General features: G+C 37.1%; 1 protein-coding gene across 2 annotated transcripts; it reads left to right on the plus strand.

The window, feature by feature from the left end:
* The first annotated feature begins 22,006 nt into the window (after nucleotides 1-22,006).
* GABRA1 (gamma-aminobutyric acid type A receptor subunit alpha1) lies at nucleotides 22,007-80,346 on the plus strand. Of its 2 annotated transcripts, none has more exons than XM_019965356.2 (10): nucleotides 22,007-22,618; nucleotides 24,925-25,013; nucleotides 28,332-28,444; nucleotides 41,304-41,371; nucleotides 49,505-49,725; nucleotides 51,838-51,920; nucleotides 56,764-56,907; nucleotides 67,706-67,858; nucleotides 73,414-73,616; nucleotides 77,452-80,346. In XM_019965356.2, exons 2-10 carry the CDS (start codon nucleotides 24,940-24,942, stop codon nucleotides 77,761-77,763), a joined length of 1,371 nt encoding a protein of 456 aa, XP_019820915.2. In that variant the 5' UTR covers nucleotides 22,007-22,618; nucleotides 24,925-24,939; the 3' UTR covers nucleotides 77,764-80,346. The 2 variants fall into 2 exon arrangements, with proteins under 2 accessions (XP_019820915.2, XP_070650060.1); XM_070793959.1 differs by lacking the exon at nucleotides 22,007-22,618 and adding an exon at nucleotides 22,652-22,741.
* The last annotated feature ends 63,833 nt before the right edge of the window (nucleotides 80,347-144,179 follow it).

Here is a 144,179-nt window from a genome sequence, read left to right on the forward strand (position 1 = left end):
GAGGAGTGTGGAATGTACAAGGTGTATCAGGAATCACACCCAATTGCTGGCAACAGAGACCTGGTTGGAATGGCTTAAAAACATTAGGATTTTATATCTTCACCAAAATCAAGATAAGAGGTAGACACACGAGGGCTGATGTGGCAGTACTACAAAGTAAAGTTTAATGTATAGGGTGTTGTAGTATAAGCTCTGACAGTTTTTGTAATGCAAGTGCCTAATTTAAAATCTGTCTAAGCATCCACTTCAATGATGGCTATCTGGAATGAATACAGTGCCAACCACAAGGCCAGTTAAAGAGTCAGGCCATGCCCCACCTACTTTGTTTGAGAAACCTTGGTTAATTTCAATAACCAAGTATTTGGGACAAAGATTTCCCCTTCGTGTGCTTTAAATTTCCATCGGTGTTTAAATTCACCAGTACAGAATGAACCTTTGAAACTATAGGCCCTCATCCTAGACCTCAAAAAAGCAGAACTCCGGGCCTCTTGCACACTCTCTCTCTGTCTTTGAGACCTGCTGTTTGTCCCTAGATGTGTCATGTAATTTCTAAGACTTGTAGGTACCCATTTTCTTTCCCCTAAAATTTCTTAATGGTTATTGCTGAGGGTGTTCTGTGTGTGGAATCAAAATTTGCACCCCAGGACTTCACTGGTGGTCCAGTGGTTAAGATTCTGTACTTCCCATGCAGGGGGCTCAGGTTTGATTCCTGAGGGGGAAGCTAAGATGCCACATGCCACATGGCACAGCCAAGAAGTATAAACACTTAAAAAATTACAAAACAATGTGACAAGAGGATTATTTTTAAGTAAAAGAAGACTCAGGAATTGTTTTTATTTCACCCTTAGCTACCTAATAAATTAGTTAAAAGGGCCTATAACAAGAACGGAAAGAAAGAAAAGGTTAGTCTCTCAGCCCTATCCAACTCCACAATCCCATGGACTGCAGCCCAACAGGCTCCTCTGTTCATGGGATTTTCTAGGCAAGAATAATGGAGTGGGTAGCCATTTTCTTTTCCAGGGGATCTTTCTGACCCAGAGATTGAACTGGGGTCTGCCTCATTGCTGGCAGATTCTTTACCATCTGAGCCACGATGGAAGCCCTACAACAACAATGGAACTATCACCAAAGATATCTACTACTGGGTTAGGTGTGGAGGAAGGACTTTGGCAGGGCCTGGAGACCAAAGTCCTGTCTGTATCCCATCGCCTCTGCATCCCCAGAAAACATATGTTTATAAAACATTTGCTTTCCCATCTCCATGTGAATCACCTTCCTTCCTTTTGAAGTCCCAACCCAATACCCTCAATGTTCTCTTTGGTCTTTTGCTGTTGAGGGTGTTTAAGGTGAGGGCTTTGGATACTTTAATGAATTACTCAGTTTTCCTGGGTCTCTTCCATGTGTACCTGCTATTAAATATTTTTGTTTAATTTACTCCAGTTAAGCTGTCTCATGTCAATTATTTATTAGACCAACCAGAAGAACCTAGAAGGGAAAAGGGAAGTTCTTTTCTCTCCCATACTTCCAGTCATAGTAAGAAGCATAAGGGCCAGCCCAGCCAAGACACTGGTTACCAGTAGACTGAGACTGGCACAGAGCAGGGCTGTCATGTCAACTTTGGGGATTTTATCCTAAAAACAACCCAATGCCCGAAGAGTATGGACTACTGGAACTCCAGCCATCATATATGGCCAAAGAGTAAAACAGAAAAGTGGCAAAATAGATCCACTCCAATCTTAACTCACAGCCCTCTCTAAAGAACTTTTCTCACAAAATCTAAAATTAGATTTATATTTCATTGGCCTCCTCAGTGAAATATAGACTGGGAAATATATCCACCTGGTTATAATGTATATATCACCCTGGTTCTACTCCATCTCCAAATAAAAAGATTTTTTAAATTGGTGTTCTGTTACTAAGAAGGAAGAGATATGGATAAATAAATTCTGCTGGAGGAATTTCAAACTATGAAATCCTTACTTCATAAAACAAGATCGTTGCTAGAAACGTGCATTCTTTGGAATACAGTTTTGGAAACAATGGGGTAGGCAATCTCTTTGAAACATTTTTCCCAGTAAAAGTAAAAACACATCATTAATTACTAGTTACCCCAGGTGTGAATTTCAGATCCTCTCAGATCTGATATTCTACTATTCTATTAGATCAAAACCTGCATGTTTAGTTCAAATACCTTTTTTGTGTTCCCTTTGGCTCTGTACATTTATGAAACATTTTCTCTAGGATGGTAATGATCCTTTCTCTTAGAGATTTTTTTCCAGAAACCCGTCATTTTTTCTTCCGAAAGTTTAGAAGCACCTAGAATAAAGATGGGTCAGCTATATTTTTATGCTAGAAGACTGATTCAGGTGCTTCTACCCATCTTATTGTGTAGACAGTCTATTGTCTCCTATGGCATCCACTGAAAGAAAAAATGTTATGTGCTGTATTTCAGCTGCTGTCTAGAGCCAGGCTTTTCAAATAGTGAAGATAAAAACCACCAATCATTTTGTACCATTACTGAACCTACCAATCTTTGGGATACGACAATTCTCTATCAAATGATGACAAAGCTGCCTGCTTTATAAGGGAAGAAACATCTGCAACATAAAAGATGCTGCATTAAAATACAGGCTATATATTCTGCAAAGATCCTGGCTCTGGAGCCAGACAGTTCCAAGGTTCAAATCTTGGCTCAGGCATTGGCTGGATGGAAAATCTTTGAATTTTCCACCAAAAAGAGCTTTGCCTCTCTGAGCCTGAACTCCCATTTCTGAAAGGAGCATCAAAGCATGTTGCAGAATAATCTTGAGGTTTAGAAAAAAGCCAGTAAAGCATTGAGCATAGTTCCTGGCACATGCACTCCTCCATAATATGTTATCTTCTTTGTCTTCTTATTTCTTCCCCACCCCTCCTCATCCTTTTCCTCATCTTTAGATTGTTATTTTTAGTGGCTGTAGAAGTATTAATGTTCTAGTAGTAATAGTATAATACAGTATAATAGCTGCTGCTGCTGCTGCTGCTAAGTCACTTCAGTCGTGTCCAACTCTGTGCAACCCCATAGATGACAGCCCACCAGGCTCCCCCGTCCCCGGGATTCTCCAGCCAAGAACACTGGAGTGGGTTGCCATTTCCTTCTCCAATGCATGAAAGTGAAAAGTGAAAGTGAAGTCACTCAGTCGTGTCCGACTCTTAGCGACCCCATGGACTGCAGCCTTCCAGGCTCCTCCATCCATGGGATTTTCCAGGCAAGAGTACTGGAGTGGGGTGCCATTGCCTTCTCCGAATAGTAACAGCTAGTTGTAAATATACCTTATTCTGTTTTCCAAACACTTTAAGGTGAAGGCATTTCTTTTTCCTTTGCAATTCATACACCTGCCTTCCATTGTGCAAATGTATTCCTTATTTTCAGAAGACTCATAGCATCAATAGACTTTGTGTCTTTTTTTAAAATAATGAGGAATGTGAGCCAGTTTAATTCACAAAGGAACAGAGACAGCATCTATCCCATCTGATTGCCTACTGTAGTCTATAATTTTCAACACGATCTGGCTCCTGCACAAATGGCTAAATTCAGCCAGTTTTCCTTTTCCTCTCACTCATTATGTTCCAGCCACACAGCTTTTCTTTCTCTTTTTCAAGCTTCAGTGTCTCTACTCATGTGGCTTTTCTCTCTCTCCCTCTCTTTTCCCCTCCATTTCACTTTCTCTCCTTCTCCTTTTCCCTGTCCTCCTGGAATATTCTTCCCCCCAAAGTCTACATGGCAGACCTTTATCTTAAATGCTGTCACTTCAGGCAGGCCTTTCCAGACCACCCTATTTAAAGAAGCTTTTGTAATGATATTATTCTTTTCATTGAGCTTCATAATATTTATAACCATTTGAGATTTTAAAATCTATGTATTCACCTTTTTATATTTGTCCTTGCTCACCAGTAGGTGTGCAGCAAGAGAGGAAGGAAATTGTTGGTCATAGTTAGTGTTCTATCCCTTGTATCTGGAATAATCCCTGCCATCTGGAAGGTGCTTGATATATACCTGAATCAATGAATTCATGCTAAGGCTCACTGGAAAAGACTCTGATGCTGGGAGGGATTGGGGGCAGGAGGAGAAGGGGACGACAGAGGATGAGATGGCTGGATGGCATCACTGACTCGATGGACGTGAGTCTGAGTGAACTCCAGGAGTTGGTGATGGACAGGGAGGCCTGGCATGCTGCGGTTCATGGGGTCACAAAGAGTGAGACATGACTGAGTGACTGATCTGATCTGATCTGATCTGAAACCTTTATTGGGATTCCCAGGTGGTACTAGTGGTAAAGAACCCACCTGCCAATGCAGGAGATGCAAGAGACACAGGTTCAATCCCTGGGTCAGGAAGATCCCCTAGAGGAGGACATGGCAACCCACTCTAGTATTCTGCCTGAAAAACTCCATGGACAGAGGAGCCTGGTGGGTTACAGTCCATAGGATCAAAGAGTTGAACACAATTGAAGCCACTTAGACAGCACAGCACAAACCTTTACTAAATATGAAGGAAGGGAATCACAGGATATTTTTAGTCTTTTATCTTTCTACACTTCTTTTATATGCTGCAAATTTTTTTTTCCTTAGAGTCTCTCAAGACCTATAAAGTATCTAATATTTATTTACTTGTAAGCTAATACTTTGCCATTTCAAGAATGCTAGTAAAAGACATAAGATCCCCATGTCAAAAACAAAGGACTTTATTATTCCAAGCACGCAGCACAAGGCATGCAGCACGAGCATCACATTTGCATCAGTGTCCCATGCCCTGATCTTCACAGGGTGACATGAAGAGGGCCAGGTGACATCTGCAAATTGAATGGGGTGCATTATAGTAGAGGAGATTCCAATTTAGGGGACCCACATGTCTTACTATGAGAAATAAGCATGCTTGTGCTTTGTTCCAGATGGAAACATTATCTCTACCTTCCAAGGCTATAATAAAAATTGCTTTTTGCTCTAAAGAGACATACTCTCTTATAAGGATGTTTACTAAAGAAACATCTATGAAAAAATAATCTGGAAGAAAGCAACAATTGTTTCCTGCTCATAAGATGTGCAGAAATGCCAGAAAATGCATTTTTCTATCTCCCAATAAGTCCCTCTAATTCTTACTCACATTTCACCCCAGGGTCTATTTTGCTCTTCTATCTTCTATGTGTTCAATACATTTGTCCACTCTGAATGCTCCTGGTTCTCAGGAAGCTTATAGTCTTAATATCAGCGAGTAAGGAAACCCATTTTCCAGCTCCCAAACCAGAATTACCTGCCCCAACCTGTGAGTACAGGCCCCTAAATACTTGAAGTGGCAGCCACTGTTTCTCAGCGACATCTCTCTAGGTATATTAGACAAGAAGTAGTAATGCTTTCCAGTGAGAACAGAAGGCTGGATATCTTCTGAAGCACTTAGAAATATTAAACTCAGTAGGAGAAGTTTAAGAATGATTGCACTGAGAAAAATCCCCTTATATGATTTACTATTGTTGGTATTCGTAATAATCAGAAGATCCCTAACCAGCAGGGCTCCAATACTTTGGAGATGGAAATGTGTCTGTCATAGTTTGCAATGTAATCAGTCTGTATTTGTAAGGACTGGATTAGAGGAGGGAAGTTTTTAGTCCAATAGAAGCCTAGGCACCAATATCTGAGTGCCAAGTTTTTGAAAATATTCAGCAAACTGATATATAGGAAAACAATTTTCTCAATTAATAACTGCAGTAAGAGACATATATTCAAAAAGAAATAGAGAAGGGTGTAGAGGTTATATTATACAATTTGCAAACTGCAACATTAACATTTTTTGTTTTTACCTGTGCAGAGGTTCATGGAGTCAAGGAGGAGAAGTAATTGTACATTCTGATTGATCTAACTTCAGTGTTTGTATGATCTCAATCTTTCAGAACATTTATAACTAGACTACAGTCTTTCAGGTAGGATTATCTAAAGCCTATAATGACTGCCCACAGTGATAGACATTGCCATCACTTCTAGGAATCTTAAGTTCATCCATTAAATCCTAAATTGTACAGCGTATCCAGGAAGACATGTGTTGCTCGATGTGTAGCATTAGCATGCCTGTTTTGTAAATTCTCAAGTGATGATGACCACAGCTGTGTTCCTTAAAGAAAAATAAAATCTTACAGTGTCACTGTCTCCAGTAATGATACCTACGGTGAAATTTCCCTCAGATAATTGATTTCTAACTTCACTTCAGTCCTGAGTGTTCACTGGAAGGACTGATGTTGAAGCCGAAACTTCAATACTTTGGCCACCTGATGCGAAGAGCTGACTCATTAGAAAAGACCCTGATGCTGGGAAAGATTGAAGGCAGGAGGAGAAGGGGACGGCAGAGGATGAGACAGTTGGATGGCATCACCAACTCAATGGAGATGAGTTTGAGTAGATTCCGGGAGTTGGTGATGGACAGGGAGGCCTGTCGTGCTGTGGTCAATGGGGTCGCGAAGAGTCGAATATGACTGAGTGTCTGAACTAAACTGAACTGAACCTCACTGTGAGGAACAAATATTAATCTCAATCTGTAGAGAAACTGAGTCTCAGAAAGATTTATTACAGTAGTGATAATAATAGTATTAAGAATAGAAATAATATCAGTTACTTTAAAAAATATTTACTGAGTATTTATCATGTGCTAAGCACTGGTCTTCCCTGGTAACTCAGATGATAAAGAATCTTCCTGCAATACAGGAGACTCAGGTTCGATCCCTGGGTCAGAAAGATCCCCTGGAGGAGGGAATAGCAACCCACTTCAGTATTCTTGCCTGGAGAATGCATAGGGTCCATAGGGTCACAAAGAGTCAGACATGACTGAAGTGACTTAGCACATATAAGCACTGTGCTAAGAACTTAATTTAGGACTCACAGGAAAAATCTGAAGTGGCTCTTACTCCTAATTATTTGGCAAATAATCAGAGACATAGAAAGGTTAAGTAATTTGTCTCTGCTCACTAATTATGTGAGCCAGGACATGACCCCTGTTTCTGTGAAAATGCTCTGCTGTCCCTCTACTTGGATATCTACTTCATGGAGTCTGCTTTGAACAAAACCTCTGCCACTTCTATGCCCATCCAAGATTGGACATCTAACCCCTCCCTCCAACCTCTACTCTCACTTCATCTCAAAAGCACAAGGAAAGTCCTTCTCTTTGCAACCAGTCTGCTTAGTCATTCAGTCATGTCTGACTTTTTGCAAACCCATGAACTGTAGCCCATCAGATGCCGCTGTCCATGTAATTTCTCAGGCAAGAACACTGGAGCAAGTTGCCATTTCCTTCTCCAGGGGATCTTCCCGACCCAGGGATCAAACCCATGTCACCTGTGTCTCCTGCATTGAAGAGAGATTCTTTACCCTCTGAGCCACCAGGGAAGCCCATCAGGGAAGCCCTAGAGACTGATGCATGCCTTACTTCCCTGGATGATGCCACCTTGACTATCATGCTAATTTTTACTCACTTACTCTTTTGAAATGCAAACCTATTTAAGCTGAGTTGGAAATAAGAAAATGCTACTCTCATCTACCAAGATGCAGTAGTAAAATGTAATAATCAGAGTTTTAAAATTAGAAGTGTTGCAATAAAATCCTGCAGATATATTTATCAATGATTAATCCTGACCTTTTCATCCTTTAGACAGAAAGCCATGCTTTCAAGCCAGAGAAAATAAATGCCCAAAGTGTATTATATTTATTAAGGAAGAATTGTTTTCTTTCTTTGTACAAGGATGCAAAGCAGAATTATACTTTTCTCTTGACCATGAGGTTAACTTTTTTAAATCTCCATAAACAATGGACTTATGATGGTACATTTTTTAGGAGTGAAAAAAAGACATTTGGGACATTTAAACTTACTCTGTTTTAAAGCAGGGTTTTAAACTTACTCTATTTTAAAACAGCCTCTCTTTGTTGAGGCTATGTGAAAATTAAAAAAAAAAAATAACAGTAAAACCTTCCATATGAGAGAAAAGAGCATGCTTGATAGGAATTGGGAGCTGTTTACTTAGATACCTGTTGTGCAAAATCACAGAACCAAACTTACGTATCTTTTCAAGTCAGGGAAACAAAGGGACTTATTTAACAATTGGCCCATGAGAATTAAAGGGCTAGTGGCGTTCCAACGTCTGCAGACAGAACTAGGCAAAGAACTCTGGTTCCCATCAATGTGATGCTAACAAATTTAAACGTATACTCTGTAGGCTAGCTAGCAAGCACAAAACAAATTCTGCCTGAAACCCTGAAACAAACTCACCGAATACGGGCAGGGGCTATAAGTCTCCACACCGGTGACACTGTAAACTGTTCTGGTGTTTATAGCATGCACCCAGTGAGCCCTTCCTACTCAACCATGTCTGTTCAGCTGATTGACAGCCTCTGCTTTTCAATCATCTGTTACTGAGTTTATAGTAAACTTATAAGCACATTATTTGAAGCAGAACTTGAGATTCTGAACTAAGTTATCTTATTTCTGAAGTGTTACTCCTGGATGACTATGTAATTAGGAGAACAGAGAAAGTGAGTATGAGTTTCTAGCACTAGGCTGCCACTTCCTCTTCAACTTCTAGAAGAAGTGAATGAAATCTCAGCAATTTTGAGAATCCAACATTTTCTGGGTGATAATTATAATACAAACTTGTCTCTGCAAACACTTAAGAGTCAGACTTCTGTGGTTTTAAGTGAACTCAGGTGTCACTGATTTCTTCTGTGTCAGGAAATTGATATCACAACCTTTTACTTTTTCTTCCTGTTATTGTTTTATTAAAGTTTTTACAAAATATGTATATACATTTAAAAGTTGTACTATGTGGAAATGACAAATTAAAAAGGTGTGATATCTACAGGTAGTTTTATTGTCTGAAATGTGTACCATATCAGACCTATATTTTACCTTGTTTTTATATGTATTTTGCAAAACAGAAATCATACTATTTACATTTGCTTTTTGATTCAGCAATACATTGCAAGCATCTTTTTGTGTCAATGAGTAAAGATTTACTTGTTTTATTTTTAAGCATTGCATATAATTTCATGATGTGAATATATCAAAATTTATTCAACCATTCCCTTATATTTGAACTTTTATGCTTCTAATTTCAGAGGCATTTACTGATGATTCTACATTAAATTTCCATCTATATACACACTTTGGAGAAGGCAATGGCACCCCACTCCAGTACTCTTGCCTGGAAAATCCCATGGATGGAGGAGCCTGGTGGGCTGCAGTCCATGGGGTCGCTAAGAGTCAGACACGACTGAGCGACCTCACTTTGACTTTTCACTTTTCATGCATTGGAGGAGGAAATGGCAACCCACTCCAGTGTTCTTGCCTGGAGAATCCCATGGACAGAGGAGCCTGGTGGGCTGCCGTCTATGGGGTCGAACAGAGTTGGACATGACTGAAGCTACTTAGCAGCATATACACACTTTCCCTCTTGTACTAAAATATCTAAAGAATGCATTCCTAGAAATAGTATTACTGATAGAAATTTTGTATATATGTATTTATCATTTGATATATACTAACATTGCTTTTATTACCAGCAATTTTTCAGATGAACATTAAATCAGAACATTAAAGTCTTTAAAATATTTGTAACAATCTGATAACCATGACATTATCTTGTTTTAGTCTGTATTTTCTTGATCACAACTGTAGTTAGATATCTGCTCTTATATTTCTGTTAGTAGAATTATCTTACTGATGTAACATTTCATCTTCTGTACTCATTTGTTTTCCGTGAGTTGTCTTTTATTATTTATTTAACTGATCTATACGATTTTTGTAAATTTCTTCCTTCACAAAGAATCCATTTTTATTTACAGTTGGAGGTGCAAATCAAAGTTTCTGTTTGACTTTAATGTATGCTTCAAAATGTTGCCAAATGTATTAAATAATAAATTACTTCAAATATTTGGAATATTACTTTTTCATATAAAATTTATCATATGTTCATGAATGTTTCTGGGTTTTTCATTATTTTAAAATAGCTATATAGATCGTTCAGGGCCAGAAATCTTGAGTTTATTTACTATACTTTTTCATATGCATTTTTCTATCTGGTAGAACAATGTCTATGCCTAGACTTTCTTTCCTCTAAAAGATTTTTGATGATTTTGTTATCATATGCTTCTTCACAAGGACTTGTGAATTGACTTTTCCAGTTCTAAGGATAACCTGACTATTTAGTACATTTGTAAAGATTTTGAATAAAATAAATTCTTGGAACTCCAAGCAGTAATGTACACATAGATGTGAATTCTGCAAATGGGAATTAGAAAGTGAAACTAGTAGTTCTAAGCAGGCGTGTCCTTCAATAGAGCACTATGCTGTTAAATAAATAAATACCAAATTTGAATATGAATTTGGAAACCAAATAGAAATTATGATAATTTCTGGTCACTGAGGGCTCTGCAAATACAAGTGATATGAACAAGTAACTACTTAATATTGCCCAGGCATCATCTTTTCAGATTTTAAATAAAATTTTATTTTTCTATACATTGAGCTCTGAAGATTATGTTTATCTTTATTTCTTAATCAATGTTTCAAAAAAGAAGGAATGTTAGCAACTTTAGAGTAAGTATGATATTTGAAAGGGAAAGAATGATAAAATTTGGGACTACAATTTCAAATTTTACAAACACTTGCTCTACCTGTATCCCTACATTATAGTAGAGGGGTTACTGTAAGGTTTAAACTAATTTAGTCCTAAAATGTTTGGGTTTTTTCCCTCTCACATTTTCCTGGTGCCTCACAAGCTCTTCTCAACGAAGGTGGTATTAGTCTGCCTTCTATTTTAATTTTTTTAAAATTTTCCTTTGTTCTTATATATTGCTCCGAGCCAAATTACACCTTGATTTTGGGAAATGTGGGGGATGGAGGCCACAGTTTGTAATGGATTTTTTTTCATAATTTATGGGGCCTCCCATGAGCGTGTACGTGGGCAGTAGCTGCTGCTCTGTCTGAGAGCAGGGCTTGTATTTGTGTCCTCCTTAAGCCTTTGACAAAGGCTTTCCAAACCTTGACTGACCTTCCCCGACCATGTTCTTCCAAAGCCACAGGGCAGTTCTCCTGAATTCACTGACTTGTTTGCGAGCCTGACAAAAATTTCTCCAGGCACTGAAATCATGATTTAAACATATGGCTGTCAGACTAACTTAGGACAGTTCAATCCCTGAAATAGCTAGTTTTCCTAGAGGTATGGAGTCTCTCAAGGTCACCTAAAGAGTAACTACAGTATTTTAACATGGTTCACCAAACTATTTAATAAAGAAGGGTAAGAACAGAACATCAGCCTAGCTAAGTTGCTTTTCAGATACTGTTTCTAAGTTCTGGCTGCATTCCACTTGGATCTTTAAAAGAAATATAAGCATCTTTTAATTTGAATTTATCTATTGAAAATTGCAAAACAAAAAATGTTTTGTTTTACAATTTTCAATTGATAATAGTTGATATTTGTGTTTAATTTGAATTTCTGAACATTGATATTATTCACTTGGTTCATCAAGGAACTTCCCTGCTAAACTTCCCTTCTGAAAGATTCCCCAACACATTAAAAATAGGAAAAGCATGGTATAAAAATGGATCTCATCAGAGTTTCCCTGATACTTTATTTGTCTAGCAAAGCTTTCTTTGATTTATCATCAATTCCAGAATTTGCCAAATCAATAATAAATGGCTTGTCTTTCAAAGTTGCTTTCTAGAGTTTTTGGACTGCTTCCTACTTCAACAACAATTATACCAATTATCAGAAAAGAGTAAGACATAGCAAGAGTAGATAATTTTCCTCAACCTCTTACTTATTCCTTCATTTTCATGTCATATATTTTATATTCCATTTTTTCTATTTTCAATATTAAGCTATCATATTTTCACTCAATGTGAGTTGTCTTATTGGTGAAAGAGTTAAGCAGAAGAGGTTGGATGAAGAAGAATTTTTTATCTTCTGTTGTGTGGTTATAGTTGAGCCTTGCAGATGCTTCAGCCTTAAGCATTTTATGTCTTTTGTGCTACCACCTGCTGAGTCAAATTTTTCTGAAATAATGAATTTGCTTTCCCTGCAAAGACCAATGTTTTCTTGCTACAAGCTCAAATTATATGAAGAAAAAGCCCAAATGGTCAACCTGGTATTTGATAAAATTTGACTGTGTTGGTTTAACTGCGAAGTTTCAGCTTAATTGGTGGACATGTGTAAAACCTCAATTTCAATATTTGAAAAGTTAAGTTATTGGAAAAGTCATATATTATCACAAATTATTACATTATAAAGATTGTGTTAACTATAACTGCTGATTCTTGAAAATATTTTGTAGGTATATCATAGATATTCCATGTAAAATAAAGTTATTACTCATCTAATACAATACAAATAAAGAAACTGAAGTTTAGAGAAGCCAGGTGACCAAACAGTAAGTCACTTACTGAGAAAGAAAGTGTCTAACTCTAAATTCTACTTTCTTACATAGGTTATTCTTATTCTCTATTTGTTGTTGTGTAGTCATTAAGTTGTGTCCGACTCTTTGTGACCCCAAGGACTATAGCCCTCCAGGCTCTTCTGTCCATGGGATTTCTCAGGAAAGAATAATGAGTTGCCATTTCCTTTTCCAGGGGATCTTCCCGACACAGTGATCGAACCCACATCTCCTGCATTAGCAGGCAGATTCCTTTCCACTGAACCATCAGAGAAGCTCTTCTTCCTTATATCAAACATTTAAACCTGTATTTTACATTTCACTGTCACAAACATTTGTGATCAGAAATATTTTCATTAGCCTCTCATGTCAGTTCTACTCCCAGAATACACGGAAGGGAACTACCTTCACTGCTTAATAATCATGAATTTTTGGAAGCCACGAAATCTGTGCCTGTGGTCAAATCCAAGTTCTGATTTATACCCCATGTGTCTCAGAGGAAGTCCCTTATTCTTTCTGAACCTAGGTTCTCTATCTGTAAATGGCATAATTATAAGAATGTGATTGCAAAGTTCATGTCGAGGAGGGAGAAACTAGAACAGTGTCTGGTATATTACAGTTATTAAATAGGAGATAATCTCTTTTACGAGGGGAGGGAATAGTATTTTGGGGTTCATTCTCTCATCCCCCAAATGAAATTTATGAATGGTCTACTTTCTGCTGAAATTCTAACAGTGAGTATGTGTAGTGACAGACAGTAAGCCCACTCAACTGCTTTCAGAGTCGCACTTTACAGCTTTCAAAGGCAATTAGGAGCTGTCATCTTTACAACCAGTTAAAATGTAGGACAAATAAATATATCTTTATTTGTCATCTTGATTCTTTATGTTAACTTGGTAACAGACTATACATTGTATCCTTTTACTTACTAAGAGAAATGCTTTCTGGGCCAGATCTCCAGTTCTCATAGTGAATAGCCTACATTTACGACGTTTGCATGGGTTTTTTGTTTCATAAATACAATTACTCAAGAGTGATTATCATTCACCTTTAAAACTCTTTAGTTCTTCTCTACCCCTGCACAAGTTCATATATATACATGTATATATACATATATATAATACATATAACTGAATATATATTATATTAAATATAATGGAGGTTTTGAAATATTCTCCAATAAAAATCTTAATGAATGTTACTATAAGCAAAATGGAAATGTGTTAGGATAAGATTCTTTAGTTGTAAATGATAGTTTAAAAATCCATTAGTTCTTTTTTCTACATTTAACACAAAGACGTTAGTTACATTTGGATATATTTATGAACAACCTAATAAAAATGCACCCACATCCACAAACTCGTTTTCATTTCATTGCACTGAACACAATTATTGTAAACATCAAGAATTGGGAGCTATTGAACAGATGGGACATTAGTGTCTTAATTCTTGATCTTTGTTCTAGTAAATCCTTCCGTTTCATATCCTTTCCACAAATCCTACAGCCATTCAGGGCACGATGAATGATTTTTTAAATGCTGCTTTAATGTTCATGTCACTTTTTGTGTTTTACAATTTCAAACAAACATGTAGACTCAGGTGCCCAAGCAGGATAATGAGATCATATTAAAATATTCAAATAATGTAAACTAGGCATATCCTAATCATGCCAGAAGATTCTGCATATACTATAATAACACAGTTTCTTGATACAAAGATGCCTAATATTTTTTTATTATTTCTGATAAATAAACTCTGTAAATTGATTCCTGAGATTTTTATTTTTCCATGTTGCATGTCAGATACTTAAGAAATGATACTGATTGAATATCTATTCATTATGTTTATCTTAACAAAGAAAAATAGAGGTATATAAACATACTTATGGTTTAAAGGACTTTACACAGAGACCATACATACACATGCACACATTCAAAGCTTCACTGATGAAAGCACATACGCATCCTGAATGTCTTAATTTTGCCATAAAAATAGAGACTATCTGTTTCCTGAATCAAGTCATACAGAATATAGCATTTTAAAACATCTCTTCTAGGCTTGTGACAGCATTTTAACAAACTGTTTGTGTTTTCTTACCTCTCTCCTGGCTTACACCTTAGTCTTCAATTTGCAAACAGAATCTACAGAGTCCAAAACCCTTGTTCAAAGTTTTAGGAATCATTGATATTTTATTTGACATTTGAAAACAGTTTCTTTCAACTATCAGCATATTATAATTCCTCTTAACTCTGAATAAAACTGCAGTTTTCTGCTTGGGTTGATGGGATTGACATCTGTGCAAAGAAAAGACTTTGAAAGAAAATGGGTGAATCCAGGTTACACATGAGTTTCTTATAACCGAAAACTGCCACAGATGAAAACTGGATAGTGTCCTACTTATGTGACTATTAAGGACAGTCTGGCTCTCACATGTGTATTCTATTCCTGATGGTTATTGCTTGGCTTCTTCTTAAATCTTATGGAAAAATAACATAAACTGTAGCTTTGGGGAAAACTACTGCCGACTGTAGTAGCTGTGCTTAGAATGTATCTGATGGGTTCTCTCTTGGGACATTCTCTTAAAGTCTTTTTGGTTTCGGGGAGAGCAGACAGGATGATGTGAGAAGATCTGAGCTCACTTCCTCTCAGGAGCATACCAAAATCACAACTATATTGAGAACAACCATCAGTGGAAAAGACTGGAACCCACGGAAGAAAACCTTGTCCAACATAAAAAAGGAACCACGAGGAGACAGTAGGACGAGTTGATGCGCAATGTAATCAATCCCACCCCCACACTAGGCGGGCAACATACACACTGGAGAATAATTCTACCGCAGAGGTTTCCCCCTCAGGACTGAGAACTCTGAGCCCTCTGTCAGGCTCCCTGGCCCAGGGGTCCAGCACCAGGAAGATAAGCCCCCAGAGCATTTGGCTTTGAAGGCCAGCTGAGCTTAACTGTCAGAGCTTCACAGGAGTGAGGGAAACAGAGACTTCACTTTTAACGGGGAACACAAAATACCAGGGCAAAAGCCGTCATTTGACAGGTGCTTGGGCCAGACTCCTTGGAAGGAAAGTTATGACCAACCCAGACAGCATATTAAAAATAGAGACATTATTTTGCCAACAAAGGTCTGTCTAGTCAAGGCTATGGTTTTTCCAGTGGTCATGTCTGGATGTGAGAGTTGGATTATAAAAAAACCTGAGCACCAAAGAATTGATGCTTTTGAACTGTGGTGTTGGAGAAGACTCTTGAGAGTCCCTGGGACTGCAAGGAGATCCAACCAGTCCATCCTAAAGGAAATCAGTCCTGACTGTTCATTGGAAGGACTGATGCTAAAGCTGAAACTCCAATACTTTGGCCACCTCATGCGAAGAGCTGACTCATTTGAAAAGACCTTGATGCTGAGAAAGATTGAAGGCAGGAGGAGAAGGGGACGACCAAGGATAAGATGGTTGGATGGTATCACCGACTCAATGGACATGAGTGAGTAAACTCCAGGAGTTGGTGATGGACAGGGAGGCCTGGCATACTGCAGTCCATGGGGTCGCAAAGAGTCCCACACACCTGAGTGACTGAACTGAACTGGGCCAGACTTACCTGCTGGTCTTGGAGAGTCTCCTGGAGAGGCTGGAGGCTGTCACTCACTCTGGGGACATTCAATTACGGGAAAGCGGCAATGGCCATATTGACTCATTAGCATCAACACCACACCTGGTCCTGCCGAGCAGTCTACGCGCTGGTGCTGGGACTCAAGCCAAACAACTTAAAGGGCCAAACACAGCCCCGCCCATCAGCAGACACGCCCCTAGACACATGAGGGCTCCATGTGTGGGCCAAGCTCCAGCTCCACCCACCAGGGACAGGTACCAGAAGCAAAAAACTAGGATCTACCACGCAGGTCACACCTTAACCTGGGACCTGCTGGGCCCTGACCATGCCCACTAGCAGGCCAACCCAAGCTTTGGGACCCCCCCCCCCCATACCCTTTACTCAACTGTATCAGCAAATATTCTCCCCCTATCCGCATCCCACCTTCCCCACTCTGACCCAAGGAAAAATCCAAAAAGGGTTCTGGGCTCCCTGATCTGCAGCCAGACTCCAGGAAACAGCTCTGCTGCCAGTGGTCTTGCACTAACCCCAGGACCTGGCTTCACCTCCCAGTGGGTGGGCAGCAGCCCAGAGTCTTTGGGACCCTGAGTCTGCCCAGCAGTGAGCCAGCACTACCCTCTGGGGCCCCATAGGGTTTCTCAACCAGCCACCTCTTGACTAGGCTCCACTAAACCACAGCCAGCAGCATCCGCACAAGGTAGGGCCTGGCAACCAACCAGACTACAGACCAACTCTGCCTACCCTACCACCCAGACACATACAGTTTGGGTGATGAGGAGAGAGTGCACTGCTGGGATGCATAAAATGCCTCCTGCAGAGAGCCACTTCTCCAAGGTCGAGATATGTAATTAACCTATATAACAGACATAAAAATACAAATAGCAACTTAGACAAAAGATGTGGCAGAGGAACATGTTCTAGACAAAGGGATAAGATAAAACCCTAGAAGAACTAGTGACCTGGAGACAGGAAATCTGCTAGAGAAAGAGTTCAGAGTAATGATGGCGAAGATGATCAAAGAACTCAGGAGGGGAATGGATGCAGGGAGCAGGAAGTTAGAAGTTTTCAACAGAGAGTTCCTTGGACAGAGGAGCCTGGCGGGTCTGTCCATGGGGTCTAAACGAATTGGACACAACTGAGGGACTAACCCTAGAAAATATAAAGAACAACCAAATAGAGATGTATGATTTGGATTGTATGTAAAGTACTCTACACCTAAGGCAGGTGTAAGGAAAAAAAACTTTTTTTTTTTTTTTCCCCTCAGAATACCTTAGAATATGGGCTCAGGATTTAAGGTGGTAGGTGAGCTTGCTTGTTATAGTCCTTGTCTGATAACTAACAGTTTTATGGTTCAGTTAAAGCTTATGGAAAACATGGATAAATTAATCAGTATTGTGAATTTTATGAACATGCAGAAGATAATGGACTAAAATGTTAGATAAATAATGAATTTGTGTTGAGATCAAAGATAAGGAAACTGGCATTCGCTGGATATCTACCAGGTGTTACACAAGAGGCTTATGTATTTTGCATTTGTTTTCCCATATAATGCCACAACCAGCTAATGAGATGATAGTACCTCATTTTAAAACTTCAGAAAATGAGGTTCAGAAAAGTTGAGTGAATACCAATGGTCACAAGTCTATTAGGTGTCAGTGACTAAAGAGCTGTCTCCATATATGAGCAGTCATTCTGCCCTGTGTTGCATGCTAAGTTGCTTCAGTTGTGTCAGACTCTTCGTGACCCCATGGACTGTAGCCTGCCAGGTTCTTCTGTCCGTGGGATTCTCCAGGCAAGAATACTGGAGTGGGCTGCCTTGCCCTCCTCCAGGGGATCTTCCCAACTCAGGGATTGAACCCATGTCTGTTTTGTCTCCTGCAATGACAGGTGGTTCTTTATCACTAGCCCCACGTGGCTCCTGCGCCATGCTAACCTGCAAAAATCACTGAAAAAATTACATAATCCTTTTTATTTGTCCGAGTGATTGGAGCAAACAATTTCTACATGCCTTTAGAATGTCAAACATTTATGACTTAAGTATGAGAAACTTTTGGTTTTCTTTTTACTGTACTTACCAATGCTGAGATGTCAAACTAGCCTTCAGGCCTGGGAAAAATTGTCTAACTAACATGATATCAAATATGTCTAGCTTAAGGTACAGAATTACTCTATTACCTTAAAGCACAGTTCTTTTCTTTTTCTGAACTGAACTATTAGTTCAATATCAATTATAGCAGAAGGGCTAGCCCTCTGGATATGTATATAGTTCATTAACAATATGGTCAGTATTATATACAGCAAATTAGAAACTGGGGAGCAGGTTTAATGAGTGAAATGATTCCATATAAATATCCAAATATTATAAATTATATATATGTGGATATATATAAATGAGGATGAAATCCTATTTAACTGCCACCTGTATATTTCTTATTACAGACAGATGACCATTAAAATATTAACATTAAAATATATTTCCAATGTATATATTTGAGCCATTCAAATACATTTTAAAAGAGCACTTTACCCTCTGGGCTTCCTTGGTGGCTCAGATGGTAAAGAATCTGCCTGCAATGCAGGAGACCTGGGTTTGATCCCTGCGTCAGGAAGATACTCTGGAAAAGGGAATGGCAACCCACTCTAGTATTCTTGCCTGGAGAATTCCATGAACAGAGGAGCCTGATGGGCTACCCGTCCATGGGATTGCAAAGAGTTGGACATGACTAACACTTTACCCAAGATCTCAGCTGAAGCTTATTTGATATTTTATCATTTTACTTAACTCTTCTCCCTCACCCAAAATTATTTTGTAAATGATGAAAAGCCACCCTGAATTAATGAGAACATGCTCGATATTACTTTTCTCATTTGTTTCACATTTAGTTGGATAAAGTGAAAACATTTCTGTTGAAAAGAATCAGTATACTTCTTCAATTAGGTCAGGGCTTCCTGCCATTTAAAATTGACAGAAAAAGCAAAATGTACCATACTGCAACACTGGAAATAGAGCTATTAGGCCTCCCCAGGATCTCTGGTCCTAGGTTTGACCTCAAGTCCCTTCTGCCCAGAACTAGTGACTGTTTCAAAGGGATTTCACCACTAGCCTCATGAGATAGAAGGAAAATAGCAGAAAACTTCCAAATACTAAAGTGAGCCTGACACCATGGTGCAATTGGATGCATTATATCATCAAAAGAAAGAAGCTCATCACGAATAAACACCTTTTTTAAATACTCAGAGGTAGGTTTTATGTGACTGCTCTGAAGATAGTCAAACATAGACATAAGAATAAAACAGATCTAAACATGAACTCACAACCACATCTTAAGGAAATAAAGTCATGTAGAGATGTAGTTAAGAGGATAAGCTTTGAAGTTAGAAGATCTGAGTTTGCATTCTAACACAAACATTCACTAGCTGTGTGACCTTGGGCAAATCTCTAGCTCTCTCTAATCCATAATTTATTGAATGATTTGTAAAAGAGGGATATAAGACTATCTCTCACAGATCTGAGAATAAATGGAATGATTTATGCACATTGATTAGCACATTATTTGGCAATAATTAAACATTTTAAGAATATTAAACATCATGGTTATTGTGATTTCAGGAACTTAATTCAATCAGAGGCACAATCACTTTAAAGGGTTCCCCCCCCCCCCCCACAACCAGGTAAAAGAAAAAAAAAACAAAAATGTCAACACCTATCTAAAAGAGTCAATGTAACCAGACCATATAAAATAAATGACTGCTTTGCCATTAATTTCTTATGGTTTATTCCCTGGTTTTATGTGCACCTGTTAATGACACCTTAGATGGAAAATAATAACCACACTCATAATTTAGAATTCCAATGCTTTTTTTGGAATAGTCAAACTATCAATATTTTAAACATCCACAATTTATTCATTAAAAACATACATGTCCCAAAAGAAATTATATATACATCATCTAGCAAAACCTATCTTGTAAATACTGTATCTTAAATAGAGAATCATCATGTGGGTATTTCCATTTTCATATTTTTACCATAGTTTTCAGATAAATTCGTTAATTATTCATAAATATTTATTTGTTTTGAAAGTTATGGAAATGTGCAGTTGTAGCTTGCTGGAGAGTCACATAACACTTTTAGTCTCAAGTAAGATGTGATTGGCATTGTTTTCAGAGATCATTGCTCAAATGATAAAGTTCAGTGTTTATGCTCAAAAAAACAATCAGCAGAGTGATTTGGTTGTATGTCATTAGTCATAAACTCATTCTCAATTTGTAAAGAGAAATAAAAGGAGCTGTGACTATAAAGCCAAAGGCAGGAAAAAAATCTAAATTGCGTCATGTTTAGGAGTATCAGTCTCTTAAGTCAAAACAGAACTATGAAATTGCATTTTATATTGTCAGGTAAGAAAATAATGTTTTCTAATTGTTAACCTGGGGTTTTGAAACCTTACAAATGTGAAGTTTATTCTCAGAACTGCTTAATAAATAAATTAATGGATAAATAAAATAAAGGGTAATGTCACACAGGGAAACTCTTGATGCTCCTTCAGCGGCTATTGTTAAGAATACATTACATTTGTTGTGTCTGAACAGAGTAAGCAATTACTGCCCAGAAACAAAGGTATTATGAAATAATCTTGAAGTCTCCCTTCCTTGAAGATTCATTTCTAAAATAACTTCCCAGTAACACTTCTCCTTCAAAATTCAGAAGAAACCAAGCCCAACTCTGAATGTGATCTTCAATTATATATTTCTTATTATTTCAATCACTTGTTTTAAGTTTCAATCATATAAGCTGATTGTGTTGCAAGCACAGTCAAGGAACACTTGTAGAATCAAAAATGCATGAGTGGTATAAACTGGCCATGTAGATTTTTCTCTTTCCTTACCAGAGATACAACCGTATCAGAAATGTCTCCTCTGCTAGAAATCCTCCTGGGAAAATGGCTAGGAAGCTCACCAAAGTTCACACCTTGTTCACCAGAAGAACTGCATAGAGGAGTCCCATCTTTTCTTTTCAGCACCTGCTGCTACCTAGTCCAGGGGAAAGAAAGTGCTGAAGGGACAATTCCCACAGCATCAGGTCATTTCAGTAAATGCTTCCAGAAACACAGCACCCACCTCCTCTCTGCTACAAACTCCCATTCACAAAATCCGAGGAGAGAACTACAAGTAGTCCCTGGTTCCCTGGAAATGTAGTTAGACTGATGTTCAAACATACCCTCCTTCCCTCAGTGTATAATTATTCGTGGGTGGAGAGCCACCAGGGAGGGTAATAGAAGAGGAAAGAGAAAAGAAAAAAAAAAAAAAAAAAAAAAACCAAAACAAAACTAGAAGCAGGCTTTGTTTGACCTGACTTCTAAAAATCTTTCTGTTCATCTTCTCTCGTCCCCTCTCTCTCATTTTTCTAATCCAGAGAATGATGGAGTTACAAGGCAAGGGAATGAATCCGGAAATAGAGATACGACGCTTGCCTAGAAATGATCTGGGCGAATTATTTAAAGTTAAATACTCCTGGTCCTAGGAAGACAGCATAATTCATATTTAAAGGAGGTTATCTTTTCTCAATCATGACATAAACAAACAGTTTCCTCCAAAGATTAAAAAACCCGGTTCCAGAGCGCGTTCTTGCTGTCCTCTAACCTGCAGACTGAGGAGAGGTGGAAAGCGCTGATAACCTGTGAAAGTGCGAAAGACTCTCTCACGCGGGTGGCCAATTCCCCACCGGCCAGAGCTCTTCCCTCCTAGCCCTCATCATTCGTGACTCTGCAAGACACAAGGACCCAGACGTGTGGGAGTGCGTGTGAGCGAGACAGGCGAGAAGAGAGTGCGCTTTCCACATGTGGAACCCTCCACCTCCCTGTCTCATAGCTTGCATCCATTCATATGCATGCAGTGGTTAAATATTTGATCAAAGGTGGAATAGTTATACTGATCGGTTGTATTTTTAATAGGCAAACCTTAAAATAGAGGGTTCGTACATTGCAAGTGTGAAGAGATTCTGAGGATAGTCCCTGTGCCTCTAACCCTTTCTACTCTTCCCTCCCCCGTCTCTACTCCCCCCCAAAAAGGGAAAGCTTGCAGCAGATTGTAGAAGGATTTGAGCCTGCAGCTCAGAGAAGGGGATTAGGGCCAGAGCGGTGCAAGTTAAATTGTGCTGCAAATAAAAAATGGGCGGATTGGTCTCCAGATCCAGAGGCTGGTACCACCTTCCTTTCTAAAATAAAATCTCTCTGGCATGAAGTCACCGCCTATTTCACATCCGGTTTGCCCTGGGACGTATTACTACTGTCTTGGTAAAGAAAAATCTTTTGTTGTATAGCTGCAGATTGGAATATAGGGAAGCATATTCGGGTGTGAAATCTTCAGCAAAGGAGCACGCAGAGTCCATGATGGCTCAGCCCGCTCAGACCGAGTGAGTGAGCGGCGGAGCGAGGACGCCCCTCCGCTGCCGGCGCGCCCGGACTCGCGGACTCGCGGACTCGCGCCGGCTTCCAGCTCTACACGATTTTCTCTCGCAGACTTTTCCCGGGTCTGGAGCGATCCTGTGCCCAGAGGGGGCCCGAGGTAAGTGCGGCTTCGGACCGCAGCACGCAGAGCTTTGAACGTGCCTTTTCCTTGCTGGAGAGACCAGAATGCAATAGGGAAAAGAGAAAGAGGGAACAGGACAAGAACCTGATCACACAGCAGGTAGACACAACGAATGTTTTTCTTTCAGGGTTAAAACCGCAGCGGTCTAGGAGCATTATCGTCATTATTTTTATTTTCTCCGTCTTCTTTTCTTTCCTTCCTTTGGCAGGCAGATTTGAATGTATTTCGCGGGGTGGGTGGTGACATGTTGTTTTGGTCTTTTTTTTTTTTTTTGGCAAAAGGGAGCTGAGGTGAAGTGGGGAGGGGCGTTGTGGGGGCATCCTCTAAAGTTAAGACGCTGGTATAGAAAACCTGTCTCAACGTTGCATATCTTAGGGAAGGCACGCTCTTGGCTGCAAAAAAAAAAAAAAAAAAGCCTCTTTTCTCCTTTCCGGTGGACGCTGCTGAAATGCCCTCTGGTGTAGGGGTCTCTCCCATTCTGAACACGAAAAAACTCAAGTTCTCATTTGATGTGGGTGGCATGGGATATGGGTGTTTGGAGTGTGTTTGATGAGAGGAGGTTGAAGGTGGAAAAGGGTTAGGAGACAGCTTAGCGTTTCTTTTAAACTATTATGTTTGTATTTGCAAGAAACTTTCTTACTCAACAACTCAAGTGCCATGATAGGTTTGTTTTCCTCTTTTTAAAATGTCAGAAGAGGACAGAAAGCAATGGTATCTTGCTTTGGGGTTTTTGTTTTGTTTCATTTATTCCTTCGGGAATTACTTTTTTTAATAAAGATCAACAAATATTAATAGGGTAGGGGAAGTTGTTTTTCCTTCATAACATGTTGAAGATTAATAAAAGATTAATATAATTATGCAATTTTGATGCAATATTTTAACATGAGGATATTTATCCAATATTCCTTGTCCTATTCAGCTCTTCTATGTTAAAAGCAGTCACTAGTTTAGGGAAAAACTATGAATCTCACAGTTCTTATCTCTAGATCTAGACTGTCCACTTTAAGCACCTTACTTATGTTTCATTGCTTACATTGCCATTCGGAATTATTTTTACTAATATAAATGATCCCAGAGAGTGCGGAAAGCATTTGTGTAGATGTATTTAAAGGCATACCCCATTAAACTATAGAGTGTCTCATAAAAAATATGCTTTAAAAGACTTGCAATCCATTAATCACGGACCCTCCTGAGGGATTCAGGGAAGTGCTAACAAATTTTACCTTGAACATTTTCATAACTGGAATCAATTATAGCACATTCAAGTAAAGTCTTACCATATCTTCTCCTTCTCCAGGTAGTGCACTTATTTTTAAAAACTAACTGCACAAATAGATTATAATTTTAAAAATTCTCTAAGCTTTCCAGACTCCTCCATTCTTCCAGCATCCCACTACCAAGTCTAAATTCAGCAATCAGACGGTGATTGATTGCACTTTACCTAAGAGGGAAAAAAAGATTCCCTTATTCATGCAAAGCAAAGCACTCCAGTTTCCATCTGTTTGAGATGAAACATTTTCTAGCAGCAACCCGGCAGAATCCAAGAGGGCTTAAAAGATATGTGTAGGCATGTTTGTGTGCATTTATGTGAGTGTGGTTTGTGTGTGAGAGACCAGCACATGGACTGACTATAAAGTGTGTCCTTTAGCCCCACAGAAGCATTAGTGAGCATATTTAACAAGGCAATCACAGGCAGAGAATTACAAGCACGACTTCAGGATTCAACAGTGTATCTCATGATTTTTTTTTTTTAAGATAAATAGCAGTTGCTTCTGAAATCAAGGTGTATCCAGAACCTCAAGATGAATTCAGTCATCAAAGCATACTAACCTACCCCATCACAGCCCCCAGACATGCTCTCTCTGTTGCAGACACCAGCTGAAGATTTTTAATGCACAGTGCAGTTGTGGGAACTCAAATCAGAAAGGTCAAATTTATCAGATGATAAACAAGAGGAAAGTAATTCAAACTATACTGGAAATATAAAGCCTATAGAAAAAAACAACCCAATTTTATGTTGAGCAATATTATCACCTGAGAGCATTTCAACTTGTATTCTTTTACAGGAGAAATTAAGACACTTATATTTCTGAATGGAGAAATGGAAGGGAAAGTGGAGAATGGATGGTCCAGGTTTCCATTGCTTCCAATGAGGTGTCATATCCCAGTGAGGTCATTTCCTGACTTCAAAGCATTTATCTGAACTGCCTCAGTCAGCCCTAGTGGTTATAACCTGATGTTTCTTGCAAGAGACATTGATCTCTACTTGTTCTACTTTTCAGCTGCACAAGCCGGCAATGAAGAAAAGTCCGGGTCTCTCTGACTACCTTTGGGCCTGGACCCTCTTTCTGAGCACATTGACTGGAAGAAGGTGGGGACCCTTTATTTTAAATCTGCATGAGAATTTCTGTAACTTTTCATTTATTCTTTCAGAGTGAAGAAAATTAACCTTGGATAAATTCATGACTAAGGGAATTAAAAAAACTTAACTGCAATAAAATTCCAGCTAATAAAGTGGAACAGTATGAAAAAATAATCATCTTATTTGCATGTTAGTCAGAATACACTTAACACGCTTTTGTTAAGGAATGTGTTAATTCACCATTTAATTCTTAAATTGAACTTTTCACTGCTCAGTTGTAACTGAACAAAACATGCAGTTTCCTAATTGATAAAAAAAGTTACCCCAATTAATATCTGCATACTATGTAAGTTGGTTTTCCAAGAAAATTTCTAACGAGTTGCCAAGATCATAGAGTAACTTCTGACTATGTGCAAGGAGAAACTTTAGAATAATATTTTTAATTTGAATGTTATAATTCTTTATAAATGCATGTGCATTTTGTTTTGAATCTATTACTTGTATAACTAATAGAAGTAGAGTATACTAGACACATTTAAGAACAGAAGATAAAACTGAACTTCTCTATTTAAGTTTACTGTGGATACAAGTTATGAGAAAAATGTAATAATATGATTAACTATATTCAAAATATTAGCTAATGATCCCATCGAGCATATAGATACATTATAATAGCAAAGATATAAATGACCAAGTATTTCAGATTCTCCTTTATCTGCTTTTATATTTCTAGTGTAATCTATTCCTGTGGCCAAAGTCTTAGCCATACTATAAAAATCCAAGATTCTCCATAATGTAATGAAAAGTGAATCCTTACAAGTTAAGGCAGAGAGATGGAATAGTCTGGAAATATAAGGACTTAGGAGGATTTTTTTCAATTGAGTTGTCCATTTTTAATGTTTGTTATTGTGCATGGTGAATAATGACTGCCAGATGAACAGGAAATGTATTATTGTCAGATACTCTTAATCTGAGGAGTAAAAGGTTCCTCACTGCTTTTGAAAAATTATATGAAGTGTTACTATTGTGATGACCTGTAGATGGAGTTAGTGCACAGTTTTTTATTATATAGTGGCTCATACGGAATCAAAATCAAGTACTGTATCTGACATTTCTCTACAAATTATAAATTATATATTCAGTTTAGGAGACATTACATTGGCATGAGTGTTTAATAGCAAATAAATAATCTTGATCTTTATCTTAGGCTTATTCTCTGACAATTACATAGTAAATGAGAATTAAAGATGAAGTATAACCTGATTAAGAAAATCTCATAAAAGAATGATTATCATGAAATGGTTTGCTGGGAGGGAGGGAAAAGACTCTTTTGGCATTTGTATTCTAATGCAAACAACTGGTGAGAACAACATTTATAAAATCAAACCAGGGGGAGAAAAGCCTTTCCTGAATTTGAGATACGCTATAAAAACAAAGGAAATGCAGGTAAAGGTAATAGACCACTCCATTTTAGGGGAATCATATTAGCAATAATCTAATATGCTCTGTCATGTCACTTCACCTCATCATTTCCCCCCTTCTTATTTTAGTGCTTATTCCTTAGAATACTTGATCAGGCCCTATTCACAACTCAAAGTGTGCTAGCATTTCTTCTCTACCTTTATCAAGATGACCTTCTAGTATCCTTGAAAGATGCATGCATGGCAGTAGGTTTTGTGACAATGAGTTTTTAAAAATAATTGCCTTCAGAAAACTATTTTTGCTTTACTGCTGTCATCTGCTATGAAACATCCTAGAAGACACAGAGCTTGTTGAAAATTTGATTTCAGAAACCAGGAAGATCTTTAACTTTGCAAAAAGAGAGTAAACCCTCAATTTACATGGTATTAATGTTGAATTTGTGATACTGTAAAACTGTTCAAAGAGGCACATTTAATATATTTCATATTCATGAATAGATTTTAATTATAATAGCTAATTAAAATTTTATCAGAAAAGTTTTGCATTTTACCAATATAACATTAATTACCTAAACAACAGTGTTTGTTTTTTAATTGATACTTGATTATATTTCTTGCTTTTGTCAAATAAGTGAATTTTGGTTTCAACTGTTACTATTTTTCTTAGATTGATCAGTAATATAAACACACAAGTAAGAAACCAAAAGCATATTACGTAGAAAGTATGAGAGTGATATTTTTATGTCAGTTTTTTAGTTTATACTCTATATTCATTTTTTCTCAAGGTCAGAGCTATCAATGAAATGTATCCGTAAGTGTGATCTATCCTAAAATAGAAGACTCTTCTCCCAAAGTATTTTGGAAGTGTCATCTTAATCATTACATAAAATATGACTTAAGGATCATAGATAATAATGTGATTGATACAATAAATATAGCATATTTGAACTGTGATTATTACATGATCAAAATTCAAAGACTAGTAATGATAAGGGATTAAAAACTAGACATTCACATAGAAAGAATTAAACCGAAATAATTACTCTGATATAGAAGAATGAAAATAATGTTTTAGACTAAAAGTTAAAGAAAACTGGATTCTAGTTCAAACTCTGCTCACAAATAGCTGTGCTTTCTTAAAACAGTAATCCTGCATTATTGCTTAGTAAAACCATAAGTTAAGAATATTGGCTCTTACCTTTTCCAAGGTATATTTTACTTCTAAGACCAACAAGGACAAAAATTCAATTAATTAGAGGTTTGAATAGACAAATTATAAAAAGTTTTGGTTTACTGGTTCATAAACCTTAATGGAAATAGAAATTACACACTGATGTGAACAAATTATTATCATAAGTAACACGTTCTATCTATTTTTCTCATTTAAACACCTTAAAGAATGTAAAAAACCACAAAAGAAACATAGGAAGCGGATGAAGGGAGGGATGTTGGTAGATGCAACTTTAGGATTATGCTACATATTAAATGAAAACAGAGCTATTAATTATTTTGGTAGCTCATAAATACATTTTTTTAATTTGGGAAGAAGTTTCCCAGATTTCGGTTTTTCAGTAGTGTGCATTAATGTTCTTGCTTGCCCAGAGAAAACATGCATTACAACTCTGTACACACAATGAGCATTATAAAGGTAAAGAGACAACTCAGGTCCTCTAATTTTCCTTCCATAGTTAGAAATATTAGAATATAGAGCATATCATCTATGAGAACAAATATAAGAAAATGTTAAGAATTAAGCTATGATTTTTTTTTTTTTTTTTTACTTTACCAGAAGGAATTTTCAAATTAAGACTCAATAGAAAGGAAGTTGAAAAAATTGCAGAAGGCTTTATTTGGAAAAAGGTTTTAGTCGAAATGTATAATTTAGCTATTGCCTCTAATATTTCAGCTATGGACAACCCTCATTACAAGATGAACTTAAAGACAACACCACTGTCTTCACCAGGATTTTGGACCGACTCCTAGATGGTTATGACAATCGCCTGAGACCGGGATTAGGAGGTGAGTAGCATCATTGTGTTTTATTTTAGAGAACAATACTAAGCTTTACTATTAAAGCATTGCTTCCCTCTACATGGTAAAGTAAGAAGAGAGACAGCATGTAGTGTAATGACTCATCCTATTTTCAATAGATTGCCCAATGTTAATTCAATTTTCCATGGTCATCCCATGCACATACTCAACGTGATAAAAGGCAATTCAAACTTCTCATAATGTCATGAAAGTAATGTTACATTTACTTGACATTCATAATCGTTTGCAAGTATGATTTGATTTTACAAGGGAGAAAGGCAGGTAATAGTCTCCCTTCCAACCCAAAGACTGCACTGCTATTTCATTCCACCTTGCTTTGTTTGCATTGGATTCAATTAAAATATCTCTGAATCTGTTGCTGTAAACATTTCTTGTGGAATATTACAGACGGATCCACTATTTTGTGTTAGATTAACCCCATCTCTGGGACAAAAGGTGAATGAGATAGATGGTAGTATTTTTTATCTCGGTGCATTTAAACTGTAATTTTCTATAGTAAAAATTTATTTTTCTTTGTATACCAGTTAATTGGTTTACTAATGAATTTCTACTCAGGAAGAAGATAGCGCTTAATAATACAATATTTATAACAACAAAAGCAAATAGTACAAGACATTACACATGTATTTAAATAGCCTTTGAATAAGATAACCAACCTATCTTATTTAGTTAAGCAAAGAATAATGAAGTCAAAACAAAATATTGATCTCAGAGTAAAACAAATGAGGCAAAGAAATGAATTATTGTTCAAAGTCACATAAGAAACAAAGGTTAGAATGTATGACTCCCAACTATAACTTATGCTGTACTTTCTCCAGAGCATTTGTTGAAACTATTGAATAGCAATATTTAAGTTACTATGAAATGGCAGTTTTAAGAAATTCATCTCTTCTCCATCTAGACAGCAAAGATATGCAAAGAATAAGAAGCTTAAGAATTCAATTTGTGATTTTAAAACAGAATGGTATCATGGATTTAGAATCTTCGTTTTAATACTTTAGGTAGTGTGATCACAGGGGTATGGGTCGTAGGTCTGCTTTGAGGCCGCCAAATGCCATTAATGTCTCAGAGGTTTAACGGAAACTCCTTTGTCAAAGGCGCAATTCAGAAATATGTCAAAGGTCTTACCAGATGTCCTTTCCTATCAATCTCAAGCATTCGTTCTAGGACATGCTATACAAATTCCTCCAGGTTTGTTGTATTCCACTTGGTTTCCCCTTACGAAGTTCTTTGAAAAAGTATTAAGGAATAAAATGTATCAGTCACAAAATAGAGTGCATAAATGTCTGTGTGCTGTATTAATATAAAATCTGTGTATATCTAAACGTCTAGAGTGGTTTCAGGAAAATTGTTCTTAGTTTATAAAATTTGAAATAAATTGCAAAGACTGCAGGTAGGGGAGGAACAGACAAAAAGAAAGTCAGAATAGTGATAATAACTTTTACAAATGGGCATGCATCTGATTTCTTTACTTATTCATCTTCCTTCTCCATATCAATCCATAGAAAATCTTTAGAATTTTATAATATATCTAGAAAATCTTATCTTCATTCTAGTTTAGGAAATTGCGTTTAATACTTTAACATGTGAATATGCGTATCCTCTTTTAAGTTCTGTGCATAGTTTTAAGTTTGTTAAACAATTTTACACACACACATACACACACACACACACACACCTTCTTTAATAATCAGCTATGTGGTCGTATTGTTATTTGGAGTACAGATAACACACCCATGACTGCTCATTTAAATTTAATTATGTATAATAACTTTAATAAATGTGTATGTTAATTCTTTAATCAAATATCATGTAAGTAGGAAGCATTTCACCTACTCCTCATAAGTATACCTAAATCTTGGAGAGCCACAAACCTGGAAAATATATAATACAGACTCAGAATGAGTTGAAAAGCTACTCTTTCAAGACTCAAGATAGTAGTGAATTTATGATACAGAAGCAATTACATTAATTCAGGCAGCAATTTTCATGGAATCTAATATATTATCTATTTAACCCCCTCAGAATAACAAAAATAGTTATGTAAAGAACAGAGTAATGGTAGGCTAAATATAGATAAGATATATTCTTTTTAATTGAAGTGAATATAATGTCCTCTACCATAGTAGAGGATTCAAGGGCTCAGGAAAAAGTTTTAAAATGGGCCTGCTTTATTCTTTTTAAAAAGGATTTTCTGATATTTGTGATTTCTGGAAACGGTGATTTTGAGCTTATGCTAGACATGAAAACAAATTTAAAAGTAGCCTAAATAATTCCTCTGTTTCTGTTTTATGTGTCATTCTAGAACATACTGCAATTCAATCTGATGGATTTGAGATTTATGAAGAAGTTTTAATACTAACTTAATTTTTGTCATTTTTTGGAGTGCCTTTTCAGTTTTAAGTGTTTATTACCCTATCTCCAGAGCCATTTACTTGTTTAAGTACATTTTGAGAATGTTCATCTGTCTTTAGAAAAATACAACCTTAAATATTAAACACAGTTTTTAGATATTTTATAAACATAATCAGCTATAGAATTAGAGAAAAAATGTTAACATCATGCATGATATTTGGATGCTACAAATTGAAATTATCTATTACATACATTTCTACAGAATTATTTAATTCTATGTCTTTACCACAGATTTCTGGTAAGCTAAATTTAACATGCATTGTAGTAGCTCTCCATTATAAAAATCAATTTTTTACATGATTCATTTGCTTTTCAATGCAAAAACTATGTAGAGGCAATACTTGAAAGATTATCATTAGCTTATAAATGGGGTAAAAATTTCCTCATAGTAGGTTCATGATCACAGCTGGAATAATCTTTTCTTGCAAGAGAAAGGAGCCCACTGTCTTCTTTATTATGATAAAAGTCTGGTTTTATAAAAATAACAACATTGTGCAGAAGGCAGAGATATCTTGTTCTGAATGTCTTGATAAAATATAGAAACGTGATCAGCTAAGACTTGAGACTAATGTAAGAAACTCTAGTACGTGCAGCTTCATCTTGACCTGTTTTTTAGAAACACATACAGCATCCAAAGGTTTAACGTTACTCTTTGGAAATGTACACCCTAGATCCAAAAATTAAGAAACAAATATATAACATGGTTCATCCAGATGATAGGAGGTTGCAATTATTGTAATACTGTTTAAAAAAGACTATCTTTTCAGGGTCAAAAGCAATCCTTAGGGGGAAAAAAATTAAGGACAACATGAAAAATTATATCCTGGAAGGCTAATTTAAAAAAGAAAACACTAAAAAGGATAGTGTGTGGAATTCTAGTAATATCCTCTATTCAGGGACATAAAGAGAAAAACATTTGGCAAATTCATATTTTAAGTACAAAATTAAGAAAGGAAGTCTTTAAATAAACTTGAATTGAAATAGTCTGTAGCCAGAGAATAAAATCAAAATTGTCAGTGATTGTTGAGTTCATTCTCATCTAATACTGCCTTCTTTGAGGGCAAGGTGTAGAGAGGGCTCCTTCTTCCTTGCAACCAGGGACCGAAGAATGTTTTTGAAAGGCTTGTGCCTAAAGCATGGTTACCACAAAAGAATAAAATGGTTGAGAAAGGAGAGGACATAAAATCCAGAAAAAAAAAAAAAAAAAGCAAAATAAGAAAGGAAAGGTTAGAGCAGAAAGGAGAGCAGGAGGGTATTGAAAGAGGGTATTGAAAATAAGGAGAAAGAATAGAGAAAAGTGAGAGAGCTGGAGAGGCAGAGGAGAACAGCTAGAGAAACTGGTACGGGAGAGGCGTCTGTGTTCCAAGTATGGCTAGGCTAAGGTGTTCCTTGATTAATCAAGATCCCTCTTTTCATTTTAAATCAAGACCAAACCAAACACCTTCTGAGGAAATCTTTCTCAAGGTTTCTCCTTATTGGCTGTGAATCTAAAACTAAAGAAGCCTAAATTTTCTCCAACTTTCTAAAAAATTAAACGATGCTCCCCCCCACCAATTACACCTATCTGGGTACAATTTCAGCCACTATCACATTGGCTTTCCCTGCACTCTAGGAGTAGGGGTAAGAAACCAAGATCCAAAACTGCATTCTGAAGAAAGTTTTCAGGTTTTTAAGGAGAAGCAGTGTCCTTCCAGTAACATCTTTCCCGCCCTCTCTGCCCCACCATTTAGACAGGCTGCGTCTCTCTTTGCAGTGAAAGAATACCCATGTGTACTCATCACGTGACAAACCCAGATGGATGGGAGAAGTAAATTGGTAGGTAGGGATGTAGGTAGAGAATTGACTTTATTCCTGATGTTGTTTAATCACTGAGTCGTGTCTGACTCTTTTGCAACCCCATGGGCTGTCCATGGAATTTTCCAGGCAAGAATACTGAAGTGGGTTGCTATTTTCCACTCGAGGGGATCTTCCTGATCTAGGAATCAAACCTGAGGCTCCTACCACGTCTCCTGCGTTATAGGCGGGTTCTTTACCACTGAGCCACCAGCAAAACTACTTATTTATTCCTACTATAAACTTAACATATTTAGTTAAGATTTTCTTCTTTTTCCTGTGTTACAGAATTGGGTTGTTGTTGTTGTTTTAGATTTTACTTAATTGAAGCTATCAGTTAGATAAGTATTTATAACTGGAATGTGGCTGGGATTTCCTCTCAAGGTATTTGAGCACTGATATACTATTTGATAAACAATCTATGCCTCAAAGCATACTCCTTATCTTCTTGATTTTCCCAATTTTTGATTTTTTTATGCCTGTATGAGACCTTTTAGACTTCCTCTAGCCTAATTATTGCAAGAGATCTCAGCTTTAAGATAATAAGTGTCTCCCACCAGGCAAGGAGACCGGACTGGATATGAGTGCTGCTGGCAAAGCGGTATTGGCTCCTTGGGGAATTAACTTGGCATCTTGGGTTATGTTTCTTTATGTCAAAATAATTCAAGGTGGAACACTAAAGTGTGCTCTAAGGGGAAAAAAATCAGATTAACTTCTGTGAAATTTTGTGCAACTTTATAAACTTTAGGTAACTAGACTTTATCTCAAGGTGAAATCTGATATTCATATCATCTTTTTTATGCTTTTATATGCTGTGTGATGTTGAAATCAGAGGCAACCATTTTATCCATGTTTACCTAACTTAAAGCATACATTTTGTATTTATATTAAAAAGCCAGAATTTCAAAAGTTTAGAGGACAAGATATTATGTCACAATATATTCACTTTCAATAAAAAAAGATCGTAAACTACTGACAGTACCCCCAAAACAATTTAAAATATTAGACTTCTCCAGTATTTGTTATTGCTGTTGATACATTTACTTTACCAATTAATAGCTTTTCTTATTCACTTTTGAAATTCCACTCTAGAATTCTTCTTCTTGAATTTGCTATAGCTTTGTCTGGTGCTTTTAATGCAAGGTGTGGAGCAGATGATCAGACTTTGGCTTAATGCAGTCTATTTCCACTGAAATACTATATCTAGACAGTCCATAATTCAATTGAACTTTAGAGGAAGAGCAGTTACCAAAGACACAAGAAGAACTGCTAAAATGAACAGAGAACACCTTTTAACCTTTACTGGCTAAGAGATCCAGTCAGCTCATGAAGCCAGCTTGTCTAATGAATCCAAATGAGATGCCCAGAGGAATGTTTTAGCATGTTTTAAAACTCCCTGTTTCCATTTTTCCTTTTTGTGTACAGATCATTGTGCCAAGCACTTCCTAAGATAAAATGTAGCCTATGAGACTATGCTCAGGTTATAAAGGCCAAACTATTAGTAAACGACTGCAGTTTATATTTTGTGCAGTTACTTTTGACCTTTTTATATACTTAACATTTCCTCTCTTGATACTAGAATGAATGTGAACTATTCAATATATATATATGTGTGTGTGTGTGTGTGTATAAATATATTCTTTAGACGGTCGGTGTTTTACAGCTTGAACTTGAGTTCTGAATTTGAAAAATTGTGCTTGCAGTGTTTCTGAGTTGAGAATCTTCTTGTTCATAGTCACGGACTCTGCCATTTTGAAAAACTTAAAACTGAGTCCTAAGTGGATGGCATATCCCTCCAAGATTATTATCCTCATATAATTAAAATTCTATAATGGGAACAGAAAGTATGATGCCTCAAAGCTATTGCATATTAGGCAATTTTGATCAAGACTTATACAGACTGAAAGAAACCCATTTCTCCAATACAGCAATCACATCCTTTTCTAAAGCTTTGCCCTCTCCCAATAGAAATGCCATGATATGAGGAGCTAAGGAGGGACATTCTCAGTGGAGGAGAGATGAATGTCTGCTGTAATATGCTTTACCTTTATTCCCTGGGAGATGCTTATATCATCTGAGTTCGGGAAATCTGAAAACACAAAAGGACCAGGTATTGGCTAGACATTTCAAAATGGGATTTTCTACTCCATATCCAGATTTAGCAGTTGATCACCAATTTTAAGTGGCTCTACAGTAGCAGGTAGGGGAAAATGGTAAAGAGTTAAGGGAATGGAAACGAAGGACAAGGAGTAAAAACGCTGCTCCAGGCAGATTGGCAGGGAGCTGAAACATTGTCCAATGCTGCTGCTGCCGCTGCTAAGTCGCTTCAGTCATGTCCGAACCTGCGCGACCCCATAGACAGCAGGAATATAAATTGATGGTTATGTAGTGAGCTCAAAATATTTTCAATTTCTAAACAGGACCATTTCAAAGTGGGGTTTTAAGAAATACTTTATTATAATGACTAATGCTAGCCAATTCAGACCCCATATAGTGACTGCCTCTGTGGATTAATAGCAGCAAAGTAGCTTGAAGGAGGCAATAAACCTCCTTCATAAGTTACAAGCACACAGAACTGGGTCCAGTGAATATTATTCTGAGTTCCTATTATTCTGAGTTCCTTAGTAGACAGCATTTCTTTTTTTTTTCCCATGGAGTGCAGCCTACCAGGCTCCTCTGTCCATGGGATTTTCCAGGCAAGAGTACTGGAGTGGGTGCCATAGTATTGTCTACAAGGCGATAAATGCTACAGTACACCTCCTTGCAATGTGTATATTTTTTCTGAAGGTCTAGTTCCTTTAGAGTTCTGCATAGCTAATGGTTTTGTGCACCATCTGGTCTTAAAATCTTTCATTTGGTTTTATTTTTATTTTATTTTTTTTTTAACTTTACAATATTGTATTGGTTTTGTAGACAGCATTTCCATTGAAAATATGGGCAGTGCCATATTAAACAAATTGTTGTAATAGGAATCCCTAACAAAATACCACCTACAATTCTTCACTATTGATTCCCTCTTCCATTTAAAAAAAAAAAATTAGTCACTCTTACAATCCACTCTTTACAAAGTATCAGTTGTCTTCTTAAACCACAAGTAACATTATTTCACTTCATTATCCCAAAGCTTCTTATTACATTAGAACAAAGGTCACCTGCTTCTATAAAGAGCTCTTTTTAAGTGTGGACCCTCTTACCTCTAGAGTGCCATCTTATACCATGATCATCAGCATCACCAAGTTCCAGATGCATGGACTTTCTTAAACAAAGAGCATTTATTCTCATCTTTGCTTTATTCTTTCTTTTATGCTTTAGATCTTTGCTTTATTCTTTCTTTTATGCTTTAGATCTTTGCTTTATTCTTCCCTCTCCTTGAAATGTCTTTGCCTGGATCTGTTCATCCTTGAATTTTTCTCACCTTCTAGGTCACAAGTCAAATGCCATCTCTTCTTTCAGAGCATTTATAATGATCTGACATTAACTAGTGTAATTCGTGCATATATGCTTATACACAACTATGTATAATTCTATCTACCTACCTACCTGTTTATCTGTCTATGTTTCTAACCTATTTGCCTAAAATATGTGCTACCTAAGACTATGAGATATGCTGCAGAAGAACAGGAACAACTGCACTTTTGTTAACCAGTGTATTAACTGTTATCTAGAAAAGTGCCTTCCTAGCACATAGAAAACTCTCAATAAACATTTGTTGACTAAATTAACGTACCCAGAAAATACATCTATTTGACTTTCACTCCAATAGAATGGAGTTGACTGTGCATGTATTATTTCTTCACTGAAGAAGTAATAAAATAGTCTAAGAGACCTTAAGGGATTGCCTAAAATCACATAGCTTGTTCTCTAGGAAAATCTGAGTTAAAATCCAAGTGTTTTGACTCTTAATCCAATGTGCTTACTACTTACTATACTACACTGCTTTTCTGATTTTTGCCTCAAGCGCTAATCATCTTTTTGAATTATCACTTCAAAACATCTGTTACTTCAATACTTATCAGCGGGATATCAACATTGTAGGAAATCCCTAGTAAAAACAGATCTACTGCTGTCTAGCTGTTACAGAGGTTATAACCGTGTATGTGCATATGTGTATGCATATATGTGTGTTTGTGAATATATGTGTGCACATATATGTAATATAAATAATATGTATATGTTGTATGTGAAACATATCTTTGAAAGGGGTGCTTGTTTAAAGAATGATTTTAATCATCATAAACAATTTACACTGATGTACTGTCTTAGATATCCTTAATCACTGTAACAATAACCACCATCATAATTTCATTTTATATAACTCTATTCCATCTTTATCCTTTGAAAACTTGAACACTGTTATACAGTTATACTAATTCTAAAGAATCTGTTGATTATTTTACACTGGACAGAGGATTATTGTGACAAAAATACTGGATTGGAAAAAAAATTACTTGCTGATTAATCTAGTCTCTGAACATTTCTTCCAACTAAGTTATTTTAATTGATTTCCACTTGCAGACAGTCTCCTCATTACATAAGAGGTTCATTCACGTATAACTTTGGTTAGGTGTGTAATCTTCCTAGCTAAACTTCATTAGAAGTTCCTGCCTCATGTTGTATGCTCTCAAATAGAATATTTCAAGCATAAAATTCTTTACTTTTCCCATGTGATCCATAGAAAGGCCTTGAATACTTTCTAGATATTTCTAATAACTTCAGAGTCTAATGCTAAGTCAATAAAGTCTGGTATTAGAGCATGTGATTTAAATTCTATTGTTCCTTAAATAATAAATTTTATATATATGTATAAATATAAAATTCTTACTGGAGGGGAGGGGGGGAGATGACAAAGTTTTTCTAGAATTGGGAAAAAGAAGGTTCCTCAACAATTGCCTTAGCTCTCAGCCAAAACACATGAGTATGAGTGCATCTTCCATTTAAGCCTGGTTGATCTGAAGAGGACTGGATTTCAAACCACCATTATTTTGTCAAAAAGCAAGTTAAGCATGGCACTATTTATAATTTGGCTGAAGTTCCTTCACAATGACCCTCTAGCTTGAACCTTTGCACTCCAGATTATAAAATGTTTATCTTAAAGCAGAATGACTTCACATGCCACTTAAGGACTCCCTGGTGAGCTGAAATGAAGGACGCTTTTGGTCAAAGGATTCTATTCTTTGCCACTGAAATTGTACTCAACTGAGTGAGAATGTGGTTTGAGGATAATCATTAAGTATATATTTGAATAGAAAAAACTATGTAAGGGAATACATTAAGATATTAACAGTGAATTTATGTGGATGGTGATATTTCAGGGTATTTAAATTTTAAAAATATTTTACTGAAGCGTCTCAACTTAAATTATGGACTTATATTTTTTATTAAGTGTTTTTTTTTTTTTTTTTTGTAAATGACATAATATGTTATATTGGGCTTATGCTTACTCTAAAGCTTTTGTAATGTTTTACAGTAGCATTCCCAAGTGAGTTTTGGAAACACAGGGGTAGATGACGTTGACCACATTCATTTAAAACATGGTTTCTTAGAGAAATTAGCATGGTAATGTCCAAGACATATCTTTCAGCAGCATACATAATAAGCAGTTTGACAGCAATGGTAATTTCTTTTCCCACTATATATTCACTGATGACAAATAAAAGAAAACTACTTTAACATGTGACAAGGGAGCTATATTAGAAGGGAAAGTATAGAAAGTGAGTCTTCTGATTATCTTGCTTCCCCTAGGTTGCAGATGGAATCATCTGCTAACAATCTAAAAACAACAGAGAGAAATATTCTGTATAGTTGGCAAGTTCACTTCTTCAGAGCATTTTATGATAGAACAGAGTTTTAGAAAAATTTTATTGGCATATAGTTGATTTATAATGTTATATTAGTTTCCAATATACAGCAAAGTGAATCAGTTGTGCATAGACATATACCATTCTTTTTAGATTATTTTCTCATATAGGCCATTACAGACTATTGAGTAGAGTTCCCTATACTATATAATAACTTCTCAGTTATCTTATTAGTTATCTGTTTTATATATAGTAGTGCGTATATGTCAATCCCAATCCCCCAATTCAGCCCATACCTCCTTACCCTCTGGTAACCATGTTTGTTTTCTACATCTGTAACTTTATTTATGTTTTGTAGATCAGTTCATTTGTATTCTTTTTTTAGATTCCAATATAAGCGGTATCATGTGATATTTGTCTTTCTCTGACTGACTTCACTCAGCATGATTATTTCTGGCTCCATCCGTGTTGCTGTGAATGGCATTATTTTGTTCTTTCTATGGCTAATATTCCATTGTATATATGTACCACTTCTTTTCTATCCATTCCTCTGTTGATGGACATTTAGGTTGCTTCCATGTTCTGGCTATTGTACATAGTGCTACAGTGAACATTGGGGTGCATATATCTTTTCAAATGATGATTTTCTCTGGATATATGCCCAAGAGTTGGATTGCTGGATCATATGGTAGTTCTATTTTTAGTTTTTTTACAGAATATCCATACTGTTCTCCATAGTGGCTGCACTAATTTATGTTCCCACCAACCGTGTAGGTGGGAGGGTTCCCTTTTCTCCACATCCTCCTCAGCATTTAATAAAAAAGCATATTGGTTGCCCCTAAAACATCTGGTAAGCCAAGATTTGAAAAGCTAGCTACCTCGGGGAGTATTCATTTTCTCCTAACACTCCCGAAATAGATAATACTGATAAAAGAGTCCAAAAGAATTGTCCCATGCCACGTAGCACTTGCAAGTCTGAAAACAGGGACACGTATTTCCCCAAGTAAGTGTGCATTTAATGATAGGTCCCTGCCATAAAAATAAAATGAAAGAAAGGAAATAATCTTACTTCCATAAGTGTCACTCAAAGCCATAAGATATTCATCATAAACCTTATAGCTTGTAATCTGGAAAGAACTGAAATTCAACTTCAAGAACAAAATGAGTTGTTTTACTTGATCTAGAAAGGGAAATCTTGAAAGAGAAAGGACGAAAATGAGCCCAATGAATAGAGGAATTCCAGCTTTTGTGACTAGATAGCATGTTTTCATTGTATTATGATTTTTAATTGAAAGTCATTCTGACATTCTAATAAAGTGTGAGCTCTTGCTGGACTCTTAAGAAATAACAGATATACAAATATATATTTCCATATATGTATATATGGAAATAAAGTGTGCAGTAGAGAGAGAGATGTATGCATTGGGGAATGACTGCTGGAAAAGGTGAGAAGAGTAACGTGGTGTGGGAGGCAAGTGGCTAGTCCATCAGACTTAGTGCTGACAGCTATTCTCTTAAGCTCCGCGGTTGCTGCAGGACGTTGGATGTTAAAGTTGAGGTTGGAAATGAGTTCTAAAACCACAACTCTATTCTCTTTGTCTCAAGCTATGTTCTTTATTTTGAAACACTGATCAGTAAACCCCACATAATTATTATGTCAGCAGGCTCATTTAAGCATTTTGGAGCCAATGAAATTTTGGGGGGTAGGGAACAAAACCTAAAAAATAATGGATTGTTTATGGAGGGACTATCTCCACCTCAAAATTATTCTATCATTTGAGATACACATTATGTGTATAACATGACTTCCACAAGCCAAATTTATACTGAACGTTTAACTCTTTACAAGTGAATTGCTAGGGGATCAGATTTTTGATTTTCAAATGAACTTATTACTGCATGTATTGGGTCAACTTTTTAATATACTATACCAAAGATACAAATATCCTGATCAATGAAATGAATTGTTTAAAATACTGGACTGTTACTTCTCAGAGCTAAAGTTGAAAATTAAAAAGTCATCTTTTTCATTCTCACCTCTCAACAAAGGTTTCCTTTTATACAAGCAACATTTAAAAAAAAATCTATGTTGGGTTGTCACCAAACTACATACATTTTATTGGTTGATATATATGCCTCAGAGCCACTAACATAAAATTACATTGAGCTTGAAATGGAATCTATTAAATGAACTTTGCTGTACCATAATATGTGCTTCTTGTCCTCAAAATTGAAGATACTTGCATAGGTTGTCAGATTTTTTTCCCAGGGAGTAATTTGGATAATCCACTTACGATTTAATTCCAGAAAGAAATGTTTATAAAACACACCCTTGAGTGCTTAAGCCATAATAAAGCTTGCTACAGTACACTATATACATCCCAAGTGTAGCCTAAATACCTGGAGAATCTGGCAGGCTGTATAAGAATAGTTAAGCTTAAATCATACCCATATGCTAACATGTTTTTTATTACAACATGAAATGGTTTGGTATCATTCAGGAAAGTGTGTCCATTCTTACAGAATCCATTAAGAATCATCTGACCTCTCCATAAAATCTGTCTCCCAGAGTGGCATATTTAGGCTCCCTTCTCCATTGAAAAATATTCACTGTGAAATTTCATGTGTAAGCAGTAAATTATCAGGACTACACAGTGGAGCAATTTTAGAAATAGCTAATCAAAGCCAATAAATTTCCCATTTGGGTGTGAGTATATGGTTGTGAGATCTAATAAGGGCTGTTGATAGACATTCACTGTCCCAATTTCCTGCTTCATCAGAGCGTGTAACTGAAGTGAAGACTGACATCTTCGTCACCAGTTTCGGACCCGTTTCAGACCATGATATGGTAAGTGACTCTGCAATTTTGGTTTTTCTGGAGTATTTTCTAAATTTAACTTTTGAAAGGAAAAATATGGATTAGGTTTTTAGGAAGTAATTTGCAGTGCCCTGGGTATATCTTTGTGTTTCTCTATGTGCATAATAAGCAATATATCATACATATGTAATATATATATATGTAATATATGTATATATAATATTTACATAATGGAAAATACCCATTTACTTTTCAGGCCAGGCCTGTTTATAGTTATCAACGACTGCAGTCTTCTTTTGTTCCATCACTGAAATTATTCCTTTGCCTTGGTCTATGTTTTGTGATTCAAATAGTGTGAATTACCTTATATTTCAGTTAGGAGGACATATTGATTGAAGAATGTTCGCTTTCTGGATCGCCAGGACTGTCATAGAATAGCTGTAAACACTGCAATTTCTGAATTATTTTTGGTTAAAAAGGAGAAATGTGTATAAAAGCTGAGCAAATACTTGACCAGAATTAGACTGAGGATGAAATAACACCTGTGGGAAAGGTTCGGCTTCACTGCAAAAGGCAATCATTAAATTATTACCAAGAGTGAGAATAAAATGAATACATACCTGCTCTCTCTTTTCCCAATCCAAATGAACATGATTTTCTCTTCTATCTGATGGGAATTGGTAAGTCTGTAGAGCTCTGCAGATATTATATAATATTTCTGAACTCTTGACAGCCAAACTCCTATAGAAGCAAAAAAGCATAAAGAGGCCATGAGACACATCATTACAGTTATTTTGAAGATACATTAATTAAATACTATTTTTTGAAATATCTTTTTGTTTACACCATCTTAAAAGTCTTCTGATTTCCTAATAGCTCAGATGATTCAGAATAAATGTTAGAGAAAATAACAGTTTATACCAGCATTTCCCAAAGTGTGGAAATTCACAAGGCACCCAGAATGGCAGGGTTAGAGCTCTGACCAGTCCCGAGGTAAGGTAAACTGCTGAACTGCATTTAATCTAGTGTGTTCCAATCATATTTGCCCCAAACCCTTTTCTTCAAGTGATGCTTGTTGACATTCTGTGACTCAAACATTGGGAAATGCTGACTTAGGATAATTAGATTTTGTTGTTTTTGTTTAGTCTCTGAGTCATGCCCAACTCTCTTGCTACTCCATGGACTGTAGACCACCAGGCATCTCTGGCCATGGGACTTCCCAAGCAAGAATACTGGAGTAGATTGCCATTTCCTTCTCCAGGGGATCTTTCCAACCCAGGGATGGAACCCACATCTCCAGCATTGACAAGTGGATTCTTTACCACTGAGCCACCAGTGAAGCCCCAGGATAATTAGATGCTTTACACTTAAGACAGGTTATGAATGTAACCTGTACAGATTAGAGTCAGTGGAGCATAGAAGAGATAGCAGAGTGGTAGGTAAGAATACAAATTTCTGAACCAGAATGCCTGGGTTTATAATACCAGTCTTTTTACTATATAAGAGTGTATCTGTCCTTGGGGAAATTACTTAATATGTCTCTTGCCTCAGCTTATTCATGTGTGAAATGGGAGTAATAATAATAATACATCATGGAGTTATCACAAGTATTAAATGAACTAATACATGAAAAGCACTTAAAAATCATTGGCATATCCTAAGCACTCAATAAATGTCAACCACTATCACTATGTAAGAAAAAGAAATATCAAAGTTAGCCAGAACGGTGGATTTCTTCCTCTGGTAATTCATTTTGCCATTGTGGTCAGTCCGTAGACCACTTTATTGAAATACTGTGCAATACAATAATTTTTACAAACTTGATTGTGGTCTGAAAACTATTGTGATTCTCCCACATTGCAACTCAATCTTCCCACAAAACTATTATTCTCTCATGCTACTTTTCTAATTAAGAAACTTTAATATATCCCAGTTCAGTTTAAGGTCAAATGTAAGCTCCTCTGCCTATATCCCATAATAACCATACATGATTTTACCACTTGTCCTCACTTGTTCCCACGGACTACTTAGTGATTTGCATAAGTATTACTTTCTGTGAGGCATATCCTTGGGGGCTAGAACTTCTGATTCTAGGATTCAGCCTTGCTGAATTCAAATTCATCACTGACAGCAGAGTGACATTGGAGCAAATCAATCTTGTAAGGCTCAATCCTTGTAAGACTTCAACAACAACAGCATCCTTGTAGGACTGTTAGGAATTTTAAATGAGATACATAAATAAGGGTCTATCGACAGTGCTCAATAAATAGTAACTATTATTATTTTTTGTCTCTGAACCCCTTATGATGGCATGCACCCTTTGTAGAAATTTCCTCTAACCTCTATCCATTTAAATTTTGTATTTCCCCAAAAATCCAAATCAAGACCCAAATGCTTGATGAAAACTTTTCTTTTATTCACCCAATAACAAATTAACTTTCCCTTTCTGCATTCAATCATATTTATTGACTGTAAAATACAGTTTAGCTTTTGGTCTCATATATAACATTGTTTTGTTAAGTTACTTATATTAGTATCTTATTTTCCTAAAGTGATGCCAAATGACATAAAGGCAAGCATGTTTCACATCTCTTATACTATCAAAGCATTGCTGTTTTACAGTAAGTGTTTAATTTCTACTTACTTGGTAAAAGGTTTATGAGTCTACATTAACTTTTAAAAATTAAGGTCTTCTGGGACTCAGTAAATAACACCCTCTTTCCTACCTGAGTTCTGATTGTTTTGATAAATAAGATAGCAAAGGACATGAAAAAGGAGGATATCATCTTTATTACTAATAATGTTGATATTTTAGAAGGTGGCTTATATCTGCAGACAAGTGGTTTCCAGAGTAAACACCAGGGTCAGCCAGAGTAACCCACCCAATCAGCAGGCAGTGTTGGCTTCCCTCTGCAAGAGTGGGGACTGACCACGTAAAACGTGTAGCATGGAGGAACACAGTAGCATTTGCGAGTCTAAAACGGAGACTCGCATTTTTGATGTCTTCTCCATCAAAAATGGAGAAGACAAGAGGAAGTTGCTGAGATAGACAAGATTAATTTCTCTTTCCAAATTCTTCTGTCGAGTTAAATTACTTGTCCTCTCTCCCCTCTCTGAATAGAACAGTGTGAGAGACAGGAGAACTTTCAGAAGTTTTGCACTGGTGAAGCTTTCTTCTCATAGATGGAACACCAAGAGAGGGGATAAAGGATTACAAATAGTTCACACTAATAAAGATATTACTCCTCCTCCTAATAATAATAAGGCTATGTGCTTAGTTTCTCAGTCGTGTCTGACTCTTGGTGACCTCATGGACTGTGGCTCACCAGGCTCCTCTGTCCATGGGATTTTCCAGGCAAAAATACTGGAGTGGGTTGCCATGCCTTCCTCCAGAGGATCTTCCTGACCCAGGGATTGAACCCAGGTCTCTCACATTGCAGGTGGATTCTTTACTGTTTGAGCCATCAGGGAAGCCCAATAATAATATGACTATTCTCTATCACTGGCACCTAGCATGATGTCTCAGGAAGAGTAGATGCTCAGTAGAAATTATTAAGGGACAGTGCCCAAATAAAGCCATATACAGTCAAGCACTTTTCTCTTGGAAAATATTTTGCATGAACAGTGATGTCTTTTCTCTTAGACAAAAGATTCTCACTAGGATTTTGGATACACTATTAACCCTAAGATTACCATAAATTACTTTTTACAAATGGCCTTTGGTCAATAATCAGGTCAGAAGAAGGGACCAGAGTCTAAACCAGTGACACTGTTTTGCCTAAAACTCTTAAATAAGCCAACATTTGAATTGTTCTGTCACAGAAGCAAATTAGCCATAAGTATGCAACTGATTTCCTAAGTGACTAGTGGAAACTGTACCTAACCACTTTGAGAAGATTAATATTTAAACTACATTATGGGAGAATTATCCATAAGAAAGAGTGGAATGATTTACAGGGTAGCAAAATTAAAAGGCAGAATGACAAAGCTATTTTTCAAGCCAGGAAATATAGTTTTTAAACTGAGTACTACTAAAGAACTAAATAATAATAACCATAACAACATTAAACACTATCGAATGCTTATGTTAGGCACTGTGCTAAGGATTTTCTAGATCATATATCTTTTAATCCCCATGCCAAAATTTTTGCTACATGTTATTATTATCCACATTTTCCAGAGTAGAAAAGTAACCCAGCTAGGCAACAACTTAAACTCAGGCTGTCTGTCCTTAGAGATTCCACAGATCCCAAAGTATCTGACTTCATCTGGAATAGAAAACAAAATTAGGACAACTCCTTAACTTTATTTTAAAAACCATTAATTGGCAATCAAACTGCACATTCCCAGGGCACTAGGTTCTGACAAAAATATCCAGGCAGCACAATCAGAAAGCCCTGTTTTCCATAGTGCTTAAAATGTATTAAATCACAGCACACAGAGATGGTAATAAATTGTGCAAGTGGGAACACTTCAGTACAATATTTATTTAGAAACATAACTGATGTTGTGTCCCTGTCTTCAGAATAAGGCTCATGTTCTCCAGGGACCTGCTGTATTGAAAAGGGGAACTGGGAGAGAATTTTTGCTTGAGTGGTGGAGGCTGGAACACTGAACCCCGAAGGAAGTATTCACCAACACTTCTTATTTGTTCAGACACACTTCTGTGGAGTCTTCTCTTTTGCCTTCTGTTTTTGTTTTACTTAGTTTTGACCACTTTCTCACTTTCTTCATTTCCTGTCCTACCACCCTTCCAAAGAAATAGCACTTTTTTATTCCCTGATACCTTGAAATCTAATACAAATTTGTGTTGAAAGAAAAACAAAATGGGAGACCAATAGTAACTTTTAACTTTTACTGAGAACTTCTGTGCTTTAGATCTTCTTGCAAGTTTTTCACTTGTGTTGGCTCACTTCTGACCACAGGCAAATGGAATGAGTATTGCAATGATCCCTACTTTATTGGCAGCCAAGGGCGTTAGAGTAAATAAGAAAATTGCCTAAGGCCATTCATCTGGAAGAAGGACAATTCAGTTCTAGTTAGCAGATTTATAATTTACATTTGTACGCTTTATGCCATGGCTCTTCTCTCTCCTTCTTGTTCTGACTTCCTAAAGAAGGAGCTCTGGCACATCTTGGTCTAGTGAATTTCGACCAGGGGGAGAGGTCGGGCTGTACAAGTAGCGACTGGGAGCTGCCTGCAGCTACCATGGCAATATTGCAGGGGCCATTCCCAAAACATGGGAAAACAAATATTTCATCCTTGATTAGGCAAGAAGTGTTCACGATCAACTGCTTTCATATCAGTTTTTTTTATTTTATTTTTTAACTTTACAATATTGTATTGGTTTTGCCATATATCAAAATGAATCTGCCACAGGTATATATGTGTTCCCCATCCTGAACCCTTATCCTTCCTCCCTCCCCATACCATCCCTCTGGGTCGTCCCAGTGCACCAGCCCCAAGCATCCAGTATCATGCATCGAACCTGGACTGGCTTTCTATGTCTAACAAAAGGAAACATAAAAATTAAAGCTTATTTAATTTTGTTCTTTGTGCATGTGTATGCATGTGTGTGTACATGCACTCTTGCGTAACCAGAACAATATTTGAAGAGAGAGTATCTTAAAGGAATTTGGATGTCATTGTCCATCATTAACACAGGGAAATAAAGCTAGCTTTAAATATGTTAAACTGTAAGCCTTAGGAGCTTGGCAGGTTTTGACATTTTTTTTAATCTTAGCTTTTGGGATATATCTTGTCAAAGACTTGATAAATATATTTTATCTTATAGGTAACATTTATTTTATATTCAAAAATCTCCTTGGAGCAAGCAAACAAGCGAACAAATGTTTTAGATTCATAGTAATATGGTCAGCTTAGACATCCTTGGAGCCTTGATTTACAAATGACCCTTGCCTCCACTGTTGACCAGGCTAAAATTTTGCAGCCTAATAAAGTATAGAGCTCATGTGACTGACTCCTGAGTAATAGACATAGATAGCATCATTGTCATAGCCCTGACTTACAAGTTTGTCTGTTGTCTAGAGACGAGAACATGCACAGCCCAGACTAAACCCATCCATTCTGCTTCCCTGGCAAGCACTCCTACTCTGGATCCCTTCCTGATGCAATCCACAGGCACTCTCCTCATTTCTCTCCGCATGAAAAACACTATTCTAAGCCCATCCTACTCCTCCACGAGTTTCTCCCATAGCTTCCGAGTCTAAACAGTTTCTTCCTCTGTCAAATTTAACAGATGCTTAACACATGTTTCTAAGTAAATTCCTACGTCACATGTCCCAGTGCTTTTCATCTGACACTTCCAGACAGAAAAAACAGAGTAACTTCTCTTGCCTGCAAAGACAGACTGGTGTCATGTTACATTTTTTTAATTTCTATTTCAATCAGCATTTACCACTATGCCTGGTGCATTATAGACTTTGTTGTTGTTCTTTAGTGGCTAAGTCATGTCCAACTCTTTTGGGACCGCATGGACTGTAACTCACCAGACTCCTTGGGAAAGTCATGGGACTTTCCAGGCAAGAATACTGAAGTGGGTTGCCATTTTCTTCTCCAGGGGATCTTCCTAACCCAGGGATCGAACTGTGTCTCCTGCATTGGCAGGTGGATCCTTTACCACTGAGCCACCAGGAAAGCCCCTCATTATAGACTAACCAATAATAATTTTTACTTGATCAGCAATGCCAACTAGTGCTCTGAAAATTTTCATTCAAACTTTACCCAATTTTGCATTAACCTTCGGAAAAAAGACGTAGTAAAATTCATGCACAAAAAGCCTGAAGGTAGACACTGTTTATTTTACATGCCCTAAAGACAACATGTATAAGATTAAAAAAAAGAAAAAAAAAACAGCAGCTTTCTGATACATCAGGGTTTAGGGGTTTAGGAAAATGGAGCATGATGTTTTTAAGTTAGTTTTCCTTCCAGTTTGGAGCATTCTAAGATTAATGGAGAATATGGTAGTCTTTATTTCAAACCACTGAGTTCCAATTTTAGTGTGTGTAGCAAGTCCTGTAAGAAAGATTGATATTATTACCCCTTTCAATTTTAGGAGCTGGTAAATCTCATTGCTTGTTTTCAGATTAGAAGACGTTTGTCTCAGGGTATTGCCATGAGGAATGCTGTATTTATTCAAATAAATAGATTCCCTGGCTATGAATGATGAAGAGCTTCACACCATTTCTCATGTGTCTCATACACATCAGTTTAGTTCAGTTGCTCAGTCGTGCCCAACTCTTTGCGACCCCATGGACTACAGCACGCCAGCCCTCCCTGTCCATCGCCCACTCCTGGAGTTTACTCAAACTCATGTCCATTGAGTCAGTGATGCCATCCAACCATCTCATCCTCGGTTGTCCCCTTCTTCTCCTGCCTTCAATCTTTTCCAGCATCAGGGTCTTTTCAAATGATTCAGTTCTTCCCATCAGGTGGCCAAAGTATTGGAGTTTCAGCTGAAACTCATACACATATATACTCACAAAAACACACTCACACACCTGCATACTCGGAATTCTTTTCTCTCTCTTTTTTTTGGAAAAGATGCAAATTACCATTGAAATGGATTTCTTATTTTCATAATCTTGTTCATTGTGTAGAACTGAAAGTCTGTATACATTATTTGTGGGGGAAAATGTTTACTTAGCCAAAAAGAAGATTATTTCAGCATTAGCATCATGGATGTCTTGGGATTGGGGTTTTCAGAGACCCTAAGAGGGTCCCTAGAATGTTATACTCTATTTTTAGAACTAAAATTGTCTAATTTAAACATTTTCATGTATGTAATAACCTGTAACATGAGTTCTGTTTTTATTTGCAATATATTCTGTCCCTTTGAGTACTGATATGATGGAGGTGGGGTGGAAGTAAGGTGCTAAGTTCCTTTCACATATCTGAGAAGATATTCAGCAGAATTTTTCTGACAAAATAGTGTTTGAAATTTTAGTTATTTTTAAAGTGATTATGCCAACCAAGGATTCACCTGACACCGATAGGTTCAGGCCACCACAAATTTACTTGTAGAAATATCATCCAGCTCGTGTTTTGCTTCTAAAGTTTCAAAAAGGATGCATTGCCGTTATAAGACATTTGCATTACAAAAACAGCACAGTGAACTCTTTGCCATTTTCCCAAATTACCTAGGAATATACAATAGATGTATTTTTCCGTCAAAGCTGGAAGGATGAAAGGTTAAAATTTAAAGGACCTATGACAGTACTCCGATTAAATAACCTAATGGCAAGTAAAATCTGGACTCCGGATACCTTTTTCCACAATGGAAAGAAGTCAGTGGCACACAACATGACCATGCCGAACAAGCTCCTGCGCATCACAGAGGACGGCACTTTGCTGTACACCATGAGGTAAGGAGGACTCGCTTTCCCCATGAACTTTTCTAGACCTTCTCTTCCACGTGTAGATTAACATCAAGCTGATGGGCCAGTGTAGAGCATCTGGTTTCCTGTCCTCCCTGTTTTTCAAGTTTAATACTTACTCTACTATGAAAACTAAACAGGCTGAAATATTATGCAAGTCAAAGTGTTAAGTAAAATGATTAGACAAAAATGAAGAAAATGTTTACAATGTATATTAACTAATGCAATATATAGCTCCAACATATTCTAATTCAATAGAGGGACTTCTCTCTACTATTACTTCATGACTTCCTGCCTTACAGTAAGGTGTAGATTAAATTTCTAGAAGCTATCTTCTATATGTATCTGAAAATGTTTCTATTTAAAAAGAAGTGGGGAAAAAAACAGAAAATAGAAAAAGTTCAAAATTTTTAAACATAAATTCATGTGGCAGTATACATATTGAAGAAGTGTATGATTTCACAATGATGTTGTTAATGAGAAAGAATATAAATATTACTAATTTTGCTTAAACTGAAGACTACATGTATATTTTTACTTTATAAATATTTCCCCCATTTTGAGATTACTGGACAGCTCAGCATCTGAACCAATCATTCATTTATGGTTAGATGAAAGAAGTATGAATCAAAAAAATTTTTGAATATTTTTAGATAAAATTTTTTTTTTATTTATGAGAAACTCATTGAGGACTAATAAATAAGCACTTATTCTTAAAGGCAGCTGTTATTTCATATCCAAATGACTTGTTGAAATGTTGTTTCTGTAGATCTGGCCAGCACTTGCTAATTTAGGCCATTCAGTTATTCCTTTGGTATGAAAAGGTAATGAAGGGAATGCCTCAACTTGGAGGATTCTGTTTAGAATGAAAGTAGAGTGATACTTTGCCTTTAGAGAAAGCTTCCAAAATTCCTAGCTTTTTATACCCAAATATCCAAATAAGAAACAAAGAAAACATGCTTCAGGTGCCACTGGAGATAGATGTTGGACTCAACTAGTAAACGTGTAATGGGACTGAAAGAATGAAAATTCAGAAAAGAGAGAAAGAAAATAGAGAATCAGTGGACAGGTATGTTGAGAACTTTCCAGATCATCCAAGCAGGATCTGTTTATATTTGAACTTTGAAATATTTTCCCTTGTAAAATATCCTACACTTGTTTTTGAGCCTAAATCTAGCGTGTATTTCTACTAGCTGGCAGTTACCTGAGGAGGGATTTGCACAGACTAAGAAGTTTATCTATTAAAGGTTCCCAATGTATCTAACATTCTTCATCAGGAACTAACATAATACCCTTCTCTGAAATGTCTCACCACCTTTGCTAATTTGTTACCACTTTCCTAATAGTTTGTCCTAAGGATATGAGTTTAGTTATTAATTTACATGTTTCATATTTACTTTAATTAATATTATAATGACTTCATGATTTTACTGGTTACAAAGACACCTTATCACATTTCTTGAGTTACCTAATAATATAGATAAATATATTTTCTGAAACTTATGTGAGGAATTTGGGTACAAATTTTCCATAGTTCCAGCAAATGAGATCAAATATATTTCAGTGAATTCCTTTCTTGACTACCCTTTTAAAACATAAATAGAATTCATGTTCCCAGAACATAGGGACTAAAAAGAAGTTCTGCAGAGTCCTGGCTTCCGTTAGGCAGTGGATTTGTAAATAAAACTAAACAGTTGGAATAGAGTGAAATGACATATAAAGGAGTCTAAATGACTCTAAGCTTCCCGAAGTCTGAGGACAGTTCCTCCCTCACATATCCCTTTGTTGTTTAATGCATTTGGTGCTATTTTAGGGAATGGAGTGGGGAACTAGATGGTCACAGAGAACAGTGTTGAAACATTGACATTACCACATGTAAAATAGATAGCCCGTGGGAATTTCCTGTATGATGCAGGGAGCTCAAGCCCCAGTGCTCTGTGTAATTCTTTTCAGATCCTTTGATTATTAACAGCTCAGTATGACACTGCTGTTTGTGCTCTTCTTTCTTGCTTTCTTAATATATTTGCTCTAGTTAATAATATCCCAGTCATATTTATCAGAAAGTATCTGATCTACCCTATATTTCTGTTAATTTCTAAGACTGACGGTGAGAGCCGAATGTCCAATGCATTTGGAGGATTTCCCTATGGATGCCCATGCCTGCCCTCTAAAATTTGGAAGCTGTGAGTAAATTTATTTTATTTTTGATTCTTATGAGAGCATGTCTTTAAGCAAGCACCTCCAATTCATTATGAACATTAGAGAGACAGATAAAGAGTATCAAGAAAACTTAAATAGTGATTTATTGCAAGTGTTTTCTATAAGTAACCATCTTTTACTTCACTTTTTAATATCCTTTCAGGAAGGGGTTATTCCCCATCCTCTAGACTAGAAAGAATAAATTTTACTATTTAGTGGAAAAATTTCCATTTTTTTTCAAGTTATATTCATAGAAAACCAAATGAAGTATGGATGTTTATGCCTCATAGATATCATCTTCTTTCCAAAAAATGTTGGTCATTGTGTTTATTTTATATAATTACTGACATTTGTTTAGTCCTAATAATTCGACTTGTTTATCAGATAGAAATATTGGTAGATAGTAAAGGACAATAATTAGATTTTCTTAATAATGAAGCCTTAACCTAAGGATGATGCCAGAAAAGAAGTTAATTATAGTCTTAAAACAGTTTTAGCTCTGTTTGGATAGCTCATGAAATGTACTTACATATTATTGCTTCTGAAGACATCTTAGATAAATTCACTTTGTAATAACTTTCAAGGTTTCTACATCTTTAAAATATGCAGGCACACATTAGAGAAGCCTGGAGAACAGTGGCCAGCTGGTTAGGCTCTCTGGTCTTCCCGTTTTCCTGCTTTTGATTAGCGTGCATGCATAAAGTGAGGAGGAATTATGTATTCCTGGTTTCTGCAGGGGAGTTACATATAAGGACTGACTCAACTTCTGGACTAACCTAACCAGCTTTCTGTTCTCACTAGTCAGGCAATCTGAGCAACTATTTTGGTGAAGATATGATTCATAGAAGAAAAATAGTGGTAGTGTAGGAAGACAGCTAGCAAAGAAAATAGCAAAGGGCCTTCAGGCTCCTAACAGTACTAATCATGGAGAGACAACTTTCTCTATTTATATATCTCATTCTATACTAAAACCCAAGGATAAACTACCTACTTCAAAAACTGTCAGCTACACAGCCCATTGGTGAAAACTATTCCCCCTCAATCCTTTTCCGAATGTAATGTATGTTCTATGCCATGACCTATTACATTTTTTTTCTGATTACCAGTTCCATTTTTAATGATACTATTTTGTATTATGTGTTACTTATATGCCAGGCGATGTATTAAATATTTGTATATGAATCAACTCAGCTAATCCACAAAATAACCTTATAGTTCAAGGTATCATACAAAATCAGTACTCTTTTTGCCTAAAATGGTTCTGATTTATATCTAAAATCCTAGTATAACTACTAAATAGTATCCCCTTTTGCCTTCAGAGATATCTTGTTTTAGACATTTAACTATATGTTTAGTATATTAATCAGGAATACTTTTAAGCAGTGAGCATAGCTTAAAAAAAGGAGTCTAAATTTTCATACAAGATATATGAAGGTAAGTGATTATTGGTTAATTGCTGGTTAATTTAGCATCTTAACAAGGATGATGTTTTAAGATATTCTTAGATGTTCTTCCTGAAGACAAAATGTTTGCTGCTACTCCAGCCATTGCCTCCACTTTCAAAATAAAGAAAAATAGGGAGCAGAGAAGAAAGGAGTAGTGCCTGTATCAAAAAAAACTTTCCCTAAAATCCTAACAGACATCTTCTCACATCTCATTAATCAAAGCTGTGTCACATGACCAATGCTAAATACAACGGAGGCTGGAGAAACAAGGCACATTTAATTAGGCACATTGTCATCCTGAAGAAAATGGATAGTGAGTGGAACACAAATAGTGTCTTATATAAGAAAACTGAAATTTAAAGGCACATAAGTAAGCTGTTTTCTACCTCAGAGCCTTGGCATATGCTCTTTTCTCTGTCATGGTACTTTTCCCTTGTTTCTTAGCATGGTTGGTTTTATTTATCCCTTACATCTCAGTGTAAATATTAGTTTCTAGGGCCTTCTGTGAAGTCCTTTTCAAAATGTGTATATGGTCCCATCAGTCTTCTGATCATAATACACATTTATTTTATACCATTTATCACCAAGATAATTGTTAGTTTTAACATTGTTGTTATCTGGAGACTGTAAACTCTTTAAGGGCAAAATCTATTTTGTTCTGCATTTTCTAGCACAGAGCCTAATATAGTGTAGGTGCTCAGGAAGTATTTATTGAATGGGTACAGAATATAATCAGGTTTTAAGTATCTATTCAGTATTTAAGCCTCAAAAAAAAGAGAGTTTAGGGACTGTGGGGCTTTAAACCTCAAGAGAGAAGACATACATTGAAGAGCAGGCTCAGATGGCATATGCTTGGTGCGAAAGAGGACCACGGTGAATTGCTGTACCTGCCAGTGGTGTGGGAAATGGCAATGGTTATACACTTATTGTATAGTCATTTCTCTAACCTGAACTAACCAGCTTATTTCAGAAATGAAGAAGTTAAAGCAAAAGTGATCTGGAAATGTTTGACTCAACTTTTAAAGGAAACATCTTGCCAAAATCTGAGAGAAGAGAATAAGGAAGAGATAAGCAAGATGATTTTGTGATAATTTATTAAAGCACTATGTAGTAAATGTTTTTAAAGTATCTGAAGTAGCTTCATGCATATGTTGATAAGAACCAAACTTGGAAACGCAGATGTCTTCTTTACTACTCTCCATGAGATTCTGAATGTCAGTGCTACCTTACACTTTCTGCTTGTTAGGGATAACACCCTTTGTATAAGGCCAGATAACTCGAAGATAGTATACAGAGGCAGCTGACATCTTTTAACTGCTTTCTGAGGAATATACAGTATAATGCTTTGATTCTAGAAAAAGTGATTCAGATTATATGTGGATAATAAGATCTAGGCAAGTGCTAGATGTAGTCAAGATTTAATAAATGATCGTTTCCTGACTGACTACCAAGCAGTGTTTTATAAACAAGAAAAGAGGGAAAGAATTATGAATAATAAATAATTTTAGAAATTATTTAGTGGACCTGCCTCATGCAAATGAAAAAACAAAGGCCCATAAAACCTAAGTGACAGTGTCAATTAGCAGATGCCCTTTTGTTACTGTCTATGCTGTCTTTGTTTTTTTTTTTTTTTTTTCAGTTTTTTAAAAAGTGTTTATTGAATTTGTTACAACATTGCTTCTGTTTTTGTTGTTGTTCAGTTGGTAAGTCATGTCTGACTCTTTGCTATCCTATGTACTGCAGCATGCAAGGCTTCCCTGTCCTTCACTATCTCCCTGACTTTGCTCAAACTCATGTCCATTGAATCAGTGATGCCATCCAATCATCTCATCCTCCTGCCCTCAATCCTTCCCAATATCAGGGTCTTTTCCAATGAGTCAGCTCTTTGCATTAGGTGACCAAAGTACTGGGGCTCCAGCTTCAGCACCAGTCCTTACAATGGATATTTAGGGTCAATTTCCTGTAAGATTGACTAGCTTGATCTCCTTGCTGTCTAAGGGACTCTCAAGAGTCTTCCCCAGCACCACAGTTCAAAAGCATTAATTCTTCTGCACTCACTTTCTTTATGGTCCAACTCTCACATCCATACATGACTACTGGAAAAACTGTAGCTTTTGTTTTACCTTTTGGTTTTTCGCCCTTGAGGCATGCAGAGTCTTAGCTCCCTGATCAGGGATCAAACCCGCACCCCATGCATTGGAAGGCGAAGTCTGAACCACTGGACCCACCACGGTAGTCCCTTCTCCTATCATTAAAATTTTTTTTTTTCTTATCTACTGATTTATTTGAAATGTGAGCTTAACAGTTCTGACTAAGTGGTTGAAGACTTTCTAATCTTTTCTTTAGGCTGAAGAGTGTCAACTCAAAAAAGTTTTTATAGGTCCTACTTCTCAGATACTGACACAAAGGATTAATAAGATGTATCACCTACTGTGGAGCTTTAGGTTGAGGCTTTAGGTGTATCTGTCTTCTATATTTAAAACAAGAAATTTCATCATGTGAATTTACTCTACAGTTTGGAAGATTTCTATTGAGAGATAAACGCAATGAGTAACCACCACTTTCACAACAATAGCATATTTGTGGTGGATTTCATACACAGTGGAGTTTCTAAGAAATTGCAAGGAATGAGATACTGAATCATTTGATATAAGTTGATAGTGACACTTTTTATTTCCCTGTGCAACTATAGTAGCAGCCCATTGGCAACACATGGCAAAGTATAAAAAGATAGATCTAGGCACTGTTGCTAACGATAGTGCAATAAAGTCACAAGAGCTCTAATTCGTCAAGAAAGGACACAGGTCTAGAATAGGCTTCATCATTACTTACATGACCACCAATTGTCTTTGCTTAGCTTTTGAGCAGATAGTAGAGATTTTTTCTCTAGAAAATTATTGACAGCAGTGGAGTAGAATGAATAGCGTTCTATATTCTTATATTGGTTATCCCACTAAGTAACTGTGGTGGTTTAGTCTGGTTTTCCCAGAAATTAACTGTGGTAGTGATTTAGTCTCTTAAGTTGTGTCCTACTCTGCAATGCCATGGACTATAGCCCACCAGGCTCCTCTGTCCATGGGGTTTCCCAGACAAGAATACTGGAGTGGGTTGCCATTTCCTTCTGCATGGGATCTTCCTGACCCAGGGATTGAACCCAAGTCTCCTGTGTCTTCTGCTTGGCAGGCAGATTCTTTATCACTGAGCCACTTAAACAAAAGGATATAAACAATGTGACTCTACAGTTTTTCCACATAAACATTCAATGATTCCAGGTACCATAAGCCCAGTATGTCCTCTTTGGTAAGACCCTTCCAGTTGACAAACAAGAGTTTGTCAAAAGAGTGCCAAAACATATGGACCATTTTCCATTCTTCCCTTTTAGATGCTTATACAAGAGCAGAAGTTGTTTATGAGTGGACCAGAGAGCCAGCACGCTCAGTGGTTGTAGCCGAAGATGGGTCACGCCTGAACCAGTACGATCTTCTTGGACAAACAGTAGATTCTGGAATTGTTCAGTCTAGTACAGGTAAGTGCTATTTGGGAACTTTAGATTGGGAAGAAGGAGCCGAAAAACTTTTTGTAGAAACTTGCAAATTCAGTTAAGTCCTTCAATAACAGAAGTAAGGAGAGTGAAAAATTACACTAAACTGGGGAACAGTTATGCTGGGAACTAGTGTAACCTCTATAGACCTGTGATCTTGAATTTTGATCTCTGGTTTTTCATCTGTTTGTTTGTTTGTTTACAAAATAAAGAAGTGGTTCTGTGTGATCAGGGTAGCACAGTATTTAGATATGTGAACTCTTAGAGAAGAATATATGGGTTGAATACTTCTCCAAGTTGCCAGTTAATTGTGGTCACCTCATAGGGTTGTTGGAAGGAATAAATTATATCCATAAAGAGTAAATTATCACACTTTGGGCACATAAAAAAACTCTTAATAAATGTTAGCTATTAATATCATCTAGGACCCTTTTATTGTCATGATTCAATAAATCTTGGTAAATTTATAGCAGCAGTCATTACACATAGGATGCCAAAACACCTTCCCCACCTCACTTCCTCCACACCTAACTTCATTTGTAACTCTAGCCAGGAAACTTCCCCAGCTAAACCCTATACTGATCACTCTATTTTGGAATTAAAAGTGGATGGACCGCCATCTTTCTCGGTGTTGTAACTGTTTTACCAATGAAATACTCATAATTAGATCAGATTTTCTATCAAGTAGTCAAATCCAAAATTTTAAACTTTTGAAGTTTCAAGAAATAATGAGTTTAGTTATTCAGGTATCCCTTTTGTGACTAACTGATATGTGATCATCAGTTCAGTTCAGTTCAGTCACTCAGTCGTGTCCAACTCTTTGCAACCCCATGAATCGCAGCTCGCCAGGCCTCCCTGTCCATCACCAACTCCAGGAGTTCACTCAAACATAGGGCCAGATAATTACTGATAAAATTTGTATCCTGAAAATTAGGAAAACTTACTCCCTCAATCCCAATATTTTAAATTATGTTCAATTACTAAAAGCTTAGCAAGGGTCAACAATTTTACAACTGTCTTAATTTTGAAATTCATTCATTAACTTTGATTTGTAATTTCTAAAAAAAAAAAAAAATGATAAGTAAGGGTAGAATTGCTCTTTATCTCAGAAAAATTTTTCTCTTAAATTTCAAACTTTATATTAGGACCATGGTCATAATCTGATCATTCTAAATTCAAGTGATAGGTAAATATATCTTACTCTGATTATTGGATAACTGCTGCTTAACAGGACTTAATCTTTTGCTCATGTTATAGCATCCTTGGTTACTCTAGAAGTTGAAACGTTTATGTTTCTTGTTTTGGAAAATGAGAAGATTGTTCTCCACTGTGCTTTACCTACCTGAGAAATGCGCTCGGCATAATGGGAATGTGTCAGGCTTTGCAGTGAGAAAGGTGTGGGCTCGAGTCCTAGTCCTGCCACTCAGAAGCCTGGTGGCACTGAGAAGTTCATTTATCTAATTAGAAACTGTTCTCTTCTAAGGATGGGGAGCCTCTAATTTTGTATTAAAGATAAGATAATATAAAATGTTAAGCAGAACGTTATACAGTAGATGCTCAAAATGGTATGCTGTCATTGTTGTTATTGTCCTGAAGATATCCCAGAACGTGCAAAATAGTGAAAATTATTTTTTTCTCACCAAATTATATTGGAAAAGATACTAAAATGAGCAGTGTTTACTTTTAAACATTGAATGCTGTAATTGCCTGGATATTGTGACAGGCACTACAGTCAATGATAGACAAGACACATATCTTGCTTTCATAAAATCTGAAGTCTAAGGGAAGACAAACACATAAACTATAATTATCAAAATGGGTGTTAAGTGCTTTGATTAACATTTTTGGGAGGGCAAGTCCCTGCCTGTCTTCTGTGTCCCTATGATTTACTATAGTAGCTGAAACAGAAGAGGTACCAAGTAAATATTTTTGAACTAATGAATAAAAAATTAGTGAATCCAGCCTGGGATGATCAAGGAAGGATTGCTTCAGGGGTTGACTTTCATTTTGTTATTATGCATTTGTTGGGAGTCAAATAATCGCTGTTCTAAGCCAAGGCATTCAGAATAATAGACCTAGAACTTCCCCTCAAGAAATTCTCTCCCTATTGTTATTACAATGGAGGTTGGATGATGTCCAGGAAATAGTATTTCAAGTGCAGTAGCAATAGGACAAGTATATATGAAGGTTGTTGGGAGGAAGGGCTGCTTCCACTCTATTCTAGCGCTAATCACCTTAACACAGCATAGGATCTCTCTTCATGTTCTAGTTCTATATCTGCAAAATAAATGGCTTGGTCCGATGAACTTGGAGACCTTTCCCCTTCTGGTTTTCTAAGCCAGCCTACCTACATTCTTGTTACTCAGAAAAGATAAAGAGTCACAAAAGGACACCAGGGGAGAAAGAAGGGTCCAATTCACCACCACCAAGCTGCTGGACCTCATAAGTTAGGTCCGTTAAAAGTCATCATTGCGTGTTGGAGCAGCAGGTTTATCTGTACAAAGTAAGAGCTTGTCCTTGTCATTTCTATAGCATATGGAGGGAGGGGGAGGAGAATAATGAGCACATTCAAACTGAGTTTGATGTATGTTTTCCACTCCACAATAAAATCCTGAACTACACTTCCTTTGCTTCTACGTTTGCTCCCCAAAAATCCACCTTAAAAGATTTCCATGGGAAGAAACAAAGATCTTTTGTGAGGCCTTCAATCCCACATTCACGTCTACTATGAGGCAGCTTACGGCTTTGAGCTTGGTATCATAAAACATGGATGACAGCATACTTGGAGAGGTCTGTTCGGGCTCCCATGTCCTTGTAATAGGAGACCAGACACAGTCACCCACACAGTGGAAGCGGGCTAAACACAAAGTTCCCTGGATATGATCAGCTGTGAACTTGAAGCCTAGAGAATGCAAAGATCATGGCAAACCAAATGCACAGATAATCTAGTAGCTTAGTTTCTTCCCACTAGTCCTTTTCATAATTGATTGTATTTAGCAAAATGGACCAATTTGAATGTCCATTAATAAAAGTGTCATTAGGGCAGCAGTCAGTTTTTTACTAAGAGAAAGAGCAGGGAGCTGATACTTGCCATGTTGCACACAGCTATGAATGTTGCATCCTTGACATGATTTCAATTTTTGTCACAGTATCCACTGCTACTGGGCTTCTCAGGTGACTCAGTGGTAAAGACTCTGCCCAGCCAATGCAGGAGACATGGATTCAATCCCTGAGTTGGGAAGATCCCCTGGAGAAGGAGATGGCAACCCACTCTAGTATTCTTGCCTGGGAAATCCCATAGACAGAGGAGCCTGATGGGCTACAGTCCATGGGGTCACAAAAAGGCAGACATGAATAAGCAACTAAACAACTACAACATGGAGCCTTGAAAACATTAAGATAAAAGACATGGAGTGTTATTGTCTCCCTGTTTCTGCCAGAAGACGAGGAAGGGTGACAGATAAGTACACATACAATGAGAATCATTAAGTAAAGAGCAGCTTCTGCGACCTTAAAACTCTCTGTGAGGACAGAAGCAATTCAGGTCACGTTCTAGAAGGTGTTGCGCAACCAGCACACACATGAACACACACTCACAACACTACTACTGACCTCTTTCATGTCAAATGCCTCTAGATCGCTTCAGCGCCATAGGAGGGAAAATACGAGGCTCAGTCTAACACGTGTATTTGTTTCAGTGCAAACATATTAGAAAGACAGTCCCTTCATTGGCATCTGCCATCAGTTTGTGGAGGGAAATGAGTCGGAGACTTAGTTTGAAGTGCACTTATTCACCTGGCAGAACAAAATTGTTACAAGGACACAGAAGGATGAGTCTAGTCAACTTTCAAATCTGATGCAGTTCTCTGTTATCCACTCATTTATTCCTTCAACAATGTGCTCCTTTACTGTGTTTAACACTGTGAATGACCTAGAGGAAAGAGACGAGGGACACATACTTCCTGCTCTCAAGAAACTCATGGTTGAGACTTCTTTGATGGTCAAGTGGATAAGAATCCACCTGCCAATGCAGAGAACACAGGTTTAATCCCTGGTCCAGGAAGATCCTACATGCCTTGGGGCAACTAACCCATGCCCACAACTGCTGAACCTGTGTTCTAAAGCCTGTGTTCCACAGCTAGAGAAGCCACCACAACTAGAGAGCAGCCCCTGCTCTCCACAGCTAAAGAAAGCCTGTGCATAGCAACAAAGACCCAGCATACCCAAGTTAAATAAACGAATGAATAAATGAATAAATAATTAGGAAAAAAATGAAGCTCAGGGTTGAGTGGTTTAAGTAGCTAACATTCATTGAATTGGTCTAATCCTCACAACAGTCCTAGGATGTATGTATTACCATTTTCTCCATTTTGAAGATGGTATAATAATTTTTCCAAGGTCACACAGCCAGGGAGTGGCAGAACTGGGATTTGAACTCGGGAAGTCTCACTATAGCATGTATGTTCTCAACCATATGAAACACTAGTGACAGGCAGGATAGACAAGTATGAAAATGCAACGATATGGTATATCATGGAGCATAACAGATGGATTCTGGAGTATATGGGGAGGTTTTGAATGCTGGTTTTACAACAAATTAACTGCATGACCTCTGTTCATCTTTTCTCTTGTATTTTGGAGATAATCAGAGGATCTACTTCATGGGGTATTATGAGATTGAAATGAGAAAAATGGATGTAAACTGATTAGCAGAGTTTCTGACATGCACAACTCATAATAAATATTAGCTATTACTATTAATAATGATGAAGTTAATATAAGAAGTCTACATGATGACACTTAAGAAGTCATTTCTGCTTGAAATGTCAGGGAAGGTAGTTTGAAACTAGACCCCATGCATGGCCCCCTATCTCATTCTACTACACCATGTTTTGCTTCCTAAGTAATTCTTTAAGGAAAGCCCACATAAAAATTATAATTGTAATTAAAGGGCATGGCAATGTAACTTATACAGAGAAGCAAAATTGTTAATTAGTCATTAGGTATAAGAATAATATCACAGCTATAAAATAAGAAGATGTAAAAATGCTTTTTCAAAACGCAACAATGATGACTAGAAAGTCATATTTACCTAAGTCAATACACATACGTGATCAAAGGAAGCATAGGTTAGATTTGCTTATAAGAATGTCTCTTATTTGTGAATGACTATTATTTATACTTAGAACAGATGACTGAGAGAAACTGTAGGATCCTATTTCCTAGAGACAGTCTTGACTGGATGAGTTAAGGATGCCTCGGCAGGGTCAAAATGAATGAGGAAAGCAACTGTTTTCCCTGACCATGGAGCAAAAGTGGTGATGGACTTTCAGCAGAGGGGCCTCAGGGCCCCTATTTCTGCAGCTTAGTACATGATCTCCAGAGAAATAATGTAACTGTAAAATGTGAGAACAAATTCACAGATGGGAAGGTGGAGAGGGAGAAGACTTATACAGTCGTTTGGTCAACCTAATCTAATTTCAGATGAGGAAACAGGTCTAGAGATATAAGTGGCCTAGAACTATAACCGTTGTTTCATTATTGCTATTTAAGTATTCTCTGAAGCAGATATTAAACTATGGGCCCCTCCCTCAATGATATTTTTGATTCCTCATTCCTTTGAAAAAGGTAGCACTTTGGAAAACACAAAAGTTTAGAATACTTGAAAAGTTTTACAAGGAATCAGTGTCCACTACAATTTTGTTAAATGAATGGCGGATTTCTTCAGCTAGAGAGAGAATATATTTCTATCTGATTTACCTTTACACTATAAACCTGCCTGTGATTCAGAATTTTTTAGAATAATTTTCACATCTGTTATTTCATATCATCCTTAGAGCATCCCAAGGAACAACTAGCACACTATCATTTTTACTCAACAAGTGAGAAAACTAAAGTCAAATAAAGTTAAGCAAGGGATCCACATTTGGGAAAATAAAAGCTGGAAGCCAGATATAAAAGAAACCTGCAGTGTTGCTTTACAAAATTACATTCCTGCTTCTTTTCTTCTCTCTCCTTAATTTTATATTGTAATGTATCAAAAATGTTGTCTCATCTAATTTACAAGCTTCCCTTGGGGTTACATGATGTGCAAGGATATTTGAATTAAAATTCTTCTTGACTGTTGAATCAGAGGGAAATAATTTGACATGCTTCGTGCATAAGTACTTGATGTCTAGAGATACTCTTTCAATCCAATTTAGGTGACTTTTTTGTTGTATTTTTCTTTCAGTTTTAAACTATTACAGTGTGATTCTGATTTTGTCACTTTTCCTTTTCTTATTTAAATGTTTCTGATGGAAATAATGAGTAACAATCTGCAATAGGGATAGAGAAGAGTTTATCTGAACCAAACCAGGACTACAGCCTGGGAGACACAGATCCAAGAAGTACTTAAATTGTGTTTTGCCAGGCTGCAAAATGGGAGATGCTTATAAAGACAAGAACCACAATATTACATAAGTTGTTTTCAAAAATTATAGTTGGAGCTGGCAAGAAGTAAGGGTGCCTGTTAAGCTAGTGTTGGTTGGGGTCTGAAATGTTACATGGGGAGAACTTGAGACTATAGTGTTGCAGCTGGCGACTGCAGGCAGATATTGTTTTGAGAATAGCAAGGTGGTGTCCTTAAGTATGATAGACTTCAGAAAATTCAGGTTCTCAATGATATGAGAATGTATGTAAAACCACATCCACAGTAGCCAACCAGATCCATTTCGGTTGTATGAACCTCAGTTATTCCATTTAAATTTTTAAATGTATTCTTTTCTTTAATGGTTAAAGTAGATATACAATGTATGTTTGATAGGCCACAAGGTAGGCTGTTCTAATTAGCATCATGTATAAACCAAATCATGTATAAGCCAGAATGACTTCCCCATACCTCAATATGTGAAAATTTCTTCCATCAACATGTTATACCAAAACTTCTTAAAGTTTATTTAATTTAGGAAGGTGATTTCAAAAGATTTGAAGTTTTCCTCTACTTTCTCTAGTTTGTTAGAGAGGAAGTGGTTTATAAAATAAATACAAAGTCAAATAACAGCTCATCCACAAAATATTCTTTGCAGAATCTTCCCAAAATGTCACACTGTGAACAACAAAAGATGATAATGGAATATACAGACACTCATATTTATGGCATTACATGAGAGAGGGATTTTTTTTTTCTTTGAGCTGGTGACATTTTTCAGGCTACAACTGAATGAATGATTAGGAATAATAATGCCTACTCCTAGGAGGTAAGGTGTTACCTGACTGTGTCTATCCAAGACTACAGTTTATCAGAATCTCAGGAAAAAAAAGTTTTTTGGTTTTTTGCTCTTTTTCTTAAATTTGAATCACTTATTTCTTTCAGATGACCTTGGAGACATTATCCAAGTTATCTACAGAAAAATAGAAATAAATTAGATAGCATTTTATTTACCTTTCAAAAAAGAGATGCTAGTAGGTGTTAACTAGAGTGAGTGTTCTTGAAACTCATGCATCCCTTTTCATCATAGGCAAGTGTTGAATATTTGGGATATGTATAGCCATGCTGTAGGGACTTTCCTGGTGGTCTAGTGGCTAAAACTCTGTGCTCCCAATGCAGGGCACCTGGGTTTGGTCCCTGGTCAGGAAACTGGATCCCACATGCCACAGCTCAGAGTTCGCATGATACAACTAAGGTCTACTTTTCCAATAAATAAATTTTTTCCAAAAGCCATGCTATATGTAAAGAACTGTCTCTCATCTTAACTATCTTTCAGTTTGGTGGAGGAGCATAAGCACATAAGTAATTAAAATAAAAAGTATACAATATAAGTGTAAACAGAAGCTGTAAATAAGTTTGAAGTTACTTAATATTGATCAGTAAATGGCAGGTGTTATCCTTAATAGCAATCATGAAAGCACAAATGAATGCACAGCTGATTTCCTACTATAGAGAGTGTAGGGAGCATTTCTTCTACCAATACTTCCACCAATTCCAACTGGAGAAATGGGAGAAAAAACTGGAGAAAGGAACTCAAAGTGTTTTTAAACTCTAATGTAGCATGATCTTCACTACAGCCCTCATTCTTTATTCTCCCCGCAATATACTTATCACTATTTTATAAACAGAGAAATTGAGGATCAGAGAGTTTAAGGCTACACAACAGGAAAGTAGTATATCTGGGTTTTGAACCCAAATTCATTTGCTTCCAAAGCTAACAAACTCTCCTCTACAGTAACTTTCTTCCTATTCTACTATGGACTGAATCCCACCCATAGATAAACAAAATATTCAGCTATAGAAGAGGTCAAAATGAGAATTTTTTAGGTCAAAATACTGAGATCTAAAAATGTGTGGTGAGACACAAGATGGAGTACTGAAATGCTATCAGAGTTAGGATGTGGAGAGTCTTAATACTGGTTAGGGAGTTGCTTGTTAGTATGTAACACTGGAGACATTGATTGTCACATTGAGGGGAGAGAGAATTGTAATGGCATCTAGGGGCTAAGAGGCAAGGTATGTGACTAAATGTCCTACTTTATACAAGACAGTGCCCGCAATATATAGTTATCTCTTCTGAAATGTTCTGAAAAGAGCTGAGGTTGAGAAACCCTGATGTAGGTAATGGGAATCCATTACGGTATTTTAAGATATTTATATATAGTTTAAAATGATCATACTGACCCCAAAACTTAGGGAAAATTGGAGTTAGGACTTGAAACCAACAAGGCAGTTCACAGATTACTGTAGATTTATATTACAAATCTCTAAAGAGATAAGTGTTGACCATGAGATAAGAGATAGACTGAGAGATAGTGCACAGGTGAAATTAAAATTGTGATGATCAATTGATTTGTTTCTCTCTCTTTTGGAAGCCTTACTTAACACACAAGGATTAATTCCAGATTTTTAGACTGAGTGGATAGACAGATGAGTGTGCCATGAATTTAGAAATGGATGCTCAGTGGAAAAGAAGCCCTGCTATATACTAATCATTATTTTTTATGAAAAGGTTTAAATAATATCACTTTGGAACATATTTAGTTGGTATAGCAATGAAAAATCACTATCTATGAGTTATCTAGTAGATATTTGGAAATGCAGTAATTTTGAAAGCAATGTCACTTAGAGATGTAGATTCCCACAGCCATCTGGATCAAAATGACATTAGGAGCAGGGGTGAGAAAGAAAATTTCTTATTAGAGTTAAGAAAAAGGTGGAAATGACAGCTGAAGACAGAACTGTACCAGGAACTTCTTCATTTGCTTTGCAGAAAGATGAAGACCAGTGCCAGAGAGACAGGAGGAACTCAGTACTCTATGGCTGAAAAACCAGTGAGTTAGCAAAAGAAACTGAAAATGAGAGAGAAAAGGAGAATGTGACTCTACAGAGTACTGTCAAGATGGTAGGCACATTCAGCATTGCTCAATTTTTAATGCTACAAAGAAGCTGGTAGTAGACTTGAAGACTGAGATATCCTTTCAGATTGAGATGCTCAGTTATGGATACTAAGAGATCATGAGCAGTTTTAACCGTATTATAGCAGCTGAAGCTGAATGGTCATGAGCTGAGATGTAAATCATAGGATGAAGAGAGAAAATTTTTGAGTTGAAGAGAAGGAGGGAGATAGAAAGATGTGAACACCAAAGAAATGTTTTCTTAGTAAGAATATACCTAGTTCTCTCCTACCCATACATAGATAACTGAGTATATATTCAGAGTGAATAAAACTAAAAACTTCAAAGATTTGTAGTTAAGAAACTACAGCATCAGCTTAGAAAAAAGCACCTCCTACAATTTGAGTTGTGTGTTCATTTCTTTGGGCCTCTAATCAAATCAGAATCTGTCATATATAAAGATGATGGAGATGTCTAGCTGGCCCAGTTGTTTCCCAGACTGGTCTGGGAGTCGGGACAAGTTCAAAAGCTAGTGACAAACATGGATTTTCCTGCCCCCCACTGTAAAGGAGGATTTGTGTATTTAGGTGGGGCCTGAAGAATTGCATGTTTCAAAACCTTTCCAGGTGATTCTAGTGAAGATATTCCTTAAAACAAATTTTGAGAATTCTGTCCCACAGTCCTCATTTCAGAGGTCAGACTAAGCCAAATTCAAGGTCAGACAGCTAAGGAAAGAAAGGTCTGGAGCTGGAATTCAGCTGCCCTGACCTGAACACCAAAGCTCCTTCATTAGACAACCCAACTCTCCTGCAGTGGACATACTGGGGATCTGGTGTCTTCTGATGCATTGGTGTGTGTCATCAGGATCTAATTCATTGCCTTCAGGGTTACGAGCGCCAATCTGTAAATATATGCTCAGATTTGTCTCTTCAGTGTATCAGTCACCAGGATTATGACATAAGATCAATGAGACCTCAGGCACCTCAGTATTATCCTCAGTGCCTTTCTGGTGTGTTTTATTTTTAAACTAGAATTATTTTTAAAATTAAGATTTATTATTATTTTTTTATGTGGACCATTGTTAAAGTTTTTACCGAATTCATTACAATATTGCTTCTATTTTACATTTAGGTTTTTTGACCTCCAGGCATGTATAATCTTAGCTCTCTGACCAGGGATTGAACCCACAAGCCCTGCAGTAGAAGGTGAAGTCTTAACCATTGGATCACCAGGGAAGTCCCGGTGTGTTTGGCAAATGGCTTTTTTCTTTCCTGGATAACAGCTTTTCTCTCTAGGAACCAGGTGTTATGTGGAGAAAGGCTATGTCTAACCTCCAGGTTCTTGCTACTGACAGAAAAACTGAGAGATTCCTTTTCAAGGTCAAATTGCTCACCTTATTGTCTGTTTTACCCTCTAGGAGAGTATGTTGTTATGACAACTCATTTCCACCTGAAGAGAAAGATTGGATATTTTGTTATTCAAACATACCTGCCGTGCATAATGACAGTTATTCTCTCCCAAGTCTCATTCTGGCTCAACAGAGAGTCTGTGCCAGCGAGGACGGTCTTTGGTAAGCGCCAGTCAAGACATATGCAAGGGCCACTAAGTTGCTTCATACCTGTGACATTGCAGATAGAATGAAAAAAAATAATTATACACTAAGTTTGGAGTTAGTACAACAGAAAGGGTCAAGGTATTACCATTTTCATTATGACATGATTGTAAAAAATTCTTTTTTAAAATAGCAAGCTGTTTTAGTGCATGTTAATTGATGGGATTAATGAACACTTGATTTGCTGTTTGAAAAGAAATGTAATGAAGCAGGCATAATGTGCTTCGTGATAGATTAAAATGTACACATAGGAACACTTATACCTAAACCATACATTTAGAATACATAATCAAGTGTCAGTATATCTTTTGAGAATATGAGAAAATATCAGCAGAACTACTTCCTTAATATATGAAAGCAGGGATTCTTTATATAGAAATAACTTAGTGATGACCATTATACGAGTACAGGAATATCTTATTTTTACTAATGTGTGCACTTCTGAAGAGTTACAAATATTTTTTTCTATGAAAATATTCTAAATGCCTTAGATACTTTGAGTTGTCAATCTAATGGAAAATTATTTAAAGGGTAATAACTTTTTACTAATAGGAAAACTCATGCCTAATTCATTGATTTCAGTTCAGTTCAGTTCAGTTCAGTCGCTCAGTCGTGTCCGACTATGTGACCCCATGAATTGCAGCACGCCAGGCCTCCCTGTCCCTCATCAACTCCCGGAGTTCACTCAAACTCACATCCATCGAGTCGGTGATGCCATCCAGCCATCTCATCCTCTGTGGTCCCCTTCTCCTCCTGCCCCCAATCCCTCCCAGCATCAGAGTCTTTTCCAATGAGTCAACTTTTCACATGAGGTGGCCAAAGTACTAGAGTTTCAGCTGTAGCATCAGTCCTTCCAAAGAATACCCAGGACTGATCTCCTTTAGAATGGACTGGTTGGATCTCCTTGGAGTCCAAGGGACTCTCAAGAGTCTTCTCCAACACCACAGTTCAAAAGCATCAATTCTTCATTGATTTAGAACTGTGTATTTCATATAAAGAGCTCCTGCCTGTATTATAGTACACTGTCTTAAGTATACTTTTAAGAATAATAAACACAAGATTTCATTAACAAAAACTTGATGACTCATTCACTTATTTAGTCATTGACTTGTCTTTTGAAATCTACTATGAGGGCCTACTGTGTTCTAATGTAGCTGTCACCATAACATTACCCACTCCTCTCATGAATTTGGGAGTTTAAAATTTGAATAGCAATAAAATATTGCAGAATACTTATTGAGTGTTTTTATATCATGCTCTGTTCTATGATATAACTCTCTATTCTCTTATTTAACACTAGAAAAATTCTCTGTAATATTACCCCTATGTTTTAGACAAGAAAGCTAAGGAACAAGATGTTAAGTACTGGGTTGGCCAAAACGGTCATATAGCTTGAATGAATTTTTTGGCCAATCCAATAACTTGCCCAAGGTCAGAAACTATGAGGTGAAGGAATCTGGAATAAGATCCAGCCTCTTAGCTTTAAAGGCTGTGTTCTTAATGATGATGAGGTACCACTCCCCATGTATTACCTGTTCCATGACAAGGCTAAGAATGGGGTTGATTTAGGCAGCGTAATTCATTTGGAAATAACCATCACATATTCAATTGGTGAAAGTTACAATTATCAAGGTTCATTCCAGAAATATCAAGGTTCATTCAAATATATAATAGGCACATGCTATGTTTATAACTCTTTACTACAAAACAAAAGGCTTCAGATGCTTACAGTCTAAACTGAGGATTTTTCTTGTGCAAAGACCCTTATGGCATCATGGCTTTATCCCAGGAAAAAAGTAAGACGCTTCTACCAGGGCCCAGAAAAGAATCTGGACAAGTTGCTTCTGGGATGGAAACCACCAAATCTTTGCTGTGACATCAGTCTAAGAGCCCAGCTAAATCAAGACCCAAAATGATTCCAGCCACCAGGCAGAAGACTAGTTAATTTAAAACTCTTTTTTTCCCTTATCACAATTTGTAAATATTAACTAGTGTTTAAGCCACTTATTTGGAGAAGGCAATGGCACCCCACTCCAGTACTTTTGCCTAGAAAATCCCATGGACGGAGGAGCCTGGTAGGCTGCAGTCCATGGGGTTGCTAGAGTTGGACACGACTGAGCGACTTCACTTTCACTTTTCACTTTCATGCACTGGAGAAGGAAATGGCAACCCACTCCAGTGTTCTTGCCTGGAGAATCCCAGGGACAGGGGAGCCTGGTGGGCTGCCATCTATGGAGTCGCACAGAGTCGGACATGACTGAAGCGACTTAGCAGCAGCAGCAGCAAGCCACTTATTAGAACTGAAGATTGAACTCTTGTCAGATGCTCACTTTATATATATATATATATATATAGTTTGAGCCCTTTATTCACTTGAATGTTTTAATTAGAACCAATGAGATATTTCCTTTATATTTTACATTTATTTTTATAGAATGAGCCCAGCACTATAGTAAAAATGGTTTTTTTAAAGGCTCACTTTCCACCCCCTCTGTCCCCAACAAATCTACTCTTTCTTTTTGGATATCCTATAAAGCACTTTGGAATGTTTTGTAAATCAAAAATCTTCCTCTTAATAGTTTCAACAGTCTGCTCGCCTAGCCAACTCATGCCCCTTTGGTGAACATAACTACATATCTGTAAATACAACCGTGGCAAGTATTTCTGTGAATCAAGTTATATATTTCTAATGTTTTAAGCTCAATAAAATCACAAATGCAATTTTCCAAGACTTTTAGCCTTTTAAAATTTATTTAATACATATGTCTTTATTCTTTTTAGTTTGTACTCAGCATATTCCTCTGAGCTGTAGGGGATGACTGAGAGGGTCATAGGTATTTAAAGAAAAAAATATCAAAAGGAAAAAAAAAGCAAAAGTTATACCTTGCAACAGTTTATTAAATGGCATCCAGAATGCAACAAAGCTGAAACCATTTTATGTCTTAAAACATCATCTTCTGACCTTCCCTGCTCTTTCTTATTTGAAGACAGTGTGGTCATGTGATTTTGATTCCAGATACACCCACGTTTTGGGTTCAATCTTGTCTTTTAAGTGTTGGTTACTTATAAAATGAGAGTATAATTAAAATAAAACAGTGCCATTTAAAAGATTAGGTGAGAAAAATAAAATAAAATTTGTATTTTGTCACCCTCAGTACTTGGAACTTAATAGATGCTCAACACATTTTAACTTTTTTCCCTTTCTCTATAGCTGGAATTGTAAGATGACAACACACATACATACACACACACACAGCATTCCTCTCTTTATGCTATTCTTAATTGTTTTTAATTTATGGATACATTTTGTTTAAGAACTTCTATTCCCAAATTACTTTTAGCAGTTGACTGTCCACATAAACCAAAATTTAAAAAAAAAAATGGAATTCACTTTAGCAGGGATTTATCCAAAAGGAGTGAAGCTGTCAATAATAAGTTATTAACTTTGCCCTTAGTAAGTATCAGGCTCAATACTTTATTACATTATTTTATTAAATACTCACAATAGCCCTCTGAGTTAGACTTATTCAAATTAAATTACAAGGGAATAATTACAAAAAAACTCCAGAAGTTCAGACTTGTGAGACAGACTTCCCAAGGTCACTCAGCAATTACAGAGCTGGGGCTTGAAACTGGGTTGCTCTGTTCCCCAAATACTGACATTTAATTACTTTGCTCTTTGCTCAAGTTAATATGTAAATTTGGGGGCTTTTCCCCAGCTAATATGTAATATGGATAATGCCCCAAAATGTCCTGCAACACCTCCAAAGCTCATAGTAAGTCTATTCCCTACAACTGTGACCATGTATCAGAAATATGACATACTGAAAATCTCAGTGTTCTTAATCCTATCACTTCCTAATAGAGCTGCAAAGATAAATTACCTTGAAATTCATGTAAAACTGGGAATATTGGATGCTTTAAACTGCCTTGGAAAAATTAGCTGCCTACCAGCTGCATGACCCTACTGATTCTCTAAAATTAATCAAAAGAGGAATCATAGGTATGAGTTTTAGACAGATGGGATGACAATATCTTCTGTGGCAATAATTGACTTATCTTTAAAATGCTTTCACATATTATTATATTTATTCCTCTAACCCTATGAATGTGTAAAAGTTTTCCTTTCTTGGAATTTCAACAATGATATACACCGACCAAGGGAATGAAGTGTAAGTCACCACATTTACAGTTATGGAAACTGAGGTCCTTAGGAGCTAACTCACTTGTTCAAAGCTATAGAGTTAATAAATAGTGAGGGACTAGCTACTGGAAGAGGTTAAGATTTTTTCCACACCATGCAGTCTAAGTTATTGGGTTCCTGTGATTTTTTTTTTCCATAAATTTTCAAATGGCTTAAAAGGAGACTTACAGTATTCTAACTCATAGATTGCATCATATATAGTAGGTTGAAAATATTAACTTGTTAAATGGATATTATTGAATGTCATCCTTCAAAACAAACTCCTATAATTGGGCTCAGTGGTAGAAGAATCTGCCTGCAGTGCAGGAGATGCAGGAGACATGGGTTTGATCCCTGGGTTGGGAAGATCCCCAGGAAGAGGGCATGACAACCCACTCCAGCATGCTTGCCTGAAAAATCTAATAGAGGAGTCTGGTGGGCTACAGTTCACAGGGTCACAAAGAGTCAGACAGGACTGAAGCAACTGAGCACACAAGCAAACTGAAAGCAACTGACTTGAAAATGGCTTTGAATAGAGGTGATTTTAATCAGTTGGGATAGATTCATAGATTAGGGAAGATATATAGCAGCATTAGCAGAAAGAGTAAGACTTTGATGAATGTATGCAAATTTGGTTTTGCCATTTCTGAGCTATGTGACCTCAAGCAAGTCACCTGAGACTTATTTCAATAATTTCTTCAAAAGAGCAGCTATTTCAAGAATCAGGAAAAATAGTATAAAAGACAAAGCGTTAATAACATAATAAAACATTATCCGAAGATAATTTAGTTATCTGTTGATGATCAATTATCAAAAAGTTATTGGTTTTATGGTTTATATATTCAAGGATTGTTCAGTCACTCAGTAGTGGCTGACCCTTTGCGACCTCATGGACTGCAGCATGCCAGGCTTCCCTGTCCTTCACTATCTCTGTAGAATATTAAACAGAGCTGAGGATTCAGTGATTACTTATGGATCCTGGACAGTGACAATCTCTGCTTTCTTTTTCCTAGAGTTGGGGACAGTGAAGGAATATTATTTCCTTTCCTCACCAGGGCACTGTGTTCAAGATGCCTATTTAAGGGAGTTCACGATCTTATTAATGGCTTCTCAATAGCAGAGCAGTTTATCCCTCCAAGAACTGCCCTTCAGTACTGCCATACTATGAACTACAAACTACATTGGGATTAAATTAAAACTCACCCATCCCAAACCAAACGGGATGAACTGGAAAACATACTCTGTGTGTGTTTCATTTTATACAAGTAGGGTGACTTCAGTGATGAAAGTTTATAGTATGAACCTAAAAATTAACTTTCTTTCTTTGCAGGAGTCACAACTGTGCTCACCATGACAACTTTGAGTATCAGTGCCAGAAATTCCCTCCCTAAGGTGGCTTATGCAACTGCTATGGATTGGTTTATTGCAGTGTGCTATGCCTTTGTATTCTCAGCTCTGATCGAGTTTGCCACAGTAAACTATTTCACCAAGAGAGGTTATGCATGGGATGGGAAAAGTGTGGTTCCAGAAAAGGTAAATGCTTTAATATCTCCTGTGATATTGCACCATTATGTCTTTTTAAACCTGTAAGATGTAATGTGTGAGCTTGGGGGAATGGCTGAAGGATGCAGAGAGAGGGTAAAGAAGATTGTTTTTTTCTTATGTCATAAATGATTAAGTGCTGTGAGAATTTCCTCACTGCTAAGGAAGGAGGTTGTTTCTGTGGATAGGTGTGCAGAGTCAAGGGAAGGAAATAAAGGAGAAACACAAAGGTAAACATTTGTATTCAAGTATGGTTTCCTATGGTCCCCATTAATGTGAGAACAGTTTTAACAAACTTGATATTGGGAGCAATTATGCCATTATAATTTTTGTGACTTGAAAATCATAGTTTTTTGGGTGTTTGGTCCTAATAACTTTGGTCCTAAATGTTATTACTTTAATGACTCAACTGAATTGAGCTTACAAAATGCATTATCTCTAATTTTCACTAAAGTAAAGGTCAGGAAACATATTTTCTTTTTCCAAAAGAGAGGTTTGCTTTAAGAATCACAACACAGAATTCACAAAATTTCTTCATTGTAGAAAATTAGCAAGTCAAGAATATCACTGTTCTTCTGTTAGAACATATTTTGGAGTGACTTTTAAAGCATGGTTGGGGAGGATATTTCTGATTCTGGGGTTTGAAATAAAAATATGTCAAAAGGCAAGAAAGTCTTGGGATGGTGGAAAGAAAGGCAAAGTCAGAGTCCCAGAGGTTCTAAGGCATCTAGAAGTAACCTAGGAGGAATTTCTCTACAGCAAATGAAGAGTACTAGTGTCCTGAATCAGTCTCTAAAAATAGTTATGTTGTCAAATATACTTGAAAAATACTGAATACTCTCACAGAGTCACAGTATATTAGAGAGTCTGAGAGGGTCTACAGTAAAGAAATTCATTTAATGATGTTTTTCCCACAGCTCCATGAATATATTAGAAAAGAGGATCCTTTGTAGAAACATCTACCACATTTAATAGAATCTATAGTGTTACTGATTCTAAGATGTACCACTAATTTATGTGTACATAAGAAAGAACATATGCTGCCAAGTAAAAACTCTTTGAGATTTACCATTCAGCCACAGGTGGATCTATTGAATACTCAACTCAAAGCAAAGGAAGTTCTGTGTGGGGTATGCTATACCAACCAAAATGGACCAGACCCAGGTCCTAAAAATTCACCTTGCCTTGACACATCCTCAACTTAGTATAAAAAGCATATCTGAATTTCCAAACCAAGAATCTTGTCTCAGGATCAGTAGAGAGGAAACAAGACAAAAGAAACTGCACTTACCAGATGGAGAGAGAGGTGAGAGAGTGGAAACAGAGTTTTTGTCCAATACTTACTTTAGCCATTGATGGCCTCCATTTGTCCTAGAACAGAAGGACAACCCCAAAGGAAAGCAGTGAACCTGAAGATGTGTGATCATAAGACACTACAAATTGTGAGACATTGCCCAAAATCATAGCTGTGGACATTTTTAAAATCCACATCTTAGAATTAGTGGTACACTCTACCAAAGTTCTTCAGAACTAATGATACACAAACATTAGTGATATGCAACTGAAAAATGAAATGCAAACATTGGGAAAAGTTGTTTTTCTATCCTAATCCTTTCTTTGCATGCTGCAAGAAGCCAGTGTCTTTCTGATTGTAGCTTGTCAGTTGCAATTGTTAATGAATTGTTAGATGAATTGAACTTGATCTGGAAAGCATAGAATTTGGATTGAGGTGTTGGTGATCTCATATTTGAGTTTAGATTTCTTTCTGACTGTGTACTAGTCTTTAAGTGTTGTCTCAAATAAAATATTTCAATCTCTATCAATCTACAGTTCACATTATTCAGTGTACATATATAGATATAGGTATAGTCATATGTACATAGGCATCTACATATACATAAATAATACATTTATGCCCATATCTGGCATCTTATTAAGAAAGAGGATATTTTCTAAAATGTATTTTTGTCTCTGTAAAAATCTTCCACAGGGCTTTGCCAGTTTGATTTGCTTAAAACAGGGAATGTGAACACAATGTAATCCAGATCTCACTCTGACATTCAGAGAGGATACATTTTTTTTTTTCTGTAATTAGATAAAGTGTTTTCAGGAGAGTTAAAGTTTTGATGTCTGACATGGTATACTTGAAAATAAAAAGGAAATTCCAATAGGGCATCACATTTTCAAGTGAATATATAGTGGCCTTCTTAAGATCCACCCTCGTACGGTTAACTGCTAAATTAAATACTAACTTCTTAAAGAATATGCAACTATATCAGACCACATAGCTCTGAACAATGACCTACTTTATTTTTGAGAAGTGTCTATATGACAGAAACTAAGAAAAGCTGCAGTTATCAATTACCACACAGATAACATTAGTGAGCAGGTAACACTGAGCAAAAATCGAATCCAGGATATCCTGACTGACCCTGCTTTGTCATTTGTGCACTGGAAGCCTGAGGAGAAGGAGCAAAAAATAATTGGCTCATAAATTTTTTATCACTGCAAAACAAACTGCCCCAAAACTTAGTGACCTAAAACAGTAACCAAGCATTTGAGGCTAGGAAAAACCTGAGGTTATTTCTATTAGTCGAACATGGGCTCGCTGACGTAGTTCCCGCACCAGGGCAAGAAAATCTACAATGGCCTTTCTCCCATGTATGGGGCCTCATGCTGGCTGGATCTCTCACTGAACATAGTCTCTGGTCCCTCAGTGTCTAATCCATGCTTCATGTTTCTGTGGCATGTTTCCAGAGGGTAAAGAGTGAGGTTGCAAAGCTTCCTGAGGATAGGATCTTAAGCTGGCACAGCATCACTCTGCCAGAGTCACACGTCTAGATGTAATAAGTGGGGAAATAGACCCCATTTTTTGATTGGAAAGCCTGGAAAATATTTGTCTGCATTTTTCCCTAGCCTTATTGAAAGATATTTGACACATAGCATTGTGTAAGTTTAAGGTGTACAATGCAATTAATTAGATATATTATATATCATGAATTGGTTACCACCATAGTATTAGCTACTATCTCTAACTGGTCACAAAGTCCTTTCTGTGGTGAAAACATTTAAGATTTAGTCTCAGCAATATTAAAGTATGTGATACAGTATTGTTATCTAGAGTCATCATGGTTTAGTAGACATTAGGTGCTGTCCAAAATGTCCAAAGACATTTGGTCCATGGAAACCAACCCCAAATATTCATTGGGAGGACGGATGCTGAAGCTCCAATACTTTGACCACCTTATGTGAAGAGATGCCTCATTGGAAAAAGACTCTGATGTTGAAAAAGATTGGAGGCAGGAGGAGAAGGGGGTGACAGAGGGTGAGATGGTTGGATGGCATCACTAACTCAATGGACATGAGTTTGAGCAAACTCTAGGAGATAGTGAACAACAGGGAAGCATGGCATGCTGTAGTTCATGGGGTCACAAAGAGTTGGACACAATTTAGCAATTGAACAATAACAAAGGACTTTGATATGTGGTCCTGTCCAAAACCATTTGTCATGGATCCAGTATGCTCAAAGACATTTTGGATAGGACCAAATTGCAAGGACCATTGACGTAAAGCAAATGTCTCAAAGACCAACTGTCTTATGGACATTTTGGACCAAATGTCCCACCAGGTCACTTGTCAATTTTACAATTAGACCTTTGTGTCTGCGTTTTACATTTATTCCCAAAATGCTGTCATAAATTCCATTCTTTAGATGTTAAATAAAGCACTTGTTTGAGTTCTAAAGTAAAGGTCACTTTGCTCAAGAACTTATAAACTTGCTTCCCACAATTTACTAAACAAAATACTTTAACTCTTTCCTTTACAGCCAAAGAAAGTGAAGGACCCTCTTATTAAGAAAAACAACACTTATGCTCCAACAGCAACCAGCTACACACCTAATCTGGCCAGGGGTGACCCCGGCTTAGCCACCATTGCTAAAAGTGCAACCATAGAACCAAAAGAAGTCAAGCCGGAAACAAAACCACCAGAACCGAAGAAAACCTTTAACAGTGTCAGCAAAATTGACCGACTGTCAAGAATAGCCTTCCCGCTGTTATTCGGAATCTTTAACTTGGTCTATTGGGCAACATATTTAAACAGAGAGCCTCAGCTAAAAGCCCCCACCCCCCATCAATAGGTCCTGTCAACCATATTCTGTTGCTCAGTCCTCTGCACTGGGAATTGCTTTCTGTTCTCAACGTGGTAATTCCCATCTGCTTTATTGCCTCTGTCTTAGAGAATTTGAAGGTTTCCTTATTTCCATAATTCATATAAGAACAACAGACCCCTGTCTGGCCGTCCGGAGCAGATCAGAGCATACAGTTGAGAGACGGGATTCTGAGAGAGGGAGCCAGAGAGCAAAATCATGACAGAAGGAGACAGAAGGGAAGAGAGAGAAAAGGAGGGGGAAGTAGATCCAAAGATAGGAGGAAAAGTAGAAGAAAAATCCAACTTAACTCCAGGTCATTTGTAGATATATATTTCCAAATATTCTAGAAAAAAAAAAGATACTGTATATGTCAAAAATATTTTTATGTGAAGGTGTTTAAAAGAATATAATGTTTAATGAAGAAACATTTAAAAAAATCTATGTCTTTATTGCACAGATGATGATGTGTTTCTCACATTTCTGTTTTGTATTTTAAACCTATGTATAGCTTTAACAGTTTGTTTCCAAAGCTCAAGATCCCCATTCTTTCTCTTTTAAGAAATACCTAGGGCATTATTTTGTTGTTAAATGCTATTTTAAAATTTATGGAAATTGCATAGGCAAAGGTGCAGTGTCTCACAGTAAGAGCACATTTAATCCAATGGAGACAAATGCTTTAAATAGGCTGCTTTACTGTCATCTGAGCTTTTACCAGTAGACTCAATGAGGAATCATTCTAACAGATATATACACTCAATAAAACTAAAAAAAAAAAAATAATAATAAATTTAGATAGAACAGTTTTAAAATATTTATTTTCCACCCTCTCTATATCCAGATAACACATGCACCCAGTAATCACTTGATTTTCATTCTGAAGATGTTTTTAGAGGGGCAAAAATATTTTGCAAGCTCTAGAATTGTTGAATGTATTATTTTATATAACAGTACATTAAAAGCTTTAGATTGAAATTTATGACTAATAAACAAATATAGAATATATAAATTATATATGTAAATATGTAGCATGAGATTGTACATTTTTTTACTTTTTTAAAAGTTGTGTTCTTAAAATATTGTGTAGGACTCACCACTCTTAGCTGTTAGAATGTTGTTAAATGCTATGGAAATACTTTTACAGCCTGCATTTAAGACCAGAACAGTCTGAAGGAATCAGATGGAATTTACAATATGTGGGTATAAAATCTACTTATGTAGGGAAAGCTTGTAATTCAAACTGTTGTCCCATGTACAGTAGTGAATCAGTTGTTATCCACTCAAGTCATCCCACTTTTCCCTATTTTAGGCTCTTATAATATAAAAAGAAAATGGAAAAGCATTAGTGGGAGCTAGAAAATCAACTGTATATTACTGCTATCTTTGCTGATACCAACTATTTCAATAAGTGTTGTACCATATGTAGCATTAAATATAAAAATACATGAAAGAATGTACAGGAACTAGCTTTTATTGAGTAATATGACATTTCATTTATACTGTAGCAATATATTTGTAGGCATACTACGTAAGGGCTTTAATGACAAGAGGTCCATTCATACTCCCTATGAAAATTCTAGTCTCTTTCATTACTTCCCAGATATTTTAGAGATAAATATTTATGAAGAAGGTATTTTTGAAGTCTCCTTTTGTCTGACAGAATTTCAGAGATATTTAAAATTAGCATCCAGAATCCACAGGTCATGGGCTAACCACATTTAGAATACTATGGCATAAACCTGTCGTCATAATTACCAAATAAGACAGTTGGGATCCATACCCAAGTTTTGAGCAATGTTTGTCTCAAAAAGCTGTTATCCAGTGATGCAGGAAAATACAGTTTGTGTTTTCCTAAACAAACTCTGGTATTTTTAAATGTGCTTTATTGTTTGATTTGGTCCTGCCTAAATTCAATGAGCTAGGCCAATAAAGGCTGAACCAAGGAGATTTCATTCTTTGGTATCATGTGTAGATATCATGTATAGAAAATAAATTAAAATATGGCTCTAATTTCTGTGTTGCTGTTAATCTTGGTTTTTCTTTTTTTTCTTTTTGGTGTTAATCTAAGTGTTTATTAAGAGTATTTTATCTTCCAGACTCCTCATGGCTAACATTTGGTCTGTATTTTGCTCATTAGATGTGTATATTTCTTCTTAGTCTGCTTTATGCTATGCAATGACTGCATTTCTATCGTTTTTTAGTTTGTTAGTATGTATGGACAGTATTCTATTGTATAAATTGATTGCACAACTTATCAAAGACAAATGATTCTATGTAGCTTTTCTACAGTGCTTTGCTAAACCATGTAACACTAGTTAAGTCTTCCTTGAAAATAAAGATACACTCTTATAGAGGACAGTTCCTGTTAACTCCCAGGAAAAAATTTTAAAAGATGACACTGAATGTTTATGGCACCTTAGTGCAGTGAAGTGGCAATAAAACCTAACATGAATCAAGGTTGTTTATGGCAGATGCATGTATTGCTTTACAGAGTTTAGCAAAAGCTCTTAATTTTATGTCATACTGTATTCTATTATAATAATAAAGTTAACATTATTCAATAACAAAATGGAATGCTTGACTCTCTCTCTTTTCTTATTATCAGTACCATTACCCTGTTTTAAAGCATTTTCAAGTAGGAGCGCCTAAAAGTGCCAAGTGCTAACATGAATCTAGGCTACTCAGAAGACTTTTGAAGAGATGTCAATGGTATGATCCTAAACTATGATTTTAAATGAATCACTTTCAGAAAGAGAAATTCTTGAAAACCTAATATCTGTTGTCACCAGTAGCACCAAGACTCAAAATTTATAAAACACAAATAGAAAAGAATCAACATACTGAATCAATAGTAGTTTGTTCATATCTATTGTTAATACAGTAGATTTGTCTTCTGACCTGCTCCTGGGAGACTGGTTTAATAGTTTTAACCAAGAATCTGAGCATTATAATTTTAAAAGCTCCTCCAGAGCTATTATGTCCCTTAACATTTCTATAAGCAAAAAGTTAAAGTACAAAATACAATCACTTGAATAACAATGGAGAAATCATTTCAACAATAGGCATAAAACTGCACCTGATCCCTACAGACAAGATCATGTGAGGCAAAATCTTTCTGTATCTTTTTTTATATTTCTACAAATGGAACATATATCTTCTTAAAAAATGATTCAGGACTTAGCAAAATTAATACTTTAAAATCGTTCAATGAAATGACTTATTCAAGCCAAATAAATTTGCCCATGTAAACTAGGTGAACAATCACATTCATTGATTTCTTAGCTCTCATAAAAATGAATGTAGTGAATGATGATTATTTTGGCTATCAAACTACATCCATGTCAAGGCTCACCATAATAATTATCTAAGGAATCAAAATAAGAATGGACTTGGCATTAGGACTGACCATCTGTTTGAATTTAATTATACCTGTTCATTAAGACCTTCTGTTCGAGTTTTCTAATATCCATCCCACTCTTGTGACCAACAAGAACAGTCAGCTGATGTGATCACATTACAGCCATGATTTATTCAAATAAATTAACTCTGAATGTTAATTTAACTAAAATTCTACTAACATTTGCTGAGTCTTAACACTTAGCAGTGTTAAGTGTTAAGTACTGTGCTAGTTGATAGGGATGTAGAGATAAATATCTCGAATGTTCTTTATCCTAAAGGAAATAAAAGCTATGATAGGGGAAGAAAACAAAGAATCAGGCAAAAATAATAATAAAAATATTATAAGAAAAGTAAAGGATGCCATAAAACACATAACAAGGGTATCTTGCCACTCTTCATAAGGTTAGCTCATTGAATCTATAGGAACTAATAATGTCTAAGATGAAACTGGAAATATAAGAGGAATTGAAGAGGCCCTGCCCTACAAGACAGTGGCCTTGGGACTTAATACCAACCTATGAGTGGTTAACCATTTAACCACTGACTAACAGTTGGGACATCCTAGAATCCCTCAGTTACTATGGCGGGTACTGAGATTGCAGAGATGAAGATAACAGTATGCTCTTGGAAAGCTCATCATTTAATAGAGAAGCCAAGTGAACTGCAAGTTATAAAACTAAAAATGATGTACAATTACCAAAAAATGGGCCAGGTAGAGGAAGTTTTTACTTGGGAAGTGGTATGAGGAAGGTCTTCAGATGCAAGTGTTAGCTGAGCTAGGTTTTGAAAGATAATTCAACACTAATCAGGCACTTTAGTCTTGGGGAGGCTGCCTGTGATAAGGGACATATTTCTTATTCAATGATGATAACACATTAAAACCTAGTCCCAAAGCTTACTGCCAGGGAACTAACATGTATGTGTAAAGTAGAACATCACATTAAGGGAAGCACTGGGAACCACGGAAAACAGCACACGTACAGTTTCTTTAGCCTCAGCTCTAGCTATTCAGTGCCTTGTGGGGAAAGGAGCTTCATATTGCTACATATTCCAATGTACCAACAACAAAAAGCCAAACACTTGATTTTGAATTTCCTTTTAATTCTGATTCTGAAACTACCGCTTGTCACACGTCAATGTGTCAGCCAGTTGAATTTGTAATTCACCTGAATAGTGAGCTCTTTTTTTCAGAGTATCTGTACAAATCCACATGTTCATTTGGTAATCATTTCTTAAGCAGCTATACTATGTTTGGTGTTAAGATTATTTCACAGAGAAATGGAAGGTTTTTCATTTCATTTTTTCTTCTCTGTATTAGTTGTTGTTGTTCAGTCACTAAGTTGTGTCCGACTCTTTGTGACTCATGGACTGCAGCAAGCCAGGATTCCCTATCCTTCACTATCTCCCAGAGCTTGCTCAAACTCATTTCCATTGAGTCGGTGATGCCACCCAACCATTTCATCCTCTGTCACTCCCTTCTCCTCCTGCCTTCAATCTCTCCCAGCATCAGGGTCTTTGCATCAGTGAGCTGGCTCTCTGCACCAGGGGGCCAAAGTATTGGGGCCTCAGCTCCAGCATCAGTCCTTCCAATGAATATTCAAGGTTGATTTCCTTTGGGATTGACTAGTTTGATCTCCTACCTGTCCAAGGGACTCTCAAGAGTTAGTTAGCAAATGTTAAAACTCTATGTGAAAGAATGCTGATGTACTGCATTTTCAAAGCCATATTATTTTTCAATAAAACATTTATAGTTTAAAAAGAGGTCAAAGTTTCCATGGGATTGTAAAATATAAAGATTCTTTTTGTTCTGATTGATAATTTACCTGCCTTTCTCTATAACATGTAGTATGTTTATATTATAGAAAAGATGATGTCCTAATTAATAGTCCATCAAAATATAACTTATACATATTACCTTCTTTGATCTTACCATAGGCTAGTTATAAAAGAAGAAATTCATATAAGTCAATTGATTTGTTTAAAATACTGTGTAAGTGATTTTGTCACATTAAAAAAGTAATTTGAACTTAATTATAAAGATAATTTTCAAAACTCATCTTTAAAAAACTCACATTGGATCTCCTTGTAAATCTAGTAAATCTCCTTGTAAAACTAGTAGTCTATGTTTTATTTGAAAAGTTAATGTATAAAGAAAAACAACATGAAAAAAATTTGCCTTTCAGGTCAAAGGAAAAGTCATCTGAAAAAAGTTAGAGGTGATGAATGTGGTCAGAACAGACTCTTTGTTATCCATTGTAACAGAAAAGGCATGGCCACTGGAGTCAGGTATCCCACTGTAAATACTGACCTGACCCATTGAACAGTTCCTTCTTACCTTCATTTATGAAGAAAACAGGAATAATAGTAGTCAATGTGGACATTTCTAGAGTGGCACAGTAAGGATCTGAGCAGTTCCACTCCTTAAAATCAATAGGAAAACTTGACAAATTTTCTGAAGCAATAACTGCAAGATTCTAGAAATCAATAACAAAGTAAGGAGTATTTATTAAAAAAAAAAAACTACTAAAGCTTTTGTAAGAAAGTTTATATGTAATGTTTCAAAATTTGCAATTGTGCTCATGGCCTCTTTAGATCCATTTTCACAATAATGTTACCAGTGAAGGACAACCTGTGTATCTAAGCATTGTCACCACTGGGGCAGGGGTGGGGTGAGGGTCTTACGTAAATTGGAGCAAAGTATGCAAAAGTTTTATACCCATGAAATTAGTACTAATCTGTAGGCAAATGAATAGGAAGGCCAATACTGAGGGTAACCAGAAGTTATTATTAATATTAATAATCCTTATTAAAGCAAACAAATGACTGGCAGAAGAGCCAGAAAAGAAAATTTAACAAGGGAAAAAGACCATTTATAATGGGTTGATTTCAAATCAGTATAAAAATGTGTTAAAAGATGAAAAAAGTGGTGTTCAAATAATAAAGAAAATTATTATAACAATGATGCATTAAATACAGAATCTCAGACTTCCTTTGTGGTGTAGTGTATAAAAATCCACCTGCCAAGGCAGAGGACCTGGGTTTGATCCCTGATCTGGGAAGATCTCATGTGCCACAGGGCAACTAAGCTGGTTTGCCACAACCACTGAGCCCACACATCTTAGAGCCTGTGCTCTGCAACAAGAGAAGCCACCACAATGAGAAGCCTTGAAGAAAAATAGTCCCTGCTTGCCATAGCTAGAGAAAGCCCAAGCACATCAGCAAAGACCCAGTGCAACCAAGATAAATACATTTTTTAAAAAAATTCTATTAAATACAGAATCTCAGCAGAGATAGATATCATTAGAAAAGTAAATCTAAAGGAAAAATCTGGATTTAGAAATAAGAATGATTGAAGTGATTAAGTTTTACTAGAGGAGCTCAAAATCAGACTTGAGATTTCATTTACCCACATATATGTTTATGGATTCATTGGTCTTATTTCAGAAACTAAAGTAACAATACTTGCGAGTAGGAAAGGAGGGAAGACTGGAGATATACACAGTAACTGTAGCATTACTAGGGAAAGGCTATACATTTTACTGACAATGATAAGGAATTCAAAGTTTCATTAAAATAAATCTTGGAGATTTTTCCTCATTCAGTATAAAACCAGTAACTATAATAAATTTCCAACATAAAAGGAAGAGTGAGTACAAGTTCAATGAAAAAACAAAATTCAATGAACCTGTTAAATCAGAGTGTTTTGCATTTATGTAAAACTCAAATATTTTGGAAAGTTAAATTGCTTTGTCCTTTAAAGAGGGAACTCAATTTCAAACATCATAAATGAGACTATACTCTCCCCCTACATTATAGCACAGCAATTTGTAGGTCAAGCAGAAACATTCATTCCTGCTGTTTGTAGCTGTCTTTATTTTGGCCACCAGCTCTAGTTTTCCAACTGATAGAAGAGCAGGGAAAACTCTGTGGATATTATAATTATTATAAATTTGTATCATCTTGAAAGATGAAGTATAGTTTCTGCTCAGAATGGTCTAGTTTTAGAGCCTGGCATGTAATAACAAAAACACTGCCTAGACATTTATAACACTGATACCTACAAAACTACATTGTTGAATATAATTTGGATTTCTGGCATCACAATTATCTCACTGTGAGGGGTGCATTAGGGTTTCTTACTCAAAATATAGTTGAGTACTCATTAGGATCTGGTACTCAAAATATTGTTGAGTATTTCTCTTTAACAAAGATATTCAATTATTAAAAGGTAAGTATTTAAAATTGCTTTTGTTAATATTGGTAAGTCTCTGCTCCTCATAAACCCCATTTCTGCACAGACCACCACTGGGAGTTGATATATTAACAATGTGGAAACTGAACTCACATATCTGTATGTCAGTCGTCCACATAAATTCAGCTTTATTTTCTCATGGCCACCACAAAAATAGAAAGAAACAGAAATATCAAAACTATTTTTAAGTTCAAGGCCAAAGTAGTATTCTAAAGAGGTATTCATAAGAACATATGTGGTTCAAAAACTTTTTCTTAAGTAAAGAATGATTCAAAGGTAAGACTAATATGCTATGTGGCCCCCCAAAAAGGGATTTTTCTCCCCAACAAATTTTGGTTGGTGTGCCCCTATAAAGTTAAATCTTGATATTCAGTCACATCTGTGTGTTCTGTGGATCCTAAAGAAAACTTTCCACAGGAAAATAAATTAATTTATAGCTCCCAATAATGTATTGCTGACAGATAAATTGAAGATATGGAACATATATACAATGGAATATTACTCAGTCATTAAAAGGAACAAAACTGAGTCATTTGTAGTGATGTGGATGAACCTAGAGTCTGTCATACATAATGAAGTTAAGCCAGAAAGAGAAAAACAAATATTGTATATCAACGAGTATATATGGAATCTAGAAAAATGGTACTGATGAACCTTTCTGCAGGGCAAGGATAAAGAAACAGATGTAGAGAATGAACTTACAGACACCAGGGAGTGAGGAGAAGAAGGCGGGCCGAAGTGAAAGAGTCTCACTGACATATACACACTCAGTTCATTTCATCTCTCAGTCGTGTCTGACTCTTTGCAACCCCATGAATTGCAGCACGCCAGGCCTCCCTGTCCATCACCAACTGCCGGAGTTCACTCAAACTCATATCCATTGAGTCAGTGATGCCATCCAGCCATCTCATCTTCTGTCGTCCCCTTCTCCTCCTGCCCCCAATCCCTCCCAGCATCAGGGTCCTTTCCAATGAGTCAACTCTGCATGAGCTGGCCAAAGTACTGGAGTTTCAGCTTTAGCATCAGTCCTTCCAATGAACACCCAGGACTGATCTCCTTTAGGATGGACTGGTTGGATCTCCTTGGTCCAAGGGACTGTCAAGAGTCTTTTCCAATACCATGTTCAAAAGCATCAATTCTTTGGTGCTCAGCTTTCCTCATACACTACCATGTGTAAAATAGCTAGCTAGTGAGAAGCCACTGCATAGCACAGTGAGCTCAGTTCAGTGTTCTGTGATGACCTAGAGGGGTGGGATGGGGGAGGTGGGAGGGAGACTTAAGAGGGAGGGTATTATGTATTCATATAGCTGATTCACATTGTTGTACAGCAGAAACTAACACAATATGTAAAGCAATTATACTCTGATTAAAAAATTAAAAATTACTATACTGCTGTCATCAGAGAAGGCAATGGCACCCCACTCCAGTACTCTTGCCTGGAAAATCCCATGGGCGGAGGAGCCTGGTAGGCTGCAGTCCATGGGGTCGCGAAGAGTCTGACATGACTGAGTGACTTCACGTTCACTTTTCACTTTCATGCATTGGAGAAGGAAATGGCAACCCACTCCAGTGTTCTTGCCTGGAGAATCCCAAGGACGGGGGAGCCTGGTGGGCTGCCGTCTATGGGGTCGCACAGAGTCGGACACGACTGAAGCGACTTAGCAGCAGCAGCAGCGGCAGCAGCTTACCGCTGTCATAGTGAGAGGAATTACACTATATCATTTTCATATATTATTTTATTTAATTCTCATATCTCTGTGATGTTGTGATGAAAATCCCATTTTACAGATGAGAAAAGTGAGGTTTTAAAACATTAATGAACTAACCCACTGCTGTGCAGCTATAATATGCCAAACCAGGATTCAAAACAGGATTGAAACTAGGTCACTTTTTATGAACTTAAAAGGACCTAAAAGGTTATATAAATTAATTATTTTACTTTATAAATAATACATAATAAAAGTCATAATGGATAAACTCTCTGCTAAAGGTAGACTCAAGATTATAGTGCACATTTTTTAATGCCACCTTAGAAAACAAAACAAAACAAGCCTATTTTCCAGTTTGAAAAACCCAAGATTATTGCATCTAACTATGAAATCTAATTTTCCTGGAACAATAATTTAACCAGTGTCTTCTGCTTAGGTATGTTTTACCATGTGAATTTTATTCATTTCCTATTGGTTGTCTAATATTAGGAGATGGGTGTAAGTGGTGAGAAGGGCAATGGATATATGGAAAACTGTAGATACAGATTCAATTTGTTATAAACTTAGTCTTTCTTAGAAAAACTGCCAACAGTGAATTAGGAAGGGCCAGTTGTGGAAGTGAAATCAAGATGATGGACTAGAAAACCCTGAGCTCACCTTGCCCCACAAACATATCAAAACTACCATCTCATAGGGAGCCACATTCTCTGAGAACTAAAACAGCTCTTCTACAACCAAAGTTATAAAGAAAGAGCCACAGAGAGCCTGGTAGGAGGAAAGAAGCAATCTAGTCTAGACCCACATCCTTGCTGGGTGACCCAGAAGAGAAGGAGCATATCACAGGTTAAGGAATCCTGCCTAAGAGGTAAGGAGGTCAAGTTCCATATCGGGTGCCCCAGGCTTGGGGTCTGGCACTGAGAAGATGAGATGGTTGGTTTGAAAACCAGTGGGGCTTACCAGAGGGTTGTAGGAAATCAAGACTCAGCTTCATTCATTGATATTATCTTTCCCAACTGCATAGGCACTTGGAGGCCCCTGGACTATAAAACTCCACATCTCAATGGAAACTGAGCTGTTAGACTTTCTCATGCACTGCCCTCTTCAATTATCTGGGATTTTTAACTTCCTCGTTCTTACATTTTGGGGAAATAATACATATGTATGTGTACTTTAACATATGTCATGCAGTGTGTGTGTGTCTGTTTGTATTTCTCCCCTTCTTTCCATTTGTAGCTAGATAAATACAGAAGGAGAGAGATCAAAAGAGAAGCACACACAAACATATATACATAGGTAGTTATTATCTCCCCAAATATTTGCTCCTATTTGCAGAATTTGGTGAAGAGAGGGTAAATAGTATAAAGAAGATGGTGATCATATGCTGGTTTATTTATTTTTTATCTAGAAATATAACAACCCCATAGGTGATCTAGATTCTAAATGAACTTTCTCAAGAGCTAATGACTTCTTGTGGTACAATGACACCTACATTTTTTAAAATAAAGAACAAACTCTCTACATTGGCATCCTTGGTTTTCAGGTACCTGTTTGTTTTTGTTGTTGCCAAAAGGTTATTGGGACAAAGCAGAAATGACAGATTGTCTGGAGACCGTAGGCTGCTAGCAGCCTGTGGCGGTCCAGGCAGCGCCAGGGAGCAGCCTTCCACAGACTGCCAGGCCCTGTGCTCTTTAATCAGGACTGCTAAACGATGCAGGTGGTGTGGAGATTGGGGCATCCTAGTATAACACGGGAGAAATAAGTGAATATCCCCTTTCCACCTGTTCCATTTGGCCTTTTTTCATCCCATACAAATGTCCCCAGGAGCAAAGGGAACCTGCTTTTAAGGACAATTCGAATACTTCCATTTTTCATTTGTAAGAATGGGGCTTCTCAGGTCGCTTAATGGTAAAAAATCCACCTGCCAATGCAGGAGACGTGGGTTCAATCTCTGGGTTGGGAAGATTCCCTGGAGTAGGAAATGGCTACCCACTCCAGTTTTCTTGTCTGGAAAATTCCATGGACAGAGAAAGCTGGTAGGCTACATAGTCCATGGGGTCGCAAAGAGTTGGATACCGCTGAGCAACTGAGCACGTGTGTATTTGTAAGAAAAAAATAAATACAAACCTAAAAGGGAAAATTAAGCAAAATAACAAAAAGAGCCTGTTTGTCAGAAGCTGAAAAGGGCAGAGAATCACAAGGCAAAGATTTTCTACAGCTTTTACAAAAAGATTGTGTGGTTTCCACACATTTCCCTGCCCTGGAGAGGACTGCCTCCTGCATGGGCTTGGTTACGTCTCTGGACTGAACTTAGCCTTCCTATGAGTATCTGAATTAAAGGTTACACTTCAACCACCCGAAATTCTTCCTCAACCTCTGCGGCAGGAATTTTGTTTTAGAAAGATTTCTAACTCTTCGTCCCGTGTAATTGCAAGTTTGTCTTTCACTTTCCTCCTTGTTCTCTTTGCTGACAACCCAGCCTTCATGTGCCTTGCCAGCACCCACAGCCTCACTATTTGCTCACTCCTCCCCATCCCAGGATCTTGAGACTGTTCCTGCCCCAGCGACTCACCAAGGAGGGATCCAACATGTAAAATCAACATTAACCTAAAGGTAAAGCCAGTGTGCTTTGAGTCACTGATAAACTCAATTCCTATTTACCCAAAGACTCTGCTCGTATCCTCAACAGAATTTCACTAAAACTCCAAGGACTAAATAGAAGAGACAAAATGCACTGTGAGTTCAGAGGTAAGTATAGCCCTTTGAGCTCAAAACATCAGGAAGGATGTTCCTTCTTCCCAAGTGGCTAGGTTAGGTTTGAATAAGTAAATCAGAAGTAATGAGGATCACAAAAAGGACTGCACAAGGACAAATGTACCAAGTTAGAAACAGCTGGGGCATATTATGAGAACATTGAGAAAAATGGGAGAGCAAGAGTAAAACCTGCATTGTGAGACCATGTGTCTTGATGTTTGTATTATTTCCATTCATGAAGGGATATAGTAAAACAAAGTGCTTATGGGCATGGACTCTACTCTAGAGAAACCAAAATTCGAATGTCCTCCAGCACTAATGACCTGTGTGAAAAATGGTAAACTCCGTATCTTCACTAGGCCTAGGTTTTCTGATTTAGGATGGATATAGTATTTAAATTCCAGATTGACTAGAAAAATTGAATGAGGTAATATATGGAAAAATTAAGTACATTGCCCAGCACATAGAATTATTCAGGAATTATTGTTACTGTTAAGTTTTTGGTCATGTAATACATTTTTGGAGAATCTATTAGGCTCTCTTTGATGTGATGCTCACTAGAGATAGAAGTAGAATGAAACATCTTAAAGAATGGGAGTAAATGTTTGCAAATGATGTGACCAACAAGAGATTAATTTCCAGAATATATAAACAGCTCATACAACTCAATATCAAATAAAGAAACAACTCAATCAAAAAATGGGCAGAAGATCTAAATAGACATTACTCCAAAAGGCACACAAAAAGATGCTCAACATTGCTAAATATTAGAAAAATGCAAAGGAAAACCACAATGAGGTATGACCTCAAACTGGTCAGAGTGACCATTATCAAAAAGTCTATAAACAATAAATGCTAGAGAGGGTATGGAGAAGAAGGAACCGTCCTGCACTGCTGGTGGGAATGTAAATTGGTATAGCCACTCTGTATCAAGGAGAACAGTATCAAGGTTTCTTAAAAAACTAAAAATAGAGCTACTATATGATTCTGCAATCCCACTCCTGGGCAAATAACTGAAGCAAACCATAATTCAGAAAGATGCATGCACCCCAATGATCACTATTTACAACAGCCACAAAATGGAAACAGTCTAAATGTCCATTGAGGTTGGACATTTAGGTTGTTCATCCATTTAGATGAATGGATTAAGATGTGATATATAAATATATGTATGTACACATACATACACATAATGGAATATTATTCATCCATAAAAAAGAATGAAATAATGCCCTTTGCAGCAACATACATGGACCTAGAGATTATCATACTAAGAGAAGTAAACTAGATAAATATGAATACATGATATTGCTTATATGTGGAAACTAAGATAAATGATACAAAGGAAACATATACAAAACAGAAATATATCCACAGACATGGTAAACAAACTTATGGTTATCAAAAGGGAAAGGCTGGAGGGAAGGGATAAATTTGGAGTTTGTGATTAACATATATGTACTACTATATATAAAATATTTATATAACCAACAAGACCTACTGTATATTACAGGCAATTGTATTCAATAATTTACAATAATGTACAAGGAAAAGTATCTGAAAAAATGTTTATGTATAAATATCTCAATCATTTTTCTATACACACAAAACTAACACAATATCATAAATCAATTATACTTCAATTTTTAAAAAGCAGAATAAAATTTATTCCTGTTCTCATTTCATTATCAATGCAAGAAAGTGGGAAATTAGGGAACAAATTCAATACCCTATCATACAAAATATGATTAAGGTTAAATACAAAGGCCCTGGATCTGCTCAGGTGGAGTGAGCTGCCCCTGGGGCTAAGGTGTTGAAGAGCTTACTTGATGCATACCTGGAAGGTCAGGTAAAATTTCCAAAATATAGAAATAACAAGAGGGCAAGATGGAGGAGGGATCTTCCCAGCAGAAGGAACAGCAGGTGCCAAGGCTTCACATGGTTTATAGCAGCCCAGCCAACTGATGTACCTGGAGCACACCCAGCCAGGACAGGAGCTGAGACTGGAGGGTTTCCTAAGGATCTGCCTTTTGTTCCACCCTGATTATTGTGCGGATGTGGCACTCAGACATTACCTTCTGTCTCCAAATCATAAAGAGAAAGAAGAGGGAGGTACGGGGCTTGATTCAGTCTGCTGTGATGGTTCAAAGCATGGACTTTGGAGACACAAAGTTTCTATATTTTTACACTTGGTTGTTGCAAGTTAACTGTGGCAAATTTCATTTTACTTATACATAAAATGGAGACCATATTTCTCATAGAGTTACTGTGTTAACTAAAATAATATAAATAAATATTAGGTCAGTGCCTGAACTATACCCAGGACTCTCTGTTGCCTAACTGTTAACCACTATTTTCCTAAGGATAATAACTTTGGCTTCAGACTCCTGGGCAGAGTTTCAAAACCATGCCTGCTGTTGTCGCCACCTCTGCTTGCACAAATGAAAGTGTAATAATCCATAAAATTTATATTTAGAAAAGGAAAACTTAACCTTGAAGGTAGAGCACCAGATTACAAAAGAGATGAAATTACAGAAAACTTGGCTCACAATATCATACCGGGCACTCTGGTCTGTCTTCCACAGTTTTTCTTTCTATAGACCTTCTGTCCCTCAGTTTTCCTTTCCACTTTCCCCTCTATAACCCAAGTCCCAGCTACACTTTCTTAGACTGACTTCATCACTGCACTTTATGAAGTAGAGGAAAAGGTTTCATTAGGAAGTCACAGTGGAATGCATAGCCCTTTATAACATGAGGCCCTACCCCTTAAACACAGTTGATTTTACCGAGGCTTGAAAACTGATACCATGTTCTTTCAAGAAATTTGGAAGTTGAATCACTTAAATATGTTAAAACTGAAATATCACAATGAAAATGTCAGCTAGTAATTAATTTCTCACACTGTGCCACATATTAATGCCACTAATAACTATCCATATGATATGATATATGATCCAGTTGCTGATAAATTGTAACTTATTTAAACATAGAGGGGCTAAAACAAATTGGACAGATCACAAGTAATAAGTTACTTTTGTTCATTCTGTCTGATTTTTTGTATTTTACTTTTTTTATTTTTCAAAATTGAAGTATATTTGATTTACAGTATTGTGTTAGTGTCGAGAGTAGACATAGTGATTCAAGATTTTTATAGAGTTTTTAATTTAAAAAGGAAGTTTAAGTTGAATTATGTAACCTGAAAACTCCAAACCAAGAAATATAAAAAAATAATTTTCTTGCTGATGGGCATTTTGGAGCAAGTTCTCTTATCCTATCCAAATCTTGACTTCCAAATTTGTAAAGTGAATAGATAGGTTCAAAACATCTTAACAATTTTATGTTTCTATAATTTTTATATGAGCCCTCAGCACATTTCTCCAACTAGCATTTTCTATAGCTCCCTGGGAAATTTCTGGAACCTTTTAAAGGGTTCTAGAACCTTCAAAAAGGCACCTAGATGGATAATACCACTCATGAATGAAAAACACCTATCAGTCCTGTTCAAATCACCTCATTCCTCTTCCAAGAGAGCTACTGCTACTCAATCACCACACTCATTCATGCCAAGACTGGATGAGGACTCACTATCTCACTAAAAGTCAGAACTGATACATGAGATAAAACTTGCTGACACATCTACAAAGTGATGAAAGGCTACTCTAGAAAACTGCTGCACATTTCACAAGCACCAATTTGAAGCGTCAAGTCTGCAATGCTGGGGTCAAATGTTCTCATTTTTTGCAACTCCTTGGATCCTTCCTGTCTTCAGGGACCAAATCAAGCCCTGTGTTATTCCTGTATCCTTCCTTAGTAACCTAACCAGCAATGATTTCTTCCTTCCTTCCTAACTTCTTCCCTCCTTTCTTTTTCTTTCTTGCTTGCTTGCCAGTAGGCTCATTGCCTGCACTTTGATTATACTTAATTTGGAGCATGATTATACAATGTTTTCATAGAATTAAATGAGCTTTTCTTAGGTTCATTCATTTACTCATTATTCAGCAAATATTTTCAAATTTGTTTTTACATACTAAACACTGAGCTAGGTACTATGAATGAAATATGAATAAATACACAGATTCTACACTTAGGAAACTTCATATTTTACAGCAGATTAGCAACAACTGAAAAGCATAATAGAGACTTAGAACCACATAGTAGAAGCATCAAAAACATGAAAGAAGTCTTCCTGCAGCAGGTAAAGTTGAGTTCTAGAGGATACGTAGGAATTAGAGATGTACAGATACAAGGAATGAAATCTCTATGGAGAGGAGGCATGAGGAGCTAAAATCCATAATCAGATAACAACTGTGGTATATTATGAAAATAAGAACATGAATCTGGTGAATTAACAAAGAACCCTAAATTCAGTAAGTCTCAGATGCAAGGTGGGGGAATGTTAAGAGACAAAGGTTGAAGATCTGTGGAGAAGTCTACTAATAAATGTCCTTGGAAGCCATCAAAATCAACTATGGATAACTTTTTAGAAATGATAGAACTTACTGAACTGGTTGAATTACAAAATTGCTAGAAAAGCTATATAGCCCAAAGTATAGGAACTAAGATATTCCCAAAGAACTCAGTAGCAGAAATTTATGACATTTTCTTTAAGACACTATCATTGCACTGATTCAGTTCCAACCACCTTGGTTCCTTTTTGGCACTCTACTCTGGATTAAATTCTTAGAAGATTTTGATTGGTCTAGTTTCGATCAGGTACTCACTCCTTGGAGAGACACAGTTTGTGGTGGTTCTAACACAGCACTATGAAATAGGACGGGTAGCTTACCCCAAAACAAATATGCATGGTGGGAATGTTATATTGGCAAGAGATGTAAGGAATAAAGAACAACAAATTCAAGAGATGCTGACAATATCACAAAGAAAAATCTGAATGCTAAACTGAGGGCAATGGATTGACACTCTACAGGAGTATGCTCTGAGCAGGTCTGTATGTAAGGAAATGTACAAGGAAGGAGGCTTGGGGTGGACCATTCTGGATGTTTGAGGACATAGAGGTATAAGATGATGAATGGAGATCTGTACAAAAGAAGTCATAGAAGGGATAGACAAAAGCAAATTGATTAAGAGATATTAGTCCTGTAGAATGAAAAAGGCAAGAGAATGCTATATATATCATAGGAGCCAGCATATTTCCAGGAACAAAGCAGGAGATGAGTAAAACCTATTGATATGACATAAATGCAAGACTCTGGCTTAGAAGGTGTCTAGTACAGTTTGATATTTGTGCAACATAATACCCAAGATTTTTCAAAATCTTCCTTTTTCATATCATTTGTTATAATGACTTTTAATACCACAATTTTATAGTTTCATTGCCTAATTATAGGTAGTATGCACTATTTCACATAGGGAGAATGAAATTATTTCATTTCAAGTAGAATCTTAATCTGAGAAGATAAAGATAGGAAAATAATAATGTTCCAATCTTGCAGGTTTTGCTTTCAATTCAAGAGATGAATATAAAGCCTTGGTAAGTGGACATGTAAGAGTAATTGTGATAAATGTCCTAACAAGTTAGGTTTGGTAATGATGGCAGCTTTACAAAACTCAGATTTCAGCTTCTCTCTTTTCCACAACTTAACAAATACATCAATGTTCTTTATTAATTTCTGAGAATACAAAAATAATTTTCTCTGCACATGGAATTTGACAGCAATTAATTGGAAGATACAGATGCTAATAAATTTTGATATAATCTGATTTAAATTATTGACTTTTATATGTTAATATAATGGCAGGTAAATTTCAGATAACTTTGTGTTTCAGAACCAGAGAGGAATGAACAAGGAAGAAAGAAAATTACCAAGTTTCCAAAGCAAAACAAAAATAAACATTCTAAAGAGAAGGCTTACTCACGCATACCGATGTGAGTAGGGATTTGGGGGTTACTCATGAAAACCTATAGCCATCACCCTATGCACCACTGTCACAAAAAAAGAAAATGAGAAAGCAGAGCTGAGGCTCAAGAGACATAGAATTGAAATACAAATTAAATGTAATCATGCCAGGTATTACCACCTCTGCTCCGGCACAGCTCAAAAATCCATTTCAGCATAAACACAGCGCTATGCTATTCCATCTATAACAAGTTGACCTCAAAAGGGGAAAAAAGATCTATTTCTTTTTTTTTTTTTTTTACTTGAATACGTTTTATTAGTTTTTAGACTATCTGTAAAAAACTTTGTGATGAAGCAATTAGAAGAGGTATTCCAGTTCGAGTTTGAAACTTGGTTTTTCTTTTTTTTTTTTTTTTTTTTTCACTGAATGCAATCTTTTTTTTTTTTTTTGGTTTTTTCTCCAATTTTATTTTATTTTTAAACTTTACATAATTGTATTAGTTTTGCCAAATATCAAAATGAATCCGCCACAGGTATACATGTGTTCCCCATCCCGAACCCTCCTCCCTCCTCCCTCCCCATACCATCCCTCTGGGCCGTCCCAGTGCACCAGCCCCAAGCATCCAGCATCATGCATCGAACCTGGACTGGCAACTCGTTTCCCACATGATACTTTACATGTTTCATTGCCATTCTCCCAAATCTTCCCACCCTCTCCCTCTCCCACAGAATCCATAAGACCACAATGGAGTATTACTCAGCCATTAAAAAGAATACATTTGAATCAGTTCTAATGAGGTGGATGAAACTGGAGCCTATTATACAGAGTGAAGTAAGCCAGAAGGAAAAACATAAATACAGTATACTAACGCATATATATGGAATTTAGAAAGATGGTAACAATAACCCGGTGTACGAGACAGCAAAAGAGACACTGATGTAAAAAAGATCTATTTCAACAACTGAAACTTACTCTTGTTTAAGGAATCTGATTGTAATGGCAGTTTTGATACATTGTTGGAATTCAGATGAACTCTTCAAATTCCAAAGAATAGTATCCATCAATCTTCTAGTAAACCTCTTCTTGTCTTTCTCTCTTTGTCTCTCCTTTTTTCTTTTTTCTTATTATTGAGATCCAGTTAACATGCAACATAGTATAAGTTTTAAAGCATACAATGACTGATTTGACACATTTATATATTGCAATATGATTACTGCCATGGTATTAGTGCCTCTATAAAGTACCTTATTTATTTTGTGTGATGAGAGCATTTAAGGTCTAGTCTCTGAGCAACTGCAGTTAACAATTCAATACTGTTGGCTATAAGCATGATGCTATGCATTAGATCTCTAGAACTCATTTCTCAGTTGCAAGTTTGTACCCCTTAGCCAATATCTCCCCAATTTCCCTACCTCTCAGTTCCTGGTTACCATCATTCTATTCTATTCTCTGTTCTCAGTCAATCTACTGAATACCTAAGTTAACAAAATGATCTTAAAACCCAAGAAAAAAGTAAGACAGATAAAAAGATGTCATCAGTAAAAATACAAGGCAGGAAACTATGATCTCCAAGATGCTGAAAAGTAATACCGATAAACTAAAATTTAATATACACTTATGCTTAACATTCAGAAAACGAAGATCATGGCATCTGGTCCCATTACTTCATGGGAAATAGATGGGGAAATAGAGGAAACAGTGTCAGACTTCATTTTTCTGGGCTCCAAAATCACTGCAGATGGTGACTTCAGCCATGAAATTAAAAGATGCTTACTCCTTGGAAGGAAAGTTATGACCAACCTAGATAGCATATTCAAAAGCAGAAACATTACTTTGCCAACAAAGGTTCGTCTAGTCAAGGCTATGGTTTTTCCTGTGGTCATGTATGGATGTGAGAGTTGGACTGTGAAGAAGGCTGAGCGCCGAAGAATTGATGCCTTTGAATTGTGGTGTTGGAGAAGACTCTTGAGAGTCCCTTGGACTGCAAGGAGATCCAACCTGTCCATTGTGAAGGAGATCAGCCCTGGGATTTCTTTGGAAGGAATGATGCTAAAGCTGAAACTCCAGTACTTTGGCCACCTCATGGGAAGAGTTGACTCATTGGCAAAGACTCTGATGCTGGGAGGGATTGGGCCAGGAGGAGAAGGGGACGACAGAGGATGAGATGGCTGGATGGCATCACCAACTCGATGGATGTGAGTCTGAGTGAACTCCGGGAGTTGGTGCTGGACAGGGAGGCCTGGCATGCTGCGATTCATGGGGTCGCAAAGAGTGGAACACGACTGAGTGACTGATCTGATCTGATCTGATCTATGTGATCATTCTAAAGTGGAGGAAAATTAAAGACATTTTCAAACTCATTAAGATCATGAGTGTTTTTCACCAAACTAACTTTACAAAAGTAAATATTGGACTTCCCTGGTGGTACAGTGGATAGGAATCCAGCTGCCAATGCTGGGGACATAAGTTCAATCTCTGGTCCAGGAAGATCCCATATGCTGCAGGCAACTAAGCCCATGCACCACAACCGCTGAACCTGTGCTCTAGAGCTGTGAGCTGCAACTACTGAACCCACATGCCAGAACTACTGAAACCCAAGTGCCTAGAGGCTGTACTCTGCAACAAGAGAAGCCACCAAAATGAGAAGCCTAGGCACTGCAAGGAAGAGTAGCTTACCATGACTAGAGAAAGTCCATATAGCAATGGAGATCCAGTGCAACCAAATTTTTAATGTTTTTATTAAAAATTGACTTACTTTCAAAAAATTAATTTTTTGAAAGTATTAATTAAGGTAATTCAAAATATAGAAGTATGCAATATAAGGAATGAAAAAAAAGAAACTAAACTCTAAATTTCATTAGCAATACTAGCTCAATTAACTAATAAAAACTGTTCAAAAATATTAGTATTTATTTTGAAAAAGAAAAATAAAGAGTATTCAACTTCTGGCCATAATGGGAGTAACTGGGATTTAATTGCCGTTCTCCTTGGAAACAACTAGAAAACTGGAAAAGCACAAAAGTTCACAGTATTTGGATATTGGAGGAAAGACAGCGAGGACTATAATCACTGCGTAAAGGGAAGCAAATGAGTCCTGTGATCACCCAGGCTTCTGTCTAGATTCAACCTTTTAATACTCCAGAGAGGGTGATCCTACATGGAGCATGCTGATCTCCCTGAGTTGAATTATTAATCAGGGAAATGCATATTACAACCATAATGAACGGCTCTAAACACCCACCAAAGTGGTTAAAATTAAACATAATGAAGGATGTGGACTAATCAAGTTGTTTTTGATGCTCAGTCACTCAGTCATGTCTGACACTTTGTGACCTCATAGACTGCAGCACACCAGGTTTCCCTGTCCATCCCCAACTCCCGGAGCCTGCTCAAACTCACGTTCACTGTCGGTGATGCCATCCAACCATCTTATCCTCTGTTGACCCCTTCTTCTCCTACCTTCTATCCTTCCCAGCATCAGGGTGTTTTCCAATGAGTCAGCCCTTTGCATCAGGAAACCAAAATACTGGAGCTTCAGCTTCAGCATCAGTCTTTCCAAAGACTATTTAGGATTCATTTCCTTTAGGATTGACTGGTTTGAACTCCTTGCAGTCCAGGGGACTCTGAAGAGTCTTCTCCAGCACCACAGTTCAAAACCTTTAATTCTTCAACTCTCAGTCTTCCTTATGGTCGAACTCTCACATCTGTACCTGACTACTGGAAAAACCATAATTTTGACTATACAGCGCTTTGTCAGGAAATTAATGTCTCTACTTTTCAATATGTTCTCTAGGTTGGTCATAGCTTTTCTTTCAAGGAGAAAGCATCTTTTAATTTCATGGCTAAAGTCACCATCTGCAATGATTTTGGAGCCCAAGAAAATAAAGTCTCTCACTGTTTCCATTGTCTCACTCTGCTTATTTGCCATGAAGTGATGAGACCAGATGCAATGATCTTAGTATTCTGAAGGTAGAATTTTAAGCCAGCTTTTTCACTCTCCTCTTTCACCTTCTTTAAGAGGCTCTTTAGTTCTTCTTCACTTTCTACCATAAGGGTGGTATCATCTGCATGCATGATGTTGCTGATATTTCTCCCAGCAATCTTGATTCCAGCTTGTGCTTCATCCAGCCCAGCATTTCACATGATGTTCTCTGCATATAAGTTGAATAAGTAGGGTGACAATACACAGCCTTGATAAACCCCTTTCCCAATTTGGAACCAGTCTGTGTTCCATGTTCAGTTCTAACTGTTGTTTCTTGACCTACATACAGGTTTCTCAGGAGGCACAGGTGGTCTGGTATTCCCATCACTTGAAGAATTTTCCACAGTTTGTTGTGATCTACACAGTCAAAGGCTTTAGTGTAGTGAATGAAGCAGATGGTTTTCTGGAATTCTCTTGCTTTTTCTATGATCCAAATGCTGTTTGCAAATTGATCTCTAGTTCTTCTGTCTTTTCTAAATTCACCCCCATTTGGAAGTTCTTGGTTCACATACTGTTGCAGCCTCACTTGGAAGATTTTGAGCATGACCTTGCTAGCATGTGAAATGAGTGCAATTGTGGACTCATCATATGATCTAGCAATTGCTCTCTTAGAGATTCTCTGAAGGGAAGTGAAAAAATATCCATGTGAAGACTTCAATATGATGCTATAGAAGTTTTATTAAAAATAGCAAAAACAAAACAAAAAACTGAGAAGCAATCCAAATGTCCATCAACAAGTGAATGGATAAAATGTTTGTAATACATTTACTCAGTAGAACACTATTTACAAATAAATGGAAGAAAGTAGTAATACATATAACATAATACGTGAAAGGCAAAAATATGTTGAGAGAAAGAAGCCAAATGGGATAGGTTAGATACTGTATAATTTTATCTCCATGAGATTCTAGAAAAGAAAAATCTGATAGTGACAGAAAGCATGTCAGGGTTTGCCTGGATTCAAGCATGTGAGTTAATGCCAGAAAATGAGCTTCATTGAGGTTAAAGAGTTGAATAATTTATCATAATTTGTTGAATCTATATATTTTTGTTATATTTAAATTTTATGCTAATATTGTTAATTAAAATGTAATATGAAAAATCTAAAGAAATATTATACAACTAATAAGTATATGAAAAGATACTCAACTTTACTGAGATTTAGGGAAATGAAATTATACCAAATCAAATTTGCAAAATGTTTGAAAATACCAATTATAGATAAGAATGTGGAGAATCATAAACTCTCAAACCTGACTTGTGAAGGTGTCAATTAATACAATTGTGGTCAATATCTGGTAGATTTTGAATAAGCTTAGCCCATTGAGATATGTGTACAATGTCACATGCAATCAGATAACTGGGGTTCAAATTCTTCTGTAATTTCCATAAACTCTTGATTTGATTCTCTTATTTCTGAAATAAGGAAAATGATCAGAGCTACTTCACTAAAATATTGTGAGCATATGATAAGTTAATGTATGTAACACACTCAATGAGCTGTGGGATATTTTTAATGAGATGGGAATACCAGACCACCTGACCTGCCTCCTGAGAAATCTGTATGCAAATCAAGAAGGAACAGTTAGAACTGGACATGGAACAACAGACTGGTTCCAGATTGGGAAAGGAGTACATCAAGGCTCTATATTGTCACTCTGCTTATTTAACTTATATGCAGAGTACCTCATGAGAAATGTTGGACTAGATGAAGCACAAGCTGGAGTCAAGATTGCCAGGAGAAATATCAATAACCTCAGACATGCAGGTATCACCACACTTATGGCAGAAAGCGAAAAAGAACTAAAGAGCCTCTTGTGAAAGTGAAAGAGGAGAGTGAAAAAGTTGGCCGAAAACTCAACATTCAGAAAACTAAGGTCATTGCATCCGGTTCCATCACTTTGTGGCAAATAGCTGGGAAAACAGTGGAACAGTGACAGACTATTTTGGGGGCTCCAGAATCACTGCAGATGGTGACTGCAGCCATGAAATTAAAAGATGCTTGCTCCTTAGAAGGAAAGTTATGAGCAACCTAGACAGCATATTAAAAAGTAGAGACATTAATTTGCCAAAAAAAGGTCCATTTAGTCAAAGCTATGGATTTTCCAGTAGTTATGTATGGATGTGAGAGCTGGACTATAAGGAAAGCTAAGTGCCGAAGAATTGATGCTTTTTAACTGTGGTGTTGGAGAAGACTCTTGAGAGTCCCTTGGGCAGCAAGGAGATCCAACCAGTCCATCCTAAAGGAAATTAGTCCTGAATATTCATTGGAAGGACTGATACTGAAGCTGAAACTCCAATACTTTGGCCACCTGATGCGAAGAACTGACTCATTGGAAAAGATACTGATGCTGGGAAAGATTGAAGGCTGGGGGAGAAGGACATGACAGGGGATGAGATGGTTAGATGGCAACACCGACTCAATGGACATGAGTTCGAGTAAACTCCAGGAGTTGGTGATGGACAGGGAGGCCTGGCGTGCTGCAGTCCACAGGGTCACAAAGAGTCTGACACAACTGAGTGACAGACCTGAACTGATTTGAATGCTTTAATATATGGAATTTTATCTTGAAATAAAACTTTATAGTTTTTCTTACACTGCAACTAATCCTCAGCTGCTGGTCCCAGTAGCATTTATGTTTATAGTCCCTCCACTAAAATGATGAGACTTATTTTCAGCATTCATTTCAAGTATATTTCACACTTAGAGACTCACTTTACATACATGTGTAATATATCTTTGTAGTTATGTAAGATATTAATCCTAAAGCTGAATTTGCATTACTTAAATATTCTTATAAAATGTTTATTTAATCATATTTAATACCAATTTCTTTTATTAAGATTTTGCTTTCTTTTTTTTGGTAAACTTACTATTTTCTCAATTCTTCTATGTTTTAGTATCTGGTTCCTATGGCTCAGATGGTAAAGAGTCTGCCTGCAATCCAGGAGACTCTGATTCAATCCCCAGGTCAGGAAAATCCCCTGGAGGAGGGCATGGCAACCTAGTCCAGTTCTCTTGCCTAGAGAATTCCGTGGATAGAGGAGCTTGGCAGGCTACAGTCCAGGGGGTCACAAAAAGTCAGACATGACTGAGCGACTAACAGTAAGATTTAGAAATGGAGCACCTGGAGATGGGTTGCCTCTTTTATGTGAGTTAAAACGTTTATTTTGCCAATTACTCATTGTAGCATCAACTTACTATTTATTTTTATTTCTATTCTAGTGCTCCAGATTCCATCATTCATTATAATGTTTTGAAAAAAAATTCATCATTATATCATAAATCATTTCTGAAGCATTTTCCAAAAATCAATACACAAAATCATGTAATTTCCACATTTTCCTTAAAGGTAAATTGAGTTGTCAGACTGAATGATTTGGTAATTAATATAACAAAATTGAAAATTGCACTTTGAGAGACAGAGGGGGAAAGGGGGATGGAGAGGGAGAGGGGGAATCAGAGAGAGAATAGAATGAAACTAATAAAATGCAAACTCAGATTAAACATTTTTAGCTACTAGGAATTCATTTTCTTTAAAATATTTTTTTTCATGCACAATTAGAGGAATCTTTTTTTTTTTTTTTTTCTGGGAAGTGGCATTTAGTGGTATTTCTTATCTTTGAGCTTTATATTCTAACATAAAATCTATTACTTTGGTAAACTTTATTGTTAAAACTTTACCTGGGACATTTCAGAAAAGCACAAAGATTAGAATAAGAATTAGAATTTATTCTCACGCATACTCAACACCAAGGATCATTTCAGTTCCTAAAACTAATCAACTGTTTGAGTGAATAAAACAGTATATTATTAAAAAATTAATGAGAAAGATAAAGATTTAACTTATTTTACTGAGTAGCTATATAATATTTAATCCATCAAAATTGTACAGCACAGCAGTTAGGAATATGGGTTTTGTAACTTGAATTTCTGGTACAAGCTTTTCTAGCTGTGTGATCTAGGGTAGATTACTCTACTTCTCTGTGCCTTAATTGCCTCATCTTCTAAAGGGAGATATTAAAAGATCTTAGTCCCACAGTTTTGGTATGAAAATTAATAAATTAATACACAATATATGGACCCAATGTATGTGTCTTCCCAACATTTTTATGTTGAAGCCCTAACCTCCAATGTATAATATTTGGTGGTGAGGCTTTTGGGTGGTAACTAGGTTTAGATGATTTAATGAGGGCAAAGCCACCTAAATGAGATTATTGTTGTTGTTTCGTCACTAAGTCATGTCCAGTTCTTTGCGACCCCATGGACTGTAACCTGCCAGGCTCCTCTGTCCATGGGCTTCTCCAGGCAAGAATGCTTTAGTGGGTTGCCATTCCCTTCTCCAGGGGATCTTCCGACCTAGAGATGGAACCTTCATCTCCAGTGATGGCTGGCAGATTTTTACCACTGAGCCACCTGGGAAACCCTTGTATGAGATTAGCTTTCTTATAAGTAAGGAAGAGACCAGAGCTCGTCCTCTCTCCACCAGGTGAGGACACAAGGAGAAGGCACCTGCCTGCAAGCCATGAAGAGGGCCTTCAGCAAGAATCCTACCATGCCAGCACCCTACTCTTGGACTACTCAAGAGTCCTGAACTCTGATAAATAAATGTCTGTGGTTTTAACCATCTTGTCTATGGTATTTTGTTATAGTAGCCCAAATAAACTGAGACACAGAACATTAGTAAATAATAAGTAAGTATACATGTTACTTTGAATTATTTAGCCTTTTGTTTTTAATGGGTATGTAACTTGCACTCAAACTTTTTATTTAGGCATGATTACTAAAATTTAAAAGGGAAGAAAACACAGAAATTTTAAACTAAATGTCAGTGCAGATCCACTCTATTATAACACTTTCCCACCTCATTTTACAATTCACAGCACAATTATGGTCCAGCATTTCACAGCTACAAAATAGTCAGTAAACAACCAGGATGAAATCTGGGATTTCTTATTATAAGACCAGCACTCTTTCCACAAAATTTCTCTTATTTATCTTAAATACCTTTTTCAATACATCATAAATTGTAACACTCTTCTCAGAATGTAGTTTAGACTAATAGAAATAGAAATTCATCTGACCACCATTTCTATAAACTAATTAAAATGATTGCTAAGATGTGTTAAAAATTAATGATTATTTGTAGAAGAAGTTGGTACCTTCAGTTCTGGCTAGCTAACAGCCGGTAATGGGACTTGAGGACTGCCAGTAAAATATGGCCAGTTTAACACTGGTCTATCAACACTGTTCTCTCTATATACCTCCATTAAAATCTCCCTAAGCCAATAATACAGGCACATATCTAAAGTGATGAAATGTGTGCAAGAAAAACAAATATTGCTTAGAGCTATCAACAAAACATTGGGAGATAGAAAACAGATGGTCAAGTGGTAATTGACATGACAATGCAGAGAAAGCTGAACATGTATGCCCATGACTTTTCTCAGCAAGAAGCTCTGCTATGCACAGTAGGCCATATGTTACACATAAAAGAATGAGATTAAAACATTTCCTCACACCATATACAAAAATAAACTCAAAATGGATTGTGTGTGCATGCTCAGCCTGGCTCTTTGCAACCCTGTAGACTGTAGTCCATCAGGCTCCTCTGTCCATGAAATTTTCCAGGCAAAAATACTGGAGTGGGTTGCCATTTCCTACTCCAGAGGAGCTTCCTGACCCAGGGATTGAACCATTTTCTCTTGCTGTCTCTTACAGCAAGAATCCACCTGGCAGGTGGATTCTTTACCACTGGCACCATCTGGGAAGCCCTAAACGTGTTAAAGACCTAAATATAAGTCCTAAAATAATAAAAACTCCTCCTAGAAGAGAACACAGACAGAACATGCTTTGACCTGAATCAGACAAATATTTGTTTGGACCCATCTCCCAAGGCAAAATAAACAAAACAAAAATGAACAAATGGGACTTAATGAAATTAAAAATCTTTTGCACAGCAAAGGAAATCATCTACAAAAAAAGAAGTCAGCCTACTGAATGGGAGAAAAAAATTACAAATAATATGACCAATAAGGGGTTAATATCCCAAACATATTAATACAAAGAAGTCATATAGCTCAGTATCTAAAGAAAAAAACATCTGGTCAAAATGGGCAGAGGACCTGAATAAGCATTTTTCCCTAAATGACATACAGATGGCTCACAGGCATAATAAAAGGTACTCAGTATCACTAATCATACTGCTGCTGCTACTGCTAAGTCACTTCAGTCGTGTCCGACTCTGTGCGACCCCATAGACAGCAGCCCACCAGGCCCCTCTGTCCCTGGGATTCTCCAGGCAAGAACACTGGAGTGGGTTGCCATTTCCTTCTCCAATGCATGAAAAGTGAAAGTGAAGTCGCTCAGTCGTGTCCGACTCTTAGCAACCCCATGGACTGCAGCCCACCAGGCTCCTCCATCCATGGGATTTCCCAGGCAAGAGTACTGGAGTGGGGTGCCGTCGCCTTCTCCATCACTAATTATAAGGGAAAAGCAAAGCAAAATCACAATGAGATATCACGACTCACCTGTCAGATTGACTATCTTCGAAAAGTCTACAAATAACAAATGTTGGCCAGGATGTAGAGATGGCTGGTTGAGGAACGCTATGGGACCCTGGGGATTTCCTTGGTAACTCAGGTGGTAAAAACTCAGCCTGCAATACGGGAGACCCAGATTCAAACCCTGGGTTGGGAAAATCCCTTGGAGAAGAAACTGGCAACCCACTCTAGTATTCTTGCCTGGAGAAGCCCATGGACAGAGGAACCTGGTAGGCTATGGTCCATCGGGTCACAAAACAGTGGGACATAACTGAGTGACTAGTGGTTTCACTTCACTTTTTCAGGGGGCCCCAGGGCTAGTGCTGGCTTATTGGTGGGCAGAGTCAGGGTCTCAAAGACTCTGCGCTACTGCCCACCCACTGGCAGGTGAAGCCAGGTCCTGGGGTTAGTGCCAGACCACTGGCAGCAGAGCTGTTTCCTGGGGTCTGGCTGCAAGTCTGGGAGCCCAGAGCCCTTTTCAGATTGTTCCTTGGATCAGAGTTGGGTGAGTTGGGTGGGGGTGGGGAGATAGTTGCTGATGTAGTTGAGTAAGGGATTGGGGGGTCCGGAGGTTTAGGATGACTTACTAGTGGGCAGGGCCAGGGCCCAACAGGCCCCAGGGTAGGGTCTGACCTGCGTAGCCGGTCCTAGTTTTCTTGCTTCTGGCGCCTGTCTCCTGGTAGAATGAGCTGGGGCTTGGCCTTCACGTGCAGCCCTCACATGTCCAGGAGCGTGTTTGCTGATGGGAGGGGCTGTGTTCGGCCCCTTTGGTTGTGTGACTTGAGGCATCCCACCACAGGCCTGTGCACCACAGGCTGCGGGGCGGGACCAGGTGTAGTGTTGATGCTAATGAGTCAATATGGCTACCGCTGCTTTCCTGAAATTGAATGTTCCCAGGGTGAGCGACAGCCTCCCGCCTCTCCAGGAGGCTCGCTAAGACCAGCAGGTAGGTCTGGCCCAGCCAGGCTCCTATCACATGACTGCTTTTGCCCTGGCGTTTTGTGTGCGCCATTCAGACTGAAGTCTCTGTTTTCGCTCTGTCCTGTGAGGCTCCGGCAGTTAAGCTGTGCTGGGCTTCAAATCCGAATGCTCTGGGGGCTTATCTTCCTGGTGTCGGACCCCTGGTCTGAGGAGCCTGACATGGGGCTCTGAACTCCCACTCCTAAGGGGAACCTCAGCTATAGAATCATTCTCCAATGCATGTGTTGCCCACCTGAGTGGGGGATGGGATTTGATTACATCACAGGTCCACTCCTCCGATGGTCTCCTTGTGTGCGTATGTTCTAAGTCGCTTCAGTCCTATCTGACTCTGTGTTACCCTATAGTCTGTAGCCCGCCAGGCTCCTCTGTCCGTGGGATTCTCCAGGCAAGTGTGTTGCTATGCTCTCCTCCAGAGGATCTTCCCAAGCCCGGGATGGAAGCCAGGCCTCCTGCGACTCCTGCATTGCAGGCTGATTCTTTACTGCTGAGCCACTGAGGAAGCCCACATAGTCTCATTGCTGTTCCTTCTTTATATTGGAGAAGGTCTTTTCTGGTAGGTTCTCATCTTTTTCATCAGTGGTTGTTCTGCAGACCGTTGTGGTTTGGGTGTGCTTGTAAGAGGAGGTGAGCTCAGCATCTTTTTCTGCCATCTTGGTTGTTCTTGAGGATGTGGAGAAAAGGGACTTCTTTTACGCTCTCAGTGGGAATGTAAATTGGTGCAGCCACTATGGAAAATAATATGGAGCTTCCTCAAAAAAAAATAAAAATAGAACTACCATATAATCCAGCAATTCCACTGCTGGATATATATCCAAAGAAAATGAAAACTGATTTGAAAAGATACACATGCCCCAATGTTCCTAGCAACATTATTTATCATAGCCAAGATACATAAGCAACCTAAGTGCCCATCAATAGATGAATGGGTGAAGATGTGGCAAACACACACACGTACTGTACTATTATTCAGCCATTCTTCCACTTGCATTTGCAACAATGTGGATGGGGCTAGTATAATGCTAAGTTAAACAAGTCACATAGAGAAAAACTTTGTTATCACATGAATGTGGAATCTAAAAAGTAAAATGAATATGCATAACAAAACAAAGACTCACAAGTATAGAGAACAAACTAGGGGTTTATAGTAGAGAGAGGGATGTGGGGAGGGGAGAGATAGAGGTATGGGATTAAGAAGCATAAACTACTATTTATAAAATAAATAAGCAGCATGACTATATTGTCAACACAGGGCATTATAGACTTTATTTTATAATAAAGTTCTTTAAAATTTTATTTTTTTAAATTTATTTGGCTGCTCCAGGTCTTTGTTGTCACATGCAGGATCTTTAATTGCAGCATATGGTATCTAGTTCCTTGACCAGGGATCAGTCTGGGCCCCCTGCATTAGGAGCACAGAATCTTAACCCCTGGACCACCAGGGAAGTCCTTATTTTTTAATACTTTAAATGGAGTATAACCTATAAAAATATTAAATCACTATATTGTATATCTGAAACAAATAATATTGTAAATCAACTATACTTCAAAAAAAAAAAAAAAGTTCTCCATTGGAAATGGACCTGCAAAGTTGAATGCCTTGGAAAACTAAATATTTAAGAAGGTTTAGACCTCCCCTCCACCCTTGTGGCTAAGCTAGTAAAGATTCCACCTGCAATGCAGGAGACCTGGGTTTGATCCCTGGGTTGGGAAGATCCCCTGGAGAAGAGAAAGGCTATCCATTCCAGTATTCTGGCCATGAGAACTCCATAGACTATATAGTTGCAAAGTCCATGGGGTTGCAAAAACTCAGACATGACTGAACGACTTTCACTTTCCACCCTAGATCTCATTACTCACATCCTCCCTCTCCCTGATTCACTTAAATCTGCAAGCCAGGTCTCCAACCCAGTGGCAGACAGCAGATTTATTCTCTGGATGAATTCAATCTGGTAAGCTCCACCCTGGGGGACCAAGAAACAAGTGTGACAGCATCCCAACAACAGCAGTTTTAGGGTTTGAAAAATCCTAATAAATGACAACCTTCTTTCCTACCTGAGTTTAGAATAACCTGAGATATAGACATATTTCAGGTAGGTGGACATCAAAATATAAGCTTTATGATGAGCAGACACCACTTGGTGTCTTTGGTAGGTTATGCTTTTAAATCTGAAACAAAAATAGGCTTCCTTACTTTTCTCTGAAGAATTACACTGACTTACCTACTTTATCAATTCAGAACTTTGAAGCTCTTGGCTTCCCCTGTAGACTCCTCCACTGTGAAATTTATGGCACAGAAAACCTGAGGTTGCTTGTGGTCAGGCTGGCTCCCAAAGAATAGAGAAGAAGGGGTGGTGCTGGGCACAGTTGGTTCCCTCTGATATGTTCCCTAATCAGATAATGGAATGAGTGAGAGTTGGGGAGAGACACCAGAAAGGTCTGCCTTTTTATAGGGGAACCTACCAAACGACATTGCAGGCAACATAAAGTAAAAATACTGTACCTTGGGACATCCCCAGCCTTTTCTTCTGCTCATTCCCCGAAAGGCTGGCATCCAGGCATGGAGTGGCACCCTCAGGTTCCACTTCCAGCCAATTCATTCTAGGTTGGATTGAATAAGTTTTCTCTAGAGATATACCCATACTTGAATGAACATTTCCAGAGACATGAATAATTTTCACTATAAGATTCTTAACACATAACCATTTATTTCTTCTTGTGTGTGTGTGTGTTTTGTTTGTTTATTTCTTAACATCGAGAGCCAGTTGAGGGCCTTAGGCTGAAACTCATTCCATTTGGACATTACTTCTTTGTTTTTTTTATTTTATAAGTCTTAAATGTAATTCTTATTTATACTGGGTTACGTTTTTCTCCTGCTATAGCTCCTTGCTACTCTGCTAACTTTGCACCATCTCCATGTCCTATTCCTTTCAAGAATTCATCATTCATCACCCACAATGCCACGATAGCCTCCTTAACTGGGCTTCTAGCCTCCACAATGGTCCATTTTCTGGGGACTGCACACATAGCTGTTTTTTTTTTTTCCAAAACTTGAATCTGCCTCTGCAATTGTGATGTATTGACTGCCATTTACAGAACTTTACAGAACACCCAGAAATCCTTTCTACTCCATGTATCATTTGTCTCTTCTTGTTTGCTTGCTTTCTTGCCTCATTTCTTTTCCTTATTTCAAAAGTAATACATGTTTATTATAGAAAATATTGAAAGACAGATTATCAAAAAGAAGAAAATAAAACTACCCATACTGGCACCACACAGATTGAGGTAAACCACTTTGAATATTTTGGTATCATTTTTCCATTAGCATCAAATCTTGACTTTGCCTTTCTATCTACTAAGAAGGCATTTTGATCTTATCACTCAATTGCTTTTCGTTTTGAAAATAGCATGGATGTTTCCAGTACAGTTGGCCACTTCCTCCTCCAGGGGATCTTCCCAACCCAGGGATCGAACCTGTGTCTCCCATGTCACCTGCATTTCAGGCAGATTCTTTACCCACTGTGCCATTGGGGAAGCCCCTCAGACTTAAAGTGCTCAGAAATACAAAGAAAAACTAGTACAATAATAATATTTATCCACCTTGAATCGTAGTTCAGTATTGAAATGTATGAGATAGTTTTTATAAATTATCTGAGTCATAAAATACAAATCATAAATCTTTTGTTTTGATCCTAGGCCATATCACTACATAAGAACATCAACGTAAAGTAAAACAGAGTAGTTAGCACTTCAGGAAGTAAAATTTGACAGAAATTAGAAAATCAATGTCAATACCATTTAAAAGTAACACTGACCCAGTAAAAGATGACTTTGCAGACACAATCAACAGGGAGTAAAACTTACAGTTTCTAAAACTGCTTGGTAAAGTTTTCATTGCCTAAAATTGCCAGAAGAATCAAATCTTACTAACAAAATGTATATCTGAACAAAATTGTTTTTCTGTGGACTGTTTCCCTGTAAGACTAATGTATTACCAATTTCATTTTTAGAAAATAAAATACAATGAAATGAAAAGAAACAAAAGCACAGAAACTACAATTAAGACTAAAACAAAATTCAGTAAATTAAGCAAACCTTCATTGTAAAATGTATTAAACTGTCCTGTTCATACTAGTAATAAAATAATTTTATTTACTTAATTGGGATAATATCAAAAAACACATTTTGATAAAAATCCATTAAAGTTGGTATAATTGGGTTAACATGTCCCCTAATCGAGAGTGAAAAGGTTCTTGCTCAGAAGAGCATGAACAAAATGATGGGGTCATGATTTCATATGCTGTTTGTTTCCCAATCACACTGGATTAAAATCATCAGCTGTACAATTAATTTGGTCTCCAATATTCATTAAAAATTATAAGTATTTTAAATATAACTATACAGCTAATATATTTCACCTCTAGTCTTATTCTAGGAGACTTATTTAAAATACAGTTATATACTTTCATCTTTAAAAATCTAAAAACCATTTACTAACTTAAGAAAGAAATGTTAAACATCTATGTGCCCTGCTCTGCTCTCATTCTCATAACTTGTTACAAAGAAAAGCTCTATCATACTTCTGATACATGTCTTCCATTTATAACCATTCAAGTCTCCAGTCACACCTGAGCTCAAGTCTCACTCTGCCGTTTATTAGTAGCAGTATCTTTTAAGTCACTAAAACTATTTAGTTCAAAGTTTCCTCAATTTTAAATTGTGAGAATAATCTTATGTCCTTTGTGTTGCTGTATGTACCATGGAGATTATTCATAAAACTACTTAGCACTATACTTCATTTATGGTACATAATGTAATAATTGTAGAGTTATTACTATTGTTTTTGTCTTTAATAAAATTAAGATTAATTACTAAATCCATACAGTGCCCTCCCTTTGAAATGGCTTTCAATTAGAGATTTAAGAGTAAAGCAGCTGAGGTGTTAGGATAAAATATAAAACTTAAAGTCATATTTTGTAAAAGACACATAAAATGGCCATGCAATTACTGAATTGTTTGTAAAAAGGTACAATAATATTTGTAATATATTGTGTACCTTTTCCAAAATGTATTAATAATGAATTGACTTCGTTTAAGACAGTACAGAAAAATATCTTTTTTTAATTTAAATTTATTTATTTTAATTGGAAGCTAATTACTTTACAATATTGTATTGGTTTGTATAGAAAAATATATTTTAAAAGGTGATAGCTATAATGGAACAAAATACAACCTCCAGTATGCTGATACAGCATTCTCTATACCACTATAGGACAAGTGATGATAAAAGATTTATGCATGTTAGTACTATGACTCATATGCATGAAGAACAAATCATGTACTATCATGATGTGTGCTCAGGATACTCTTCCTATATTTGGACTGCTAAATATATTCCTGTTTATTTATTTGCTATTACACATTCTCTATGGTAACTAAATCTAATTAATCTTCTCATGCTTATGTTTACTCAGATTTACACTAAAGAAAAACCGTAATCAAAAAAGGATGACATATTATTAAATTTAGGCTAAGAACATTGGCAAATAACATTTTAAAGATTTCCAAATGAATAATATGCAAATCATTGAGGAATAATTATTATGTAGTCTAAAATAAATTATGTTTAAAATCAAGTGGAATAAAAGTGACAGAATACAAAGTTTTAAACCAATACAAGAAAAGTCTTGTTTTCTGCAGTATTTGGACTTCCCATGCAAACATAATGTTAAGATGTATTTTACCAATAATTTCTGTAAAATCACATGTATTTTTAAAGGAAATTTGATGAAGCAGAAATTGCTATTTAATTTCCAATTGGTTTTCTTTAGGATTTTTTGAAGGAAAAAGTAGCAGAGTATCATCTAAAAAATGATGTTCAATTTTCTGGGTTATCTTCAAATAAGCAACCTCTAAAATTGGGTAGCTATAAAAGATATCAATGATATGTACAGATCTAATAAACATATGTCTAAAAAAAAAAAACATATGTCTAATATAAAGGTACAGCTATAATCAGGGCTACAGATCAATGCTTACCTCTTACTGGGTAAAAGGTCAAAGAAATGAGAAAAAAGAAACAGAAAGCAGGATACTTTTTTCCCAGCTAAGATCATTTCAGATAGCTAGTGGATATAGTACATTTAAGCCTAAATATATTTAATATTGCTATATATTTTTTATCCCTAAGTTGATTTTCATGGCATGACAATGCATATGTTGGGTGACACAAATGCTTATGTAGCATTCTCAGCCTCTTCGTTCTGCATGTTTATTGATTCCAAAGGCTGTCTAAAACTCAATGTTTCAACATATTAAATTTAGTTTTAAAAGTAATATAGATCCTTTGATATTTGCAATTGTAGCATAATTCCAAAATAGTTCTCAGGATCTAAATTTTCTCTCCTGCCCCAGACACATTTCAAAGAGTATTTCCTAATTATCTTTGGTGATGTACTTATGCCTTTGCCCAAGGGGTCTCTCTCTATGTATGGATATCATATTTGGCATAATATTTAATGACATACTCTCATTTCTTCAAGTCAAGTTAGTCTTAATATCAGAACATATTCCCTTTTATAAAATCATGTACATTTCTGAATATGTCAAAGCTCGCAGTGGGATCAGGCTCATAATTTTGGCTTTTTTGTGTGTCTTTTGAAGAAATTTTGAGAATATGTGTAAATGAATTAGTGTTTTCTAAGCACCTGGTCACGAAAAAGTAACATATATTATATCTGTGGAGAATGTGTACAGGTACATTCCCCATACTGTTTGAGTTTTTTAAGTTTGAGTTTTTAAGCGAGGTATGTGTTTGTATGTGAGTGTTCTGTGTGTGTGTACATTTGTCTGTGGTGGGGAGCATTGAGGGTAATGGTAAGATATGGGCCCAGGAAAAATTCAGCTGCAGCAGTCTAAGGTAGACTAGAAGGATGTGCCCAAAATGTGTGTTATCTTGGCCATATGAGCTCTGGGAATTCATATAAGAAGTTGAGTAAAGAGAGTTGTTCACATCTAAACTAGACATTGACAAAGAAACAGGAAAGATTTAAGAAAGCAGAGGGGATGATCAGCTTAAGCTTATAAAAAGAGAGGAATTTACTTTTCACATATTGGATCCAAATACTCAGACATGTTGGCTTTGTTCTCTTCCTCCCCAGGAAAGTGAGATAGTTGCCTATAGGACAGTATCTACATTGAGAGGTTTAAGACTATAGGGAAAAGAATGTCTCTTTCTTGAAAAATCATTATACATTTAGACAAGAATTAGCTGTGATTGTGTCACATGTCTATATTGAGACTAATAACTATAGATGGAAAATATTATGCTTTGATTGCCCTGGACTGAATCATATGGTACCTTGAAGACAAAAGTGGGCTCAGACCCATCTAAACACCCTCTTCTAAAAGAAGGGAGAATGAATGCTCGTGACTGAAATAATAAATAATCCAATATGCAAAGGCTTATATGTAATCATCTAACACATTTGTTTTCAGAAACTTACAGGATAGGCTGGCATAATTAAACTACCAGCCTTTTACAGATTGTGCCACTGATGTTTACTTATGTACCGAAGTCACTCGGTTGTGCCCAACTCTTTGCAACGCCATGGACTGTAGCCTACTAGGCTCCTCTGTCCGTGGGATCTTCCAGGCAAGAGTACTGGAGTAGGTTGCCATATCCTTCTCCTTACTTACATACATTCCTATTAATATGTTTGTGTTATATATAGGATTAATAATCACTTTTTCATACTGTTCATAGGGTTCTCAAGGCAAGAATACTGAAGTGTTTGCCAGTCCCTTCTCCAGTGGACCACATTTTGTCAGAACTCTCCACCATGACCTGTCCATCTTGGGTGGCTCTACACGGCATGGCTCATAGTTACGTTGAGTTAGACAAGGCTGTGGTCCCTGTGATCAGATTGGTTAGGTTCCTGTCATTGTGGTTTTCAGTCTGTCTGCCCTCTGATGGAGAAGGGTAGGAGGCTTATGGAAGCTTCCTAATGGGAGAGACTGACTGAGGGGGAAATTGGGACTTGTTCTGATAGGCAGGGCCATGTTCAGTAAACCTTTAATCCAATTTTCTCTTGATGGGTGGGGCTGTGTTCCCTCCCTGTTATTTACCTGGGGCCAAATTATGGAAGTGAAAAATAGATTTAAGGGACTAGATCTGATAGACAGAATGCCTGATGAACTATGGTCAGAGGTTCATGACATTGTACAGGAGACAGGGATCAAGACCATCCCCAAGAAAAAGGAATGCAAAAAAGCAACATGGTTGTCTGAGGAGGCCTTACAAATAGCTGTGAAAAAAAGAGAAGCAAAAAGCAAAGGAGAAAAGGAAAGATATACCCATTTGAATGCAGAGTTCCAAAGAATAGCAAGAAGAGATAAGAAAGCCTTCCTCAGTGATCAGTGTAAAGAAATAGAGAAAAAAAAATAGAATGGGAAAGATTAGAGATCTCTTCAAGAAAATTAGAGATACCAAGGGAACATTTCATGCAAAGTTGGGCTCAATATAGAACAGAAATGGTATGGACCTAACAGAAGCAGAAGATATTATGAACAGGTGGCAAGAATACACAGAAGAACTGTACAAAAAAGACCTTCACGACCAAGATAATCACAGTGGTGTGATCACTCACCTAGAGCCAGACATCCTGGAATGTGAAGTCAAGTGGGCCTTAGGAAGCATCACTATGAACAAAGCTAGTGGAGGTGATGGAATTCCAGTTGAGCTATTTCAAATCCTAAAAGATGATGCTGTGAAAGTGCTGCTGTCAATATGCTAGCAAATTTGGAAAACTCAGCAGTGGCCACAGGACTGGAAAAGGTCAGTTTCATTCCAATCCCAAAGAAAGCCATATCATATAGGATTGTGCATCACTGCCTGGCAACTAATCAGGGCCTTCCCAGGAAGCACTAGTGGTAAAGGACTCGAATGCCAATGCAGGAGACTAAAAGACCTACATTCAGTCCCTGAATCAGAAAGATCTCCTGGAAAAGGAAATAGCAACCTACTAGAGTATTCTTGCTTGGCGAATTCCATGGACGGAGGAGCCTGGCAGGCTGCAGTCCTGAGTTGGACATGACTTGCAACTAAATCCAACTCTAATTTTTAGGCTTTCTATAAGTTTCTAATATCTCTCATGTTATCCTGTTTTCCTCTTTGGAAATTACCAGTTTTTCCCTTTACAGTTTATTTATTTTAGTTAGAGCTTCTGAAGAAGAATGGGGCATTCCCTATCAAAGATATCCTCTTTCTACTTTATTAATAAATATGTGAGATGATGGATATGTTAATTAACTCAGTAGGGAGGAATCTTTTCACAGTGTATACATATATCAAAGCATCATATTATATACTTAAAATACTTTATAATTTATCTTTCAATTATACCTTCATAAAGAAAAATGATATTTTCAAATATTTTAAAGAAATTATACAACACACAAGTAGAAAAGCATTCCTATAATCTCAATAAAGAAACTAGCTATTGAGATAAATTTAGTAACCTAGCAACATTAGTTATAAGATAGTACAATATCGTTACTGTCTTATTAATAACTTTGATTATTCATATTGAAAGGTTACCACATGCAATACATTCATTATATATGAGGCAAGCAAGGATGCTGCCAAAAACTCCAATATGCTGACATGACCCAATTTACTCAAGGTCACTCAACCAATCTATGCAAAAATCAGAAATGAACTACAGCTCATCATGAAGCCCTCATTTCACTAGACTATTGTCTCATAGCACTGGGTGGCATTCATCATGATGACACATTAGCCGTAGGCTGGACCAACGAAATGTGACATCCATAGTAAAAGAAAAGTAGTGAATAAGAAAAAAGAGTCCATTTATTCAAGTTATAGAGTATTCCTCTCCTGCAGTAACTCCACATTTACCTCTATGTTTATTTCACCCCATAGGCTGAGTAGAGTAAGTGGGAACAAGATGGAAGAACAATATTTGGGGAAAGCAGCATCTCGAGTGACATATTTGACTCCATTCCTTCTTGTTCAGTACCCTGACAGAATGTTTGTTCAACACTGACCAAATGTGCTTTATAAAGCCATTTTCTCAGCACTCTATTATTGATTCTCTTTAATTAACATGAATAAAATGTACTTTCAGAGAAATAAATGTATAAAAAGTATTAAAATCTGATTTATTATCCTCTAATATTGCTCACAACCTCACTTATGACATTACCTATCTGCAAAAATCAAAGGCAAGTTTATTACAATGTATATTTCACAGCTCTCAATATTTAAATAAGTTGGAAAAGTAATTGCATTTTTCAGCAGTTGCTTGGAGGATGTAAAATACTAGTATTTGTGATCTTTACCTGTAGGAAAGTGACTTCATTATTATTTCATTTATAATAGACTGTCTCTACAAACATTTAATTTGACATTATATAATCTGAAATATTTTTATAAATAAATGAAAAGCATTTTTCTTCTTGGATGCTTTTCTGTAATCTGTGTGGACAACATATAAACACATACACACACATGCACTATACACATACTCCCCAGGATGAAAAAGTTAAATGAATATTTGAAATACAAAATTTTTCTAACTCTTGTTTAATTTCAGGTTGATTCTTTTCAACATTTGGTAGCTCATCTTTATATGCATTGCCTTCATCAAAACATCTTGCAATGTGGTATCTGTCTACTACTCAAAAGCAAATAATTGGTTTTTTCTCTTGTGCCTATCCTACCCTTTAATTTATTAATACAAAAGGAAATTACAACTATTTTTAGGTCCGTCATACTGTTAGCTCATATTGAATTAAAATCCCTACATCTCATCTACCTTTCTTTTAATGAGTAAACTTGTGAATTTCCTTTTGGCATACAAGCGTATATTTGTATTATCACTTAACATATTTTTTTTCTTAAAATGGTCAATTATTTCAATCTCTCAAGGACTTTTTTGTATCTGATTCTCCATCATTGTTGTTTCTTTATAATACCTGTCACACCAAGATTAAATAGGCAAGGTATCAGTGACCTCAGTCCAAGTCAATAATAAAATTTTGAATGTTCCTGAGCCAAAGAAAATGCCATAACATTTCAAGCTGACACTGACATATATCCATCACTTAAAGGCTATGAATTCATGCTTTTTTATCATCAACTATGAAATATTTATATACCTGGTCCAATAATAGTTCTTGGAACTCTATCAAATGCCTTACTGAAATGCAGAAGCTCTATGACTTCCATCTATGAGACTTAGATATTGGGACAGGTACAACAAATAGAATATTCACTTAGATTACAATAAATAGTTTAAATTCATGACTATTGCAATACATTTTACACTAATTCTAAGCAACGTTATGAAAAAAAAAAGTTACCACATATCCTTTTTAGAATCTCTTCACCATCATACTTTCCTACATCATCCACTTAGGTCCATATTTTTATGCCTCATTCTGTTGACACCAGAATTTTAGATTTCATGGTTTAGTTAAATTTTAAGAAATACAGATTCTAGGATTAATAAGTTGAATGCTTTTAATTTTCTAAAAGGCTACAATAAACCTATTCATTTATTATTACTTTCATTTAATGAAGAATATTTTTATAAAAATCATAAACATAAGAACTTTAAAAAAGTAAATAAATTTGTCTTTATGAAAAGTGACTAGATATATTTATTTGTTTGTTTTCACTGGCTGAGAAAATATTTCCATACACCATCTTTTGGGAACCACTGACTTAGACCTTAGTGTCCATCAATTGAAAAGAAGGATTCCAGGTACTCAATATACATACAGAACAAAATGCTTCATATCAGGAAGTGTGGTAGGTGCTAGAGAGATAGAGAATTTCTTAAGTTGTGCTTAATTGAAGATAACAGACAGGCAAGTAGGAAATCAATTGTCATATGGACTGATGGTGAGTGTTATGACAGCAACAACGTAGGGAGCTGTAGGAACATACTTGAGTGAGGGCTCCCATACTAATCTTGAACACACCAGAGAACCCTTCCGAGAGACTGAGGGCTTCATAATGATGATAATGAAAATGACTAGGGCTTCCCTGGTAGCTCAGCTGGTAAAGAATCCACCTGCATAGCAGGAGACCTGGTTTGATTTCTTGGTTGGGAAGATCTGTTGGGAAAGGGATGGGCTACCCACTCCAGTATTCTTGGGCTTCCCTGGTAGCTAAGATGGTAAAGAATCCACCTGCAACACAGGAAACCTGGCTTGAATCCCTGGGTTGAAACGATCCCCTGGAGGAGAGCATGGCAACCTACTCCAGTATTCTTGCCTGGAGAATCGCCATGGATGGAGGAGCCTGATGGGCTACAGTTCTTGGGGTCTCAAAGAGTCAGACACAACTGAGTGACTAAGCACAGCACATGATGATGATGATAATAGAGAGCAATAAAGAAGGAGGGGAAAGATACAGAGAAGGAAGTTTGTCCAGATATTGGGAACAAGTAGTGAGGCCAGGCATTGAGAGGAAAAACTGGAATTTTATAGTAACTACAATTAATTTAGAATAAAGAACAGAATCCAAGGATAATATTGATGAGACATGAAAATAGAGATGTTCTCTATTGAATATTCTCGATACTCTATTGAAGACAACAATGCCTATTTCCTATTTCATTTTATTTTGGGTTTTACAGCCATTATTTATTCAAATTAATTTATTCCTTTTTAAAACAACAGGATGGGAAAGACAAGAGATCTCTTCAAGAAAATTAGAGATACCAAGGGAATATTTCATGCAAAGATGGGCTCAATAAAGGACAGAAGTGGTATGGACCTAACAGAAGCAGAAGATATTATGAACAGGTGGCAAGAATACACAGAAGAACTGTACAAAAAAGACCTTCATGACCCAGATAATCATGATGGTGTGATCACTCACCTAGAGCCAGACATCCTGGAATGTGAAGTCAAGCGGGCCTTAGAAAGCATCACTACAAACAAAGCTAGTGGAGGTGATGGAATTCCAGTTGAGCTATTCCAAATCCTGAAAGATGATGCCGTGAAAGTGTTGCACTCAATATGCCAGCAAATTTGGAAAACTCAGCAGTGGCCACAGGACTGGAAAAGGTCTGTTTTCATTCCAATCCCAAAGAAAGGCAATGGGAAAGAATGCTCAAACTACCGCACAATTGCATTCATCTCACACGCTAGTAAAGCAATGCTCAAAATTCTCCAACCCACGCTTGAGCAATACATGAACAATGAACTTCCAGATGTTCAAGCTGGTTTTAGAAAAGGCAGAGGAAGCCAAGATCAAATTGCTAACATCTGCTGGATCATCGAAAAAGGAAGAGAGTTCCAGAAAAACATCTATTTCTGCTTTATTGACTATGCCAAAGCCTATTGTGGATCACAATAAATTGTGGAAATTTCTGAAAGAGATGGGAATACCAGACCACCTGACCTGCCTCTTGAGAAACCTATATACAGGTCAGGAGGCAACAGTTAGAACTGGATATGGAACAACAGACTGGTTCCAAATAGGGAAAGGAGTACGTCAAGGCTGTATATTGTCAGCCAGCTTATTTAACTTATATGCAGAGTATATTATGAGAAACGCTGGGCTGGAAGAAGCACAAGCTGGAATCAAGATTGCCGGGAGAAATATCAATAACCTCAGATAATCAGATGACACCACCCTTATGGTAAGAAGTGAAGAGGAACTAAAAAGCCTGTTGATGAAAGTGAAAGAGGAGAGTGAAAAAGTTGGCCTAACATTCAGAAAACTAAGGTCATGGCATCTGGTCCCATCACCTCATGGGAACAGGATGGGGAAACAGTGGAAACCAGTGTCAGACTTTATTTTGGGGGGCTCCAAAATCACTGCAGATGGTGATTGCAGCCATGAAATTAAAAGACGCTTACTCCTTGGAAGGAAAGTTATGACCAACCTAGATAGCATATTCAAAAGCAGAGACAGTATTTTGCCAACAAAGGTCCGTCTAGTCCGGGCTATGGTTTTTCCTGTGGTCATGTATGGATGTGAGAGTTGGACTGTGAAAAAAGCTGAGCGCCAAAGAATTGATGCTTTTGAACTGAGGTGTTGGAGAATACTCTTGAGAGTCCCTTGGACTGCAAGGAGATCCAACCAGTCCATTGTGAAGGAGATCAGCCCTGGGATTTCTTTGGAAGGAATGATGCTAAAGCTGAAACTCCAGTACTTTGGCCACCTCATGAGAAGAGTTGACTCATTGGCAAAGACTCTGATGCTGGCAGGGATTAGGGGCAGGAGGAGAAGGAGACGACAGAGGATGAGATGGCTGGATGGCATCACTGACTCGATGGACGTGAGTTTGAGTGAACTCTGGGAGTTGGTGATGGACAGGGAAGCCTGGCGTGCTGCGATTCATGGGGTCATAAAGAGTCGAACACGACTGAGCGACTGAAGTGAACTGAACTGAACTGATGATATTTAACAAGTACTTTTAAAGTGATTACAGTTATAAGACTCTCCAAGTGAGAGAGAGACGGAAGGAGAGAGGGAAACTAATTTAATTCTCAGAACATCTATGAGGTATGCATTTTATTATTTCCTTAGTGTTTATGGGGAAGTTCAGTTCAGTTCAGTTGCTCAGTGGGGAAATCATGGCACGAATAGGCTCCGTGACTTGCTCAAGTGATACAGCTGGTGAGTAGCAGAACTTGGCTTCAAATCCAGTGTCGCTCCAAAATCTATGGTCTCAAACATTGTATTAAGCCATAAAGAATAAATAATATTTCTATTTTGAAATTGAGGAACTCAGTCAAAAACCTTGTCCAAGACTACTAGGACGAGAGCTTTATCTACCACAGCTCAGCTTCTGTGTTGTACAACTACAGGACAGGGGCTCAGACATTCAGAAGCCAAACTATCAGTGTTCACATCTCAACTCCACTGCTTGCTAACTGCTGTTTACTAGCTGTGTCACAACGGAAGAGTTTCTTAGCCTTCCTAGGCACCAGTTTATTCTTCTACAAAAATTCAGTAGTAAAATTCTTGCTGTATAGTGTTGCTAGGAATAAAGCAATTACTTCTTCTAAAATATAATACTTTAGGAGAGAGCACAATTAATAATGCTCAATAAGGATCATGTATTATAATTTTTATACTGCTTCCTGATCACAACAGATTGAAATAATTCATAATGATCAAACAGTTTCACAGAGGTGTGTTCAAAGAAAAAGCCTATTTGTTTTATAAAACCACACCTGACAAGCGTAAACAAGCAAAATTATCTTGTGGCTTTCTAGAGCATAAATTGTAATATTAATCATTTTAATATTAAATTAATTATACATTAAAATATGTCTTATTATTTGAATGTTAGAAAAAGGACATACAGATATCAGTTTTAGGTTGGGGATATTAAAGAGATTCCCTGTCTTTTATTGTAAAGAATATAATCAATCTGATTTTGGTATTGACCATCTGGTGATGTCCCTGGGTAGAGTCATCTCTTGTGTTGTTGGAAAAGGGTGTTTGCTATGACCAGTGCATTCTCAGCAATTTTCTGTTAGCCTTTGCCCCACTTCATTTTGTTCTCCAAGGCCAAACTTGCCTGTTACTCCAAGTATCTCTCGACTTCTTACTTTTGCATTCCAGTCCCCTGTGATGAAAAGGATATCTTTTAGGGGTGTTAGTTCTAGAAGGTCTTGTAGCTCTTCATAAAACCACTCAGCATCTTCAACATTAGTGGTTGGGGCATAGACTTGGATTACTGTGATACTGGATGGTTTGCCTTGGAAATGAACAGAGATCATTCTGTCATTTTGGAGATTGCATCCAAGTACTGCATTTCAGACTCTTGTTGACTACGAGAGCTACTGCATTTCTTCTAAGGGATTTTTGCCCACAGTAGTAGATATAATGCCATCTGAATTAAATTCACCTCAACAGTGGCCACAGGACTGGAAAAGGTCAGTTTTCACTCCATTCCCAAAGAAAGGCAATGCCCCAAAATAGTCAAACTACTGCACAGTTGCCTTCATCTCACACGCTAGCAAAACAATGTTCAAAATTTTCCAAGCTAGGTGTCAACAGTACGTGAACTGTGAAATTACAGATATTCCAGCTGGATTTAGAAAAGGAAGAGGGAACCAGAGATCAAATTGCCAACATCTGTTGGATCGTAGAAAAAGCAAGAGAGTTACAGATAAACAACTACTTCTGCTTTATTGACTACACCAAAGCCTTTGATTATGTGGATCACAGCAAACTGTGGAAAATTCTTCAAGAGATGGGAATACCAGACCATCTTACCTGCCTCCTGAGAAATCTGTATGAAGGTCAAGAAACAACAGTTAGAACCGGACATGGAACAATGGACTGGTTCCAAATTGGGAAAGGAGTATGTTAAGGCTATATATTGTCACTCTGCTTATTTAACTTATATGCAGAGTACATCATGCGAAATGCCGGGCTGAATGAAGCACAAGCTGGAATCAAGATTGCCGGGAGAAATATCAGCAACATCATATAAGCAGGTGACACCACCCTTATGGCAGAAAGCAAAGAAGCACTAAAGAGCCACTTGATGAAAGTGAAAGAGGAGAGTGAAAAAGTGGCTTAAAACTCAACATTCAAAAAACCAAGATCATAGCATCCAGTCCCATCACTTCATGGCAAATATATGGGGAAACAATGGAAACAGTGACAGACTTTATTTTCTTGGGCTCCCAAATCACTGCAGGTGGTGACTTCAGCCTTGAAATTAAAAGATACTTGCAGCTTGGAAGACAAGCTATGACCAACCTAGACAGCATATTAAAAAGCAGAGACATTACTTTGCCAACAAAGGTCCATCTAGGCAAAGCTATGGTTTTCCCAGTAGTCATGTATGGATGTGAGAGTTGGACTATAAAGAAAGCTGAGTGCCAAAGAATTGATGCTTTTGAACTATGGTGCTGGAGAAGACTCTTGAGAGTCCCTTGGCTTGCAAGGAAATCCATCCAGTCCATCCTAAAGGAAATCAGTCCTGAATATTCACTGGAAGGACTAATGTCGATGCCGAAGCTGAAACTGTAATACTCTGGCCACCTGATGCGAAGAACTGACTCATTGGAAAAGACCCAATGCTGGAAAAAATTGAAGAGAGAAGGGGAAGGAGATAACAGAGGATAAAATGGTTGGATGGCATTACTGACTTGATGGGCATGAGTTTGAGCAGGCTCCAGCAATTGGTTATGGACAGGGAAGCCTGGAATGCTGCAGTCCATCGGGTCCCAAAGAGTCAGACCTGACTGAGAGACTGAACTGAAATGAACTGTCTTTGATGCTGAGCCTTTAAGAAAAGGGGCTTTCTTTATAAGACAAAGCCATTATCCTCAGTTAGAACAGTATAATCTGTCAGATGAGTGAACCATTTTTTATTTCAGCAATAAGATATCTACCATTGATTTTTTTTTAATTTTTCTTTTCTTTTTAAGACTTCTTAAAGAATTAAATATAACAGAAATGCAGGCTAAAATTTAATGGAAAAAAATAAGATGAATTATAGTGAAAATGAAATATTAAAGTTGGCTGAATTTTGCATCACCATTGTGACAGATGTAATTTATTCTGTAAGTCAGCCTATAACCTCATCAACTTGTGTTTCACACATTTTGTAATTTACTCAAGAATGTTTTTTGAGGGTCTACCGCATGTGAAATTAAAAGACGCTTACTCCTTGGAAGAAAAGTTATGACCAACCTAGATAGCATGTTGAAAAGCAGAGACATTACTTTGCCAACAAAGTTCTGTCTAGTCAAGGCTATGGTTTTTCCAGTGGTCATGTATGGATGTGAGAATTGGACTGTGAAGAAAACTGAGCACCAAAGAATTGATGCTTTTGAACTGTGGTGTTGGAGAAGACCCTTGAGAGTCCCTTGGACTGCAAGGACATCCAACGAGTCCATTCTGAAGGAGATCAGCCCTGGGATTTCTTTGGAGGGAATGATGCTAAAGCTGAAACTCCAGTACTTTGCCACCTCATGCGAAGAGTTGACTCATTGGAAGAGACTCTGATGCTTGGAGGGATTGGGGGCAAGAGGAGAAGGGGCCGACAGAGGATGAGATGGCTGGATGGCATCACTGACTCGATGGACGTGAGTCTGAGTGAACTCCCGGAGTTGGTGATGGACAGGGAAGCCTGGTGTGCTGTGATTCATGGGGTTGCAAAGAGTTGGACACGATTGAGAGACTGACCTGTACTGAACTGAACCGCACGTGAGACGGTTTTGAAAAGTATACCATATTGTTACTTAAATTTTAAAGATCTGTGAATTTGACTCTGCAGGTTCCTTGTAAAGTTTACTTCAGAAAGCAAGCAGAACTTGAGATTATCTTTTAAATTTGGGAGAATCTGGAGGAAGTATTTAGCAAGGTCACTAGATCACACTAGAAAGAAATGTACTTATTAAGTATCACTTAAATCTCTTTATTGACTATGCCAAAGCCTTTGACTGTGTGGATCACAATAAACTGTGGAAAATTCTGAAAGAGATGGGAATACCAGAACACCTGATCTGCCGCTTGAGAAATTTGTATGCAGGTCAGGAAGCAACAGTTAGAACTGGACATGGAACAACAGACTGGTTCCAAATAGGAAAAGGGGTTCATCAAGGCTGTATATTGTCACCCTGTTTATTTAACTTATATGCAGAGTACATCATGAGAAATGCTGGACTGGAAGAAACACAAGTTGGAATCAAGATTGCCAGGAGAAATATCAATAACCTCAGATATGCAGATGACACCACCCTTATGGCAGAAAGTGAAGAGGAACTCAAAAGCCTCTTGATGAAAGTGAAAGAGGAGAGTGAAAAAGTTGGCTTAAAGCTCAACATTCAGAAAACGAAGATCATGGCATCTGGTCCCACCACTTCATGGGAAATAGATGGGGAAACAGTGGAAACAGTGTCAGACTTTATTTTTCTGGGCTCCAAAATCACTGCAGATGGTGACTTCAGCCATGAAATTAAAAGACATTTACTCCTTGGAAGGAAAGTTATGACCAACCTAGATAGCATATTCAAAAGCAGAAACATTACTTTGCCAACAAAGGTTCGTCTAGTCGAGGCTATGGTTTTTCCTGTGGTCATGTATGGATGTGAGAGTTGGACTGTGAAGAAGGCTGAGCGCCGAAGGATTGATGCTTTTGAACTGTGGTGTTGGAGAAGACTCTTGAGAGTCCCTTGGACTGCAAGGAGATCCAACCAGTCCATTGTGAAGGAGATCAGCCCTGGGATTTCTTTGGAAGGAATGATGCTAAAGCTGAAACTCCAAACTCCAGTACTTTGGCCACCTCATGCGAAGAGTTGACTCATTGGAAAAGATTCTGATGCTGGGAGGGATGGGGGGCAGGAGGAGAAGGGGCCGACAGAGGATGAGATGGCTGGATGGCATCACTGACTCGATGGACTTGAGGCTCAGTGAACTCCGGGAGTTGGTGATGGACAGGGAGGCCTGGCATGCTGCGATTCACAGGGTCGCAAAGAGTCAGACACGACTGAGCGACTGATCTGATCTGAAATCTCTTAGACTATCAGACCAAGTATATTTTAAACCCAATTAAATTTTATAAAATATCATCAATATTGACTTAGCAAGTGTCTGACAGTGAGTATGAATATCAGATATGATGGACAAAAGATGAATTCTCAGTCAGTGTTATGAACAAACAAGAAATAAATCAACAAGTACAATTTTTAAATGATCTTATTTTTTAACAATGAGAGAAGAATATGACATTAGCATTTCTTACTAACCTAGTCTCCCAAAACTTAAAAGTGTGAACTGGAGCCCAGTCTAACTTGAATCTATTTGACCCACTATCTACTCATTCAATAAATCTTTATTGAACATATGTTATATATTAGGTACATGTTAGGCATCAACAATATACAGACTAATAAAAAAAATAGTCCCTGCCCTGAAGGAACCATTGTATTGTTGTTATTTTATAAGTCTAAAATTCAAATTATCATTTAACCTAATAGTTAGCATTGATTTATTCAGTCAAAGTATTTACTGATTGCTATCAGTTAGTTTCAAATTAATATTTGTCCTCCCTTAAAAGGAAAGAGGAGCATATTAAGATACATCCATTGACATCTTTTTCATGGGGATTATCTTTTAAATTAACATGTAGACATTTAAAAACTTGTTATCAGTAGTTTGACCTTTCTAAGATCTAGAATCAGTAAATATTATACACTATTGATATAATTCTCTGTTAGAAATGAAATCCATACTTTTGTATGGATAAGTATTTTATTCTTAAGAAGAAAACCTCATTATCAGTTATAACCATTCAGATAGGTCTTTTCCAAGGTGACAAATAGCTAAATGCATGCATTAGCATTATACACCTCTCAATATTTTCTGCAAGTCCTTGCTCCTAAATTAATATCCTTTTTGATTTATGCACGGAGGCAAGCATTATTTTCCTTTGTAAATAAAAAGAGAAAGGCAATTCATATAATATTTTGGATAAAATGCTTATTTATTCTTCATATATAATGTACATATTTGTTATCTTTCATTTGCTTAATGCTTTTTTGTACTCATCTGACAGGATAGCCATTTAAGAATATTTCACAGGATTATAATAAACCCTTCTTTTTTATTTTCTTAAAGCAATTCATTTCCTTAAGACAATTTATTTCAAAAATATTTTAAGGTGACTTTTTCCTTTTCAAAGGAAAAACCCACAGAGGCATCTAAATTAATTAGGGGGATAAATAATAATTATTTACAAAGATAGAAATCTAGATGTATCATTGCATTAACTGTAAATAATACCCCTAATATTTTCCTGGAAAAGAAATAGTTTATTAACTTGAGACTGTTTGTCACTCCTACTGAAGCAACAGGTGGTGACATGTGTTAGCTCTAAAGTACAGGAAATTCTGAAATTGTATTGTAAGCCCCACATCAAAGTTAACATGACAGTCTTTAATGGTTTAAATGAATGTGTATGCTTTCTGAATACAGATTTTTTTATTACTTTGCAAAGGAATATTCTATACATGAATTGCTAAGGTATCACTTAGGTGAGAAAAATGTCCATAGTTATATTAAGATGACACTCAATCAGCTCTCTTTCAGTTAAAAGCAATTGTGTTTCCATATCCAGAGAAATAATTGGACAGTTTTCCTCATTGTTGGAACTAGAATGGTTTTTTTCTAGTATTCCAAAAGAAATATTTGTCTTGCTCTGAACCATTCCATTAACTGCAAATAGGATAAATGTTAGGTTTTCTCTGGTTAGTCACATAGACATTAGGAGAGTGTACTAACCAGATTCCCGCCTTCATCAGTTGACTCCATTAGGAGGAGCTCTAGCAGTATTTGGCCCAGCAGGGTTTAATTTAGCAAGCCTCAGAAACTAGTCATTTTCACAGTGATGCAAAACACTCTGAACTTTAAAAACCAGAATACACTGTACTTCCTGTCCTTTTCCTCTCCATGTAACATCACAATGTCTCCCTTTTTTTCTTTTTTAATATATGCATCTCAGAATCTACATGCTGCTTCAGTTCTGTGGATACGTGCAAAGAGGGACTGTTTAAACAAACTGGCTCAACAGAGAGCCAAATCTGTTTTTCTGGAGCACTTAGAGATGGTACTGGCAGAATTACAGGCAAAAGAAATGGCTGAAACTTGAGAAGCCAGTTAAGTAGGGAATGACTTACTCAAATGTAATTTAATTATTTCTGATTCTCTTATCATACAATTATAACTACCATATTTTGAACTCTTACCATGTACAGGGAATGTTCTAAGAATTTGCTATAACTTATCTAATTTCTTTCCAATTAATTGTGATGTAACTAAAATGGAAAATTATGTACCCTGCACAGGTTACATCGTAAAGGGAGAAATCTGGCTTCCATCAAATAGCTATAATAATTATTCAGAAACGTTAACAGACTTTTTTTTCCCCCAGAACTCTCCCACTGTCATTTTTCTTCACTTAGAGTGAGGAAATAATCAATAATAATCAGCTAAGGGAACATATGCAGAGACATTACTTTGCCAACAAAGGTCCATCTAGTCAAGGCTATGGTTTTTCCTGTGGTCATGTATGGATGTGAAAGTTGGACTGTGAAGAAAACTGAGCGCCGAAGAATTGATGCTTTTGAACTGTGGTGTTGGAGAAGACTCTTGAGAATCACTTGAACTGCAAGGAGATCCAACCAGTCCATTCTAAAGGAGATCAGCCCTGGGATTTCTTTGGAAGGAATGATGCTAAAGCTGAAACTCCAGTACTTTGGCCACCTCGTGCGAAGAGTTGACTCATTGGAAAAGACTCTGATACTGGGAGGGATTGGGGGCAGGACGAGAAGGGGATGACAGAGGATGAAATGGCTGGATGGCATCACTGACTCGATGGACGTGAGTCTGAGTGAACTCTGGGAGCTCGTGATGGACAGGGAGGCCTGGCCTGCTGCAATTCATGGGGTCACAAAGAGTCGGACATGACTGAGTGACTGAACTGAACTAAACTGAACTGAACTGAAGGGAACATAAAGAGAAGATAGGGGAAAAAAATAACTTGTTACTCTTGTTTTCATATTTGATGCTAAGAGATACCCAATTCTGTTTTTTCCCAGTGATTATTTGAGCTATCCCAAACCCTGAAAGATGATCCTGTGAAAGTGTTGCACTCAATATGCCAGCAAATTTGGAAAACTCAGCAGTGGCCACAGGACTGGAAAAGGTCAGTTTTCATTCCAATCCCAAAGAAAGGCAACGCCAAAGAATGCTCAAACTACCGCACAATTGCACTCATCTCACACGCTAGTAAAGTAATGCTCAAAATTCTCCAAGCCAGGCTTCAGCAATATGTGAACCATGAACTTCCTGATGTTCAAGCTGGTTTTAGAAAAGGCAGAGGAACCAGAGATCAAATTGCCAACATCCGCTGGATCATGGAAAATGCAAGAGAGTTCCAGAAAAACATCTATTTCTGCTTTATTGACTATGCCAAAGCCTTTGACTGTGTGGATCACAATAAACTGTGGAAAATTCTGAAAGAGATGGGAATACCAGACCACCTGATCTGCCTCTTGAGAAATTTGTATGCAGGTCAGGAAGCAACAGTTAGAACTGGACATGGAACAACAGACTGGTTCCAAATAGGAAAAGGAGTTCGTCAAGATTGTATATTGTCACGTTGTTTATTTAACTTATATGCAGAGTACATCATGAGAAATGCTGGACTGGAAGAAACACAAGTTGGAATCAAGATTGCTGGGAGAAATATCAATAACCTCAGATATGCAGATGACACCACCCTTATGGCAGAAAGTGAAGAGGAACTCAAAAGCCTCTTGGTGAAAGTGAAAGAGGAGAGTGAAAAAGTTAGCTTAAAGCTCAACATTCAGAAAACGAAGATCATGGCATCTGGTCCCACCACTTCATGGGAAATAGATGGGGAAACAGTGGAAACAGTGTCAGACTTTATTTTTATGGGCTCCAAAATCACTGCAGATGGTGACTGCAGCCATGAAATTAAAAGACGCTTACTCCTTGGAAGGAAAGTTATAACCAACCTAGATAGCATATTCAAAAACAGAGACATTACTTTGCCAACAAAGGTTCGTCTAGTCAAGGCTCTGGTTTTTCCTGTGGTCATGTATGGATGTGAGAGTTGGACTGTGAAGAAGGCTGAGCGCCAAAGAATTGATGCTTTTGAATTGTGGTGTTGGAGAAGACTCATGAGAGTCCCTTGGACTGCAAGGAGATCCAACCAGTCCATTGTGAAGGAGATCAGCCCTGGGATTTCTTTGGAAGGAATGATGCTAAAGCTGAAACTCCAGTACTTTGGCCACCTCATGCGAAGAGTTGACTCATTGGCAAAGACTCTGATGCTGGGAGGGATTGGGGGCAGGAGGAGAAAGGGCCGACAGAGGATGAGATGGCTGGATGGCATCACTGACTCGATGGACGTGAGTCTGAGTGAACTCCAGGAGTTGGTGATGGACAGGGAGGCCTGACGTGCTGCGATTCATGGGGTCGCAAAGCGTCGGACACGACTAAGTGACTGATCTGATCTGATTGTCTCATTCTTTGATATCTCAGATTGGCAATGAGTAGACTTGTAGATTCCTTAAGCTAAGCTTCAAAGTTCCTAAATGTGGGTTTTTCAGATTCATAGGATAATGACAATTAATTAAATTAAAATATATTTTTCAATAACTATACAAGCTGATCCATTCCCTGGTGGCTCAGACGGTAAAGCATCTGTCTACAATGTGGGAGATTGGGTTCGATCCCTGGGTCTGCAAGATCCTCTGGAGAAGGAAATGGCAACCCACTCCACTATTTTTGCTTGGAAAATGCAGTGGATGGAAGAGCCTGGTAGGCTACAGTCCGTGGGGTTGCAGAGTCAGAGATGACTGAGTGACTTCACCTTTATACAAGCTGATCCATAAGCAGAAATTCCAAACAAAAACAAAATCATAAACTTATGTGTTAGTTAGTCAGTTGCGTGCTCAGTTGTATCTGACTCTTTGCAATCCCAAGGGCTGTATATCTACCCAGGCTCCTCTGTCCATGAAATTTTCCAGGCAAAAATCCAAGACTGAGTTGCTGTTTCCTACTCTAGATCTTCCTGACCCAAGGATTGAACCCACGTCTCCTGAGTCTCCTGCATTGTCAGGTAGATTCTTTACCACTGTGCCACCAAATTAAATTACACTACTACTGTTGATTTACACGTAAGTAAGAAATTAAATGCCCATGATTGGCCTAGCTTGCTCTCGAGCTTACACTGAATGGAGGCCCAATGATAGTGGGAAACAGATAAATGCTCTCCCGACAAGAGGAAGTCCAACCTGAGTGAGGAAATAATAACATACCCGAGACTCTGGGAGATTAGAACACTCGCTACATGAAAATCAACAGAAATGGACTTGAAATTGATAAGAAAAAAAAATTGGCCATCTTGAAAGAGTACTGCTCTTTTGGAGCAGGACCAGTTATATCATAGAATCTCAGGGGGAAAGAGACTGAACAAAACAGGTAATGGAAATTAAAATTCCTTTAGAACAAAAGTGAAGTGCAAGGCTCAGTAATGAGTTCAATGTAACGCATGCAGTTAGGTTACTAACCCCTAGAACACAGAGCTCACACACTTCTACTAATCCCATCATGGGCATACATTCTATATTTTTTAACTTTTTTAAAAAATTGAAGTATAATTGCTTTACAAGTTTGTGCTAGTTTCTGCTATACAATGAAGTGAATCAGATATACATACACATATATCCCCTCTCTCTTGGACCTTCCTCCTATCCCACCTATCTATGTCCTATGACTTAGGGATCACACTACTGGGCATAAAACCTGAGAAAATCATAATGCAAAAAGACACATGTACCCCAGTGTTCATTGAAGCACTATTTACAATAGCCAGGACATGGAAGCAATCTAACTGGTTATTGACAGATGAATGTATAAAGAAGATGTGGTACATATGTAGAATGGAATATTGCTCAGCCATAAAAAAGAATGGAATTGGGACATTTGTAGAGATGTGGATGGACCTAGAGCCTACTATATTTTTAAACTGGAAAGAGGAGCTAATGCCTCCTCTTAGATAGTATGCTGCTACTGCTGCTAAGTTGCTTCAGTCGTGTGCGACTCTGTGCGGCCCCATAGATGGCAGCCCACCAGGCTCCCCCGTCCCTGGAATTCTCCAGGCAAGAAACTGGAGTGGGTTGCCATTTCCTTCTCCAATGCATGAAAGTGAAAAGAGAAAGTGAAGTCGCTCAGTCATGTCCAACTCCCAGCGACCCCATGGACTGCAGCCTACCAGGCAGCCTTCTCCATCCATGGGATTTTCCATGCAAGAGTACTGGAGTGGGGTGCCATTGCCTTCTCTTTAGATAGTATAAATGTTTTTCTATTTGCCTTTGGTCTATGCTAGGCATGTGGTTTACATATAGGTGTCCTAATCCAACAAAGAAGTCAGAAGCTGGTTTATTTTTCTACGAACCCTGTCCCACATTGATTGAGGGTAACTCCTGGGGCATTAACTTCCTAGTAATTCCAGCTTTCTCTGTGTCCAAACTGCGAGTTCCTATAGTCAGTGAACATTCTCAAGCAAAAATCTCAGGCTTATTGAGGAGACAAGAGCATTTAGAAAGAGTAAAGCAATAAGAACAAAGCTGTTCTTCTATAGACCTTCCTATAGCCCTTGTTTGCCCCTCATATATTCCAACCATTTGCTATCAGGTTAATAACAAAATACTGTCTATCTCTGTCTCTGGATTTTGCTTGTTCACCATGTACATGCGTGTACATGCACACATACACAATTGCTTGCTTGTTTCCAAAAATGATTAATGTTACTTCTCCATCCTCCATGAATAATCTTAGTTTGACCTTCAAACCAATAGGCATGCCAGATGCCATAACAAAAATCTGATTATAAAACCTGTTAAGCCTCTTCAATCATATCTAAACATTCATATTATCTTTTTGATTTTTCTCTAACCATCTCACAGAATCATACATTTCTTTCCAATCCCACTACTTTTTCTTCTTTGTATCCCAGATTACTAACACAGCCCTCTGGCTCTGTCTCATAATTCTGATCTTGTCTTCTCCAGACAAAACTCTGTAGAAACTGTTCTTTCTTACCTTCAAACCAACCGGATCTTTCCCTTTCTTTAGAACACTTCAGTAAGTATCCAGTGATGGTAAGGTTTTTGGCTCTGGACCATCAAGTGTGCACTTCTCTCAGCCTGAAATACGATTTTCAATTGTCTCCAGATAGAAAGCTTTATTGATCATCCAGTCTCAGTATAGTTATTACTTCCTCTCTTCTCCGATTGCCAGCCTTTGACAAGTGACCTTCCCTGTGCTCCTGGGATGCTCTTATTTCCCCATCATAGTCCTTATCATACTGCATTGACCTTGCCTTTTTAATTCTGTCTTTCCCAACTAAACTGTGAGCCCCATGAGGGCAGGGGCCAAGCTTTTATATTTACTGTTTTGCTCTTCATGCTCAGTAGAAACACTGAATTTTGTTTGACATTCTGAACAAGTAAATGGGTATAAATTTAAAGATTGAGTGATTATTGAATATCAAGTACTGACAAGCCCAAGTTTCAGGTACCCAGGGATATATGGTCAAAAATGTAAAATACAAAAAAAAAGAAAAAAAATGTAAAATACATTTAAGTGCAGAGGGAAGAGCTGCTAAACTGGAAAAATGGTGTAGTAAAAAATTACTCCATGTTGTTAGAAATTTACTTAGAGCTAAGAACCACAGTAGATAAGTTAGTATTAATTGAATTACTTTCTGGTACAAAGGATTTTAATTAGATTTTTTTTCTTGTCTGATAATAAGTCTGTTTTTATCATTTGTTATTATTTTTATTACGTTATTGTTATTATGTTATTATTTTTATTTGTTATTATCATTTTTTTGCTAAAATTTCACGCTAGTAAGCACAACACAGTAACTTAAAGTCTGTCTGGTGATGTCAATTTTGAATTTAATGAGGCTTTGTTACTGAACATCTTTAATTACATATTAATCACTTAGAGATTGAATATACATGCTTCCCTGGTGGCTCAGAGGTTAAAGCATCTGCCTGCAAGGCGGGAGACCAGGGTTTAATCCCTGGGTCGGGAAGATCCCCTGGAGAAGGAATTGGCAACCCACTCCATTATTTTTGCCTGGAGAATCCCATGGACAGAGGAGCCTGGTAGGCTAGAGTCCATGGGGTCGCAAAGAGTTGGATACAACTGAGTGACTTCACTTTCTTTCTTTCTTTCTTTCACTTAGACGTTGGACTGCACTAATGCACATGTATTAGAAAATCAAATATCAGGGAGAAAATGTAAGCCTTTTGAATTTATTAACTAGAAATACACATGAAAGGATAACTGCAGTCAAATTTCAATACCTCTGCTCTTACACACAAATATACTACCATGACCACAGTCTCGGAAAAAGCATTCCTTGGTTACTTCTGTGAGAAAGTTTTAGGTAGAAAACATGATAGGCTGTCTCAGTTTTAAGGAATATGTACCCTGTACCCCAAGACATTGTCAATTTACCTTTCAAATGTTTCAGCATCTTCCTGCAGTAAATATAGCCTAATTTTTTAACTTTTTAGTTTGAAATAAGTATAGATTCACAGAAAGATGAAAGGTAGCAAAGAGAGGTGCTGTGTACCTCAGTTCAGTTCCGTTGTTCAGTGGTGTCTGACTGTTTGCGACCCCATGAACTGCAGCACACCAGCCCTCCCTGTCCATCACCAACTCCCGGAGTTCACTCAAACTCATGTCCATTGAGTCGGTGATGCCATCCAGCCATCTCATCCTTTGTCATCCCCTTCTCCTCCTGCCTTCAATCTTTCCCAGCATCAGGGTCTTTACAAATGAGTCAGCTCTTTGCATCAGGTGGCCAAAGTATTGGAGTTTCAGCTTCAACATCAGTCCTTCCAATGAACACCCAGGACTGATCTCCTTTAGGATAGACTGGATGGATCTCCTTGTAGTCCAAGGGACTCTCAAGAGTCTTCTCCAACACCACAGTCAAAAGCATCAATTCAGTGCTCAGCTTTCTTTATAGTCCAACTATCACATCCATACATGACTACTGGAAAAACTATAGCCTTATCTAGATGGACCTTTATATATTGACAAGGTAATGTCTCTGCTTTTTAATATGCTGTCTAGGTAGGTCATAACTTTCCTTCCAAGGAGTAAGTGTCTTTTAATTTCATGGCTGCAATCACCATCTGCAGTGATTTGAAAGCCCCCCAAAATAAAGTCTGCCACTGTTTCTCCATCTAATTGCCGTGAAGTGATGGGACAGGATGCCATGATCTCAGTTTTCTGAATGTTGAGCTTCAAGCCAACTTTTTCACTCCCCCTTTTCACTTTCATCAAGAAGCTCTTTAGTTCTTCTTCACTTTCTGCCATAAGGGTGGTGTCATCTACATATCTGAAGTTATTGATTTTTCTCCCAGCAATCTTGATTCCAGCTTGTGCTTCATCCAGCCCAGCGTTTCTCATGATGTACTCTGCATATAAGTTAAATAAGCAGGGTGACAATATACAGCTTTGATGTACTCCTTTTCCTATTTGGAACCAGTCTGTTGTTCCATGTCCAGTTCTAACTGTTGTTTCTTGACCTTCACACAGGTTTCTCAAGAGGCAGGTCAGGTGGTCTGGTATTCCTATCTCTTTAAAAAATTTCCACAGTTTATCCACACAGTCAAAGACTTTGGTAGAGTCAATAAAGCAGAAATAGATGTCTTTCTGGAACTCTCTTGCTTTTTCCATGATCCAGTGGATGTTGGCAATTTGATATTATTTCCTCTGCCTTTTCTAAAACCAGCTTGAACATTTGGAAGCTCACGGTTCATGTATTGCTGAAGCCTGGCTTGGAGAATTTTGAGCATTACTTTACTAGCATATTAGATGAGTGCAATTGTGTGGTAGTTTGAGCATTCATTGGCATTGCCTTTCTTTGGGATTGGAATGAAAACTGACCTTTTCCAGTCCTGTGGCCACTGCTGAGTTTTCCCAATATGCTGGCATATTGAGTGCAACACTTTCACAGCATCATCTTTTAGGATTTGAAATAGCTCCACTGGAATTCCATCACCTCCACTAGCTTTGTTTGAAGTGATGCTTTCTAAGGCCCACTTAACTTCGCATTCCTTCACATGTCTGGCTCTAGGTGAGTGATCACACCATCGTGATTATCTGGGTCATGAAAATCTTTTTTGTACAGTTCTTCTGTGTATTCTTGCCACCTCTTAATATCTTCTGCTTTTGTTAGGTCCATACCATTTCTGTGCTTTATTGAGCCCATCTTTGCATGAAATGTCCCCTTGGTGTCTCTGATTTTCTTGAAGAGATCTCTAGTCTTTCCCATTCTATTGTTTTCCTCTATTTCTTTGCATTGATCGCTGAGGAAGGCTTTCTAATCTTTCCTTGCTCTTCTTTGGAACTCTGCATTCAGATGCTTTTATCTTTCCTTTTCTCTTTTGCTTTTCACTTCTCTTCTTTTCACAGCTATTTGTAAGTCCTCCTCAGACAGCCATTTTGCTTTTTTGCATTTCTTTTCCACTGGGATGGTCTTGATCCCTGTCTCTTGTACAATGTCGTGAACCTCCGTCCATAGTTCATCAAGTACTCTATCAAATCTAGTCCCTTAAGTGTATTTTTCATTTTCACTGTATAATCATAAGGGATTTGATTTAGGTCATACCTAAATGGTCTAGTGGTTTTCCCCACTTTCTTCAATTTCAGTCTGAATTTGGCAATAAGGAGCTCATGATCTGAGCCACAGTCAGCTCCTGGTCTTGTTTTTGCTGATTGTATAGAACTTCTCCATCTTGGCTGCAAAGAATATAGTTAATCTTATTTCAGTGTTGACCATCTGCTGATGTCCATGTGTAGAGTCTTCTCTTGCTGTGTACTTATCACCCAGTTAATGGACACATTATGTAACAATATTAAACCTGAGGATTTGACACTAGTACAGTGTGCATAAACACTTCTGTATCATTTTATCACACGTGCAACCACCACCCAAATTAGAGATACAGAACTCATTGAGCACCACAAAAATCTCCCTGGTAGTACCATTTTATGGTCACACTGATCTCCCCCAGTTCACTATCCCTAAATTATAGTAACCACTAATCTATTTTCTGCTGTATATTTTTAGAATATGGAGAGTATTTTATAAATGAAATCATAGAGTATGTGAGAGTATGTGACCTTTTAAGACTACTCTTTTTTCACCATGAATGAAATAATTTGTTCCTTTTTCTTGCTGAATAATATTCCAAGTAATGGGTGTATGACAGTTTGTTTAAATATTCCCCTACTCTAGGTTTCTAAGAGTCAGACACAACTGAACAACTAACACAGAAGGCATTTTGGTTATTTCCGTCTTTTTACTATTCCATAAATTGCTATGACAATCTTGTACAGTTTTTTTTTTAATAACCAATGAGGATTTATTGTATAGCACAGAGAAATATATTCAATATCTTATTATAAACTGTTATGGAAAAGAGTTGGAAAAAAGGAATGTGTACACATGTATAACCAGATAACCAGATCACTTTGCTATATACCTGAAACTAACACAATATTGTAAATTAACTATACTTGTAAATTAACAATAACCAAAATAAAAGGTGAAGAGATAGAGCAAAGATTCCAATAAAATGCTTATATTTTAAAAATGTGTTGATTGAAGGAAGACCTGGGGCAGTGTTGGGAAGGGGAGCACTATGTAATGAGATGATGGTAGGTGACCACTTGAGATCCAGACCTCATGAAATCAATCTGACAAACCTGTGAAGCATACTGGGATTAGACTGGAATGGCTCTTGGAGGATGGTGGGCACATACCTCCAGGATTGTGGTGGAGGGTACGTTCCTTATTTCTGCAACTGATCATGGCCCTGGGGGTGACTCACTGGTGACTGCCCTCTTCCCCCACTCTGAGAGGGCATTCCTCTTGTCCTAGGTCAGCTCCTTAGACCTCAGTGTGTGTCATTCAATCATGTCTGACTCTCTTTGACCCCATGGACTATAGCCCACTAGTCTACTCTGTCAATGGAGTTCTCCAAGAATACTGGAGTAGGTTGCCATTTCCTCCTTCAGGGATCTTTCTGACCCAGGATCAAACCCAGATCTCCTGCATTGCAGGCAGATTCTTTACTATTTGAGCCCAGGAAGTGACCCAAATCTTTATTCATTAAACAATGAGTCCTTAATGTTTCTGTTATTTAATACCTAAATTAATTAGGATCACAATAATAGAGACAATTGTTGGGGGTGAAAAACAGAGAAATAAATTTGAGAAAACCACCTGGAATGAAGGTTCTTTTTTCAAGTTCCCGTATTCTTTTTCCATACTGTCCTTTCTTGCCTTATGGTTTCTAGTCTTCCCGTTATTACTCTATTTAAACATTTTTTTGCTCTCTCTGAACATTTTAACATACGTCTTTTGCATTCAGATTCTTCTGTTACAATTCTTAGACTGCAAATTATCCCATTTGTTGCATCTGCTGAGTTTCCTTTCCTTCTGGTACAAGTTTTTGAGTTGACAGAAGACATCATTTTTCTGTAATAAATGCCCGAGCGCTATATTGTGTTGGAGGAGGTCATCCAGCAGATGGGACTGCCAGTTGACTCATGAGCTAGACTCAAGCAATGGAAATCCCCCCATCCCCTCCTCTGTCCTTGTAAAAAAGTACCTTCTGTACACCAGTCCATCACCAGGAGCTATTTCAAGGACATAGCCATGAGAAAGTATGGTCTTGTTGGACCATCTTAACTGTGTACAAAACTGAACTCTGTTAAGATTTCTACACAAATTTTGATGATTGTGGCAGAAGGATGTGGAGATTTAGTTAGCCTATGGTTGCCTCATATGCTTGTTCAAACAGCTACCTACCAGTCTGGAGTAATCTGCCTCTTTCTTCATCTCTCCTTGCCCTCTGTGTATAGTTAAAGATTATACCCAGCAATTCCCAAGGTTGCAAACCAACAAATGACAGGCCGGCCAGGAGACTGGAGAAATGGGTCTTGGAAAAGACACTTTCTCAGGAGAAATTCTGAGTTAGGCAGCCACTCTATGTGCCTTGTATGTTAGATGCTTATGGACTCCCAGTTTGTGAAAACACCTGCTGATTTGAAGAACTGTGCATAGCACTGTTACAGTGAAAAAAAGAAAGCCTTCTTTGAGAAGAAAATATCTAAGTTTAGATTGGAAGGATGAAAAAGATAGCCATTTGTGGATTTGAATATGATTGTGAGTTAGAGAAGGGGGTTAGTTTGAATGTAATAATTCAAACAGGCAGAAAGAATAGCAGTAAGTAGGAGGATGGAGGGGCCTTGAAATCTTTGAGGAAAAGAAAGGAGGTCAGTATTCCAGGACAATATTGAATCCGGGTTAATGTGGCATGGGATGATGTTGGAAAAGGAAAGAGACTCAGATCTTATATAAGGTGCAGTGAGAAGTCATTGACAACTTTCAACTAGGGATGACATAATATAAATTACATTTTAAAAGACCTCCTTCTTACTGTTGTGTAGATAATAGATTATCTGAGAGCAAGATTGAAAGCAAATATGTCAGAAGTATTTTGCAAGAGGTTCTCCAGGTGAGATATGATGATGTTTTGGACATAAAGGATTAAAGATTTAGAGAATGAAATGGTAAATATCTGGAAATGGATATGAACTTGAGCAAACTCAGAGAGATCATGGAGGACAGGGAAGCCTGGTGTGCTGCAGTCCATGGGGTCGCAAAGAGTCAGACGTGACTTAACAGTTGAACAGTAATAACAGTGGTAAATATTTTGGACTTTCAGAGTCATCTTGAGAAGATAAGATTTCTTTGTATTCAATCACAGGTGTTTGTTCCTAGCAACTACCAGCTAGGTAGAAGCAAGTCTCTTAAACATTTGTTTGTTTGTTTTTTAATGAGTGTTTCCCCTTTTGAGAGAGACAGTGAAGTGTCATGGTTAAGAACATAGGCTCTGGAACAAGTCTGGATGCTATCTCACTCCTACCAATTATGAGGGGACTAGTTGGTTAAGTTTCTCAAACTTACTGTGCCTAGTGTATGAAGTTGAAAAAATAATAGTACCCACTTTACTGGGTGATGACTGTGTAACTTAATACTGTACATATATAATGTTACATGCTTGAACAGAGCCTTCTGCCTAGGCATTGCTCACTATTAGCAGCTATTAAGTAGATAATAGACTTGGTTCTGAAAAATATGTGTATATTTGTTGTATATAAATTGAATTGACTCTGAGTCTAACATTATATTGAAGAATTTAGCTATTAAACTAAAATTATTCTATAAAACAAGTACTTTTACCTATTTCTGTAACTATTTTGATTCTAACTCTATTGGGTCTTATTTTAACTAAAAGAAAATGTTCACCTAGAGATTGAAATAATTTAAACCCCACAAGATTCAAATAAAGTAATTTTCTACTTGTGGATTCAGTGTTTTGTCTGGTTTTGCTCTGGACAATTCCCAGGGCTACGTTCATATACGTGCTCTTAGCCTGGGTATCTGATCCACACCCCTACCCTTTAGTCCTCCTGTTAGGTTGTCTTATATTCACAATGGAGATACTGAATCTGGAGCCTAGTCATCTCATGAAGATATCTACAAGCTGTTTTGGAAAGAACACATATCCCTTTGTAATGCGTATTCTTGGTAAGAAATAATGTTGTTCTTCATATTCGTAAACATCTACCAAATCAGAAATACAGGTGGCACATATGTCGTTATCCTTTTACCCAAGACTTACACAGATAGGACTCATCTTTGGGCATTTGTTTCATGCCCTATAAAGTTTTCAAATCAGTGTTTTAAAAAGCCTCCTCTAATCAGATTTTCTATGGCGTTTATCCTTAGTTAAATTTTGGCTCTTTTACATTGTACCACAGTAGAGCTTTGTCACTCAGGTCTTAGACTATGAAATAGGTTTAATTGCATCCTTAAGGAATCCATAATCTGTCTAAGCTTCATTAAGAAATTCTTTGCTTTGGCATTACAACCAAAGTCAATTTATGATAACAAGTTAAACAGATTACAGATCCTTCTCTTCCAATATTTTTTATTTCTACTCTTTTGTATGGGCTTTAGAAATTTTCATTATGAATACCTGATAGACAAGAAACTTTATAAATACACATTATACCATAATTAACAATAAAAATCTAATACCAGGTCTTGATCTTTGTATCATCTGAGGACAGAGTAAAAGCATAAGTCCTCTCTTCTTGATTGTTAAAGATATTACAAAGCACAGCTAAAAATAACTCCATACGATCAAGTTTGACATTTTAAGAGTCAAAGGTTTTAGGCCATCCTTTTATTTTTCTGTTTCAAGATCCAACTGTTCTTTAAAGAAGTTGAAGCAAAATAAGATTTAATTCTTAAAATATCTCAGAGTTAACTTCCCTGTGTATAGAAATCTGTTTATTTTCTTTTTTGTATCTTAATTTTAAAATATTGTTAATTTTTATGTAGTCATTATATCTTATATTCTTTCTTCAAGGTTAAATAGCCAATAAATACTGTAGTAGAAAACTGAACTAAATTCCTCTAAATAAGAATGCATACTTGGAAGTTAATAAATGAAACAATGTTTACTTATTTCTGAAAAGCCAATCACAGTGGCATAAATTAAATCTTACATTAAAAAATAGCATCCAACACATTTAGTGAATATAAACCTTCAGTTAGCTGAATATATATATCAGTTTTTTCTGGAAATGTTGATACTTCTTTTTTCTTTATTAAAGAATTAATAGTATTTTACTTTGTCCTTTCTAGATGAGCAATCTATCAGACTCACAGATGTTTCTAATTTATCAGAAAACTAACGAACTCTTCCTCTGCATAAGTTGATGTCCTGTAAAGGACACAAGGTCCATGTGGTGCTCTCAAGACATGAGGAACAGTTACTGTCTGGATGATTTAACTAAGACACTGTTTCCTGAAGAACTACGCCTTGCCAACTTTTGCTGAAATAGAGTATAACATCAGAGAGATTCTGTTTTTTTAGAATTTTTTCCCAGTCTGCACATGCGTGCTCAGTCATGTCAGACTCTTTGTGATCCCATGGGCTGGAGTCTGCCAGGCTCCTCTATCCATGGAATTTTCCAGGCAAGAATGCTAAAAGGGGTTGCCATTTCCTACTCCAGGGGATCTTCCTGACCCAAGGATCAAACCCATGTGGGTTTGAGTCCTAGTACCACTATTTTAAGATGCTAGGAAAAATCTTTAATCATGATCAATTCCAAGTTCCTCTTGTATTACAGGCAGATTCTTTGCTGTCTGAGCCACCAGGGAAGCCCAAAGTGAGAACAATACTAAGTTAAATACCTCATAGCATTGTTATGTGATAAAATTAGATGATGCACTTGAAGTAGCCTGCAGACTATCTGGCATATAGAAAGTATTCAATTAACATTAGGTATTATCAATATCACTATTACTCTTAGGCAATTATTATGAATATAGTGCTTCTTACTACAAAAATGTAAATAAGCCAAATTGAACTTCTGAACAATACTGGTGAAGATAGAAAGTATTTAAACGCACCCCCCCACCCCTGGAAGGCAGGTTTATCCTTTTGTATCACTAGTTCATGATCAAATGTACTTTAACAGAGAGCAACCATCCACAGTTATTCCTCATCAATCAAAAAATATGTATTAGCAGCCATCATATACTTAGTTTCTACTATATGATAATATGTAAAGGTCCAATGGGAGATATTTTAGAGGTATAAGGCAAGGATGATTTAAGCTGTTAAATAACTTTCATTTTGGGGTGAATTAGAGAATACTAATTGGTATGAGTCATTCTTGACTAATATAATGGACTATAAAAACTCAGTATCAAGGCATAAAATGCCAAAGCTGTAGTCTATTGATAAGAAGTCCTCCAGCTACAAATGACAAAATTCAACTCAAATTAGATGAAATTAAAAACATGAATGTATTGGTTTGTCTAAATAAAAGATTCAAGGCAGATATGGGGCATGGCCCGATCCAGGGAGTCCAAGAATTCTTATCAGTCATCGGTTTCTATTTCTCTACCTTTTTTTTCTGTATTGGCTTCATTTTCATGGAGGTCCTCACTACAACCTGATGAAATTGTTTTTGGCATCTCCTGACTCAAAATTTAGCAAGCCCAAATGCCAAGAATGTGTCTCATTGATCTTGACTCTCATGCTCATCCTGAACTAATAACTGTGGGCAAGAGGATGATGGTATACAGTCATATCTGAGTCCAGCACTCCTGGAGATGGAAAATTGAACATAAGAACTGATCATGGTAGACAGGTAATTTCACAAAACAAAAAGTGCTATTATCAATGCACACCTGTATATTTAAAAAAA

The sequence above is a fragment of the Bos indicus genome, chromosome 7, assembly GCF_029378745.1.
Source record: "Bos indicus isolate NIAB-ARS_2022 breed Sahiwal x Tharparkar chromosome 7, NIAB-ARS_B.indTharparkar_mat_pri_1.0, whole genome shotgun sequence".
Classification (NCBI taxonomy): Eukaryota; Metazoa; Chordata; class Mammalia; order Artiodactyla; family Bovidae; genus Bos; species Bos indicus.

Bases quoted from the DNA above. Each gene is read 5' to 3' on its own strand.
- GABRA1 (XM_019965356.2), top strand. From the start codon at position 24,940: ATGAAGAAAAGTCCGGGTCTCTCTGACTACCTTTGGGCCTGGACCCTC. The intron at 25,014-28,331 runs GTGGGGACCCTT...CTAATATTTCAG, and splicing joins AGCACATTGACTGGAAGAAG to CTATGGACAACCCTCATTAC. The intron at 56,908-67,705 runs GTAAGTGCTATT...TTTACCCTCTAG, and splicing joins AATTGTTCAGTCTAGTACAG to GAGAGTATGTTGTTATGACA.